Genomic DNA, 144,179 nt, shown 5'->3' on the forward strand with positions numbered 1-144,179 from the left:
CCACCACTGTACTCTCTACTCATATATGCGCGATATGCAGAGTGGCGCAAGGAAGCAGAGATGAGACACATCTACCCGTCCTGGCACACTCATTCCCACTGATCCACCTCTCACATCCAGCCCACGTGCTTGTATGTGACATCACATACAAGAATCTGGAATTGATGTGCAATGATAAGCTCAGGACAGGGGCATTTTTGGGCCCCCACAGCTGAGAAAGAGTGCAGGGGTTAGTAATAAGACAAAGGTTCAGGAATAAGTGATGCAAAGTTCAGGGGTCAGGTGTGACGCAGAGTTCAGAGGTTGGGAGTGGGTGATGCTGATGTTGGTGGTAGTAGATGATGCAGAGATGAGGGGTCAGTAGTGACACATAATTATACAGTGCTATGAAAAAGTATTTGCCTCCTTCATTATTTTTTTTTATTTTTTTTGCATATTTTTCACAGATAAGTGATTTGGATCATCAAACAAATGTTAATATTACACAAAGATACGTTCTAAAGAAATGCAAGAACAGATGAGACACAAAGTAATTGACATTTATCAAATTTATTAACTGGAAATGGTTACAAAGCCATTTCTAAGGCTTTGTGACTTCAGCGAACAATGGTGATTATCCACAAGTGGAGAAAACCTGGAACAGTGGTGAACCTTTTCAGAAGTGGCCAGTTTACAAAAATTAGGTTAACTTATCCAGGAGTTCATAAAAGAACCCAGAACAACATCTAAAGAACTGCAGGCCTCATTTGCCTCAGTTAAGGTCGGTGTTTATGATTTAACAATAAGAACGAGACCGGGCAAAAGTGCCATCCATGGGAGAGTTCCAAGGGCAAAGCCATTGCTGACCAAAAAAAAAAAACACAAAGGTTTGTCTCACATTTGCCAAAAAACATCTTCATTATCCCCAAGACTTTTGGGCAAATATTCTGTGGACTGATGAGACAAAAGTTTACATTTTTGAAAGGTGTGCATCCTGTTACATATGGCGTAAAACAAACCCAGCATTTCGTTAAAAAAAACATCATACCAACACCCAAACATGGTGGCGGTAGTGTGATGGTCTGGTCAAAGCAGCTTCTTTGCTGCTTCAGGACCTGGACGACTTGCCATTAGTGATGGAACCATGAATTCTGCTCTCTATCAGAAAATCCTGAAGGGGACTGTCCTGCCACCAGTTCATGACCTCAAGCTTAGGCACACTTGGGTTATGCAGCAGGACAATGATCTGAAACCTACCAGCGAGTCACCTCTGAATGGCTCAAAAAACAAAACAAAATTAAGTTTTTGGAGTGGCCTAGTCAAACTCTGGATTTAAATCCAATTGAGATGCTGTGCTATGACCTTAAACAGGCCGTTCATGCTTGAAAACCCTCCAATATGGCTGAATTAAAACAATTCTGCAAAGAAGAGCAGGCCAAAATTCTTCCACAGGGATGTGAAAGCCTCACAGACCATTAACGCATGATTGCAGTTGTTCCTGGCAAGGGTGGCACAACCAGAGATTATGTTTAGGGGGCATTTACTTTTTCACATATGGTCAGGCAAGTTTGGACAGCTTTTTCCCTTACTAAATTAAATCATTATTTAAAAACTGCAATTTGTATTTACTTTGTATATTTTTTTATTACACAAAAATAACCCATCCGGAAGGGAGGAAATACTTTTTCACAACACTGTGCTTTAACAAATATTTTAACAAAGTTTACAGAAGCTCAACAGTAATTCCTCAAACTGTCACCTGATTGTGGTTTTCTCAATCACGTATTTTTGAGATTGGTAGTGGCAACCAAGCGAGTCACCTTCCTCCAATTGGTGGGTGGGGCTAGCAGCACTGTAATTGGGTTTAGCAGAGGCCAATTATTCTTCCTCCTCCTCCAGGAAATGGGGACCGTCCCCCCAGCAGAATTGCACCCAATCTCTTCCCCATCACAAAAGCGGATGATCGCAGCTACAGCAAAGTTAGGGAACCAAACAATGTTTCCAATCTTTTACAATATGTGGGAGCACAGTGCAGGTGCGGCGTTGGGGAATTCTGAGACTGGAATGCATTAGTGCGGCAGAAGCTGTGTCTCACTGACACTTCCCTGCACTGCACTGCTGATGGGGAGGCAGTCACGAGCCGGCAAAGGAGGCTTCACGTGATGCTTGTGGCACTCGTGTCGGGGGTTGCCTACCCTTGGGCTAGACAGAGGGGCCAAAAATCTAAGGAGCACCTTTGGGCTTTCAAGGAGCATAAGTTATGCATCTATTTTCCTGACTACATGTCATATTTATTGAGTCCCTTTTGTGCCAGCCCAGCAGAAACACCCGCAAAATGACCCCGTTTTGGAAAGCAAATACCCCAAGATATATTCTGGAAGGTATAGAGTGTTTTGAAAAAAAAAATTGCCACAAGTTTCTGTAAAATGCAGGAAAGAAAAGGAAATGTATTTTTTTACACAAAGTTGTCAATTAGATATTTCCAACACACATTATCGGCATTATTATTATTATTCACGATTTATATAGCGTCAACAGTTTACGCATATTTAGTATCAGTATCGGCATATTTAGACTTACACCCCAAAACACATTCTGCTACTTCTCCGTATGGGGATACCACATACGTGAGACTTTTTTGCAGCCTAGCCACATAGAGATGCCCAAAATCCAAAGAGCACCTTCAGCCATTCTAGGGGCATAAATACTACATCTAAGTTCCTGAATACCTAGCTATCAAAATGAGGGGTCAGCGGCTGCAGGAGCCTGTGCATTTGTACGTTTACATGTTACACCCTGAAAATGGGTGTAACATGTTAGAAATGGAGAACTTATCCTTTAATGTCTCACAATACACCTTTCACCTGGTTACCCCACCCATCGGAGTATTATATACAGTATATCACAAACATATAATTTTAGGGTGTACTCACACTCAGGCTGGATTAATTGAAGTTCAAACCTCCCCACTCCCCCACTGGTTTGTTCTCAGGCACACTTCCCTGCTAATCAGACCAGTGATCCGCATTTTACTACACAGTTCTCTATGGAAAGAATCCAGCAGGATTTGCACTTGCAAACTGTGTCGGATCACAAGTAAATCATGCCTGGGACCACTTGGTCCAAGTGGCCCTGGGTGCAGTTCGATTAAAGTATACGTGAACCCTCAGCTTGCAAAACAGCCCAATATAAATACCTTATTTTTTCACCCTTTTTTTAGAAGTTATCACATACCCTCTGTTCTCAGCTGCATAGCAAGCACAGAGAGCTACTGTAACGGAGGAGAAACAACAGCACACTGGTTTTCCCAGTGAATGTGTGTGTGTGTGTGGGGGGGGGGGGGTGTCAGCACAAGTCTATTTATTAGAGGAGAGCAGGCTGAGTTCCCAGCACAGTTAGAAAACTGACCACACTGTGCTCTCATACATAGGGTGGTTGATTTTTTAGCATGAAAGCAGAGGGACTGACAGAATCACCAGATATTTCATACAAAAGAAACACTACAAAGAGTAAATTATACTTTTTCATATAAGTACACATATATATATATGAAATGTTGGGTTAAAATATTCTTTAACTGTTCCTGGAAGCTGTTCGGAGCACTCACACTACCCAAACAAACCGGCCCAATCGGCTGAACCGTGCCTGGGACTGGTTAAAAGGTGTTACTGGTGTGAGTGCACCTTTAGTCTTCCGTGTTGATTACAATGATGGAGTATGTGTAACTTCAAGTTTTTTGAGACAGTTGAACGGCTTCATCAGAAAAGCTGAACCATTGATGGACATCCACTTTCCCCACAACCTCCAGGGGAAAGAAAAGTGAAAGATAAAAGGGGAGAGGGAGGTCCCGTCTTCTCTCTTGTGGTTGGCTGATAGATGACAGATGAACTCCTCACACTTCTGTGCAGGGGGAGATATTAACATATGAAACTTGGAACGCAGAGATAGGGCTATTTGATGGACAGTTGTAAGGTCTTTCAACTCTACAGACACAATTTAACAATAAGATAAAACAAATACATGAGTAGGAGGGTGTACGGACTGTCTCTGGCCTATAAATATTTATGTCTGTGTACAGGGCAGTAATATTTTAGCCAAGCAAACTTGGACAGGGTTATCAGCTGGAACTAGAATAAGGCAAAACCTCCTAAAAAAATATAGCATTCACCCATAGTCAATATTCTGGGTGCCATACATAAAGATCTATGTACTGATCAAAGAATCAAACAGATTTATTGCCAGGTCCCAATGGCAGTTAAGACCCCTCCAACTGCCATTTATCTTCTATGACTATCACTGACAGTTCAGCTCACCTATTTAACAGTTATTAACCAAGCGGGTCAACTGACATGAGAAACGCATTGACCTTACCTTGATCTGGCCAAAGGGTGATAACACTACTCTGTGCAGAATAAATAACGTTCTTATAAAAAGACATGAAAAAATAACTGATCTACCCAGCAGGATCAACTGGTAAAAAAAAACAAAAAAAAAAACAAGTTAAATGAGGACTCGGAAAAACAAGAACTGCTATTTTAATGCTAAAAACAGACTGCACTAAATATCTTAATATCCAATTAAACATGTTGGCAAGACTTTTATTCCCAGTCTCAGAGGTGCCTTCACATATATTTAAGAATAAGGGGCAAATACAAATATTTCATATGTAATCCTGCACAAATATAATTTTTTTAGACTGAACATTTAGACTCTTACATAAGCCCAATCATTATCTTTTCTTTTTATATTAGATTGGTGAAATACGAGTATAACAATCCAAAAAAGGACATAGACTTGAATTTCATATAAAAAAAAGGTATATTTTATTTTAGAAATAATACATCAACACATTTCAAGGATGTTGCACCCCCTCCATCAGGCTTAAAAATAATATAATAGGACATCTCTATAAGAAACAGAATTGTTAACATGACACTAAACAATATCCTTATTTTCTAAAATAATCTATACCCATCCACTAGCTATCTTTGTTTTTTTTTTTATTAAATATCTTTATATAGCTTTTGACTGTGTTTTTCTGCCTGCTTGTAATGTCCTCTATGAGCTCCGGAACCTCTCCTTTGCTCTTATTTGTAAGGAACAAGCAATGTTTGTTGTGGTCATGTGCACTGTTCTAAAGCGCACTACAAATCCCGTAGCTCATCTTGGGGGTGAGCAAGAGAGGGTGGCTATGTTCCTACATACAGTGGGGCCATGAGGAAGGACTACAGCCACATAGCCTCCCTCTAAGCCCTTGTACACACGGTTGGACATTCTGACAACCAAATCCATTGGATTTTGTCCAACAGATTTTGTCCGAAACTGTTGCATACACACGGTCGGACAAAGTTGTTGGAAAATCCCATTGTACATAACGTGATGACGTTATTTCGTTACGACGGGACTACGTTCAGGCTAGTAGCCAATAGCTTTGGTCTAGGAATTTGATCTGAGCATGCGTGGCACTTTGTCCGTTGGAGTAGGCTACACATGATCGGAGTATGTCCGATCAGAGCATTTTGTCGGAAAATTTTACGGACAAGTTGGAAAACTTGGTCCATCGGATACTCTGACGGAAACAGTCCGATGGAGACCACACACAGTCGGATTATCCGACAAAACGGTCCCATAGGACACATTCTGTCGGAATCTCCGACCGTGTGTACAAGGGCTAACAGGAAGCTGGATTTCAAAAACAAAGGAATTTGGAGATTTGGAAGGAGCTGATAGCAATAGAAGGTACTTTTTTTGAATTTAAGAACACATACTTGAATTTTTTGAACTAGAGTTTCCTATCACTTTACAGCTAAAAAGTTTTGTGAAAAAAAGTTTTCACCTATAGCTGCAGTCACTTACCTATAATTAAGTATGCCAAACATTGTGCAGTCTGTTGCTTTGTACAAATCTTCTCTGCGGGGTGCCTGGTCCTCTTTCTGGCACTGGAATTCCAGCGCGGTAGGGGTTAATAGGTTCGGGTCTTCAGCTGAACTGAAACCAAGGTGATCTGATTGGGACTTGCCCCCTCCTCTGCTCTCCATATAAAAGGCAATGCATTGTTTGCACATAATATAATAAATTCTCTGAATTTTGGAGAATTGGATGAATGACAAGAATCTCTTCCCCATTCAGAGATTATGCTACGTTCAGTGCACAATACATGATCTTTCCCCAATAAATTAAAAGGAGGAAAAAGGGGGTGGGTGCCCAAGGAAACATCCTGAATGCAGTTCAACCCAAATGGGTATTAACCCCTGCCAGAAGTTTAGAGCCAGAAAGAGGACTGGACACCCTGCAGAGAGGATTTTTACTTCAAATAGCAGCCTTACGATGTGGGACGTGCTTCATTACAGGTAAGTGATGGGACTGCAGCTATAGGGGAAAAAATATATTTTTGACTTAACTTCAACTTTAAACAAGTAGTGTAACAAGGGCAAAGTTGTTCCACACATTGTAGAGGCAGTCCAGAAAATCACAGCAGATTGATAAATAGTACTTTTCAATAACGTAACATTAAAAAAAGCTTGTTCACATATATATACACACACACTCACACATATACATACATATACATTATTTTTTTTGCAGCTTTGGATGGGTGGCATGGCTAAAAATCACCTGACCCATGAACCCAATACACATTCTGCTGTTTGATTATGTGTGTACAATTAATGTGATCCACAGTAACGAATAAGGAAACTCATAGTAACATTTAGAAGGATCTGAAGAAGTTAAGAAGTCTTCTACTTGTAGAAGGTTCTGGTTAGCTAAGCTGTTTGACAGCCTGTATATCTTCCAGAACATCTGTGTCAGGTGTGGAAATCCTAGGAAAAGATCATATGCAACATTAGAATACAAAAATCCAATAGTATTGCTCCAGCCGAAAGTTATTTTTTTTCTTTGCTGGACTTCAACAGCTGTATTTACTGTAAAATCCATAAAGGAGCATGTGTTAGTCTGTTGGTGTTTGCAGCAATACAAAATGCATTGCTCACTGCAGATGCTTTTAATTTGCCAGGATTGTCATCCTTTGCTAAATCAAATTACATACCACATACATACAGACTGTACATAAAGAGGAAAATGTCTCCTGCTTTGAAGAATGCAGAGCATACTTTACTTGCTATGCGTTTGCTCTGGATAATTGATCCAGAAGGTGCAGATGGCAAAAAAAAAAAAAAAGCACATCCCATTGGACCATGGCGGATTGCTTTTCATAGAGCAGTGCCTAACTGGATCTGTGAATACCACGCCACAACTGTGAGTCTAGTGTTTGGCTCGTGGTATGGCCCTGTTCACTTGAACACTTCATGTTTGATGGTGGTACTGCCAGCTGTGCATGGCAGGGAGATCATTTTGCAGTGCATGAAGCAAAGCTTTGCAGCATGTCTTTTTTTTTCCTGGAGTTGCACTTTAAGTTAATATTCACACAGTATGACCAGACGTTTGATCTTAGAATAAAGATGTAGATAATGAATCATGCCTTGAAGTCAGTTACTGTTATTATATGATGTTAACATTATCCAAAACACCTGCAACAGTGGCTCTGTTGGTAAACCCTTGTCTCAGCGCTGATTAAATTGCTAGGAAATCAATATAGATGTCTTGTAGTGCTTTCTTAACCACAGTCCGGGCTGCAGCAGGAGACTGCAGCAAAAGATGTAAACCTCAGACACTTCATAATGCTAATTAAATAACTGCACCAAAAAGTATTAAAACAAACTTGCTTAGTGAGCCGTTAGTAAAAAAAAAATAAAAGAAGAAATTAGCGAAATGAGAAGAGCGATAAGAAAAATGTATAAATAAACAAACTGAATAGTCAGTTTTTTTTAATGCATATTAAGCCAACTAAATATGCACTGCATTTCTAATAGGACATAAACCCCCATTAGGAGAGCTTCTAAACATATGGTAATATGTAAACTGAGCTTGGTCCCTGAATGCTGATCCAATGCAAACCTGACTGCAACACCAGCTGTAGTAAGTATGTTGGTTTTCAGCCAGGACTGGATGCACCATTAGGCACAGTAGGCATATGCCTATAGGAGCCAGAGGCTACGTGCAAGAGGATTCACTGAACACCTGTGCATCCTCATGCTTGTACGGGAAAACATGGCCCTCGCACAGGTGTACACTTAAGTTTGCCTGTGTAAACAAGGCCATACAATAACATACAGACATACAGTGCCTTGCGAAAGTATTCGGCCCCCTTGAACTTTTCAACCTTTTTCCAGATTTCAGGCTTCAAACAAAGATATAAAATGTTTATTTTTTGTGAAGAATCACCAACAAGTGGCACACAATTGTGAAGTGGAACGAAATCTATTGGATTTTTGAAACTTTTTTAACTAATAAAAAAATGAAAATTGGGGCGTGCAAAATTATTCGGCCCCCTTGCGTTAATACTTTGTAGAGCCACCTTTTGCTGCGATTACAGCTGCAAGTCGCTTGCGGTATGTCTCTATCAGTTTTGCACATCGAGAGACTGAAATTCTTGCCCATTCTTCCTTGCAAAACAGCTCGAGCTCAGTGAGGTTGGATGGAGAGCGTTTGTGAACAGCAGTTTTCAGCTCTTTCCACAGATTCTCGATTGGATTTAGGTCTGGACTTTGACTTAGCCATTCTAACACCTGGATACGTTTATTTGTGAACCATTCCTTTGTAGATTTTGCTGTATGTTTGGGATCATTGTCTTGTTGGAAAATAAATCTCCATCCCAGTTTCAGGTCTTTTGCAGACTCCAACAGGTTTGCATTCCAGAATGGTCCTGTATTTGGCTGCTTCCATCTTCCCCTCAGTTTTAACCATCTTCCCTGTCCCTGCTGAAGAAAAGCAGGCCCAAACCATGATGCTGCCACCACCATGTTTGACAGTGGGGATGGTGTGTTGAGGGTGATGAGCTGTGTTGCTTTTACGCCAAACATATCGTTTTGCATTGTGGGCAAAAAGTTCGATTTTGGTTTCATCTGACCAGAGCACCTTCTTCCACATGTTTGGTGTGTCTTCCAGGTGGCTTGTGGCAAACTTTAGACGAGACTTTTTATGGATATCTTTGAGAAATGGCTTTCTTCTTGCCACTCTTCCATAAAGGCCAGATTTGTGCAGTGTACGACTGATTGTTGTAGTTCTCTGCAGTTCATCCAAAGTGATCATGGGCCTCTTGGCTGCATCTCTGATCAGTCTTCTCCTTGTCTGAGCTGAAAGTTTAGAGGGACGGCCAGGTCTTGGTAGATTTGCAGTGGTCTGATACTCCTTCCATTTCAAAATGATCGCTTGGACAGTGCTCCTTGGGATGTTTAAAGCTTGGGAAATCTTTTTGTATCCAAATCCGGCTTTAAACTTCTCCACAACAGTATTACGGACCTGCCTGGTGTGTTCCTTGGTCTTCATGATGCTCTCTGCGCTTTCAACAGAACCCTGAGACTATCACAGAGCAGGTGCATTAATACAGAGACTTGATTACACACAGGTGGATTCTATTTATCACCATCAGTCATTTAGGACAACATTGGATCATTCAGAGATCCTCGCTGAACTTCTGGAGTGAGTTTGCTGCACTGAAAGTAAAAGGGGCCGAATAATTTTGCACGCACCACTTTTCAGTTTTTTATTTGCTAAAAAAAGTTTAAATTATCCAATAGATTTCATTCCACTTCACAATTGTGTCCCACTTGTTGGCGATTCTTCACAAAAAATGTATATTTTATATCTTTATGTTTGAAGCCTGAAATGTGGCAAAAGGTTGAAAAGTTCAAGGGGGCCGAATACTTTCGCAAGGCACTGTACATAAATACAGGCAGCTGACAGGCTGGGAGAGGCATTTATGACAGAGGGCAGCATGTATAGGGAGGGGGATAGTGTAAAAAAGTAATGGGAGCAGTGCGTACAGAAGAAAAAGAGGGTCAGTGTAGAGAGAGAGGCAGTGTGTAGAGAGGGCAGGACCGGTGTGTACAGGGGATGAATTTAAAGGGGTTGTGGCAGTGACCATCCCCCCAGCCCCGCCGTTTTACTTACATGAGCCCCGTAATTGCCACGCTGGAGACGTGCTGTCCCTCTCTGCACGTGGTCCCGGCTCTTGATTGGATAGATAGCAGTGCAGCCTAAAACGCGGGTGCCGGGCAGGGCCGAGTCTGGCATTCGTGTCTATGGACGCAAATGCTGGACTCAGGAGCACGCCCGCAAGGTAACCCCCCAGGAGAGCGCTTCTCCTACGAGGTTATCTGAAGTGAGGAGGGCCGCGAGAGCCGCTGGGGAACTGAGAATTTGAGGATCGGGGCTACACTGCGCAAAACGAGCCTTTGCAATCACTTTAATTTGAGATAATTTCAGACTAAAAAGCCTACCCAGGTTGCCATATTTTTGTTCTTCAAAACTTTTTTATATTGTTTGGATATTTGTGTTGCTTAGTCTTTTATTAATGCCATGTTTTCTTATTTTTAAAATAGATTTTATTGAAAGTACAGTATATATTACTGTGCTAAAATGTTAGGAGTGTTAATAGTTTATTTTTATCAATTAACAAAATGGAGAAGAAAAATCCCAACAAAATCAATATTTGGTGTTACCACTCTTCCTTTAAAACAGCATCAATTCTTCTAGGTACACTTGCACACAGTTTTTTTAAAGAAAGAAATCTGCTGCCATTTTTCTGCACCCGGCGACGGCGGCGACAGAAGAACCGAAGAGGGGGACAAGACCCCCGAAGTCGGGAGAAGAGGCCGGCGGCGAGGAAGAAAGCCGGACTCCTCCGCTAGCAAAAGAGCTACAAGAAGATAGCGGAGGAGTCCGGCAAGAAGACCCCCGAAGACGGAAGACCCCCGGAGTTGTGCAATAAAGTATTTTATCTCGTGTGTTGTGTTTTTTTTTGTACTTTTATTTTACAGGTGAATGGGTAGGGGTACATTGTACCCCATACTCATTCACATAGGGTGGGGGGCCGGTATCCGGGGGCCCCCTTATTAAAGGGGGCTCCCGGATTCCGATAAGCCCCCCGCCCGCAGACCCCGACAACCAACGACCAGGGTTGTCGGGAAGAGGCCCTTGTCCTCATCAACATGGGGACAAGGTGCTTTGGGGTGGGGGGGCCGCGCGGCCCCCCCTTCCCCAAGGCACCCCCCATGTTGAGGGCACACGGCCTGGTACGGTTTAGGAGGGGGGCGCTCGCTCGCCCCCCTTTCCTGGCCGGCCGGGTAGCGTGCTCGGACAAGGGTCTGTTGTGGACTTGGGGGGGACCCCCACACCGATTTTTTGCGGCGTTGGGGTTCCCTTTTAAGTCCATACCAGGCGGCGGGGTCTCCTTCGCGGGCCCCGCCTACCTGGAGACGCGCTCGAAATGAGCGGACTTTCCTCCGCGTGTATGGGCGAGTCCGTTCATTTCAAAAGTAGGGTGGATAGTATGGCGGACTTAGTACGCCGTATTAGTCCGCTCAAAAAGTGGTGTGTGTGGTCAAGTCCGTTCATTCGAAAGTATGACGGACTGTCCGTCGGATTGTATGACGGACTAAGTAGGCCATACAGTCCGCCCGTGTGTACGCGGCTTGAGATTCCTGAAAACCCTCCTCTTTAGAGAAGCTTATCCTACCCACACCTAACAACTATATTTTCATTTTCTCCATCTTATCATCCCTCACAGCTATTAACTTTTTGTTCCACTTAACCATCCCTTCTAGATTGTGAGCTCTAACGAGCAGAGCCCTCTGATTCTTATTATTGAAATGTATTGTAACTGTACTGTCTGCCCTCATGTTGTAAAGCGCTGCCCAAACGGTTAGCGCTATATAAATCCTGTATAATATACATATATATATACATATATATATATATATATATATATATATATTTTTTTTTATTACTGTAGCGGATGACATTTTGGATTTTCGCATGTAAATTTAGATTTTGCCTCAGAACACTAGTCTGGCCAGGTTGTGTTTGGAAGTTCTGCCTGGTCATGTGAACGGTGAGGTGCACATGACAGGCCAGAGCCAGGCCTGGTTGGATGTTTAAGTATTAGCCTTCTCTGAACCAATCAGTGGGAGTGCCGGGGCCTGCTGAGGAGTCTGGGAAGGAGTTTTTAAGAGGTGTGGGTCACGTGTTCAGAAGAAAGAAGTTTGTGAGACCCGTGTGGTCTGTTCTGGTTCCAGGACTGGGGTAGCCCGTGAGGGGTCCTGGTCACAGGGTGTTTGACACCCCGCAACATGTTCCTGTTGTAGGCCCTGATAGACCTGCCTGGTCTGGGGTAGGGATCCGTCTGTTCCCGAGTCTCGGACCCGGCTGGTCCGAGGCACAGTTACTGTGGGAGGATTCAAGATGTCCGGATGTGCTCTCGGCTTGGAGAGGCACCACAGCTCGTGGAAGTGACTGGGGGAGGACTCTTCGGAGGAGGGTCGGCAAGAGGCATCCTGGGAAGTGCCTGGTTACTGAGTTGGGAAGGACATTGACAAATTCACGCTTTTCCAGTACCATTGAGGAGACGGGAAACGTTCCAGGTACTGAGGAAAAGGTTCCTGTTCACCTTTAGTTACAACTCGTCCACGTTCACAGGACTGTTTCAAGTTTTGAGTCAATCGCTGACTGCCATGATCTCTGGCTAGAGATCTGTTCAGCCTTGAGATACCCAGCTGCAAGTGGCTACTCTCTGGGTGGAATTGGAGACTTTGCTAGGCCGCAGTTCAAGGTGCCTGAGTTCTTCACCCGTGCCCTCTGTTCCCACAAGAGACTGTGTTATTGGATGCTATTGCTGCAAAATAAAACCTTTGTTAAAGGACTTCATCTGTGTCAGTGTTCAAGTCGTTGGGTATCAACCCTGGGAACCACTAGATGTGGAAGAGCAGGCCGAGAGAAGATAACTGGTAAGCCCAACAAATCAAGGCCGCCTAGCAAGGGTGGTGGCCGCTACATTACTTTACAGCATTTCTTCAAACTTACCTAAAGCTTTTGCACAGTACTGTATATATTTAATTCTATCAACTATTTATACTTGAATTCTTTAGAGAAGGTGCATAAAATTGGGAGGGGCACCAGTGCATTACTTTGCTCAGGGGCCCATGAAAGTCCACAGATCTGGGTTACCATGGACAAGTTGGTTTGGAGCTTAGACCAGACTTCCTTTTCCTTAGTTGCCAAATGCAGAGGTGCTGGGCAGGAAAAGAAAAAGACACGCTGCTTGAGGAGGAAGGGGTTAAATGACCCTCTCCTTTGTGCTGCATGGGCAAAGGAAAGGTTCACTTTAAATTTACCTTAAAACTAAATCTGTAACACCTAAAACACACAAAAAAAAAATCTTAGGGCTCATTCACATTGTCACAGTTTAGTGTTTTTTTTTCTTTTATTATTTTTACAATTTAACCTTTACATTTTTATTTATTACAATTCTTTTTATTTTATTTTATTATTAGCCCTGTTGGGGGGTGGCTTTGATGAGATATCAGGGGTCTAAACAGACCCCTGAGATCTTTCTTTTGAAACAGGTAAGGGACTGAGGACACAAACTCCCCAGCCCCTTTCTCTGCAGCCTCAGCTGCACTGAAGATGAATGAACAGGAAACAGAGGCTCCTCTTCATTCATAAACTGAAGCATCATAAACACAGTGATTACTGACTCTGTGCATTCAGAAAAGGAAGGAACCAGTAAATGAGGAGCCGGAGGAGCACACGGAGGACACCGGGAGCCAGTGGAGGACACGTGAAGCTGGGGGAGGACACAGGGGACAGCTGGGGGTGATCGGTGCAGTGGTGGGGGCAGTTATAAGCACCAAGCTCACTGTATAGTTTTCAATAAAGCAGCTGACATCGGAAACATAGGAGGAGAAGCGGCTGTTGGCTGCTTTATTGAAAATTATACAGGGAGATTGGTGTTTGTAACTGCCCCCACCACCGCACCGATCATCTTTGAGGCTGCCCGGTCCCCTCTGCTATGCTTAGGATGCTAGGCCCGGTACAACAGTGCCAGCTGTACTGGCCTATCAGCGGCCCTGCCGGGAGGTATCAGATTAAGTATTGGAGCATTTGCATGAGTACAAGTACTCATGAAAATGCTCTATATCAGCACCGATACTGATGCTAGTATCGGTATCAGTGCACTCCTAGTATAAATACATAAGGGATCCATATAGTAATCACAGAGGACAAGGGGGCACGCTCTACAGTTACAGGAAAATATATTTACTCTCCAAATAAAAAAGGCTTCTTCATAGCAAGATTAGGAATAGACTCACTCAAGAGCTGGTTCTGGACAGCTCAGTGGATTGTTGTAAAAAGGCCTGGATATTTTCCTAAATGTACATACCATAACTGGATACTAAAAATCATAGGTAAAATTGATCCATGGAATATCCAATTGCCTCTTGGGGAAGGAATCTTTCCCCCCACTGGTGCAAATTGGATCATGTTTTTTTTTTTGCCTTCCTCTGGATCAACTGTGGGTATAGGATTGTGTATATGGAGGTTTTATATTTGTGTGCGTGTGTCTTTTTTCAACCAGTTTAACTATGGAACTATATGTAACTTACCTTGGCTCTTCTTCTGCAATTACTGGTCTATGGCCAAGAGATACAAGTTCTTTCTAAAATATAGAGCAATGTGTGCATTAGAGCAGTTGGTATACTGAAAATTTCACAGCAAAACATTGGATAACAAATCAAAATAAAGGAGAACTGTGTGAAAAACAAACATTTATACTCACCTCCAAGCTGCAACATCAGCCCGATTCTGCACCTGTCTCCCACTGCTTTAAGCTCAAAAACTGATAGATCACATGACTGTTGATTTCTTGGTTTCCCCGGAGCAGAGAGTTGTGACTGTCAGTCACTGATCTCCACTCTGCCCCTCCAGTGCTCACTGGAGTGCCGGGATGGAAAGGGGACAAGAGCAGCTGGTTTAGGCTCTCAGACACACCCTGAGAGCTGAAGCCAGCTGTCAATCAGGGCTCCTTCCGGAGCTTGGAGAGGATCTATGACACATTAGCCTACTGTCTTGGCTGTTTGGGTCACAGGATATAAAAACGTAAGTGCACTCCTGTGACCCAGAAGAGAAGAATGGCCACAAAACTTTGGCCATACTTCTCTTGCGAATTTGCAGCTAAGAGAGTTTTTATAACAATGAAACTGCTCAATGTCAAGAAAATAACTTTTCATGGTCAATTTTTGTATGGTGGCAATAGAAAAGATAGACAGGGTTATATCCCCAATTTGCTTGTTGCACAACATTTAGATCTTTGAAGATAACACAGATATTTGTGGTTTCAGTTAATGCTGTTGATCCTAAATTTGAATGGCGATATGGGAAGCAGGCTCAGGCCACTCAAAACACAGGCGACAGACACCATGCTTGAACTGTAGCTGTCAGTGTCAGATCACATTTTTAAAATGGCAAGCAATCTTCTGACTAAGCGCCACTAATGGTGCAAAACGCATCAGTATCATCTGTACCTGTTCCTCTGTTGGTGTATGGACTAAGTTTTATCAATAAAGGCATTCATTATATCGGAGTGCGGCTGTCCTACTTGATTTCTCTTGTTATCTTTAATGAGCCAGCACCCTCCATCTTCTGAAACACAAGGATGGTGTGAACACAGGTCCATCAGCTGGAGTGGTAATCCTTTTGTACTTGTGCTATGTGATTTGGCCTCCGGTAACACCTGTAATACCTGGCTTATCCTGCCTGGCTATGCCCTCAACCCTGTAAACTGACCACGATAATCAGGGCTGCTGAGCCCTGACACCGTGGTCAGTTTAGGTGCCTCTGTCATCTGCAGCCTGCTATCTACAGCTCTCCTTTCTGCTCCTGTGTCCTTCACCCCCTCCCTTTTCTCCCTGTCAGCTCTGTGTGCCGCCCCTCCTAGATGTCATGTGTATATAGCTATATACACACACACAACATCCAGGCACTTGAAAGAAGACAATACTATTCCCCAAAAAAGGCCCCTGATGTCCAGCTGCACATGTGTCCGAGTCTGACAGTCTTGTGGATAAATCAGGCACAGGCAGGCATCATGCATTGGCATAGGAACTAGGAACCTGGAACATGGAGTCAGGGTGTGGCTGTGCGGAACAGAGGGCGGGCAGCAAGAGAAGAGAATGTCTGGGGTTTGCAGCGCCAGGCCAGCGTTTACCTTCAATGGCGCCGCTCATCTCCGAATCCACCGCACGCACACACCGGAAAGTGACAAAAATAGCACTGCCCACTGTCCTCTCCTCTGGTCTCTGTCGCACCAATTCTAGCCAGTTACAATAGGCACACTGACAAATCACAGTAGAGTGGGGGTGTTTGCGAGCGCATTGCGTGCGCCCCAATCACACCCTAAACATGGGAAAATCAGCTTCCCAGCCTGCAATCAGCTGACCACTGTGTGGCCGGTGCCTGGTCACTTTTAAAGCAACAATTTAAAAAAAAAATTTAACACCTTGGGGGCGATGCCCGTGTGCCCCCTATGGACAGGCCGCTACTGTTCACTGGCGAGCTCCAAGACACCACCAAAATGCTTTTATACAGACATAAAATTATCCAAACTATTAAAGACAACTCCATTATAAGAGCATTTTGATATTTTAAAGCAGACAGGAAAACAAGCAGACTGTACAGTCTGAAATGCATTTATTTGTCTTGAATTTGATATTCTACTGGATCTATTGTACTCAGAGTGCTTACTGTAAGTCTGTGTGTCCAGAAGATGAAACTCCAATCTACTGCCAACAAAGGACCTTCAGGGAGGGGGGAAACCTTACAATTTTTTAACACTTTTTTAACACTTAAAATCAGACGTATGCAGCTAAAACTACTCTTGTACACACAGAAATTAAATATTTTCTAGTTATAAATATTTGCCATGAAAGCCATGGATCTATATTATGCGGTTGATTTGCTAAAGTCAAATAGTCTGTACATTTCGCAAGCGAAGTTGCGCTCATTTTCCTCCAGAGCTTAGTGAATGTGGTAAAGTTCTGATAGCCATCATCCAATCATGTGCAAGCAAAAATGCTGCTTTTAAAATTTCCCTTGAATCTGAATTCTTTACAAAGCTTTGCCACATTCATGATGCATCGCATTCTGCACAGGCTATCTGCCTTTAGTAAATCAACCCTATGATGGACCGCCTGGCACCCCATCTGGACACTTTCTCCAAACAGTGCCTCCTGTCCTCCAGACCCTTTCAGCAGACCGAGAGGTAATACCGGTCCTTTACCCCAAGCATCATACACAGACAAAATGTTGAGGTAAAAGCCAAAGGAATGGCTCTTTATTTAAACCCAGACACTTACTTTATACCCCCAGGAGGACATTCCCCTCTAGGGGGAGTGCCGTGTCTTGGCCTAGACCAAAAAGGCCCAGGCCTAGGGCGGCACTTTGTGAGGGGCAGAAAAAAAGCCCCCCCTCCTCCTGAGTCAGCCCATTCTCTTCCACGGTTGCTAGCTGCAGCACAAGTGTAAGGACCATTCTTCCCACTGACCATCACACTAATGCAGTGCTCGACAAAACCCGGTCGCCAGGTCGCATTGGCGACTAGAATCAGCGACCTTGCGCCTGGGGCAGCATAGCTGGGGGTATCCCGTCTCCGTGGACCCCCCCCCGCGCGATCGCGTCGGGCCGCGTGATCGCATCGGGCCGCGCCGCAGGCGGCCGGTAATTGAGCCCCCGGCTTTGAGGCCTTCTGTGATCCTATGGTTCCTTCTGGAATCTGGCGCCCTCTTGTGGTGGCCATTGGAATTACAACCAACAATGCTAATGGGCCAGTCTTTCTCCATCCCTTTACTTAGAACCCCTAAACAAAACAAAAAAATAAATAAAATAAAATAAATAAATATATATATATATATTATATTAATATAAATATATATATATATATATATATATATATATATATATATATAATATATAATATTTTTTTTTTTTATTATTTATTCTAACACCCTAGAGAGTAAAATGGTGGTCGTTGCAATACTGTCTGTCACACCATATTTGCACAGCGGACTTACAAGCGCACTTCTTTTGGGGAAAATTTTTTTATTTAATAAAAAAAAAAGACAACAGTAAAGTTAGCCCAATTTTTTTTTTTTTTATATTGTGAAAGATAATGTTACGCCGAGTAAATCGATACCCAACATGTCACGCTTCAAAATTGCGCCCGCTCATGGAATGGCGACAAACTTTTACCCTTTAAAATCTCCATAGGCGACGTTTAAAAAATTCTTCAGGTTGCACGTTTTGAGTTACAGAGGAGGTCTGGGGATAGAATTATTGCTCTCACTCTACCGATCGCAGCGATACCTCACATGTGTGGTTTGAACACCGCTTTCATATATGCGTTCGCTTCTGCACGCAAGCTTGGCAAGACAGGGCGCATTTAAAACAATTTTTTTTTCTTATCTTAACTTTTATTTTTATTTTTTTCACTGTTCTTTAAAAAAAAAAAAAAAAAATGTGTGTCACTTTTATTCCTATTACAAGGAATGTAAAAATCCCTTGTAATAGAAAAAAGCATGACAGGTCCTCTTTTATATATGAGATCTGGGGTCAGAGAGACCTCACATCTCATATTTACACTAAAATGCAATTTAAAAATGTCCCTCTAAGAGCTATGGGCAATGACTTGGAGACAGGTGGGGGCTGGGGGCTATCTTCCCCTCACTCGTCTCCATGTCAGGCCAGGGACAGGTCCAGATCGCCGTCACGGACCTGGCTCCTAACTTTTTTAGCTGGCTCCTAGATTCCAAGCAAATTTGTCAACCCCTGCACTAATGTATCATGAGTTGTAGATTTCTATTTTTTAGCAGGGGTTCTCCAAGACTGGAGAACTATTTCAAGGGTTCCTCTGTGTTGAAAAGGTTGAGAAAGGCTGGATTAGAGGTTGAACTGAGCTCTTTTCCATGCTCTGACCGAGAGGAAGAAAAAATAACCTCTATGGGCCATAATCAGTGGGTTGAAGACAAGCCCCAAGTCCCTTCCAAAAGCTCCTGGCCCGTTTGGGTTTGTCACAAACCCCTATGTGTTTTTTACTTGTCCTATTTTATATTCATTGCTTATGCATTTTCCCCAACATGTATGAACTGGAAAAAAAATTTTGGCAGGTTTACGTTAATTCTTAATGGTGCTCCAAACATGGACAGCTGTGCGCTTACTGCAAAAAAAAAAAAAAAAAGTGCAATTGCACAAAAATTTGTGATGTGTTTGCAGGCGTGAATTGGGTCTAAAGGGAAACGAATGACAGAGTAGCTTTTGGGTGGAACCGCAGTGTGCAGTGATGAGATGCAGACTTTCAACACACCCAACCTCTAAAAGAAAGCAAAGATTTTTTTTTTTACTGGTGGTGGTAGTAGGTATTATTTTTAAAGAGGAGGCTTTTTTTATTTTATTTTATTTTTTTTTATTTTTTTAGCACAGTCACTTTAAACAAAAAAAAAAATTAGTTTGTGAAAAAGAGTATTAACGTCTGTGCTGTGTTTACAAACAGCTTGCATCGATCAGCAGCAAACTGCTCCAGCAAGCAAAAGCTCATGCAGTAATTACAGCTGCAGCAGCTCTGCAATGGGATAACCTACAATGTATTATTAATACCCAATTTAAAAAGGGATCAATAAGGATTAGGATGGCAGACTGAGAATGGCAGTGCAATGGGTTCATAAATCACTGGCAGGAGCTGAAACAGCAGTGGCAGTTTGATGTACAACATTTCACGTTGCTATCCTGCAGTACCATTATATGAAGAGCCTCCAGCCATCAGCCTGCTAAACATCCTTCAGGCACTGCCTTATAATTAATGAGAGCTCAGTAAGCAATCAAATTACATTAACTGGACATGTTTCAGCCAGACATTTATATTCATGGTATATTTACTTATATATTTTCAGCAAAAAAAAAAAATAAAAATGTGGACACTTATCAAATTGTCATTAGATACAAATGCGCTTTAAACACTTCAGCCCCGGAGCATTTGGCTAGCCAAAGACCAGAGCGTTTTTTTGCGATTCGGCACTGCGTCGTTGTAACTGACAATTGCGCGGTCGTGCGACGTGGCACCCAAACAAAATTTACGTTCTTTTTTCCACACAAATACAGCTTTCTTTTGGTGGTATTTGATCACCTCTGCGGTTTTTATTTTTTGTGCTATAATCAAAAAAAGAGTGTAAATTTAGAAAAAAAAAAAAAACGCAATATTTCTTACTTTTTGCTATAATAAATATTCCCCCAAAAATATATAAAAACATGTATTTCCTCAGTTTAGGCCAATACGTATTCTTCTACATATTTTTGGTTAAAAAAAAAAACGCAATAAGCGTTTATTGATTGCTTTGCGCAAAAGTTTTAGCGTTTACAAAATAGGGGATAGTTTTATGGCATTTTTATCAATATTATTATTTTTTTAATAGTAATGGCAGGTATCTGCGATTTTTATCATGACTACGACATCATGGCGGACAGATCGGACACTTTTGGCACTATTTTGGAACCATTCACATTTATACAGCAATCAGTGCGATTAAAAATGCACTGATTACTGTGTAAATGTGTCTGGCAGTGAAGGAGTTAACCAGTAGGGACACTGCAGGGGTTAAGTGTGTCCTAGGGATGTGTTCTAACTATGGAGGGGATGGGCTACGCGTGTCATGACACCGATCATCACTCCCGATCACAGGGAGCGGTGATCAGTGTCCTGTCACTAGGAAGAATGGGGAAATGCTTGTTTACATCAGCATTTCCCCGTTCTTCCTCTCTGTGAGCCAATCGCGGGTATCCCAGTGGACAGAGTATATGGGACCCGCATTCGCGATCACGGAGCCCATGGCGAGTGTGCACACCCACAATTCCAGGTCTTAAAGGGGCAACGTACAGGTGCGTTAATATGCCTATAGGTGCCCTTCTGGCAACGTATATCGGCGTGAGCTGGTCGGCATGGGGTTAAAGTTAATCAACAAAGTTAAAGTAGAACTTCACACATTTGAAAAGCTTATTTAAAGCTGAACTCCAACTCTCTTTTTACAGGAACTGAATGGAATGATCATTCATAGACCATACCTCTGTAGCATGTTGCTCTGTTGTCTGCAGATCCCCTGATCTTCTGGGTTTAGTTGTGGGGTTATGTCATGTGACACTCTGTATATCCTGCTGAAAGACTCTGTCTATTCCACTTCCCCTCCCTGTAGCCTCTACAGTCTATAACACTCCCCTTTGTAGTCTTTCAGACTCTGCAAATGATGTAACTTCCTTCACAGCTCTAATGGTGGGTGGGATTGAATGCATCCTAATTAGCATTTAGTCCTGCACAGTCATCCCTACAGAAAGAGTCCAAACTTTCCAAGTCCCACCTCACAGATCACAGCATTATTCAAGAAGGAAAGCCTTCATATACAACCTCATACCTCCCAACTTTTAAACTTCAGAATGAGGGACACTTAAGGCAAGAGTTGACCTGCGGCACGCTGCTGCAAAATGTGGGTGTGGCTAAAGTCTTACCATTGGGAGGGGCTTAAGGGGCGTGGTTAAACAAAACAAAGCTTCCTTGTATCTATAAAATATGCAGAGTGCAGGGTTTAAGAGTACCCTACATACAGAATACAGTTGAGGGGAGTGCTACACACAATGTGCAGGACTGAAAAGTGCACTACAGAGTGCAGGGTTGAGGGGTGCGCTATGTACAGAGTGCAGGGTCCAGGGGTGCGTTACATACTGAGTGCAGGGTTCAGGGGTGGGCTACCTACTGACTGCAGCGTTCAGGGGTGGGTTACATACTGAGTGAAGGGTTCAGGGGTGCGCTATGTACTAAGTGCAGGGTTCAGGGTTGCGCTATGTACTGAGTGCAGGGGTGCGCTACATACTGAGTGCAGGGTGCAGGGGTGCCCTACATACTGAGTGCAGAGTTGCGGGGTGCGCTACGCACTGAATGTAAGGTTGATGGGTGCGCTACGTACTGAGTGTAGGGTTCAAGGGTGAGCTACGTACTGAGTGCTACGTACTGAGTGTAGGGTTGAGGGGTGCGCTATGTACTGAGTGTAGGGTTGAGGGGTGCGCTACGTACTGAGTGTAGGGTTGAGGGGTGTGCTATGTACTAAGCATAGTGTTGAGGGGTGGGCTATGTACTGAGTGTAGGGTTGAGGGATAGGGGTGCACTACGTACTGAGTGTAGGGTTGAGGGGTGTGTTATGTTCTAAGCATAGGATTGAGGGATGGAGTATGTACTGAGTGCATATTACTTGCATATGTTTCCTTAAATTATTTTACATTGAGGCTTCATACTAGATGTGGCGCAAATTCACAGTAAATTCGCACCACATCTAAATCACAAACCTGTTCATCTGAACTGATTGTGGAGTGTATTTTAAGTTAAGGACACCCCACAATCACCCATGCGATCCGATTGTGGAGCGGAACAAAAAAAGGGTCCTGTGTGAGTATGGTCCGAATGCAATGCGAATTCAGCCATACAGTCTGTATGGCTGAAATTCGCATTGAACAGACATTGCATGTGATGTGTACAGCAATGCCGTGTGTTTCACATGCGATGTCTGGCATTGCCCTAGTGTGAACTGACCCTAAATCATCATCTTTTGCATACCATTTAAAATTCCAAAATCGGGCTGACAGAGATTTCTATCCCTGTTTAGCAACCAGTGAAGGCAAAGCCAGAACAAATTTTACTGAGATATTATTATACTGTATGTCACCCGTTGTCTCTCATATTTGCAGTTGAAGTAATGCTAAAGAAGAGAGAAGCTTACGTTTATCTTTATCTTCTGAAAGTAGAACTGACACTCTAATTTGCTATAACTGTAACCTCTGAAAATGGAGTATCACCAGTGGCAGCCGGTTCCTACGGGGGACAGATGGTAATGCAGCGATCCACCCCTCCCCCCTGCGATAATGTGGTGGACAAATCAGACACTAACTGACACTTTTTGGGGACCAGTGACACCAATACAGTGATCAGTGCTAAAAAAAATGCACTGTACTAATGACACGGGCTGGGAACAGGTTAACTGAAAGGGTTAAATGTGTTCCTAGACAAGGCTTGTGTACTGTGCCGGAGGTGCTTTTACTAAGGGAAGATCAGTGTCCTTGTGATCACAGCGGGTGCGGGTTGCCGGCGGCGTGCCCCAGTCACAGAAGTGTCAGATGACGTACTAGGAACGTGATCTGGCACAGAGCGGCTGCCCTGCCTCAGTATATGTGCGATGGGCAGTCCGCAAGTGGTTATTATTCCTTGCATGTGGTGGCTTTCATTGTTTTTTTAAGCTTTATTTCTCTCTATATTCACCCTTCAAGGGTTACAACGCTTGCTCACTTTACTGTATTGAGACAACAAAAACAAGATAGGACCACAGAAACCTCCCCTTCTCCATTTTACATAGCATAGCTGTAACTGATAACAATGCACATCTGATAGAGAGCACAGGAAGTTGTCAGCTGACAAGATTTCTGGCAGGATCAACAGTTACGTACAGTATATTCTTGCACTTATCAAAGAGAAACTGCAAAATGCATTTAAGCCAAAAGGTACCCAATAAGCAAAATTTACTGCTAGGGTTAACACACTCTTAAACAACAGAAATAACATATTTTCCTTATACATAATTTAGGGATGTCTTGTTCAGAACTAGTTCCAGGAATTTAAACTTACACTGCGATACAAAAGAAAAAGGCATGACCATTTTGCAGCACTACCATGCAGAGCTGGACATCCTACTGATTAAGTGGTATGTGGATAAAACCAAAAACACACAGTGGGGGAGATGTCCAATCCCGCACTTGTCTATTGCACACTGGCATGGAGATTCAGGGTAATTAACTTCCTGTTGGAGAGATTTTTTTATCACTTCCTGTAGGAGAGATTTTTTTTTTATCACTTCCTGTTGGAGAGATTTTTTTATCACTTCCTGTTGGAGAGATTTTTTTTATCACTTCCTGTTGGAGAGATTATTTTTATCACTTCCTGTTGGAGAGAGTTTTTTTATCACTTCCTGTTGGAGAGAGGTTTTTTTATCACTTCCTGTTGTAATATAAACAGAGAAAATCTCATAAACTGGCATACTGATGTAAATACATAGAAAAATACAAAGCTGCGCCAACCCTCTAATAGATATAAAATGAAATAATAAAAATAAAAATAATAAAAAGCTGAGATTACTTAACAGGTGAATAATTAATACAGTAAGCAAAACACCTCAAGTGTGTACAAATAGCAAAAAGTGCCCAAAAGATGACACAAAAAAAGAGTCCAATCAAAGAAAAGTTCATAGGTGAATCCAAATAATGGACGTTAGTGTTCATAAATAGCAGCACTAACACTAACGTCCATTATTTGGATTCACCTATGAACTTTTCTTTGATTGGACTCTTTTTTTGTGTCATCTTTTGGGCACTTTTTGCTATTTGTACACACTTGAGGTGTTTTGCTTACTGTATTAATTATTCACCTGTTAAGTAATCTTAGCTTTTTATTATTTTTATTATTTCATTTTATATCTATTAGAGGGTTGGCGCAGCTTTGTATTTTTCTATTTCTGCTGAGTGCCATATCGCATTTATTGCTGCTGCCTATATTGTTAGTCTGTTAGTTTTTCACGATTTTTTCCCAGCGCGGTTTACATTTTTCCCATTTGATGTAAATACATGAAAGAAGCTAGCCCTTCTCTGCTCTATCCAAAACTACATAAAAACATTTGGTTGAAGTTGTGCATTAGGCTACTAGACATTATTTCTGTTACTCTTTCCTTACCTGAATGCGATCTTCTCTTTGTCTTTTCAGCAATGCCATGATTTCTTCCCTTCTTTTTGCCTTTGGGAACATAAAAGCAAATGTTAACATATGTGTTCACATTGATCACTAAGAGGCTACAGCAACCTATTACAAATAGTAAATGAAATGGCTACAAAAAACAGTAGAGTACTGGACACTGAATCATAGTTATAATCATTGGTTATATGCAACTGCACTGAGATGACCCTGAGGCGGAAAAAAAGAAAACCGGAGGGACAGCCTCTTTATAACTCCTCCCACTGCCAGCAAGACTCCATTTTGCAGCAAGCAAAAAGGAGATCATTAAACAAAAGGGGAGGAGCCTGTGTCCTGGACTGTATTCCAAGAAATGGATTTTACTCGTATGTCAAAAATGAATGCTTGTTATGCTCACTGTGGAACCTAAGGGGTTAATTCTCTGCATTGTGTAAAAAGCTATTTGATCATGTCTTCACTGATCTTCCCCTCCTTCCACTGTCCCCAATCCATCTCTTGATAGTACAGAGCCTAGGGGGCACTCTGCACATGCTCAGTTTGACGTGTATTGCTAAAGTGTTTTTCTTGGGAGAGTTCATGTGATTAGCATAGGGCCAATCAGCACCGTCCAGAGGGTCAGGGGTCCTGCAGCTTCATATGACAAACAGGGGAGATTGAAAGCTCCTCCTACAAGCTTTAACCAGACACTGATGTTTACTAAAATTATTGCATTTCTATGTTCTGTGTACTGTGGGAGACCAGATATAGTGAATGCAGTGTCCTGGGTTTAGTAACACTTTAACAAGGGAGGGAGGAACTCTGCCCTTTGAGCCACAGGTTTGCATTCAGCCTGGTCTAATACACCTACCTGTAGCAGTAGTGGGGCAAGAAGTAGGGAGACCCTTGGAATCTGACTGCTAAAAAGAGGCTGTAGCCGAGAGGTAGCCTCTCACAGAGCGTACCACATAGATAGTGGAATGAAATTTCCTTGGGATATTTTGGGGCAGAACATAAGTAAGGGAGCCTGGTTGAGGTGGAGGGAAGAAATTATGTTTTAGGCCTCAGGATAAGTGTATTTAGGTCTCAGGGCAAGCGTGTTTGTGTAAGACCAGGAAAGGCTCTTTACATGAAAAGATGCTGCTCGCCGAGGTAATAGTAATGAAAAAAGTCACCTTGTGAGTGGGGTCAGAAAAGGAAATATCCCTTATAAGTTCAAAGGGCAGCCTTTGAAGTGCCAAATTCACCAAGCTAAGGTGCAATGGAGTCACGGATACAATCAGCATGTGTGTGACACCCTTCCTTCACAAAGGCCTTAACAAAAGGAATGAGAGACCAACAGTCTCTCCGAAACAGGTATTAGATTTGCCCACTGATGATACTCAAGGTCTGGTGCTTGTCCAGACCACACTGGAGAAAGAAAACAGGATGTGTCACACAGAAATTTCGTAAACTTGAACCACACAAAATAAGCCTTCCAGTTGCAATGGAGGACTTTGCAAGAAGTGGACTTCTTAGCCTTCAAGAGTGTAGGGATCACTAAATCAGGTAAGCCCCTGTCCTTCAGGACCTGGGCTTCAACAGCCATGTGACTGAAAAACAGGATGATGGACGGCCCTTGGTGCATAAGGTTAGGATGATCTAGAAGGGCCCACAGAGAGTGCACCAGAAGTTTGGGTATGTCTATGTACCACGTCCTCCTGGGCCAGTTTGGTGCAATAAAAAAAAATAACAAAATGCCCCCATCTTGATCCTGCAGAGCTAATGGGGCTTGGGGGGAGAGGAGAAGCTGTAGAGAAGGAATGGCATAGATTTGTCTGGCCTGGATCAAAACCCTTATACAGGTACAAATTAATGGGCAATCCTGGGACCAACAGGCTTGGCCCGAAACAGTAGTTTGTCACACGGTAGGAAGATCCTGAACAGGGCTGTGTCCAAAATTCAGGCTCCAGAACTCCACCAGTCAGTTGGTTTAAGCAACAACTTCTGAAGGTTGGAGATTCCACTAAATCTCTGCAGAGTCTGCACTGTCAAGTGGACATTAGCGGACAGAGTTAAGGAGAACTGGTCCTGAGGACTGAGGACACTGGGTGATTGTGCTTTATTTGATTGTGGATGATGTGTTTCCTGTTTTAGGTGGGTGAATCCATTTTCTCATGTGCTGTCCTGGAAGATTATTGGAAATGGAGTTACCAGGTAACTAACTCTAGCTTTTTAAAGCTATAACAAAAGAGCTTTAAAATACCAGCTAGTATACTGTACCTACTATTTCCATTGAATCAGTGTCAGTAGAAAGGAACTCTTGAGAAGCCTCTTACTGTGGAGCCACAGTCTGCTATGTACGTCTAGTACCTATATTTTGAATTTTTACAGTATATTGGAACTGGAAAGGTCAGTTTGACCAGGAAATTGTGTGATGTGTGTCTCAGAAATTGGAGTAATTAAAGGCAATTGTGTAACTACCAACACCAATTTTATACGGTAGGCAACTGACTTAACGTGTTTCTCTTTTTCTCACTTGGGGAGGTGGGAGCCTGTTGCTCTGTAGAGAGTCAGTATGGTAGCACCTTTGCAAGGTGGACAGAACTACTGTTTGTTTTGGGGCTTGACATTTCTGCACTAGAAAAGGATTTTGATGTTAAGCAAGAGCTGAGCAGGCTAGGATTTTTTTTAAATATATTCTGTTTTATTGCCAAGGACAAGCTGTCTAATTCACTTACTACTAGAAATGCTGATTGTGATTTTATTTGTACAAAATATTTATAAAGTAGCTGGAGTCTCAGATGGCAGCCGCTGCCCTAAACAGTCAGAACGGGGACACGTCCTCTTTACCCTACGCTGGCAGAGGTGGCAACATTTTAAATTAACACATTCTACTAGAAAGCATAGAGACAGCTGGTTGTATTTTTTTTATGGAGCACAAGTCCATATGCGATTTTTGTTAAATACCATTTACATCCCTGTTGTCAATATACATAATGCATCAAGCCAACATATAGCAGATTGCCCATGACAATGTAAAGGTCAGGTAAAAGTCCACATATAAAAATGAGGGCTATACTTCAAGCAGACCATTTAACCTAATACATATGCAGAGTCAAGAAACTGAATCACATATGAGGCATGATCCACAATGGTACTAAAATAATATAAACCAAACAACACAAGCATAAGTTCCAATGTTGAGTATTTACATACATAGAGACATAACATACAGCTGAAGCATGAGGTCAGATTTAGTGTATTCATCTAATATCCAACAGCAATACACAGGGCTTTTTTCAGCAGGAACTAGGGGGAACTCAGTTCCACCACCTCTGGCCCAGGTCTTCTGCTCCCTGCTCACCACTATCACTTGGTAACACTGAAGTCCAGCTTTTGCGTTTACAAGTGATAGTTTATCTCCCAGTAGCTCCCACAGGTCAGATCTCCTGCGCAGATCTGACTGAGTTCCGGACAGGGACAAGGCAGATACAGAACAGGTGCCCAGGGTTTAGTGCAGTCATGGGCAGGAGAGGGTGCGTGGTAGGCTGCACCCTCTGTGGTCTCCATTTTTCCCTAGTGACCAGTTGTTGATGCTCCTACTACATAATCTCCCTTGCAATTGACTGTAGTATAGTATAGTTTGCTGGGAGGTACTACAGCCAGATAGGCGTTTCAGCTTAATATTGTAACAAAGGTAAGATATATTACAGATGGTGGAGCTTTTAAGGAGGGGAGAGAAAATGAGGCAGTGGAGGGAAGGGGTTGTATGCAGAGGGATGCCATTTGGCAGGTAAGTGAGTGTGGCGGGCATGGTTGAGTTCCTGCACCTATTCGCTGAGAAAAAAAAGCCCTGGCAATACATATGCAATTGATGCCTATGCCACAAAGCCAACAATTCATATAATCACATCATAGATATAGCCTAGTCTCTGGCTACCAATAAATGTATCAGGAGGTGGAACCCTGGGCACTCCAGGTGACAGAAGTCTAGGCCTAAGCACTAGAGTGCATAGCAGATACTGGTAACATATAATGAGTACAGCTTTAGCTCCTAAACATAACCAGACAGAAGAAAATATGAGTCTCATTAATATATTACATATTTAATCAATGTATATACACAGTGATTGCAGGACACCTAAATTGCTTATATGGCCCACAGTAAGGTGGGAGACAAACAAAGCCTCCCAACTCATAAGTTCAAATCTAATGATAAATGAAAGCTGCTGACACCTTTGGAAGAGGTGGCAACCATAGCAGAGTAATCAGAAGGCCAACACCTGCAGGCATTAAAGAGCAATCATTAAACACAGGTTTGTCTAAGCCCAAGAGCATGTCAATTAAATGTTGCAGAATACACCTTTAGGTTAGGTGTGCACTATTGCGAACACAGACATCGCATGTGATTCACACCTGCACTGCAGGGCCGATCGCATGCCATTTCTGTGCAATGCGAGTTCAGCCATACAGATGTGTGGCTGAACTTGCATTGGATTCGCACAAAAAAGGTGCAGGGATTTTCTTCCCCCTGCACTGGAATTGGATTGTATGGGTGTTCTCACCCATGCAATCCGATTCCTGTGCAAATTCACACTGCGATCTGTGAACTGATCTGGGGGTGTCATTAACATTGTATTGACACCCGCAGCTGTTGGCAGAGGGCAGTGTGAACTGCATGTGTGTGGAAGACATGCGATGATTACAGTGCCGGTTCCCGCATCGCATATACAAGAACCTAGGCTTAATGTTTCTAGTTCAGCCTAGGGGTGGGTTAATACCCAAATGCAAGTACAGAAAGCCCTGATTAATTCACAGCAGACCCCACTAGCCCGTCACCTCCCCTTGCTGATTGACTGTGTATATATAGCTCAAATTAGAGTTTTAAAAGTACATATCCAGCTAAAACAAAGTTTTAATATATAAAAAAATATATGTGTACATATATACATAAAATATATGCAGACATAATTTTTAAATTCATGAAACACACACACACACACACAATATGGAACCCTAAAATGGTTAAAGTTACCAGCAAGAGAATCATGCTTCTCAGCGGATCCAATTTGTAAAAAAATATTTAATGTTTCCTAATGGAAGCAAAGCACTACACCTGCAATTAATTGGAAGCAGTTATTTGCTGACTTGCAGAATGCCCCGTGTTGCACAGCTCAGCCTCTTCAAGTGTCTACTATAAAGATTTGTAAGGCTGGCTCAGGTCCCGGGCTAAAGAATATGCTTTTCCTACATTAAACCAAATAAGAATTTTTACTAAAATGACAGCAAATTTAACAGTTTGAGAAGTTATGGTCACAAATGGCTGAAAAGAAGTAGAATATTGCCCACATAAAGAGACAGAATGTGTTCATCTGAACATCAGTGTGACACAGCTACATTCCTAAAAGACAAGTCTGAATAAAAAGCCCCAGGCAATATACAAAAGATAAGCAGTTACTACTGTCTTTTACATTAAAAATAAAAAGAAACAGACAAGTTAATTATCATCTATAAGATATTTTGCTTAAAGAAATGAAAATACCTTTTAAATTTACATTTTGTTAGTGGCCACAGTACCGATTTGCCTTCACGTGAAATGTCTGGAGTGACAGGAGATGGTGAACATGTCACTTTGGGTGATGCCACCAACTATATATACTAAAGGTAAACTCCCTATTAGTTGAACGGGCTTATGCCCCGTACACACGATCCGAATATCGTACGACCGTTTTTGGTTAATAATCGCATGTAGGAATTGAATAGCTAAATAAAGTCACGAAAATTCTCGTACGATAGAAAAAAAAATCATAAGTGATGTCATGTGTTGTAATGTATTTGTATTGTATTTTCGGACGACAACTATACTGACTAAATGAAAATCGTACGATCTGGAATCGTACAAGGAAAATTTCTGTGCATGTCCAATCGAATAATATTGTGATCGGCTGTTGAAAGTAGTGTACACACGATCCGAAGATCGTAAGATCCTTCCTCGGATGACCGTTTTCGTACGATATTCGGATCATGTGTACGGGGCATTAGGGGCATACCCTGCGTCTCCACACATGCTTCAATTCACATAGTATGAGGGTGCGTGCTGAGGGTGACAACTTCACTTCTGTTTCGTAAAGCAGTTGGTGAGCATGGTCACTCTCAATGAGAAGGAAAAAAGTGCTATCAATAAAACTATAAAAATAGAAATGTAATTGTTAATTGTTATTAATAAAACAAACAAAAAATAAATAAAAAATCTAAGGCCAGGTTCACACCGCTGCGATGCGGGAACGCCGCGAATCCGCGGCGTTTTCCCGCATCGCACACCTCCCGCCGGCAGTTCACACTGCCCTATGCGGACGGCTGGGAGTGTCAATGTTATGTTAATGACACCCCCAGATCCGTCCGCATATCGCAGTGCGATCTGCCGACTCGCACAGGAATCGGATCGCATGGTGTGAACCCCCATGCGATCCGATTCTGTTGCGGACCAAAAAAAGGGTCCTGTGCGAGTTTGCTGCGGGAGCGCTGCGAATTCAGCCATACTATCTGTATGGCTGTACTCGCATCGCTACGGAGATCGGATGTGATTTGCGGTGCGAATCACATCCGGATCTCCCCCCGCAGCAGTGTGAACCCAGCCTAAAGCTGACGGGTATACAATATTAAAAAATACTTATGAGTTCACATACATTTTAAGGGTTATATTTATAAAGCAGTGAATGTGACTTTCATTAAACATTTTCACAGATGGTAAACCAATAACTGTCATTTGAATAGATGAAGCAGAACAAATAATTGAAGTGAATGTTGTGTGAATGTCAAATTAACTGCTTTATAAATATATCCCTAGGTCTGCACGAGTCAAGTCCTACTTAGCTGGAATATCCAGCTTTACCTACGTAATATACGAGATTTCATACGTAGATTGCCTCCAGGCTATCTGCTTCTCTTTTGAATGCCAAACAGCTCCTCAACTGAACTCTTTCATCCAAGCAAAAGCTTACATTTCTGCCACCCTGCTATTCTCTTTTGAGACAGTAAACCACATTATGATTATTAATGCATGGACCAAGCAGTATAAGAGGAAATGCCATAAAAGTGCACCATACCCCATCTGTGTTTGGGCTATTTGTTTTTGGTAGGTTTGTAGAGATAATTCATCTCACCAAGGTACTGTCACAAGACCCATATATGATCAGATCAGTTATAAATGTGTGCCTTTGGTTGGTTCATTGCTAAAAGGGACTCTCACATAACATATTTATGATAATTAGTGGTCTTGGTAAGACCCGTGGCATTCATTTACCGATGTATCATGTGGTACTAAGCCTCTGACCTTTTTAAAATTGATGTAACTGGACTGTGGATTATTGTTTTAACATCAATTCTTAGGAGGTAATGAACAGTAAATCTGAACTGCGATTTACTGAACGGATCACATGGACAGGTCAAACTAAGCTACAGTTATGTGAGGCCTCCCGATGGTTTATACCAGGGATATGCAATTAGTGGACCTCCAGCTGTTGCAAAACTACAAGTCCCATCATGCCTCTGCCTCTGGGTGTCATGCTTGTGGCTGTCAGAGTCTTGCTATGCCTCATGGGAATTGTAGTTCTGCAACAGCTGGAGGTCCACTAATTGCATATCCCTAGTTTATACTATCTCTACTAAATCACCTTGTTGGATTATGAGAATATGTTTCATATGACTACAATTATGTACTCAATTGGGCCAATTTTATGGACATCGAATTTCCAGGTATTAATTTACTTCAGTTCTCACCTAATGGAAAAGGGGGGCACAATTAGGGGCCTACCGACTTGAGACAGTGGCCACGTACCTCTCATTAGGATAATTAGGATAGTATATATGGTGTATATAGGATAGGCTATTAGGGTTACTGTCCCTTTAAGATTTTAAGCTGGAGGATCCCGGGATCCAATAGGAATCCTTGGAATGTTCTGGTTAGCTAGGAGAGGTTATTTAAGCACTGTTGCACTGGGGCTTATTCCTTTTCCCCGGACCAGAGCAGCAGCACAAGAGCCCACTCCCTTCCTCCCCAGTTGCTGGCACTCTTTATGTGGGTCACCCTGGATTTCTAGGGGGGACTTTTTGGTAAATGGTACAATGTTAATGCTTTTAAAAAGCTGCCGAGTTCTAATAACTGGGCAGTTAATGTGGTTTGGTTTGAATCAAGTGATATATCAAAATGATTTGAAATAAAAGATTTATATATGGTATTATGTAAACCAATAAAGTTGCCACGGCCAATATTTTGCCAATTTCAGTGTCATGGTGTTAATTTATGGTTGGTATCTGGGGAAAAGGTTGATTGAGGTGAGTGTGGCCTTCAGTCTCATAGGATTACAAGTGTGTGATTTATTTATTTATGTGAGCTGGCAAGCATACTCTTTCTTTCCCAACTTTTTTGAGCAATCCCACCAACATAAACCTTTTCTCTATAATGTTAACCATATTGGGCCCTGCACCTACTATAATTTAGTTTGTTTTCTATAAATATCCAGAAATTGGGTGACTCTTATTTCTTTGATGATTAATCGCAAAAAAGAAATATTTTAACAAAAATGTTTGGTACTAGATTTTGGCCAGATATGTTCCTTCTGTTTTTAAAGCTATAGATGTTTGGTGCTTGTGCTGAAATATTGAGTCAGGGAACACCCTACTTTGACTGCAAAATATATACAGTTAGGTCCATATATATTTGGACACAGGCACAATTTTCACACTTTTGGTTCTGCATGCCACCAGAATAAATAAAAAACAAAACAATCCAAATGAATTTAAAGTGCAGACTTTCAGCTTTAATTCAAGGGGGTGAACATAAATATCTAGTACAAATGTTAGGAACTGCAACCATTTTTATACACAGCCCCCCCCCCCCCCCACCCCCATGTTCAGGGGTTCAAATGTAATTGGACAAATGAATAGAATCGTAAATAAAATGTTAATTTTTAATATTTCGGTATATAATTAGAGTATATCTCTAAACACTGCAAAATTCATCCGGCTGCTTCTATCACATCGTCAATAAACATCAATGACCCAGTGCTACTGGAAGCCATGCATGCCCATGCCATCCACCATGTTTTACATATGACGTTGTGTGCTTTGGATCATGAGCTGTTCCAAGCCTTCTCCACACTTTTTTCTTCCTGTCACTCTGGTACAGATTAATCTTAGTTTCATACCTCCAAAGAATGTTTTTACAGAACTGGTCTGGCTTTTCTAGATGTTTTTGGCCCACCCCTCAAAGGCCCAGGAAGCACATTGAACACCCAGCACATTGCACTATGGCAGCAAAGGTGACAGTGCGTTGCCTGAACCAGTGCTCCTTGCTGTGAAGACCAGTTATAGGTGGGGGCAGTGACCTTTTTTTTTTTTGTCTATATAATGAAACTTGACAGTGGTTGAATTTGCTGATTGATCTCAGATTGTTACCTGTGTTCCTGTGATTCCCTGCTCCTGTGATCCCTAGTTTCTGACCCGGCTTGTTTTCGACCTCCTGCCTGTCTCCAGTCCCTGACCCTTGACTCGTCCAATGGATACCCTTTGCCTGCTTTTCGTGCTTGACCTTGGCTTCCACCTGACTTTGTCAGCTCTGCTTCCCACCTGGTTCCTGACCACGGTTTGTGTTGACTACCCTACTATCTCAGTGATTCTAGATCTGTCACACCTCACTGGTGCCACCTGCCTGCAGACTGAGTTCATCACATCAGCAGTATTTCTTCTTCAAGCAACTCCACAGGCAACCTGTGCTACTTTGTTCCTGACTCCTCCTGTCTCATCTTCAGGGGAGTCTGGAACTTAGCTGCAAAGAAAGCCCTCTCTCCATTGGCCTCCATCACCTGGTACTTGATATCACCAGTGCATTCTTCTTTAACCAGTTGCCGACCGCCGCACGCCGATGTACGTCGGTACAATGGCACGGGCAGGCATAAGGACATACATGTACGTCCCTTGCCTCCCGCGGGTCGGGGGCCCGATCGGGCCCCCGCCCGGTGCCTGCGGCGGTCGGTATTCGTACGGGAGCGATCCCGGACGAGGGGACGGCCATTCATTCATGGCCACCCCCTCGCGATCGCTCCCGACGAATAGAAATCCCCGGTGACATCACTTCCTCTCCTGTAATGTAAACACAGGAGAGGAAGTGATGTATTCTCTCCTCCGTGTCGGTATTTTTCGTTCCGACACGGAGGAGAGCGGATCAGTAAGTTGCACCAACACTCTACACACACAGTAGAACATGCCAGGCACACTCACACCCCCCCTTTACCCCCCGATCACCCCCCCAATTACCCCTGCCCCCCAGTCACAGTGACACCAATGTCATTTTATTTTTTTTTTTTTGCATTGGTGTCATTTGTGACTGTAATAACTGTTAGGGCAGTTAGAGTTAGCCCCCTTTAGTTCTAATGTACCCCCCTAACCCCCCCAATAAAGGTTTAACCCCGTGATCACCCCCCGTCGCCAGTGTCACTAAGGCTGGGTTCACATTGCAGCGGTTTATGAGAACGAATGTGATTCGCACCGCACTGCAGTGCAAATCACATCCGATCTCTGTGCGATTCGAGTTCAGCCATTCGCCGCACCCGCCGCACCCGCCACACCCACCGCACCCGCCGCAAATTCGCACGGGACCCTTTTTTTGGCCCGCAGCAGAATCGGATCGCATGGGTGTTCACACCATGCGATCCGAGTTTGCAGATCGCACTGCGATATGCGAACTGATCTGGGGGTGTCAGTAACATTTCACTGACACTCCCAGCAGTTCGCATAGGGCAGTGTGAACTGCCGCCGGGAGGCATGCGATGCGGGAACCCGCCGCGGATTCGCGGCGTTTCCGCATCGCTCCAGTGTGAACCCAGCCTAATAAGCGATCATTTTTCTGATCGCCGTATTAGTGTCACAGGTGACGCTAGTTAGGCAGGTAGGTATTTAGGTTCGCCGCAGCTTTTTATAGCGCCAGGGACCCCCATATACTACCGCATAAAGCCCCCTGATTGCCCCCTAGTTAACCCTTTCACCAGTGATCACCATATAACTGTTACAGGTGACGCTGGTTGGTTAGTTATTTTTTTATAGTTTCAGGGCACCCGCCATTTATTACCTAATAAAGGTTTAACCCCCTGATCACCCGGCGGGTGTCATTTGTGACTAATAACTGTTAGGGCAGTTAGGGTTAGCCCCCTTTAGTTCTAAGGTACCCCCCTAACCCCCCCAATAAAGGTTTAACCCCGTGATCACCCCCCGTCGCCAGTGTCACTAAGGCTGGGTTCACATTGCAGCGGTTTATGAGAACGGATGTGATTCGCACCGCACTGCAGTGCAAATCACATCCGATCTCTGTGCGATTCGAGTTCAGCCATTCGCCGCACCCGCCGCACCCGCCGCAAATTCGCACGGGACCCTTTTTTTGGCCCGCAGCAGAATCGGATCGCATGGGTGTTCACACCATGCGATCCGAGTTTGCAGATCGCACTGCGATATGCGAACTGATCTGGGGGTGTCAGTAACATTTCACTGACACTCCCAGCAGTTCGCATAGGGCAGTGTGAACTGCCGCCGGGAGGCATGCGATGCGGGAACCCGCCGCGCATTCGTGGCGTTCCCGCATCGCTCCAGTGTGAACCCAGCCTAATAAGCGATCGTTTTTCTGATCGCTGTATTAGTGTCACAGGTGACGCTAGTTAGGCAGGTAGGTATTTAGGTTCGCTGCAGCTTTTTATAGCGCCAGGGACCCCCATATACTACCGCATAAAGCCCCCTAATTGCCCCCTAGTTAACCCTTTCACCAGTGATCACCATATAACTGTTACAGGTGACGCTGGTTGGTTAGTTATTTTTTTATAGTTTCAGGGCACCCGCCATTTATTACCTAGTCTCACTAGTGTACCCCTAAATTTAGGGGTGTCTACTTTCCAAAATGGGGTCATTTGGGGGGGGTTTGTGCCATCTTGGCATTTTATGGCCTTCAAAACTGTAACGCCCTTAGAAAGCCTGAAGGCGGTGCTTGGTTTTCGGGGCCCCGTACGCGGCTAGGCTCCCAAAAAGTCCCACATATGTGGTATCCCCATACTCAGGAGAAGCAGCAGAATTTATTTTGGGGTGTCATTTCACATATGCCCATGGCATGCGTGAGCAATATATCATTTAGTGACAACTTTGTGAAAAAAAAAAAAAAAAAAAAAAAGTTTGTAATTTTCCCGCAACTTGTGGCAAAATATAAAATATTCCATGGACTCAACATGCCTCTCAGCAAATAGCTTGGGGTGTCTACTTTCTAAAATGGGGTCATTTGTGGGGGTTTTGTGCCATCTTGGCATTTTATGGCCTTCAAAACTGTAATAGGTAGTGAGAAGTGAACTCAAAAATTTACGCCCTTAGAAAGCCTGAAGGCGGTGCTTGGTTTTCGGGGCCCCGTACGCGGCTAGGCTCCCAAAAAGTCCCACATATGTGGTATCCTCGTACTCAGGAGAAGCAGCAGAATTTATTTTGGGGTGTCATTTCACATATGCCCATGGCACGCATGAGCAATATATCATTTAGTGACAACTTTGTTTAAAAAAAAAAAAAAAAAAAAAAAGTTTGTAATTTTCCCGCAACTTGTGGCAAAATATAAAATATTCCATGAACTCAACATGCCTCTCAGCAAATAGCTTGGGGTGTCTACTTTCTAAAATGGGGTCATTTGTGGGGGTTTTGTGCCATCTTGGCATTTTATGGCCTTCAAAACTGTAATAGGTAGTGAGAAGTGAACTCAAAAATTTACGCCCTTAGAAAGCCTGAAGGCGGTGCTTGGTTTTCGGGGCCCCGTACGCGGCTAGGCTCCCAAAAAGTCCCACATATGTGGTATCCTCGTACTCAGGAGAAGCAGCAGAATTTATTTTGGGGTGTCATTTCACATATGCCCATGGCACGCATGAGCAATATATCATTTAGTGACAACTTTGTTAAAAAAAAAAAAAAAAAAAAAAAAGTTTGTAATTTTCCCGCAACTTGTGGCAAAATATAAAATATTCCATGAACTCAACATGCCTCTCAGCAAATAGCTTGGGGTGTCTACTTTCTAAAATGGGGTCATTTGTGGGGGTTTTGTGCCATCTTGGCATTTTATGGCCTTCAAACTGTAATAGGTAGTGAGAAGTGAACTCAAAAATTTACGCCCTTAGAAAGCCTGAAGGCGGTGCTTGGTTTTCGGGGCCCCGTACGCGGCTAGGCTCCCAAAAAGTCCCACATATGTGGTATCCCCATACTCAGGAGAAGCAGCAGAATTTATTTTGGGGTGTCATTTCACATACGCCCATAGCATGTGTGAGCAATATATCATTTAGTGACAACTTTGTGTAATCGCTTGAGGCAAAAAAATAAAATATTCAATGGGCTCAACATGCCTCTTATCAATTTCCTTAGGGGGTCTACTTTCCAAAATGGGGTCATTTGGGGGGGTTTTGTACTGCCCTGCCATTTTAGCACCTCAAGAAATGAGATAGGCAGTCGTAAACTAAAAGCTGCGTAAATTACAGAAAACGTACCTTAGTTTGTAGATGTGACAACTTTTGCGCAAACCAATAAATATACAATTATTGACTTTTTTTTTACCAAAGACATGTGGCTGAATACATTTTGGCCTAAATGTATGACTAAAATTGAGTTTATTGGATTTTTCTAATAACAAAAAGTAGAAAATATCATTTTTTTTCAAAATTTGCGGTCTTTTTACGTTTATATCGCAAAAAATAAAAATCGCAGAGGCAATCAAATACCATCAAAAGAAAGCTCTATTTGTGGGAAGAAAAGGACGCAAATTTTGTTTGGGTACAACATTGCATGACCGCGCAATTACCAGTTAAAGCAGCGCAGTGCCAAAGTGTAAAAAGACCTCTGGTCATTTACCAGCAAAATGGTCCGGTCTGAAAGTGGTTAAGCAGAATGTACCAAACTGTTGATTTGGCCACTCCTAATGTTGCTGGTATCTCTCTGATGGATTTGTTTTGTTTCATTTGCATGGACGGCTCCTTTGAACGCATGATATAGGTTCACAGCAATAGATTCCAAATGCAAATACCACACTTAAAATCAACTCCAGACCTTTCACCCGCTTAACTGATGAAGAAATAATGAAGGAGTAGCCCACACCTGACCATGAAACAGCTTTTGATCAATTGTCCAATTACTTTTAGCCCCTTCAAAAAAAGGGGAGGGGGCGTGGCTATTGTTAAGAGCTGTAATTCCTAAACCCTTCCTCCAATTTGGAAGTACTTACCCTCAAATTAAACCTGAGAATGTGCACTTTCAGCCCATATAGATTATAGAACTATAGCTTGATATTTTTTGATAAATATCTAAAAAATAAAACGGTGCCCATGTCCAAATATATATGGACCTAATTGTATATACACAGTGGGTAAAATAAGTATTGAACATGTCACCATTTTTCTAGGTAAATACATTTCTAAAGGTGCTATTCGCATGACATTTTCCCCACATTTTGATAACAACCCATGCAATCCATACATACAAAGAAACCAAAACAAATCTGTTCAAAAATGAAGCTATATGTAATAAAATTGAACGACACAGGGAAAAGTATTGAACACATGCAGAAAGGGAGGTGCAAAAAGGCATGAAAGCCAAGACACCAGCTCAAATATATAAATATTTGCTTGTCAGAGCAAAATAATATCAGCTGGTTCAGTCTCAACAGATGGCCTATTAAAAGGTGTCACATTATTAAGATGTCACACAAGAAACATCATGATGGGTTAAAGCAAAGAGTTCTCTCAAGACCTCTGCAACCTTATTGATGCAAAACATACTGATGGCATTGGTTACAGAAGGATTTCTAAACTTCTAGATGTTCCAGTGAGCACTGTTGGGGCCATACTCCAGAAGTGGAGAGAACATTATTTCACCATAAATAGGCCACGACCTGGTAATCGTTGGAAGAATTCTGACAGAAGAGTGAAAAGAATTATCAGAAGAGTTGTCCAAGAGCCAGGAATTTGCAGGTACAATTTTTTAAAAGAAAATAATAAGTAATGCACTCAACCGCCATGGCCTGTTTGCAAGTTGAAGCTCATTTAAAGTTTGATGCGCAACATTTAGAGAAGCCTGTTAAATACTGGAAGAATATAGTCTGGTCAGATGAGACCAAAATTTAACTCTTTGGATGCCATAATACAAACCATGTTTGGAGGTCAAATGGCACTGCACATCACTCCAAAAACACAGTAATAACAGTAAAGCTTGGAGGTAGGAACATTCATGGTGTGGGGCCTTTTTTTCAGCATAGGTACTGACAAACTTCATATCATAAAAGGAAGGATGAATGGAAAAATGTATCAAGACATTCTTGATAAAAATCTGCTGCCATCTACCAGGATGATTAAGATGAAATAATAGTGGACATTTCAGCAAGAAAATTATCACAAACACAAAGCCAAGGGAAGAAAATAAAGCGCTAGAATGTCCCAGACAATCACCTGACTTAGATTCAATAGAAACTCTATGGAAAGAACTAAAAATCAGAGTTCAAAGAAGAGGCCCACAGAACCTTTAAGATTTGAAGACTGTTTGTGTGGAAGAATGGGCCAAAATCACACCTGAGCGCCTAGTTTCTCCATGCATGAGGCGCCTTGAAGCGGTCATCATTACCAACAAAGTATTTTGTATATATATATATATATATATATATATATATTTTTTTTTTTTTTTTTTATATATACAGTACGATTGCATACTTTGACTTCCATGGTCATTTATTCTGCCCATTTGAGATCTTGTCAAAGGAAATCAGATAATGATTTTTAAGGAAAGTTACTTTAAACGCCATTCATGGTGCAGATATTAGTAGGTATTGATTTGATAATTTTCTCAACTATAAATTGATCATAAACTCAAAAATAATTACAAACTGATTCAATGCTGACAAGCTTGTTATGGGCACCCATAATTGGTCGGGGATAGGATATTTAATTATTGGCCATATACTGTATATTTTTCACGTGAATATTTGGCACACCCATATTTTGCAGACTAACTGCCTATATGATTGTATTTTTTCTCCTATTTCTTTTAGATACTGCTAAACAAAACTTACATATGAAGTCAAAGTTCACCTTAGTGCTGCTACATAATCATGTGTCTTTCTGCTTTGGTGGGTTTTCATGCTTAATGAGTTTTTTTTTCCCCATGACCAGCAATATCTGCTGCGACATCCTTACTGTTAGCAGAAAGACTGGATTTTGAGAAAAAATAAAACATGTACATGTGTTTTTCATGCTCTCCCATGGAAGTCTATCAGGCCAAGAATGCACTATGTAGCACCAAAAGATTCACAGTAGAGGTCGACCGATATGGGTTTTTCTCTGGCCGATGCCGATATTTAGAAATCATGGCGGCCGATAGCCGATATATGATGCCGATTTTTTTGGGCCGATATGTTAGGCCGATTTTATTTTATTTATTTATTTTTAATCCCCCTTGATCTAACACACCTTTCCCACTGGGGCGTTTTTTAAGGCGCTTTTGGGCTAAAAATAGCGCCTGTAAAGTGCCTGCAAAATGGCTCCCCTGCAGTCTGTGTGAAAGACAGAGTGCTTTCACACTGAGGCGATTCGCTGGCAGGATCTTAAAAAAAAAAGTCCTGCAAGCAGCACGTTTGGAGTGGTGTATACCGCTCCTCCACCACTCCTGCCCATTGATATGAATGGGCACCACTGCCGAAGCGCATGCAATGCGATTTGGCAGCGGTGCTTCATGGGCGCATTTAACCTCTTCCTTGGCCACTAGCTGGGTTATATGTGCCCCACTAGCAGCCAAATAGCACCGCTAAAATGATGGTAAAGAGCCGCTAAAACTTGCGTTTTACCATCAACGCCTGCCCGCTCCAGTGTGAAAGCAGCCTTCATAAGTGATACAGAAAATTTCTTACACTTAAACATTTATTAAACAAAACAAACCTCCAATCAGTTTACTTGTATGTATGATTTAGATTAAAAAAAAAAAAAAAACCTATATATTAAATAAAAACAGGTAGTCAAAACTTTTGGACAAAAAAAAATGGGCTAACTTTACTGTTTTTATTTTATTTTTATTTTTTAAATGGTGTATTTTTTTTCCAAAAAAATGCATTTGAAAGACCTCTGTGCAAATGCCGTGTGACATAAAATATTGCAACAACCGCTATTTTATTCCCTAGGATCTCTGCTAAAAAAATATATATCATTTTTGGGGGGGTCTAAGTGATTTTCTGGCAGAAAATACAGGATTTTTACTTGTAAGCAACAAGTGTCAGAAAAGATTTAGTCTTTAAATGGTTAAACTGAGAACTTCTACACACTGAGATGATTTCATTCATTCAAGTGTAAACATTGTATCATTTTGTTCTTTTCTTGGCAGCCTGCCCAGAGAGGAGGAAAGGGTTGCTATGACGACTCAGTCAACTTGCACTGACTTCTATACAGAAGCCATTTCAAAGTCCCGCTGTAGTTCTAAATCGGCTTTTTATCAGCACAATCGGCCGATGCCGATTATTTAAAAAACGGCAAATATCGGCCGATATATCGGTCAACCTCTAATTCACAGGCCCCTAAAAAAAATAAAAAACATAAAAATCACACCATGTTGAATTAATATGAAAGAGCAGCACAGAGAAATTATGATTTTCATTGTTTTTCATTGGAAAAGTAGGGTTTTTAGTTTACCTGTAAAATATTTTTTCTTGGAGTACAACACAGGACACAAGGCATCTTTTTATTTATGACTTTTGGGTTATTCTATTGCTGGGAATGGTCACAAATCAGGCTCCGCCTAGGCATAACACAGCATAGTCTCAGTTTTGTAGCAGGCAATGGGGAACACATGCAAAATATGTGTCCTGTGATGTACGCCAAGAAAAGGATTTAAAGGATGCAAAGTTACATAGTCAGGTTGGAAAAAAAGACCCTAGTTCATCTAGTTCAACCACTTAAAAAAACAAAACTAAAAAAAAACCACACAAACCCAACCTAATAAAGCATGATCCAATCCAATCCAAAAGGTAAACCAAAAATCCTACTTTCTTAATTGTAGATCACAGGACACAGGGCATCTTACTATTCATGATCATTGGGATATCCAAAGCAGTGACCTTTAAGGCTGCATTCACACCTGAGCGTTTCAAGGTTCATTTTTATCGCAATTTTGTTCAGGGCACCAATGTTAAAAGGCAGAAAAACACCTTTAAATCGGCCTCAAAGAAGATCATGTTAGTTTTTGAGCTTAGGGTGTTTTTGAGGCGTTTTGCTTCAGGTAACAAAACGCTCAAATGTGAACCGATGCCACTGAAATTTATGGTATTTTGCTTGTTGGGCGTTTTTCAGGTGATTTTTTTCCGGACTTTTTACGAGCTGAAAACACTCAGGTGTGAATGTAGCCTTAGGGGTGGGCAACATAAAAACAAGGGAAATAAGCCCAAAACAGAACATGGTAAAACCCTGCTATAGAAAAGCCTTAAAAATTTCCAATAATAGTGATTATTCACCTTCCACCGCACCAGGGACACATAGGTTTTCTATCATATTCACATACATGTACCGATCAGATTGACTACAATCAACGATAGGCAAAGATTTTGATGGACATTTTTAAGGCATAGAAGATTTATTTATTCCTTTATTCAACTAATTATTTATTTCTGCACATATTTTTATTTTCAGATAACCCAGTTTTTAAGCACATATACATGGGCACTGATTGTATAAGGTGGCAACTGTGCTAATATCAAAAGGGTGACAGCAGCGCACTAATTGTTCACAATTAATTGTTTACAGATATTTTGTTTTCAAGAAAGCTATCAATATGTCTGTCTTAGAAAGCCATTTTAAATGTATTATGTTGGTGGATATATGCTTATCTTATAATATAGTGCAAAGAACAGTGCCTAATAACCAATGCCAACCAATCGGTAAAAAAGCTCTCAGAAGAAAGAGACTACTGTCATTTGATTTTATAATAGTTATGGGATACTAAACACAACAGCTCTTTACACTGATTGTATGAATATGCCAAATGTATCCAATTAGGCACCTATGAATTATATGCAATCAAAGGACTAAATATAGCATCTGTGTGGTGAGGAAATCTGTAAACAAAAAGCTACCAAAAAAATAAATTATATATATATATATATATATATATATATATACACACACACATACACACACACACACACACACAGTTGATACTCGAAAAATTAGAATATTGTGCAAAAGTTCATTTACCGTATTTATCGGCGTATAACACGCACTTTTTTCCCCTTAAAAGCAGGGGAAAATCGTGGGTGCGTGTTATACGCCGATCCCCCAAAATTCTGAGCCTCTGGGCGGCTTTCAGCCGCCTTCGGCTCTTCAAGGCAACTTTCGGCCGCCTTCGGCTCTTCTTGGCAGCTTTCGGCCGCCTTTGGCCATTCTCGGAAGCTTTCGGCCGCCTTCGGCTCTTCTTGCCAGCTTTCGGCCACCTTCGGCCATTCTCGGAAGCTTCCGGCTGCCTTCGGCTCTTCTCGGCGGCCAAAAGCTTCCAAGAACGACCGAAAGCTGCCCGAGAAGAGCCGAAGGTGGCCGGAGGCCCGCCGAGAGCTACCGCACGCCGCCGAGATACACATCCGGCTCTGTATCTCGGCGGCGGCATTTAAAAAAAATAAAATAGACACGGCTGCAATGGGGGACACGGCTGCAATGGGGGACAAGACTGCAATGGGGGACAAGACTGCATAAGACTACAATGGGGGACAAGACTGCACTGGTGGACAAGGCTGCATAAGGCTGCAATGGGGGACAAGGATGCAATGGTGGACAAGGCTGCATAAGGCTGCAATGGTGGACAAGGCTGCATAAGGCTGCAATGGTGGACAAGGCTGCATAAGACTGCAATGGTGGACAAGGCTGCAGATATAAATGTAAGTTTTTTTTCCCTTAAACTTCCCTCCTAAAAGTTTTTTTCCTTAAAATTCCCTCCTAAACTTGGGGTGTGTGTGTTATACGCCGGCGTGTGTTATACGCCGATAAATACGGTATTTCACTAATGCAACTTAAAAGGTGAAACTAATATACAAGATAGACTTATTACATGCAAAGCAAGATAGTTCAAGCCGTGATTTGTTATAATTGTGATGATTATGGCTTACAGCTCATGAAAACCCCAAATCCACAACCTCAGAAAATTAGAATATTGTGAAAAGGTGCAATATTCTAGGCTCAAAGTGTCCCACTCCAATCAGCTAATTAAACCATAACACCTGCAAAGGGTTCCCAAGCCTTTAAATGGTCTCTCAGTCTGGTTCAGTAGGAATCACCATCATGGGAAAGGCTGCTGACCTGACAGTTGTGCAGCAAACCATCATTGACATCCTCCACAAGGAGGAAAAGCCTCAAAAAGTAATTATTGCAAAATAAGCTGGATGTTCCCAAAGTGCTGTATCAAAGCACATTAATAGAAAGTTATGTGGAAGAAAAAGGTGCACAAGCAGTAGGGATCACCACAGCCTGGAGAGGATTGTCAGGAAAAGGCCATTCAAAAGTGTTGGGGACTTTTGCAAGGAGTGGACTGAGGCTGGAGTCATCAAGAGCCACCACACACAGACGGATCCTGGACATGGGCTTCAATTGTTGTATTCCTCTTGTCAAGCCACTCCTGAACAACAAACGTCAGAAGCATCTTACCTGGGCTAAAGTAAAACAGACCTGGTCTGTTGCTCAGTGGTCCAAAGTCCTCTTTTCTGATGAGAGCAAATTTTGCATCTCATTTGGAAACCAAGGACACAGAGTATGGAGGAAGAATGGAGAGGCACACGCTGCAAGATGCTTGAAGTCCAATGTGAAGTTTCCACAGTCTGTGTTGATTTGGGGAGCCATGTCATCTGCTGGTCCACTGTGCTTCATTTAGTCCAGCGTCAACGCAGTCGTCTACCAGGAGATTTTGGAGCACTTCCTGATTCCTTCTGCAGATGAGCTCTATGGGGATGCTGACTTCATTTTCCAGCAGAACTTGGCACCTGCCCACACTGCCAAAAGCACCAAAACCTGGTTCAATGACCGTGGGATTACTGTGCTTGATTGGCCAGCAAACTCGCCTGACCTGAACCCCATAGAGAATCTATGGGGCATTGCCAAGAGAAAGATGAGAGACATGAGACCGAACAATGCAGAAGAGCTGAAGGCCGCTATTGAAGCATCCTAGTCTTCTATAACACCTCAGCAGTGCCACAGGCTGATAGCTTCCATGCCACACTGCATTGAGGCAGTTGCTGCAAAAGAGGCCCACACCAAGTACTGAGTACATATGCATGCTTATACTTTTCAGAGGTCTGATATTGTTCTATATACAATCCTTGTTTTATTGATTGCATTCAATATTCTAATTTTCTGAGATTGCGGATTTGGGGTTTTCATAAGCTGTAAGCCATAATCATCACAATTATGACATATCACGGCTTGAACTATCTTGCTTTGCATTTAATGAGTCTATCTCGTATATTAGTTTCACCATTTAAGTTGCATTAGTGAAATAAATGAACTTTTGCACGATATTCTAATTTTTCAAGTATCACCTATATATTTTTTTTTAACCTCTCTATCAGATGCTTGGAAACAGAGTAAACTGTAATACTAGGAAAGGTTACAATTTAAATTCCTCCTGAAACTGTACTGTCTGCCCTCAATTGCCCTCAACAATTTATGCATTAGCATTTATAGCTATTTATTATTCTCAACCATTTAATTTAAGTCTAAGATGTTTCATAGACTTACTTTATTAACTGAAATAATAAAAATAAAAAACTTCAAAGGCATATTCCTTTTTTCTGTGTACGTGTAGTCAAAGCTTTGACAGAGTTAATTTAATCGGCCCCAGGTTTAATTCAAAGACCAGCTTCTGATTGCTTTGGAAGAATTCATTATTCCACATTAATAATTGCATGCTAAAAGGATTGCTAAATATAAAATTCATGGGATGCATTCATAATGTAATTGAGATTATGGGAATTGCGGCTGTCTATACTGGTTAGGTTTACAGAGAAGTTAGCAGACATTTGGATACTTAATTATCTCAACTGTTTTAACCCATAACCATTTATGGCATCTCCATTAAAATGGTTGTAAACCCTTTCATACACCCAGTGAAGTGACTAGCCTCAGATGATACACAAAGATGAAACAAATCCTCCTACATAAGCTGTACCTATCTATTTGCAGGCATCTCTTCTCTACATCTGTTCAAAGTGCTGAAGTTTAACGCTTGTCTGAGAATTCAGAAAAAAAAAGGGGACGGAGAGCTAAAGTTATACTCTGCAGAGTTCAGTAAGGATAGCTCTTAGCCCCTGTACACACGGTCGGAGATTTCGACAACCAAATCCGTCAGATTTTGTCCGTCGGATTGTGTCCAAAACTGTTGCATACACACGGTCGGACTAAGTTGTCGAAAAATCTGATTATTCAGAACGTGATGACGTAATTTCGTTACGATGGGACTACATTCAGGCTAGTAGCCAATAGCTTTGATGTAGGTATTTGATCTGAGCATGCGTGACACTTGGTCCGATCAAAATTCTCTACATTCTCTAGTATGTCACGATCTGGAGGGAGGCTGAGATGCTGAGAGGGCTCCCCTTGCGGCCGAGTGCAGCACAACCCTGAAGATGACACAGGGATGCAGTGCCCACAGTAGCACAGGTTGCCAGGTAGCAGCAGCAGATGACAAGAGCTGAGTAAACAAGTCTCCGGGGGCAACCGTGCTAGGAAGTCCAAGAGAGGGATAACAGAAGTCCAATAGCAGAGTCAAGGCCAAGCCGAGGGTCAAACATAGAAGATCAGTCCTAGGATCGGAGCAACGGGTCCTGAGCTGAAGACCGGAGAGCAGGAGTCCAAGCCAAGCCGAGATCGGGTGCAGGGAGCAGACAGGGGACGTCGGGTACAAGCCAGTGGTAAGAGCCAGGAGAACAACAGGAGCAGGTCAAACAAGCCGGGTCGGTACACAGGAGATCAGACAGCAGGAATCACGGACACAGGTACACAGGAGAGCTGACAATAATCCAGCGATGCAGCACTGTCAGGCGAACGTTTAAATAGGCAAGGTGCCTAGGTCACGTTGTGTGCGCGCCATGGCGTTCGTACGCCTACGTCGTGTACGTTATGCGTTCGTATCACCACCGCGTACGCGCGCTCGATCAGACGTAGCGTCGGGCGTTCGTCTTGGAACTACATTGCGCCTCCGTGTGCGCTGACGCGCGTTAACACGAACGTACCTCGCGAGGTTGCGCCTATTTCCCTGACAGAGTATGTCCGATCGAACCAGTTGGTCGGGAAATATTTCCAACATGTTGGAAAATTGGGAACCAGACCCTTCATGTTAGTATAGGTTAAGATATAAGAAATTAGATAAATTTGAAAAAGCTTGTGTCTAATTAGAGTATATGTGTATACATACCTACCCCCAGGTAGGTAGGTATGTATACACATATACTCTAATTAGACACAAGCTTTTTCAAATTTATCTAATTTCTTATATCTTAACCTATACTAACATGAAGGGTCTGGGCTGCACTGATTCTTGAGACCTAATTCACAGTTTTCGTTGTGTTCTATCTACAGTGAATTTTTCATTCCTTGTAACCACTTCACGTCAATTACTGGCTCCCCTGAAGAAGCCTTTGTTTAGGCGAAATATGTTGGGATTCCATCAGAACAGCCAAGTGTAATTCCAATTGAATTAATTGACTATATGTGGATATTTTACTCTTAATCACTATATTGGTTCATTTGTAACCTTGAATATTCGTTCTGTATTTTAATGATTATGTATAATTAACAAATAAAAAGTTTCTTTTTTTACTTTTAATAACTATATATTATCTGTGTCTCTGCACCTCCTATCAGGGGGCCCCCCTTTCAAATTAAGTGTTTAGCACCGTAATAGTCCTGTTCTGTCCTTCCCTACTTTTTCTATCTACAAATACATAAGTGATTCATATAGTGAACTTGGTGTTGAGTTATTGACTTTAAGATCAACACAGTGGACAAGGGGGAACTCTTTTTACATCTAGAGGAACATCTCGAATCTCGAAATACAGAAAGGTTTCTTCACAGTAAGCCCTTGTACACACGATCGGAGATTCCGACAGAATGTGTCCAATCGGAGCGTTTTGTCGGATATTCCAACTGTGTGTGGTATGCATCGGACTGTTTCCGTCGGAATATCTGTCGGACCAAACTTTCCAACTTTCCGTAAATATTTTCCGACAAAATGCTCCGATCGGACATACTCCGATCATGTGTAGAGAATTCCGATCGGACAAAGTGCCACGCATGCTCAGATCAAATTCCTACATCAAAGCTATTGGCTACTAGCCTGAACGTAGTCCCGTCGTAACGAAATAACGTCATCACGTTCTGAACGATCGGATTTTCCGACAACTTGGTCCGACCGTGTGTATACAACAGTTTCGGACAAAATCCGTCGGACAAAATCCGACGGCTTTGGTTGTCGGGAATCTCCAACCGTGTGTACAAGGGCTAAGAGCTATGAAAAGTTGGAACAAAAAATGAAACAAAACAGTCTTTGCGCTAAATGTATGGAGTCCAAAACAGGAACACACTGACCAAGGGATTCCTCAAGGGAAAGAGTTAATACAAAAGTCTGTCTGACACCAAACTCCTTGCAACTCCCTGATTAATGGGAGACTGATAGCTGTGAAAACATAGGAGAAATAAGAGCGCACAGGCTCATGGTGCAAATAACGTTTGTTTATTGTAATATAGAGGATAAAATTGATACACTTACAAAACATAGGGGACATCGTGCGCGTCCCCTAGCGGCCAGGAACCCGAGGACGTTTAATAACTGGGGCTCTGGAGAGTGAGGAACCATTAATCAGTTTCAGAATCTCTATAACTTTCTGATGCTTTGCCACAATCCAAATAAGGCACTTAGTGAGCTATTCTCATGGCCACCATGTGGCGTGGTCCACTGTGATTCCAATACCTGACAGAGAGCATTCTCGGCCTTTTGGCTAAGATCAAATGTAGTATCTGTTCTTATCAGTTGCCAAAGGAGGCGCTGTTCCATCCCTATTTGAGAGGGTTTGGGCGGCGCTCTCTGATGGTGTAATTTGCATCCGGAAGGACGGTTTCGGTAGGGGCCACGTCGTGCCGCCCGACAGTAAACTGGGGGCCGATGCATGGTCGAGTCTGAGCCGTCTGGAAGGATGCTCCTGGTGAGGATGGGTGCTGCCTGGTCTGATCCAGAGGGTCGGGTACCTGGCCTTCTGGTCTGGATTGGGGTACTTCTAGCCCCGGGCAGTTTTTCGGGAGGGAAAACCGGCTGCTCCCTATGCAGGGGGGGGAGGAGCGGTTAGTACTTCCCGAATGTAATTAGGAAGGAGTGACGGGAGCGACGGTGGAGCCTGATGGTAAAGGGCTCTCACCAAGCTTCCTGATCTCCATGCCTTCCTGTCCGAGGTGGGGGCTGCTGTGGTCTGGACCGTGGGTCAGGGTGGTCTTGAAAGCCTATGGAGTATGTGCCCCTGGAGTGGCAGTCCGGGGGTGCCTAAGAATCACTGTGAGTGAGGGTCACTTTGATTTTGGGCACCAAGGTCACTGCACCATAACACGCTTTTTTAGCACCTGCCTCTTGGGCCGGGCCTTTTGGCTGGGACCAGAGGAATTTTTTTATTCCCGGCCAGAGGGCCTGGTCGTTGTTTCACACAACGACCACCTTTTCACTCTCCTCTCCACTATCTCTTCCCCACTTTTTATTTATTTTCAGTGTGTGTTTTTGTCACGTCTTGTTTTGTCACTTTTCACGTTTGCTGTGATTAATAGGGTCACAGGTTCTAGGGCCTGTCCTGAAAGTCTGGTGAGGGGGCGGACATGGCCTTCTGGCTTAGTTCACCCTCTTCCTTAGGGTTGGGGTCTTCCTTCGGGGGAGCCTCACCTAGTATTTGGGTGGGTCTGTTTCGGCAGACCTTCCAAAGAACGGGGTCTGACTGGTTTCGGCCAGGAAGACCAAGTTTTAAGTGTCCTTGTCCCTGTCAGGAGCCTAACGCCCCGGGGGATTCAGGACAAGGTCCTTTGATTTTAGAGGACTTGTGTACCCACTGCACTTTTTTGTGTCACTCTTTATGTGTGTGCACATTTTTTATGCACCAGGTGAAGTTTTTTGGAGTGTGTTTTGCACGCCACTGGCTTTAAGAAAAAACCTGACAGAGAGCATTAGATGAACAGCTTAATATACAAGTGAAGCTATCAGTTTGCTTTGTGCAAAATCATCTAGCCAAACACTGCTCTGCTATGGGCTCTAATTGCTAACTGGGGGGAGCTTTTTGGTATCCATGCCCATCTCCTTAAACCTGCACAGTGGTGTTGTGGCAGCAGGTTGAAGTAGTTATTGCTGTGCCCAGGCTGAGGCATGAAGATCAGCTCTATTGACAGATTATCTGGTCTTAAAAAAGTGAATTCCCTAGAGGAGTTAAAAACCATGAAGTAATTGAGGTAAGTAGTCAAAAGGTATTTCTGGGAGTAACCAAAGCTCACTATTGCAGTCAGAGACCCAGAGACACTGCTAGGATGAGGGCATTAGTAGCACAAGTTATGTCAGGGCAGGAATATGTTGCTATACAGTCATGCTCAAAAGTTGTGAAATTGTGAAATGTTGGCTTTAAAGTTGAAAATATGACTGATCATGCCAAAAAACGGTCTTTTATTTAAGGATAGCAATCACATGAAGATGTTTATTATCACAGTTTTTGGCTACTTTTTAAATCAGCCTGCTTAGGCTGCTTTCACACTGGGGCGGTATTCAGGCGTTACAGCGCTAAAAATAGTGCCTGTTTAACGCCTGAAAAAAACCGGCCCCTTTAACTCCAGTGTGAAAGCCGGAGGGCTTTCACACTGGAGCGATGCGCTGGCAGGACGGTGAAAAAAGTCCTGCTAGCCGCATCTTTGCAGCGGTGAAGGAGCGGTGTATTCACCGCTCCTAAACCGCTCCTACCCATTGAAATCAATGGGACACCGCAGCAATACCGCCGGCAAAGCGCCGCTAGCGGGGGTTAAAACCACCCCGCTAGCGCCCGCACACCGCTGCTAAAACGACGGTAAAGCGCCGCTAAAAATAGCGGCACTTTACCGCCGACGCCGCTCCCGCTGCAGGGTGAAAGCAGCCTTAGTGCATCCATGTGAGAGCTAACAAACTCATTGACTATTTATACACAGACACTAATTGTGATTTAAAAAGCCACAAATGTGGAAAATTAACCTTTAATTGCCATTTTAACCTGTGTGTGCCAACTTCTGTGTGTGTATCAAGGCCAAATATTCCACGGTGTGTAAACTTTTTATCAGGGCCATTTGGGTGATTTCTGTTATCATTATGGATTTAAAAAGGATCAAAAAAAACAATGTGATAATGTGATTGCTATCCTTAAATAAAAGACAGTTTTTTGGCATGATCAGTCATATTTTCAATATTAATGCCAACATTTCACAATTTCTGCCAGGGAATGCAAACTTTTGAACACAACTGTATAGGGAACCCAATGGGTCAGAGGTATAGGTCAGCGGGATGAGGTGATCAAATACAGGAAAGTAAAATGGTCTAGGTAGACTGAGAGCAGACAAAAACCTGGGAGTTGAATCCTGATGGGTTTACTTCCTCTTTGTTTCCCTGCAAAGGCAAAGCATAATGGGCTACTATGCATCGCATAGTAGCCCACGTGTCACTTACCTGACACAGGAGCCAGCGATGTCGCCGAATTCCTCGCCGGCTGGAAGCATCCATCTTCCTTCCGTGGTCACGGACTCCGGCTCTGTGACTGGCCAAAGTCGCATGACATCACTCCCGCATGTCTGTGTGAGAGCCGCCAGTCACGGCATGTCGTTTAATGAAAACGGCACGCCGTGACCCTTCTAAAGTGCGCATGCGCTGAGTACACCAGCGCACGCGCAGAAGAAATCCTCATACGGGGAATTGTAAATATCTCCTAAACCTACATGGTATGGATATTTACAGCGCCTACAGGTAAGCCTTAATCTAGGTTTACCTGTAGGTGAAAGTGTGTTGTAAGGTTTTACAACCACTTTAAAAGAGCTGTGACAGAGCACCAAGAATACAGAAACATGAAACATGAACAGGGTAATCAGGACTGAAGAAAATAGCAACAAAAAAGAAGAGTAAAAACAGGATAGCAAGAATTTAGAATCACACAGATGTACACCCTAGTGAATGCAATCTAAATGATACAAACAACAACCTCCAGAGTTTGGTCTATGGTGTCCGTTTAGTAAACTTTGATAAGCTGAGATCAGGATGATCTCTGCTTATCTCAGAGCATTGCAGGTTTAATATACCGAGATGAGTGCTGGAGAACTATTTTTTCTCTTCTCATCTCAGAACACAGAACGGCTGCATTGACTGCAACAGAAACGGCATGTTTAGTAAACAGAGATGCCACTTTTTCTCTGTGCTTCTCTTTCAAGCTCTCCTTTCTGGCTTCTCCAGCCCAGAGGTGGAGATATCAGGAGATCTCTGCCAGAGAATAGCTTCTTCCTTCTCCTGTGGCCAAAAATGAAAGTAAAAACTTTCTTAACTGCAGTGAAAAATACACCAACAGCAGGTTACAAATACAATAACTATACAATTACACACAGAGATTATATATATATGTATATATATGTATATATATATATATATATATATATATATATATATATATATATATATATATATATATATATATATATATGTGTGTATGTATGTATGTATGTATGTGTATATATATATATATATATATATATATATATATATCTGTGTGTGTATATATTTATATTTGTGTGTGTATATATATTTTCAAAAAACTCACGGAACGGATCGTTCCTGGGATCAGAGTCACGGATTGGATCATTTTTCGGATCAGCAAATAATAATTGGCTGAGCATGACTGGGTATCGCTGAGTATGGCTGGGTATTACCGAGTATGGCTGGGTATTGGCAAGTATTGGCTGGGTATGGCAGGGTATGGCAGAGTATTGCAGAGTATTGGCAGGGTATGGCAGGGTATTGGCACGGTATGGCAGTATTGGCAGGGTATGGCAGAGGATTGGCAGAGTATTGGCACGGTATTGGCGGAGTATTGGCACGGTATTGGTAGAGTATTGACACGGTATTGGCAGAGTATTGACACGGTATTGGCAGAGTATTGACACGGTATTGGCAGAGTATTGACACGGTATTGGCAGAGTATTGGCACGTTATTGGCAGGGTATTGCAGAGTACTGGCAGAGTATTGGCACGGTATGGCAGTATTGGCAGGGTATGGCAGAGTATTGACAGGGTATGGCAGAGTATTGGCACGGTATGGCAGAGTATTGGCAGAGTATTGGCACGTTATTGGCAGGGTATTGGCAGGGTATGGCAGTATTGGCAGGGTATGGCAGAGTATTGACAGGGTATGGCAGACTATTGGCATGGTATGGCAGAGTATTGGCAGAGTATTGGCACGTTATTGGCAGGGTATTGGCAGGGTATGGCAGTATTGGCAGGGTATGGCAGAGTATTGGCACGGTATTGGCGGAGTATTGGCACGGTATTGGCAGAGTATTGGCACGGTATTGGCAGAGTATTGGCACAGTATTGGCAGAGTATTGGCACGGTATTGGCAGAGTATTGGCACGTTATTGGCAGGGCATGGCAGGGCATTGCAGAGTATTGGCAGGGTATTGGCACGGTATAGCACTATTGGCAGGGTATGGCAGAGTATTGACAGGGTATGGCAGACTATTGGCACGGTATTGGCAGGGAATTGCAGAGTATTGGCAGAGTATGGAGGGATGACTGTGACTGCAATTGTTACAGAGCAGCGCTGTGGACACTACAGATCCAGCCCACAGCGCTGCATCTATCCGATCTCTCCCCTCCACTTTACAGAAGGGAGAGAGGAACCAACGTTTGTTTACAAGTGATCGCTCCATCATTTGACAGAGTGATCAAATCGTAAACGGCTGATGGGTGCACCAAAATAGCTGCCGCTCCAGAGCTAGGCCGAAGCCACGACCTTTCCTAAGGCCGAGACCGCGGATCGCTGCGTGTGCCGATCCGAACAGGGTGACCCATTCGAATCACGGATCAGTGACGATCTGTTGCACCCCTAATATATATATATATATATATATATGTATATATAATATATATATATATATATATATACATACACACATACACACACACATACACTCACACAGATATACACATATATATAGGCATATATATAAAGGCAGTGTTGTGGCTACAGAAGTACAACTGATGCTGTAATTTTGACAGCTGCGCAGATGATGCATCGCTGATAACGCAAGGTGGCTGTAAAATTCAGAGCATCAGATGAGTCCAGTACACACTGCGTTTGCATAAGTGTATATGTTAATACGCCGGTATTATTTATTTTTTATATTTATTATTATTATGTATTTATTTATTATTATTTTCATTGTTAATTTAATATTTTTAATATTAATTAATATTAATATAAATTAATTATATAATATTAATTAATTAATATTTTTATTGTTATGCTTTTTTAAAATTACTTTGAACTATTTAATATATATATTTATTGTTTTTATATGAATGGTGCATATCTGCATGACAAATAGGGTACTATCATTTCAGAATACACCATTCGCATAAATATGCACATATGTTATGAATTAATTCAAATGTTTTACAGTTATGGGGTGTCTGTTTATTGGGTAGGGGGATTATATCTTTATTATTAACTTAATATGTGCAGTGTATGTGGAGTGCTTCGTATTTCACTTTGGGATTCTGATACTGAAATCTCCTGAGCTATTGTGAGATTACAGAAACAGAAGCCGTTCAGGGTTCTCAGAGCGTTTGTAGATCACTTCTATTCTCAGTGGGAGAAGTGATCTACATGATATATTAAACTGCCACATGGGGGAGAACAAATATCTCTGAGAAGAGCAGAGAACTCCAGAGATGTAAAATATCAAAATATACTAAACGGACACCTATATCCTTTAAAAAGGGCACCAGGGTCCAATCAACAATATAGACCGGAGGCTTTATACCACTCACAGCTCTACAAAATCTCTGGACTCGAAAACAAAGTATGTAGTTACATTTACTGGGACTTGTAACACTTTCTTTACTTAGAATAAACAAATTCTGACTACCGCATATCTTGATTGCTGTTGCATTTTCTTACACTCCCTCTGGGATTCATAGCAGTAAGAATAATGAATGAAGTTCGCAGACTCAAGTGTCTATTTACTCTGTTACACAAACTAATGTGTTTACAGCCTTGTACTTAAAACATATGCTCTCAAGGGACCTGTTACTTTAAGAACCAAGTGTTCCTGTGGGGCTGCAGTCAATTTATATACAGCACCATTGTCTTCTGAAAAATGACTAATCATAATTACTCCTATAAATAAAACAATGAAAATCCTTAATCTAATTGGAAGATCTAAAAAGGAACGTGAATTGTGAAAATTAAATCTGAAAACTCAAGGAGTTCAGCCATCTTGTAAAATGTGCAGGCATACTATGAGTTAATAAGTCCAATGAGGTGCATGTCACCTCTGATGGGTTTACTTCCTCTTTGATTCCCTGCAAAGGTAAAGCATAATGGAGTACTATGCATCGCATAGTAGTCCATTATGTGTCACTTACCTGACACTGGAGCCAGCGATGTCACCGCTGTCCCCTGTAGCATTCATCTTCTCGTGGGTCTCGCTGCTCCGCCGCCTTCATTCGGCGAAGCCGCGATGACGTCACTCCCAGGTATGCGCACGGGAGCCGCCACTCACGGCATATTGCCGCTGACAGCGGCGCGCTCTGTGCGCCTGCGCGCAGCTGTCTACGGCGCATGCACCGTAGACAGCAGTGCCTGTCTTTTGGCAAATATCTCCTAAACCGTGTAGGTTTAGGAGATATTTCTTAGACCCACGGGTAAGCCTTAATCTAGGCTTACCTGTAGGTCAAAGTGGTTTGTAAGGGTTTACAACCACTTTAATGTACACTACAATATTCTAACAAGATACAGCTGGAATGTTTTCAGAATAGATGGAAATAGCGAAGGAATACATTAAATTCTTTGGATGTTGCATGGTTTTTATTATTTCCTATTCAAAATAAGGTAGTAAAGAGTTAATTTTCTTTAAAACACAATGGGGTTGATTTGCTAAAGGTAAATAGGCTGTTTACTTCGCACAAAGGAATTTTACCATAGCAAAGTACATAGTAAAGCATAGCACATAGCACAGCATAGTAAATGTCATAAAAATTCACTTTGCAAAGAGTCACATGCAGGGAAAATAAAAACGCTTGCACGTGATTCATGAAAGTCAGCAGAGCTTCACCTCATTTATTAATCTATTGGAAAATTCTCTTGCAAAGTGAACTGCCTATTTGCCTTTAGTTAGTCGACCTTATTATTAATACCGTATATACTCGAGTATAAGCCGAGATTTTCAGCCTCTTTTTTGAGGCTGAAAGTGCCCCCCTCGGCTTATACTCGAGTCATCGCTGTCTGCCCGCTCGATCAGCGTGTCGAGCAGACAGACAGCGGCCATTCTGATTCAAAAGCCGCGCCTCCGGCTCCCCCTTCGCCTGTGATAGGCGGAACACTGAATTTCCCAGCAGCCTGTGTTCCGCCTATCACGGACTTCGTATCATCCTCGTACTACGGACGAGGATGATACGACGTCTGTGATAGGCGGAACACAGGCTGCTGGGAAATTCAGTGTTCCGCCTATCACAGGCGAAGGCGGCGGCGCAGCTTTTGAATTTTACAATGGCCGCCGACGAACGAAGAGGGCACGGGACGGAGGCAAGGCACAGGACGGCACGGCACGGGACGGGACCGGAGGCAAGGCACGGCGGCGAGGCACGGCGGCGAGGCACGGCGGCGAGGCACGGAGGCAAGGAGGCTCGGCACGGGACGGAGGCTCGGGACAAAGGCTCAGGACACAGGTAGGCTGGACACACACACACACACACACACACACACACACACACACACACACACACACACACACACACACACACACACACACACACACAGGGATGGATGGATGGATGGAGACACACAGGGATGGACGGACACACAGGGATGGACGGACACACAGGGATGGACGGACACACACACAGGGATGGACAGGCATGTCTTACCCTCGGCTTATACACGAGTCAATAAGTTTGCCAGTTTTTTTGGGGGTAAATTGGGGGCCTCGGCTTATATTCGGGTCGGCCTATACTCGAGTATATACGGTAATAGTGTATCAGAATATGTACTCTTAGCCTCATACACACTGGATGTTAAAATAACGTTATAAAAACTCCAGTAGCTTTGCAGTGAGCTTTTCAACTTCTTTCAACGTTTTTGCAATACAGTTTTTTAGCGATTTTGTTTTAAAGAATGGATCAAAAACATTACGAAATGCTGGTGAGAGTCGTTTGAGTGTGTATCTGCGTTTATCAGCTTTAGAACGTTTTTACAGCTGAAAAACGTCTCTCAGAACCCACTAGTTTTTTTTTTTTTTACTGCTCAAAAACGCCACTGTCCAAAACTGCCAATAACAGCCTATGTGTGTATGGACACATAGGATAACATAATGGAGAGTTTAATGACTAGAAAAAAATGTCAAAGTGTGCATGAGGCCTTAGAGCCGGTTCACACAGCGGGCGATGCGAGGCGACACGACTCGCCTCGCTCTCGCAAGTCGCCCCCGTTCTGTACAATGGAACCGTTCTGAGAGGAGCGACTCGAGTCGCTCCGACTCAGAAAAAAGGTTCCTGTACTACCTTTGGGCGACCTCGGGGGCGACTTGCATTGACTTCTATACAGAAGTCATTTGCAAGTCGCCGCTGAGGCCGCGGCAGGTCGCGGCGAGGCAAGTCGGAGTCGCCTCGCCTCGCCTGCTGTGTGAACCGGCCCTTAATCTTCAGACCACTACTCTCATATAATACCTTCCTAAAAAGGGTGACAACGCTCTGTCTCTGTCTCCAAGGTTGCACTCCTCTGTTATCACCCAACACACTGTAAATCAATGGAGGCAAAACGTGGCTTTTCAATACACATCTCCACCATCAAGAACTCCCTCATGCCCTACAAAATGTCATGCACAATTACTGGAGTGTGTGTGTGTGTGTAGAGAGAACGTGGCTGCAGGGGATCAGCAGTACTGATGTGCAACAAAGGATAAAATGTAAAACCAGTATTTTACTTATTTAAAAAATGTAAGGGCCGGTTCACACTGCAGGCGAGGCGAGGCGACACCGACTTGCCTCGCCGCGACCTGCCGCGACCTCAGCGGCAACTTGCAGATGACTTCTGTATAGAAGTCAATGCAAGTCGCCCTGAGGTCGCCCAGAAGTAGTACAGGAACCTTTTTTCTGAGTCGGAGCGACTCGAGTCGCTCCTCTCAGAACGGTTCCATTGTACAGAACGGGGGCGACTTGTCACACTGCGGCGAGGCGAGTCGTGTCGCCTCGCATCGCCCGCAGTGTGAACCGGCCCTAATTGTTGATGATATACAATGCTTTAGCAAAACAAATACCACTGAAGATTTAAATCTGATCCAAAAAGTTTGCCAATATCATGGCAACTATCATAAGTTGCCTGATAGTTCCTTTAGCTTGTAAAAAAGCAAAATCTTCAGTATGAAGAAAGCAGTTCTTTTTTGTATGTGGTCACAACTACGCTAGTCTAGGTGGGTGCTTCAAACTGTATTAAACCCAAAACCAAAAATGTAATTGTGACAGATTGCTTGGCACCCAACCTAGGTACCCCCCCCCCCCCCCCCACCCCGTCATGATACAGCTTCCCCCACTCTGGAACTAGGAACCAGGTATTATATCTGAATATTGCACCCAAGAACTAGACGACACTGGCTTAGGTGCAAACGGGAACTGACTTGTAAAATCACACAGGATATATACCACACAAAATCAGTTAACAGCTTGATCACATTATCCTAAACAAAACTAAAACAGCAATCTAATCAACAGTACATCTAATGAACAGCTAACATAAACATAAACAGTAATATAATTAGACAGTAAGCTAATGAACCCACTAGTCACCTAGACAAGCCTAGGTGACTCAGATCAGTGCCCACCCTGACAGTTTGGCACCAGTCCCACAGATACACAAAGTACATTATAACATGCTGTCTGACAGGTGTTTGGCTTTCACTGGTGTAATCTGTCCACTCCAAAAGTCATCATAAGATAAAAATTCATACAATAGTCTGAAAAAGTGGAATTCATGTATCTTCACAGATTTCTTAAAGGATATTGTTCATAAATATTTCTGTCCCAAGTGGAGAAGCTTCTTCAACTCAGTCTGCAGGAAGGCCACCAGATTTCCTCTGACCATTTACAACAATAAGTTAGAAGAAATCTGAAGGAAATCCCCGCTCACAGGAACAGGGGTCCCCACAGGAAGTCTTTCCCTCTATTCTCATTCTGGTGACAAATAAACATTTTGGATGTTCCATGCCTTTCTGGTGGATCCGCTGTAACAATCCAACCGGAAGTGGGTACCAGTCAAAACCAGGTAGCCCCCCCCCCCAATAAAGAAACAGTAGTGGGCAGTGGTGGCTGGTGCTCATTATTTTTGGGGGGCGCAAACAAACTGAAACATTTTGAAAAAAAACCCCCATCAACTGCAGCCTCACTGTACCATCAATCGCAGCTACTGTGCCATCAATAACAGCCACTGTGCCCACCAATGGCAGCCACTGTGCCATCAAATGCAGCCACTGTGCCCATCAATTGCCGCCACTGTGCCCATCAAACACAGCTACTGTGTCATATCAAATGCTGCCAGTGTACAACCCGCCGTCTGCACTTACCTGTCTCAGTGGGACAGCTCCCCGATGTCTTTTCCCATCCTATCTTGCGTCCTCAACTATGATTGAACACCTGGTGTCCAATCACAGTGCCTGATGTTTCAGCCAATCAGGTCACAGGTAACAAATCTGAGCACCTGATTGGCGGAGAGGAGGTTTAGTTAGAAAAGCAAATGAAAATTCACTTTCCTAACACAGCTGAGTGACCTTTTTTGTTGCCTATTAGAGCCTATGGCTCTGATCAGGTGCTTCAAAAACACCCCCAGCCACTGTAATTCAGGCACCCTGAGCCCGACAAGGGGCCGGGCGCCTGAATAGGGGGTGGCAGATTCAATGCATGAATCTATCTATTGGTGCTAGAGGGCACGGCACCCGTGCACCCTTATGGATGCACTGCTATTGACAGTGGGGGAGAGGCAGAAAAGCAGCAGAACTTCTTCAGTGTAAAGTCCCACTTTAAGACACGGACAGTAATAAAACTCTGAATGGAGTTCTAACACCTCTCCTTTCTATCTAAAACATTAAGGCTGGGTTTACACTAATGAACAAAGAGACTCACAGCAGGGGGTCCGGTGCATCTCCATTCGTCGGTTCTGGTCTGATTTCAGCCTGAGTTTTTGGCTGAATTCAGACCTGAAAATGGACCAGAAAACGCATAGGACTTCTGTGCAATTCGCTCTGGAGCCGCTCACAATCTCCTGCCATGTATGTGGGGAAAACAGCATTCAATTCGCACTGGTGTGAACCCAGCCTGAAAGAAAAGTTTGGGTTTTAATTACACTTATTAAACATTCTGCTTTCAAGCTCCTTTCCTTCTAAGGCTCCATGCACACTGAAGCTCATAAATGGCTGTTTTTGGGAGTTTGGGCGTTTTTTTTTTTTTAACAGCCCATAAACTCTGCTCTATGTTATCCTATGTGTCCATCCACACATGGACGTTTTGGATGTTTATCAGCAGTGGAGTTTATAGGCGGTTTTCTGAACGCCATGAAGTCATGTTCAGGAGTCGTGTTTCTGACCACAAAAAAAACGCCAAATGCTGATAAACGCTTAAAAACGTGCCTCACCAGCGTTTAACGTTTTTTGATCCATTGAAAAAAATAAAAATAAAAAAAAAATAAAAACGCTAAAATACGCCAATGTGGAAAAACGATATTGGAAAAATGTTATAAAACGTTGAAAGACTGCGTTTTTTATATAACGTTATTTTAACGTCCAGTGTGCATGGAGCCTAAATAACAGAAGATCCCACAGATTTTAGTATGATGTAAGCTTGTCTCTACTCAATAGATACACATAAAACATCTTCCTTTACAATATGAATCGCATTGGAGTCAGGCTGATACGACCACAATGATTAATCAATCTAAATCCCATTAGCTTTTTCCTGACATGCAAAATACCGAATGTAGGTATGTATTGAAAAATATATACAGGGTTTGTACCAAGTCACCATTATAACTGCTCAGTTTAATGTACTTAATACACCACTGACATCTGTCCATTAAAGTACTAAATACATACTAGATTGCACTGACAACAATCAATCCGTAAAGACAAATGGCGGCATTAGGATTTCAATGGCTAATGATTTTCTTTCCAAGAAGATGGACAATGTAAAGGTTTTCCCAATTCATATTACTGTATAAGGGCAACGCTCACATAAATACCGCACTGAAAACATCACTACTAGTCAGGATGGAGGAATGGAGGCCGACCAATCAATAAACATACAAAAAAAAAATCAAAGTCAGCTGTATGTTTGATGATTATAGCAGTGGCGGTCATTTTCATCCAAGTATCATTAATGTTCAACTGAAGTCATTCAAATGGAAACTCCTATATTACCCACATAATTGTAAAACACAACGGTGTTGTGCGCTTACTTCTCTATCCCACTTTTTAATTTGTGAAGTGCGTTTTTATAATGTATATTAAATAGGGACGCCATTAAATTTTTTAGTTTTTATAATGAAAAAGTTTTTGTAATGTAAAAGTGAAAATAAACAGCTCAACAGACTTATGCCACGTACACGCAATCGGAATTTCGGCCAGAAAAAGACAGATGAGAGCTTTTCACAGTATGCTCCATTGGAATTTAGCTGGCCGAATTCCCACCAGCAACAATTTGAGAGCACGTTCTCAATTTTTCCAAAGGAAAAACTTTCTATCGGAAATTCCGATCGTATGCATGCAATTCCGATGCGCAAAAACTCACACATGCTCAGATTCAACTGCGAGATGGAAGCTATTGGCTACTGGGTATTGAACTTCCTTTTTCTAGTCCCGTCGTACGTGTTGTACGTCACTGCGTTCTTGATGGTCGGAATTTGGTGTGACCGTGTGTATGCAAGACAGCTTGAGCGAAATCCTGTCGGAATTCCATCGGGAAAACCATCAGAGCTTTTTCTGACCAAAATTCCGATCGTGTGTACGCGACATAAGTTGTTAAAACTGAAGCTGAATACATTTTATTGGGGAGTACAGCACCAATGTAACAATGTACCTCCAATCACATGCAAAAAATAGTGCTGCTCAAACGACTCCCATTCGTCCTTCCGTCGGGTCTCCTCCCACAGTGGGTGCCAGCCCCTCCAGGAGCATGTCTTGACCGATGAAACAATCACAAAGATACCAGTCCATCCAGTTCAACCTGAGTGAGCGTCTACAATTGTCCCTATCCCTGTACATTGCACACTCACATTGGTCCCTACCCGCAAGGAGCCCACAATCCAAGGTCCCCATTCATATACTAGGGGCCAATTTTGAACAGAAGCCAATTAACCTACCTGCATGTCTTTGGATTTGTGGGAGGAAACCGGAGTACCCGGAGGAAACCCACGCAGGCACAGGGAGAACATCCAAACTCCAGGCAGGTAGTGTCGTGGCTGGGATTTGAACCAACAACCTTCTTACTGCTAGGTGAGAGTGCTAACCACTACACCACTGTGCTGCCCTAGATCAACCAGATCCTCTAATACTGTAGTAATCCTTTCAGTGATGCCAGAGACCCCCCAGAGCTGTGAAGTTCAGTGGTTGTAGGGATTAATAGCTGAGGATGCAACTGTGGTGGACTCACACGGCTCATCCTTCCTCTTCCTGCCCCTTTGGCCATTCACAAAACTACAATTATTCTTCTCCCACAATGCAATGCATTCTGTGAATGGGCAGGGAAGATCCCATCATTAATCTGCCCATCCTCCATTCACAGAACAAGTTGCATTCTGGGAGAAGAATAAATATGACTTTTCTAAATGGCAAAGGAGGCAGGAAGAGGAAGGTCAGTACCGTATATACTCGAGTATAAGCCGAGATTTTCAGCCTCTTTTTTGAGGCTGAAAGTGCCCCCCTCGGCTTATACTCGAGTCATCGCCGTCTGACTGCTCGATCAGCGTATCGAGCAGACAGACGGCGGACATACTACAATTCGAAAGCCGCGCCTCCGCCTCCGCCTGTGATAGGCGGAACACTCAATTTCCCAGCAGTCAGTGTTCCGCCTATCACGGACATCCGCTCATCCTCGTACTACGGACGAGGATGAGACGATGTCCGTGATAGGCGGAACACAGGCTGCTGGGAAATTCAGTGTTCCGCCTATCACAGGCGAAGGCGGAGGCGCGGCTTTTGAATTTTAGAATGGCCGCCGAGGCGCCGACGAAGAGCGGCGATCCTGGCAAGGCACGGGACGGAGGCAAGGCAAGGCACGGCACGGGACGGGACGGAGGCAAGGCACGACACGGGACGGAGGCAAGGAGGCAAGGCACGGCACGGGACGGAGGCAAGGCACGGCACGGGACGGAGGCAAGGCACGGGACGGAGGCTCGGGACACAGGCTCGGGACACAGGTAGGCTGGACACACACACACACACACACACACACACACACACACACACACACGGACACACACACACAGGGATGGATGGATGGAGACACACACACACAGGGATGGATGGATACACACACACACAGGGATGGATGGATGGAGACACACACACACAGGGATGGATGGATGGAGACACACACACACAGGGATGGATGGATGGAGACACACACACACAGGGATGGATGGATGGATGGAGACACACACACACAGGGATGGATGGATGGATGGAGACACACACACACAGGGATGGATGGATGGATGGAGACACACACACACACAGGGATGGATGGATGGATGGACACACACACACACAGGGATGGATGGATGGATGGACACACACACACACAGGGATGGATGGACGGACACACAGGGATGGACGGACACACAGGGATGGACGGACACACACACAGGGATGGACAGGCATGTCTCACCCTCGGCTTATACACGAGTCAATAAGTTTGCCAGTTTTTTTGGGGGTAAATTGGGGGCCTCGGCTTATATTCGGGTCGGCCTATACTCGAGTATATACGGTAGTTGCTATTAACTCCTGCATTGCTGGAAGATGTCAGGGGCTATCCAGTATCACTGAGAGGCGATACAGGAGAGCTTTTTTCACTGCTACTTTTTTTTGTACTAGCATTTTAAGAAGAAATGCATCCATGTAGAGAGGCCTTTCTCAACCAGGGATCTGTAGAAGCCTAGGGCTAATGGGGGTCCTTGAGCAATTTCTGTCTCTCAGTGACGGGAAATGTAAGGAGCATTCTTCCCACTGACCATCACATTAATGTACCATGAGCCGTAGATACAGTGCCTTGAAAAAGTATTCACACCCCTTGACATTTTTCACGTTTTGTCATATTACAACCAAAAACATAAATGTATTTTATTGTGATTTTATGTTATAAACCAACACAAAGTGGCACATAATTGTAAAGTGGAAGGAAAATGATAAATGGATTCCAATTTCAAAAATAAATAAATAAATAAATAATATGAAAAGTGTGGGGTGCATTTGTATTCTGCCCCCCTAAATCATTATTTTGTAGGACCACCTTTCACTGCAATTACAGCTGCAAGTCTTTTTGAGGAGGTCTCCACCAGCTTTACACATCTAGAAATTGATATTTTTGCCCATTCTTCTTTGCAAAAAAAGTCAGGCTCTGTCAGATTGGATGGAGAGCGTCTGTGAACAGCAATTTTCAATTCTTGCCACAGATTCTCAATTGAATTTAGGTCTGGGACTTTGACTGGACCTTTTTAGCACATGAGTTGTCTGCCACACATAGCATTTTGCTTTTAGACCAGAAAGTTCAATTTTGGTCTCATCTGACCAAAGCACCTTCTTCCACATGTTTGCTGTGTCCCTCACATGGCTTCTCTCAAACTGCAAATGGGACTTATTATGGCTTTCTTCTCGCCACTCTTCCATAAAGGCCAGATTTGTGGAGAGCACGACTCCAGCATTACCATGGGCCTCTTGGCTGCTTCTCTGATCAATGAAAACATGTTATATTTACCTGCTCTGTTGCAGTGGATTTGTACAGAGCAGCCCTGATCCTCCTCTTCTCGGGTCCCTCTTCAGCTCTCCTAGCCCTTCCCATCCTGTTGGATGCCCCACAGCAAGCAGCTTGCTATGGGGCACCCGAGCCGTGTCACAGCTCCCTGTGTCCATTCAGATACGGAGCTGGGCCCGGGTATGGTATGTGCAGTGTTGGAGGCGTTTCCTCAGCTAAGCACCCCCTCCTGTCTGCATGCCTGAGCTAAGGGCAAATGGATTCCAGGAAGTCAATGCTACATGAATCATCTGCCCTTACTCAAGATGGCTACAGCCAGAAATGCTAGCCGGGTATTTTTTTTAAGTGATTTCACAGCAAAACAAAAGCATGGAGGCATGGTTGGATGGGTGAGTTTGCTTTGAAATTAATGAAATAGTATTTTGATTTGTGGTGCGCAGATACAATGTAGTTTCATTTTAATAAGGAATATTTTTAGACTGGAGTGGTGTCATTTATCAATTTAACTGACTTGCTTTTAAATTCAGAAAGAAATAGCCTGACATAGACAAATTATACACTGCACAATGACTTTTAATCTATATAATCATGAGAGACAAAAAGGTCCTAACAAAGGTAATATATTAAAAACCCCTATATCCTCTCCCATTTTAATTTAACCACTTAACGACCAGCGCACGCCGATGTATGTCCTATTTTTGAAGAGGGATATCTCGGTAACGGCAACAGCTGCTGCCACAACTGAGATATCCATCTCTTCGGGCACTGGTCGTCTGTACGATAACGGTGGTCTCTGCGGCGGGTTCGCCGTGAGATCACCGCTATCGGCGGCGGGAGAGGTGCCACCCCCCCCCCCCCCGCCGGAGCTGTCAGTAGCGGCGGAGGTGATCGGGTCCTCTTCCTAGCTGGGTATGGAGACGAGTGAGGCTAAGATGGCCCCCACTCGTCTCTATACCATAGGAGGGCGGAAGTGACGTCAAAACATCACTTCCGCCCATACCTCTTAAAGGTATATTTTTTTAATGTAATTTTTTCAAATGACTTTTTTTTATTTTTTATTTTTTTTATTGCATTTAAGTCCAAATATGAGATCTGAGGACTTTTTGTCCCCAGATCTCATATTTAAGAGGACCTGTCATGCTTTTTTCTATTACAAGGGATGTTTACATTCCTTCTAATAGGAATAAAAATTATCAATTTTTTTTTAAAACAGTGTAAAAATAAATAAAATCAATTAAAATAAAAAATTAAAAAAAGGTTTTTAAAAACACCCCATCATGACGAGCTCTCGCGCAGAAGCGAACGCATACGTGAGTAGCGCCCGCATATGAAAACGGCTGTCACACATGTGAGGTATCGCAGCGATCGGTAGAGTGAGAGCAATAATTCTAGCCCTAGGCCTCCTCTGTAACGCAAAAGATGCAACCTGTAGAATTGTTTAAATGTCGCTTATGGCGATTTTTGAGGCTAAAAGTTTGACGCCATTCCACGAGCGGGCGCAATTTTGAAGCGTAACATGTTGGGTATCAATTTACTCGGCGTAACATTATCTTTCACAATGTAAAAACAAATTGGGCTAATTTTACTGCTGTCTTATTTTTTTATTCAAAAAAGTCAATTTTTTCCAAAAAAAGTGCACTTGTAAGACCGCTGCGCAAATACGGTGTGAAAAAAAGTATTGCAATGACCGTCATTTTATTCTCTAGGGTGTTAGAAAATAAAAAATATAAAATGTTTGGGAGGTTCTAAGTAATTTTCTAGCAAGAAAAACTGTTTTAAACACAGAGTCTGAAAAAGAGGCCTGGTCCTTAAGTGGTTAAAGAATATATCTGGCAAAGCTTTAAACCTGGCAGAATCAAGAATGATTGAATCCATAGAAGACCTCACCAGCTCTCTTCTACAACCAATATCCTGGGCTGAGAGATTATTCACTTAACTTATTGCCTTCAGAAATATGTGTATGAATTATACTTCATTATTGCAGTGCCCGCATTTTAGTTTGGCTTTTGTTAATATGTGAACAATTAATGTTGGATGTTCTGTATATGGCTTTGTGAGCACTTTGAGGCTTGCCCCCAGCCCCGTGTAGCACCACCAGCACCTTAACAGCAAAAAGAAAAAAAATCAGTGCATGTGCCTTTTTTTTCTAGGCGTCTTCAATGTGGTGACACCACAGGTCCGCTTGCAGGTTGCCCCTCTGTTGCAGGATCCCCCCGTGAGTCTGGAGAAGGGGAGGAAATCTTGGCAACCTTGGGCTCACAGGAAGTTTTTTGAATGATGCCAGGCTGGATTAGTGACCGGGGGAGTCTCTGCAGAGGTTGGTGAAATTTAGCAGGCGCAGCTGCTTTTCATTATACAGAGCTGGCAGGGATTTATCGCTCAAACAAAAAAAAAATTGGGCTTCAAGGGCACACATTAGATGCAAAGCAGTGGTGACCAACTTCGTGAATATAGGGGGCTTCAAGTGCGACCCAAACATGTCCAGTGAGCTGCACAATAGTTCAGCTTTCATGAGCTTGTGTTGCATTATCAAGCAGAAAAACGTATACCCTACCATGTGTTTCCGCAGTGCAGGGTAATCAGTGTGTGTGTGTTGTAGTGCCATTTGTTTTGTATCACATCTCAACTCCCTGTTACAGAAGCTGGCAATGCACCCTCACTGTAGTGCACCACAATGCAGATGCTGTACATTGTAATGTTCTGTGTTAAAGAGGAAGTAAAGTCACTTAAAAAAAAAAAAAAAATACAACCTCAAAGGCAAAGGCATAATGAGCTAGTATGCATAGCATACTAGCTCATTATGAATAACTTGCCTGAGAAAGAAGCCCCTGAAGCAGTCCTCCTCCTTTATCTTCACCGCTGCCATGTATCCCGGAGTGACTTCCGCGTCTCGCATGCGCACGGGGGCCGACATGAGCGGCATATCGCCGTGATCTGCGGCGTGCTCAGTGCGCATGCGCCACAGACAGCGGTGTCTGTCTTTTTGTAAATATCTCCTAAACCGTGTAGGTTTAGGAGATATTTCTTGGACCTACAGGTAAACCTTAATCTGTAGGTCAAAGTGGTTTGTAAGGGTTTACAACAACTTTAAAGTCATGTCCAATATTTACTATAAAATTAATCAGAATTTTGAATGGCATTGCATTTTTGCATCCAATAAACGCAAATGTCACCCAGAACATCCAACGTATTTGGTGTGACCTTACTATGATTTTTTTTTTTATAATTTATTACATGTATTTTAAACTTTTTTTTACATTTTTTTCATAGGGGTGTGGGGTCTGGTTATTGGAGACCTTACCCAGCCTCCCAAGCAGCAACAGATCACTCCTAAGGCCCCATGCACACTGGTGTTATGAGCATTTCTCCCTGGGTGCATACTGAGCTAAACATTCATACTGCTAGTTGCACCATCCAGCCCCATCCGGCTGCAGTAGCTGTCAGCCACATAAAGTTTGACAGGCTGCCAGAAGCTGCATGCACATTGTTCAGAGCCTCACGCACCTGGTCTAAATGCTTAGTATGCATGGGGCCTAATATGAGTGATCTACTGCTGCCAGAAGAGACTAGATAAGGCTACTTTACCTCTTCCTGAGCCTCTGTTCTAACAGAAGTACAATGATAGAATTCCAATTCTGATGTAAACAAGATGCAGAATTGTTGCTCTGCATTGTGTTTACTTTGGCTGTTGTCAGCACTCAAGGATTTCCTAGGCCTAAGGCTACACCATGGCTGTAACTGGCAGCCAGAAGGTCCAGCACTAAAGCCTGCAGGAGATGCTTTTACTCAGTTTGCAGCCAGCTGTGCTCCAGACCTGATTCGAAGCTTGAAACGCAGTGGGCTGCATGCTGGCAGGCTACATGTTGGGTACCAAGAGCAGGGTTTCTCAACCAGGGTTCCTTCAGTGGCTTCTAGGGGTTCCTTGGGCAATTTGTTCATTTTTGATTATATTAGGTTCGCACTAGGCTTGCAACTGATCAAAAAACTCACGGATCGGAATTGTGCCTCGGATCAGGGTCATGGATCGGATCATTTTTCAGATCAACAAATAATAATTGAATTTGCAAAAACCTGTGAAAATTCCACCACCATATAGTCCCCACTTTAACCACTTCAGATCCGCGCTATTGCCAAATGACGGCATTAGCGCGGACCTACATTTCCGGGACTACGTCTATTGACGTAGTCCCGGTTACGAGCGGCCTGCGCGCCCCCTGAGGGGCGCGCGCGGCGCGCTCTGTGATCGGCGAGTCCGTGAGACTCGCCTGATCACCGATCCGTGTAAGGGGTCGATCCCGACCCCTTATCACGTGATCAGCTGTCAGCCAATGACAGCTGATCATGTGATAGAACGGAGCCGGTAATCGGCTATTATTCCTCCTCGCGCTGACAGCGCGAGGAGAGAAAAAAAAAGCCGATCACCGGCGGCCGTGATCGGGACATCAGTCCCGATCACGGCCATCAATACAAGGGACCACCTGCCACCTGCCTGTGCCCACCTGCCTCCCGCAGTGCCATCCTGAAGTAAAATAAAAGCAAAAGTAAGTGCCCCCCGTCAGTGCCCCCTGTCAGTGCCCATAGTGCCCACAGTGCCACCCACAGTGCCACCCACAGTGCCACCCACAGTGCCACCCAATCTGCCTCAAAGGTGCTGCACCCCAGTGCCGCCCATCAGTGCCCAGCAGTGCCGCCCATCAGTGCCCAGCAGTGCCGCCCATCAGTGCCCAGCAGTGCCACCTATCAGAGCCACCTATCAGTGCCACCTATCAGTGCCCATCAGTCCCATCTATCTGTGGTACCTATCAGTGCCCATCCGTGCCACCCATCCGTGCCACTTATCCGTGCCACCCATCCGTGCCATCTTATCTGTGCCCATCTTTGCCCATCAGTGCCGCCTTATCTGTGCCCATCGGTGCCGCCTTATCTGTGCCTATTAGTGCCGCCTTAACTATGCCTATCAGTGCCCACCAGTGCAGCCTATCAGTGCCCACCAATGCAGCCCATCAGTGCCCACCAATGCAGCCCATCAGTGCCCACCAATGCAGCCTATCAGTGCCGCCTAATCAGCGCACTTCAATGAAGGAGAAAAATGACCCGTTTGCAAAATTTTATAACAAACTATTAAAACATGATAGTTTTTTTTTTTTTTTTTGCATCTTTTTTTGTTTGTTTAGCAAAAAATAAAACTCCGAGCTGTAACTAAATACCACCAAAAGAAAGCTCTATTTGTGGGAAAAAAATGATAAAAATTTCATTTGGGTACAGTGTTGTATGACCGCGTAATTGTCACTCAAAGTGCATCAGCGCTGAAAGCTGAAAATTGGTCTGGGACTGAGGGGGGTTTAAGTGCCCAGTAAGCAAGTGGTTAATATACATCTCCCCCACTGTAATATTGGCTGAGCATGGCTGGGTAAGTCTGGGTATCTCCGAGTATGGCTGGCTATTACCGAGTATTGCAGGGTATGGGCAGAATATTGGCAGCGTATTGGCAGGGTATTGGCAGAGTATTGCAGGGTATGGCAGAGTATTGGAAGAGTATGGAGGGATGGCTGTGACTGCACTTGTCACAGAGCAGCGCTGTGGGCTCCACAGATGCAGCCCACAGCACTGCTGCCATCCGATCTCTCCCCTCCACTGTACAGATCTGTACACAGAGAGGAGAGAGGAACTGGCGTCATCATGATGCCGGTTTGTTTACAAGTGATCGCTCCGTCATTTGATGGAGAGATCACATTGTAAACGCTGACGGGTGCACCAAGATGGCCGCCGCTTCGGAACTAGGCCGAAGCCGCGGCCTTTCCTAAGGACGAGAACGTGGAGTGCTCTGCGGATCGTGGCGTGTGCCGATCTGAACGGGGTGGCCCATTTGGATCACGGATCGGTGACGATCCATTGCACTCCTAGTTCCCACTGATACCATTGATCTTTTTAGCTATCTATAAAGGGGACAATTCTTCCCAGTAACCACAAGTTTAAAGATCATTCTTCCCACTGACCATCACACTAATGTATCATGAGTTGTAGATATAGTAATTTTTAGTAGGGGTTCCCTGAGATCAGAAAGTTATTTCAAGGGTTCCTCTGTGTTGAAAAGGTTGAGAAAGGCTGGGTTAGAGGGACCATTTACTGTATGTTCAGTAATTGAGCACATACACCAATCAGCCATAACAATATGACTACTGGCAGGTACAGTGAATAACATTGATTATCTTGTTACAACTGCATGTGAAAGTGGATGGGATATATTAGTCAGCAAGTAAACATGTTGTCTCTGAAGTTGATGAATAAAAAAAATAAAAAAAATGGGCAAGCATAAGGATTTGAGAAATTTTGACAAGAATAAAATGATGATGACTAGAAAACTGGGTCAGAGCATCTCCAAATGCAGCTCTTGTGGGATGTTCTTGGTCTGCAGTGGTCAGGACCTACCAAAAAAGGTCCAAGGAAGGAAAAACGGTGAACCAGAAACAGGATCTTGGCCGGCTAAGGGTCTTTAACCACTTGCAGACCGGACCATTTTGATGGTCAAAGACCAGACCACTTTTTGCGATTCGGCACTGCGTCGCTTTAACTGACAATTGCGTGGTCGTGCGACGTGGCTCCCAAACAAAATTGACGTCTTTTTTTCCCCACAAATAGAGCTTTCTTTTGGTGGTATTTGATCACCCCTGCGATTTTAATTTTTTGCGCTATAAACAAAAATAGAGCGACAATTTTGAAAAAAACACATTATTTTTTACTTTTTGTTATAATAAATATCCCCCAAAAATATATAAAAAAACATTTTTTTTCCTCAGTTTAGGCCGATACATATTCTTCTACATATTTTTGGTTAAAAAAAATCGCAATAAGCGATTATTGATTGGTTTGCGCAAAAGTTATAGCGTTTACAAAATAGGGATAGTTTTATAGCATTTTTATTAATAATTTTTTATTATTTTTTTTTTACTAGTAATGGCGGCGATCAGCAATTTTTATTGTGACTGCGACATTGTGGGGGACCCATCGGACATTTTTGACACATTTTTGGGACCATTGTCATTTATACAGTAATCACTGCTATATAAATGCAGTGATTCCTGTGCAAATGACACTGGCAGTGAAGGGGTTAACCAGCGGGTGGCAGTGTAGGGGTTAAGTGTTCCTAGGGGTGTGTTACTAACTGTGGGGGGGTTGGGCTTTCATTTAGTGAACACTGATCTCTGCTCCAATCACATGGAGCAGAGATCAGCGTCACTAGTTGCTAGGCAGAATGGAAAAATGCTGTTTACACGGCATTTCCTCCATTCGGCCGCTCCGTGAGACGATCGCGGGGATGCCCTGTGTGAAAAAGTGATTGCCCCCTAAACCTAATAACTGGTTGGGCCACCCTTAGCAGCAACAACTGCAACCAAGCGTTTGCGATAACGTGCAATGAGGCTTTTACAGCATCCTGGAGGAATTTTGGCCCACTCATCTTTGCAGAATTGTCCTAATTCAGTTACATTAGAGGGTTTTCGAGCATGAACGGCCTTTTTAAGGTCATACCACAACATCTCAATAGGATTCAGGTCAGGACTTTGGCTAGGCCACTCCAAAGTCTTCATTTTGTTTTTCTTCAGCCATTCGGTGGTGGACTTGCTGGTGTGTTTAGGATCATTGTCCTGCTGCAGAACCCAAGTTTGTTTCAGCTTGAGTACACGAACAGATGGTCGGACATTCTCCTTCAGGATCTCTTGGTAGACAGCAGAATTCATAGTTCCTTTTATCACGGCAAGTCTTCCAGGTCCTGAAGCAGCAAAACAGCCCCAGACCATCACACTACTACCACCATATTTTACTGTTGGTATAATGTTCTTTTTATGAAATGCAGTGTTCCTTCTACGCCAGATATATTTGGACACACACCTTCCAAAGAGTTCCACTTTTGTCTCATCGGTCCACAGAATGTTGTCCCAAAAGTCTTGGGGATCATCAAGATGTGTTGTGGAGAAATTGAGACGAGCTTTGATGTTCTTTTTGCTCAGCAGTGGTTTTCTCCTTGGAACTCTGCCATACAGGCCATTTTTGCCCAGTCTTTTCCTGATGGTGGAGGCATGAACGCTGACCTTAACTGAGGCAAGTGAGGCCTGCAGTTCCTTGGACGTTGTTGTGGGGTCTTTTGTGACCTCTTGGATGAGTCGTCGCTGCGCTCTTGGGGTAATTTTGGGCGGCCGGCCACTCCTGGGAAGGTTCACCACTGTTCCATGTCTTCGCCATTTGTGGATAATGGCTCTCACTGTGGTTCGCTGGATTCCCAAAGCTTTGGAAATGGCTTTATAACCCTTTCCAGACTGATAGATCTCAATTACTTTCTTTCTCAATTGTTCCTGAATTTCTTTGGGTCTCGGCATGATGTGTAGCTTTTAAGGATCTTCTGGTGGACCTTACTGTGTCAAGCAGCTCCTATTTAAGTGATGCCTTGATTGTGAACAGGTGTGGCAATAATCAGGCCTGGGTGTGGCTAGAGAAATTGAACTCAGGTGTGGACAACCACAGTTATAGTATGTTTTAACAAGGGGGGCAATCACTTTTTCACACAGGGCCATGATGGTTTGGATTTTTTTTCACCTTTAATAATAAACACCTTCATTTACAAATTGCATTTTGTGTTTACTTGTGTTGTCCTTGACTATTGTTTAAATTGGTTTGATGTTCCGAAACACTTAAGTGTGACAAACATGCAAAGGAACAGGAAATGAGGAAGGGGGCAAACACTTTTTCACACCACTGTACATATATACATATACATACACACATACACACACACACACACGCGCATTAAATAAAGTGATATATCCAAGGCAACCAAATTCAATTTGGAACACTTATTTTGATGTATGAGATTAATATTTCTTGGAAATTAAGAGAGAAAATGTAGGAAGTATTGGAGTGTGAAAGCCTTGGATTACTTGCTATATGTTGGACTATCGGGGCCAGTCCTGCTGCATGCACCCTGATGGAAACCATTAGGCAACTCATATATAATATATTACACACACACACACACACACATAATATATATATATATATATATATATATATATATATATATATATATATATATAATATTATATATATACACACACACATACACATATATATACAGACACAGACACAGACACACACACACACACACACACACACACACACACACACACACACATTTATTACAAATAATAATACATAAAATAAGGTTTTAAAAAATGTGGTATTGGTCACCAGAACAAACACAGAGTAGTTAAAACCTGACAGAGGTTCCAACCCTTTCCTACTGTACTCATCATTTAAAAAAGAAAAAAGTTTTGGCCATGAACACACTTTACCATCTGATTACCTTTTCCAATGTGCTCCTTGTTTCCATTGTAAAAGGTGAAGTATAAAGAGCAGAGTAGTGTGGATTGCAGCAGAGGCTGGTATCATTTATCCGTGTGCCGTCCCCATTAATCGCATAACTTTGTACCCGCTTGCCTCTGAAAAGCATCTACTTTTAAATCACTTCCTAAACTATCTACCAAGACGAAGCATCAGGCATGAAAAGCTTGTCAATCCTTGTTTCAGGAACTGTAACAGGAAGTAATGCTGAAGAACATTTATTTATAAAATGTAGAACTTCAGACACAATACTTACTTTCTGGAGATAACGATCCCTTTGTTCTACATCTTGTTCTCTCTGTGCTTCTAATAAGAAATACTCAGTCTCTGAAACACAATAGAGGGTTATAAAAAGAGAACTTTATAAATGACACTTTGTGCAACACGGGGCTCAGCATGACAGGAACAAATTAAAAATATATTTACAATGTGAAAGTGGACTTTCCATTATCATTTATAGTTCATGTGAATCAATAAAACACGTCTGCGTTACCAAATCTCACTATTATTTTGTGAAAAAGAGTGAAATTTCTTGCCAGGAAAAAAACAAACGTCACTCCGCAGAATCCTGACTTGATGGTTTTGTCATTTAATTTTGCTATACATTGGGGGAGATTTACTAAGATTGGTGCACACAGGATCTGGTGCAGCAGTGCATAGTAACCAATCAGCTTCTAATTCCAGCTTGTTCAATTAAACTTTAAAAATAAAACCTAGAAGGTGATTGGTTACTATACACCGCTGCACCAGATGCTGTGTGCACCAGTTTTAGTAAATCTCCCCCAATGTCTGATCTATGATGTTAGGCTCAATGAAAAGGCATTCATTTTTGTGGATTATTTTTGGAGAATAAGGATATCATTTAGTGTCACTGAAGATAAAAGTGACACATATGAAATGTATACCTTTTTTGGCAGCAATGGGAATGTTTAATTGACTTGTGGTACCTGACTCCTATCTTTGCTTAACCACTAGCTGATCTGCCCGTCCGTGACAGCGGTAGAATGGCATTCCTGCGTGAATCGCCATAGCTGTGCGGCAGGTGCTTTAAGGACTATAGGGGGCATGCGCACCGCCGCATGACGTAGGAGCCAATGCAATGTAAGCAGACAGATCTCCGTCCTGTCAGGGGTGAGGAGACTGATCTGTTGTTCCTACTGCTTAGGAACAACGATCGGTCTCCTCCCCCAGGCAGTCCCAACCCCCACAGTCAAAAACACTCCCTAGGACATACATTTTTTTTTTTATTTCTCTTTATTGAAAATTTTTCTTTTGCAGTACAAAACAGGGCCTTTGGGGCATACCCTCCTAGGACACACATTTAACCCCTAGTGTTAACCCCTTCCCTGCCAGTGACATTTACACAGTAATCAGTGGCTATTTTATAAATGTCAATGGTCCCAAAATATAGTGTCAAAAGTGTCCGATCTGTCCACTGCAATGTCGCAGCCCTGATAAAAATTGCAGATTGCCGCCATTACTAGTAAAAAGAAAAAATATATATAATAAAAATGCCATAAATCTATCCCCTTATTTGTAGATGCTATGAGGCCGCGTACACACGCGGGGACTGTTCGCTCAACTTTGTCCGCTGAACAGTGTTTCAGCGGACAGTCCGCTCGTGTGGGGGCTTTCAGCGGACAGTTTCAGCGGACAGTTTGACGAACAAAGTTTTTCGGAAATCCCGAAAAACTGTCCGCTGAAACTTGGTTTGAGCGGAGAGTCCGCCCGTGTGTGGGCCAGTCCGCTGTACTTTCGAAATGAGCGGACTGTTCCCGCCCGGAGAAAAGTCTGCTCATTTCGAGCGCGTGTCAAGGTGGGCGGGGCCCGCGACGGAGACGTCGCGGGCTCCGCCGCCTGGAATGGACTTAAAGGGGAACCCCAACGTCGAAAAAAAAAATCGGCGTGGGGGTCCCCCCAAAGTCCACAACAGACCCTTGTCCGAGCACGCTACCCGGCCGGCCAGGAAAGGGGGGCGAGCGAGCGCCCCCCCCCCTCCTGAGCCGTACCAGGCCGCGTGCCCTCAACATGGGGGGTGCCTTGGGGAAGGGGGGGCCGCGCGCCCCCCCCACCCCAAAGCACCTTGTCCCCATGTTGATGAGGACAAGGGCCTCTTCCCGACAACCCTGGCCGTTGGTTGTCGGGGTCTGCGGGCGGGGGGCTTATCGGAATCCAGGAGCCCCCTTTAATAAGGGGGCCCCCGGATACCGGCCCTCCACCCTATGTGAATGAGTATGGGGTACCCCTACCCATTCACCTGTAAAATAAAAGTACCCAAAAAAAAACACAACACACGAGATAAAATATTTTATTGCACAGCTCCGGGGGTCTTCCGTCTTCGGGGGTCTTCTCGCCGGACTCCTCCGCTATCTTCTTGTAGCTCTTTTGATAGCGGAGGAGTCCAGCTTTCTTCCTCCCCGCCGCCGGCCTCTTCTCCCGACTTCGGGGGTCTTGTCCCCCTCTTCGGTTCTTCTGCCGGGCCACCGCGCCTTCTTATAGCTCTTTTACAGGCGGTGGCCCGGTCTTCTGTCGCCGCTGTCATCGCCGCCGCCTTCCGTTCTTCTTCTTCATCTTCTTCTTCTTCTTCTTCTCCAGGAGATGTTGACACGTCGCTCTCTCCGGCCGGAATGGCAGAGCCGCGCTGCGCGGCCACTTATATAGTGACAATGGGGCGGTGTCACATGGTATATGTCACATGGGTTGGTCACATGGTGACCCCGCCCCCTTACGATGTCATAGTCCCCATGTGACATCAACCCATGTGACCAACCCATGTGACATATACCATGTGACACCGCCCCATTGTCACTATATAAGTGGCCGCTCAGTGCGGCGCTGCCATTCCGGCCGGAGAGAGCGACGTGTCAACATCTCCTGGAGAAGAAGAAGAAGAAGAAGAAGAACGGAAGGCGGCGGCGACGACAGTGGCGACAGAAGACCGGGCCACCGCCTGTAAAAGAGCTATAAGAAGGCGCGGTGGCCCGGCAGAAGAACCGAAGAGGGGGACAAGACCCCCGAAGTCGGGAGAAGAGGCCGGCGGCGGGGAGGAAGAAAGCCGGACTCCTCCGCTAGCAAAAGAGCTACAAGAAGATAGCGGAGGAGTCCGGCGAGAAGACCCCTGAAGACGGAAGACCCCCGGAGCTGTGCAATAAAATATTTTATCTCGTGTGTTGTGTTTTTTTTTGGGTACTTTTATTTTACAGGTGAATGGGTAGGGGTACATTGTACCCCATACTCATTCACATAGGGTGGGGGGCCCGGTATCCGGGGGCCCCCTTATTAAAGGGGGCTCCTGGATTCCGATAAGCCCCCCGCCCGCAGACCCCGACAACCAACGGCCAGGGTTGTCGGGAAGAGGCCCTTGTCCTCATCAACATGGGGACAAGGTGCTTTGGGGTGGGGGGGCCGCGCGGCCCCCCCTTCCCCAAGGCACCCCCCATGTTGAGGGCACGCGGCCTGGTACGGCTCAGGAGGGGGGGGGGGCGCTCGCTCGCCCCCCTTTCCTGGCCGGCCGGGTAGCGTGCTCGGACAAGGGTCTGTTGTGGACTTTGGGGGGACCCCCACGCCGATTTTTTTCGGCGTTGGGGTTCCCCTTTAAGTCCCCTTTAAGTCCATTCCAGGCGGCGGAGACTCGAAATGAGCGGACTGTTGCCTCGTGTGTGGGCGAGTCCGTTCATTTCAAAAGTTGCGCGGACTTAGTACGACGAACTTAGTTTGCCGTATTTGTCCGCTCAAAAAGTGCCGTGTGTGGGCGTGTTCGTTCATTCAAAAGTTTGAGCGGACTGTTTGACGAACTTAGTTTCGGCAGACAGTCCCCGCGTGTGTACGCGGCCTAACTTGTGCGCAAATCAATTAATATAAGCTTATTAGGATTTTTTTTTACCAAAAATATGTAGAAGAATACATATTGGCCTAAACTGAGGAAGAAATTTGTTTTTTTTTTTTATATATATTTTTTGGGGGATAGTTAAAATAGCAAAAAGTTAAAAATATTGCATTTTTTTCAAAATTTTGCGTAAAATATAAAAAACGCAGAAGTGATCAAATACCACCAAAAGAAAGCTCTATTTCTGGGGAAAAAAAGGACAATTTTGTTTGAGTACAGCATCTCAATTGTCAGTTAAACTGACGCAGCGCCGTATCGCAAAAAATGGCCTGGTCAGGAAGTGGGTAAATTTTCCAGGGCTGAAGTGGTTAAAGAATCTTTAGCAGATGACAGACTTCTGACCAGGTTGATGCCTGCATCCAGCATGGTGCTCAATGGTTCTGCTGGCCCCCCGGCCTTCTCTGACTTTCTCAAAGAGAACAAAGGTTTGGACCATGGCCCCCCGCAGGGGTAAGTAATACGTATCTTGTTTTGCAGGTAACTTTTACAATTTCTGGATGGAGGCAATGTCCATGTAAAGTGATAAAGTCAATGAAATGTTCACATTCTCTGCCTTGGCCCAGATCAACTGAGAGCTCATTGGATTTTGTGTGAAAAGACGTTAAAAAACAAATGTAGGTGCTAACAGTCCTGGAATGTTGTCATGTGAAAACTTTAGATGCGCCATCAGAAATAAAATATCAAATTTTGCTTATAGTTGCTGTTGGATTCAGTATAAACTCATTGATTACCAGTCCCAAAGGTGCAGTATCCTGAAGAACAGGACGCCCTCCCCCGGTCGGAATTTAACCAGTTAAACCTCTATTGTGACTTCATATTAGAGGCTCCCATCTATCTATGAGAGCTACTCTGCATGACAATGCTGACTCCGATCTGTCTGTGAGGATCAAAGACGAGCCTAACGGGCAGGCGAGGCACCGGAGATCGAAACCCAAGATGTGACACCAGTCGGAGTAGTCGCAATTCATGGACAGACACTGCCCCCCAGAGGCCAATTATGGCAGGACCGTCAGAGATGTTTAGCCTGGGGGAGGAGACACTGATTCGTCCACAAGCAAAGGGGGGTGGGCAATGGGATGCAGTATGGGTGAGGTGTGTTAAAAGGGAATGTTTGAAAGAGAGCTCCTTTTTCTCCATCATGAGGACAGCCAGAGGACGTGCTAAGTATACTGCTTGTATTGTATGCTATGTCATTTCTAATAATACCTTATATAAGCTTTCTTAAATCCTTGGGAAATAAATGAGATTTGATTGATCTTATACCGTGTGTTTGGTTTCATAGCTAACTTCGTAGTATTGTGATATTAACAGTAGCATGTGCTCAGAGTGTTAATAGACTAACTAATCTATAGGGACTAGACAAATGAATACATAGATGATATAATAATATTAGTTATTATTTATCGGTTACTTCAGTTGCATTAAAATAAGGTAAGGATACTTAGCCACTGTACTGGTTTGCTACTTACTGAGGTCCTCCAGTTGTTGCTGTGTATAATTCTTTCCTAGCAATAAGAATGAAAAATAGCAGAAAATTAATTAATGATCCTTTTCAATACAAAAACAGAACATAATCCAGGAAAACACCATCGACTTTGCACCAAAAAAGTACGCCAAGGCTGAACTTCTTATAGCTGAATTTAAGCCACAAAAACTTTTATTTAACTATATCCCTCAATAGCGACACAATATATAAATTCACTTTGTTTGCACCAATTGCCTTGTAAAAGTAGTAATGACAAAACTGGTCTGCACATAGACCACCCACCACAGACTGCCTTTAGAAAACGTCTGTAGGGGGCGGAGACAAGACCAGTCACTCTACACAAGAAGAGAGAGCAGCAGTGACAGGTCTTTATTACAGGAAGCTCCAACGTACAGGACAATTTTCACACAGATCAAGAAAAAATACACAAAGCTCACCAAGATTCAAGTAAGAATACACATACATCTTATATTTAGACAATATTATCTTATCCAGGAGTTCAGCTTTCAAGTGATCCTATGAGGATGAAAACTGTAATTGCCGATTTGTATTCTAAAGTTTAAAACTTTGCAGCCGTCATCCCAATCCTGGGTTTACTACCTAATAAATCACTGGAATAAGCATGCGGCCAGTGAAGTAGCAGGTCAGAACTCCTGTTATACTTGTTCCAATTCAGTAACTCTCTTGGTCGGGGCTGCACAGCTGCGGCAGTATTTTTAACCCAGGAAGGTATGATAACTAATTATGGAAATATGGGATTGGATGTCAGAATAATAAAAAATAATATAATAGTAATAATAATAATAATAATAATAATAATAAAAGTATCCAGATCTTTCTGCAAAACCAAGCCCTGTCTACACTGCATCACAAGCTAAATACTGATACAAATGGCTTCTGGTGTAACTTGCTGACTCTGAGATTTTACTGAGCCTGATTAATGAGCACCTTCAGGTTTAAACCTCATCCTGGATTTGTGATCACTTTGCTGTGTAGTGCTGTGTTTTTTTTTTGTTTTTTGTTTTTTTGTTTTTTTACAAAAATAAATCTGAGTCAGAATCTTCTGCATCATTGAACCCAAAATAAATAAAGAAATCAACTTGAAGTGTCAGATGATGTACAAGTAAGCCCTGTTCACATTTAGCGATTTAGGATCGTGAGCCGAATCGCCACGATTTTGCTTGCAATTCCAAAACAAACTGCAATGCTGGCAAAATGCAGCACGCATGTTTGTGTGCTATTCATTCTTAATGGCACTAAAATGCAGTGTGGCATTGCCACAATTTAATTCTTTTGGCTTTACTTCTTCTGCAGAATCAGCTGATCGATGGCCAAAGCCAGCTGTCAGCTGACATCACAGAGCCAGTCCATGCTCTGCATTGATCCCAACAATAATGTCAGGATCTGCCAAGATGGCTGACCGGCAGCTGGCTCAGCCTCTTGGCGAGTTGCTGAGAGGCTGAGCCAGCCGCTGCCACAAACTCCACAGTCTGGCACTCCAGTAAGCACTGCAGGGGCAGAGCACAAAGCGGCGATTGACAGTCACTGCTCTGTGCTCGGATCTGACCCAAGAACTGAGAGATCAGTAGTGTTTGAGCGCTCAGTTCTCAGTGTAGAGTTGGCAGGGGACAGCGGCAGCATCAGATTCATGTTGGATCTCCATAGGGGAGTATAAAAGTTGTCTCTTTCAAATTCTGCACTTTTCTTTTAACATCCAGCTGCTGCATATCCACATTGCTGTCTTTTCTGGGGCACACTTCAACAGCACCCTTAGAATTGTGACTGGGTTGTCACGAACAGCTTGGGGTCAACTACCGATAACTGGAAGTCAGTAGGATGAGCTCCTGATGTCAGCAATGTGCAGCCAATTACAATACCAAATACTCCGATCATCCATAACTTTATGGCCAACCACGTAGTATAGAGTAGGTCCCCATTTTTTCTGACAAAACAGCCCTGAACCATTGAAGCATGAGGCCTATTGAAGGAGCAGCAGCTCCAAGCGCGTTGCCTATCCACCTATCCAGTACTAGCTTTTCTCCTTGGTGGAAGCCCTCCCCGGAAGTGTATCCGGAAGTAACCAGATGACCTGTGACATCATGTGCGCTCCCCGTGCGTTTCACGCCGGCCCCAGCGTCTTCCTGATGGCCACAGGAGGTACTCTCTGCCGATAATATTCCACCTGCAGCCCAACATCTCTGCAGCATCACCCGGATCGGGAATTGAGGAACTCTCCAAGGACCGCTGAATAACAGATGAGCCTGTTTATCTTTGTTGTCTTGTAAGTGTAACCATTTGTTGTGCCATTAAATATACATTTTAATACTGGACTCAGGTGGCGCTTCCCTTTTTACCCTTCTGAAGCATGGACCCTACTAGACCTCTGAAGGTATACTGTGGATCAAGCTGTCAGTAGCAGATTCTTTAAGTCCTGTAAGTTGTGAGGTGATGTCTCCATGGATAGGACTTCTTTTCCAGCACATCCCACATATGCTTAATGAATTGAGATCTAGAAAATTTGGAGGCCAAGCCAGCACCTACAAATCTTTTTTTGTGTTCCTCAAGCCATTCTTGAGCCATTTTGCAGTGTGGCAGGGCACATTAGCCACTGCCATTAGAGAATACTATTTACATGTAGGAGTGTACAAGGTTTCCTAGCAGAACATTGGCCAAAACATCACACTACCTCTGCCAGCTTGCCTTCTTCCCATATTATCCTATAAAGTTGTGCTTATCATGTTGTAATTCATTGTGAAAAAGAAAGAGGAAAAGTCCATAAGTGACAATGTCCATCCAAAAATCTGTGCACCATTCGTCACCAGAAATACGTAATCTTGAGTGTAAGCCTCCACCTTTATAATGCTCCCTTACAAAAATTTGTTGACCTCCTGTTACGGAAGGTCAATCATGCCTGCAGCTTATAACCCAGCCAGGGCCTTTGTATCTGTCCAGTAAACGAATGGGCTTAGTACGAAGATCCACCACTTTAGAGATATTCAATTGTATAGATTGTATGAATTCTCCAAGAAAACATAAAACTTGCCATAGCATAAAATACTTTAAAAATGTATTGCATAAAAAAACGACTGCACTTACATCAAGTACTGGAAATCACACATGTAAGAAAAAGTCGGCAGGCTCCAAACTGCAGTCCTCCTGGGAATGGTGTACTCGGTGACAAAACGCGTCGGTGGAGCAATGTGCTGACGTTACTACGTACTTCATTCCCAGAAGGACGGGCTGCAGTTTTCTATTTTTCTTGTTTCTTTTTCACAATGAATTACATCATGATGGGCGCAACTTTATAGAATAGTAATTTTTGCTGTGTGTGTCTAACAGAAAAGTTTTAGCTGTATTGTTTTCTTTATTCATTTTCAATGAACAGCGCAGTTTTTTTTTTATTCATGCTTCTTCCCATACTGCATCCTGGTGTCATCTTTTTGTCAGGTTAGTGATGTACACGCACCCGGCCATCCACATGATATAAAAAGAAAAAAAGTGATTCTTCCGACCAGGCTACCTTGTTCTGCTCCGTGGTCTAGTTCTGATGCTTACGTGCCCACTGTAGGCACTTTTGGCTGTGGACATGGGTCAGCATGGGCACCCTGACCAGTCTGCGGCTGTACAACCCCATACATAACAAACTGACATCTTTTTGTAGGGCACCAACAATAACTTTCTCAGCATTTTGAGCTACAGTAGCTCTTCTATTGGACTGGACTACATGAGCCAGCCTTTGTTCCCCAAATGCATCAATGAGCATTGGCTGCCCATGACCCTGTCGCCCATTTTCCCTGGACCACTTTTGGTAAATGATATCAGGTCTGGGATTAAAAGTACCATTTCAGTCTTTGCAGATGACACCAAGCTAGGCAGTGGAATAACATCCTTACAGGATGTCTCCAATTTACAAGCCGCCCTCAATGCCCCATTTAATTGGGCGATTATGTGGCGAATGAGGTTTAATGTTGATGAATGTAAAGTTATGTACTTGGGGGCTAAGAGTATGCATGCAGCATACATACTAGGGGGAGTACAACTGGGGGATCCATAGTGGAGAAGGATCTGGGGGTTTTGGTAGATCATAAGCTCAATAATAGCATGCAATACCAAGCTGTGGTTTCCAAAGCGAGCAAAGTCCTTTCTTGTATTACAAGAGGTATGGACTCCAGAGAGAGAGAGAGAGAGAGACATAATTTTGCCCCTGTTCAAATCATTAGTAAGACCTCATCTGGAATATGCAGTTCAGTTTTGGGCACCAGTTCTCAAAAAAGAAATTGGGGAACTGGAGAAAGTGCAGAGAAGGGCAACCAAACTCATAAGAGGCATGGAGGAGCTCAGCTATGAGGAGAGATTAGAGCCGGGGTCGGCAACCCGTCAATCGCGATCTACTCGTCGATAGCAGCCAATGTATCCCACCCGCCGTCAGATGCCATTCTAATGAGATAATCAATGTTATTCCCTTAACGCCTGTCAGTGGTTATAAAGTTATAGCTGATCAGTGGATTTAGGAGCCCTGCCTACCAGCTTGGGGCGTCACAACCCATTTAAAGCACCAGCTCCCACAGGAGTAAAGGGTTAAAATAAATAACTGTCTAAATTGACCCTAGTATATGAATGTGAGTTAGGGACCTTAGATTGTAAACTCCCTGAGGGTAGGGACTGATGTGAATGTACAATGTATACGTAAAATCCCTGCTCCAGGTAGTGAAGTCGGTATCTACATGACAGTCCTAAGGACTGCACCTTTAATCTCCCTGGTGGTTTTCCTGAGTGCAGCTCGGGGTTAAATTTCAGCACCATTAGTGGTAACTCTGAGTCACACTCGGGATTGCATTGCAGGATCCTGGTGCTGTATACTTACCTTGTCCCCAGGATCCTGCGATGTCCCCCTGCGGTGTCCGTGGGCTCTGTCCTCCGCCTGATGCCTCTCTGTGCCGGGCTTCGTTCCCTGCGAGCGTCATCATGCACGGGGGGGGGGGGGGGTGGGGTGGGGTTGAGCCCAGCGGTAAATTCAAAAAATTGAAAAATCATAATGCATACAGTACAGTGTAATCTTACAGATTACATTACTGTGTGAAATCATTTCACCTCCCTTTTGTCCCTAGTGCTTTGTCCAGTGACCTGCATGCAGTTTTATATTATATATACTGTTCTTTCTGCCTGGAAACTGGAGATTGTCCAATGCAACCAAACAGTGTCCCTTCACATCAAAAGTAGTTTTAGACCAGCTAGAAAACAGCGATAGGAAATTAGAACTCTTGCAGAATTGAGCGATAGTAAATCGTGGGGAAATTAATTATTATTATGTTTGTATTATTTTTTATAATCATTTATACTGTATTTATTGGTGTATAACACTCACTTTTTCACCATGAAAATCGGACGCAAATAGCGTGTGTCTGTTATACGCCAAAACTTAAATTTTAGCTGCCTCGGAGAGGACAGGGAGGGGGGTGGGGCGAGCACTGTCAGATTGCATACAATTCTAATCTCCTGTATACTCGGGGACCTCTGTAATAGGAAGTCTCGTCTCCTGGGCTGCCATTGGACCACTGTTCTGTCTATCATAGGAGATTTTCACTGTATATAATCTGTCGGTGCTCATCCGGCCTCCCTTCCTGTCCTCTCTAGGCTGCAGAAAGGCATCGATCAGTCTGCACTGATGGCAATAGTGAGGCTGCTGCGTTGAAGGCAATGGCGAGGCTGCTGCGTTGAAGGCAATGGCGAGGCTGCTGCGTTGAAGGCAATGGCGAGGCAGCTGCGTTGAAGGCAATGGCGAGGCTGCTACGTTGAAGGCAATGGCGAGGCTGCTGCGTTGAAGGCAATGGCGAGGCTGCTGCGTTGAAGGCAATGGCGAGGCTGCTGCGTTGAAGGCAATGGCGAGGCTGCTGCGTTGAAGGCAATGGCGAGGCTGCTGCGTTGAAGGCAATGGCGAGGCTGCTGCGTTGAAGGCAATGGCGAGGCTGCTGCGTTGAAGGCAATGGCGAGGCAGCTGCGTTGAAGGCAATGGCGAGGCAGCTGCGTTGAAGGCAATGGCGAGGCAGCTGCGTTGAAGGCAATGGCGAGGCTGCTGCGTTGAAGGCAATGGCGAGGCTGCTGCGTTGAAGGCAATGGCGAGGCTGCTGCGTTGAAGGCAATGGCGAGGCTGCTGCGTTGAAGGCAATGGCGAGGCTGCTGCGTTGAAGGCAATGGCGAGGCTGCTGCGTTGAAGGCAATGGAGAGGCAGCTGCGTTGAAGGCAATGGCGAGGCAGCTGCGTTGAAGGCAATGGCGAGGCAGCTGCGTTGAAGGCAATGGCGAGGCTGCTGCGTTGAAGGCAATGGCGAGGCTACATTGATGTGGACTGATGAGGCTGCATTGGTGGCATTTGTGGGGCTGCAGATGGGCAATGATCAGGCTGCATTGAAGGCAATGGTGAGGCTGCAAATGGGCACTAACCCTTATGAATGTGCGTGTTATACGCCGATAAATACAGTACTTATTTATTATATTATAATTTATGATTTTGTGTTTCAAACTTCATCATACCCGGGATATCTACTAGACTCTGGTTTGGACAGATTTAAGTGCGTTATTGCTAATAATTACAGGCCTACACTATAAAACGCCAAATTTTTATGCAAAATAATTGTACCGCTTTGAGATGCAAAAATCTGACATAATCATACCGCCAGGGAGGATAAGAAATAAGTCGCCTATGGCAGTTCCTATATTTCTCTCCTGAAAGGTCTTCTTTAACCTCCCTGCAACACTCTCATTAATAACGTTGCTGCAGGTAGCCCATTATCTACACACAAGACGGTTCATCACAGCAATTTCACTTTTCATTTGAAATAATTCAATGTGTGCAATCAACAAGTAAAGGCAAATGTGTATTGATTTCTTTAATTATGCATTCCTGACAAGGCTGTTTCAGCTTAAGTGTCATTTTAGTGAACCCAGGGCCTTTTTAATGTAGCGATTATAGAATTAATGGTCACGTAAGGTCTGCAGAAGCTCGGGATGCTTTGCTTACCATAGGAAACGGCAAATGGGCAGCTTTCTACATGTACTGCAGATCACTGTGAAGGTCCCAAACTGTAACAGCAATCAATACAATTTCATTTAAAAGTCCATTGTGCCTGTATTTTCATTTGCATGCTTCTGGATTCCCTTTAGAGAAAATCAATGTCTTTAGGTGTGTTAACTATGGAAATCTGTGCCCTGCTAAGCCCACATACCAGAAGATTTCGTTAGTTAAATAAAAATCTAATAAAATGTAGTCCTGGTGTAATAGAACTCAAAAAGGAAAAAATATCTTGTTTCATTAGAACATTCAATTGGGTCTCTTTTTGATCAGAGATCAGGGGAGGTAAAAACGGGCAGCTGAGCAGCAGTTTTATCACCTACCAGCTGCCTACCTGAATCGTAAAATAGCACCCGGATGGGGCTGTAGACATGGCTGTGACAATTTTAACAGGCATCACCACCTGTCAAACTCGTCCATCAAGGACAATGGGTCTGTGCTGCAACTGCCTGTAATGCATGCAGTTGTGACGCAGTAGTGCAACATTATAGGATTAAATAAGGTGGTGCCTGCCAAATGTTCTCGGAAAAGCGATCTGAATGCAGATCACTCACCTTTTGTTATAGGAAGCGTCTAGAAAATGTTAATTGTGCCTAGGCCTAGAAAATTTACCTTTTGTCTGGAATTCCTGCAGGAAAGGAGCATTGCACTTTCTGGTATGTGAGGAGGATGCCCACGCCTTCCTGTTCCATAGCCTGTCGGTCCAGTATGGGATGTAAGGCACTGCAGTCTGTGACTGCTAGTCTAAGGCCGCGTACACACGAGAGGATTGTCTGGCCAACTAAGTCCGTCAGACAATCCGACAGACAGTCCGTCCTACTTTTGAATGAACGGACTTGACCACACTCGATGAACAGACAGTCCGCTGAAAGCTTGCGCGATGACGTGTACGGCACGTACGACGGGACTAGAAATACGACGTCCAATACACTGCAATGCAACCTTCGGCCGTGTAAATCCTTTCTGAGCATGCGCCATACTTAGTCCGTCCAACTTGCCTACTCACGAGCGGACTGTCCGCTGAAACCAAAGTTGGACGGACTGTATTACGGAAATTCCGAAAGACTTAGTCCGCCAGACTGTCCGCTGAAAAAGTCCGCTGAAGCCCACACACGAGCGGACTGTCCGCTGAAAAAGTCCGCTGAAGCCCACACACGAGCGGACTGTCCGCTGAAACACGTTTCAGCGGACTAAGTTGGACAGACAGTCCGCCCGTGTGTACGCGGCCTAAGGAGATTTGGACTTCTGTGCTGCTCATTATTCTCCTGCCTCAAGGCTCTGAAATGAGGAAGCAAAGCCCTGCCTCTACCAAGATGTCCACCTCCACACAGGGAAATAGTGTAGAACAAAGACTTAGTGGGGTTGATTTACTAAAACTGGAGCGTGCAAAATTTGGTGCAGCTGTGCATGGTAGCCAACCAGCTTCTAACTTCACCTTGTTAGGTGTGAGTACCTGTTCTGTGCAATGGTATTGCACAGAGTGGCCCAGATCCTCCACTTCTGGGGTTCACCTCTTCTCATTGTGCCACCATGGGAAGTCGCTTCCTATTGCAGCACACCTGTGAGGAAGGGCGGCCCATCCTTTAAGGGCACACGGGCACCGCCCTCGCTATCCGCACCACTCCCTTATATGAATAATGGATAGATTTATGCACAACATGAATCTATCCACGGCCACCACGGCTGCCCCTTTCAGGACGCCGGACGCATGAAGTAAAGGGGTGGGGGTGTATTTATGAAGCACCTGATTAAGCCAATAGGCTTCAAAATAGGATGGACTCGTGGTGCTGAGCATTGCACTCCACCAATCGGGAATGACGGGTCTGATACCCATCACCTGATTTGCTGAAAAAACAGGCGACCCCATTGGACGCCTAGCAGGAGGAAAGAAGAGACGCACGGCGGAAGCATGGAGGACACAGAAGCCGCTGTCTGACCTGCCACCTGTCCCACAGCTCGCTGCGGCCTGACCCAGCGCATGTCCCACTGATCGCCGCTGCCTGACCCGCCACCAAGATGGGGAAGGTTCCGGGCAGATAACGAGCGAGCGGGGGGTGCTACCTGAATGCTGCGGGGGGTGCTACCTGAATGCTGCGGGGGGTGGGGGGTGTCTAGGGTTGTGCTGGCTAGGTGCAGCCTGGGGGTTGCAGTAGCTGCAATTTATGGAACCAATGAGGTTGCAATTGATGTGCACAGTGGTTGCAATTGATAGGCATAGTGGCTGCAATTGATGGGCACAGTGAAGCTGCATATGATGGGCACAGTGAGGCTGCATATGATGGGCACAGTGAGGTTTCAATTAATTGATGGGCACAGGGGCTGCAATTGATGGGCACAGTGAGGCTGAAATTGATGTTTTTTTTCAGTATTTTTCAGTTTGTTTGCATCCCCCCAAAAAATTTGGAGCACCAGCCACTACTGTCTGGGAGTTCCACTCCAACCCACGCAGCCTGCATCCAAAAACACAGGCAGCGCAGATTGTCCCCATCCTCCGCTCCCTCATCACAGGATTTGACCAACAGCAGTGGGAGCCAATGGCTCTTGCTGTCTCAGCAACACCTGTGAAAACAGGGAGAGCCGCCACTACAGACAGGCACAGCAATGGATCAAGTGAGGAATTAGGTAAGTATAAGGGGGTAGGGCTGGAGCCGATACAGGTACTGGAACATTTTTTTTTACCTCAATGCAGGAAATGCAGATTTTTTTAGCTTGTCAAAGCTACTTCTTCAGTTCTGGTGCATATCAGGAAAATATCCACACTAGTAGCATAGGCACCTTAATCCAATCATCATGGAAAGGCAGATTGTCCAAGAACAGGTTGGGAGGAATGAAACTTGTGTTCACGTTTTATAATCCCATCCATGGTGTCTCAGGAAGTCTGCATAGATATTAAACCTTCAATTTATATGGCTAAAGGTATGAATTGTTGTGAAATTGCCAAGGAAAGCTTGAACTGCGGAAGATTTTACCCCCTTCATGACCAGGCCATTTTTTTGCTATTCAGCACTGCGCTAATTTAACTGATATTTGTGTGGTAATGCAACACTATATCCAAATTACATTTATATTATTTTTTTCACACAAACAGAGCTTTCTTTTGGTGGTATTTGATCACCTCTGCGTTTTTTCTTTTTTGCGTTATAAACGATAAAATACTGCAAATTTAGAAAAAAATTTAAATAGAAAAAAAACAATATTTTTTTACTTTCTGCTATAAAACATATCCAATAAAAATCTAATTTCTTCATAAATTTTGGGCAACAAGTATTCTGCTACAAGTTTTGATAAAAAAAAAAATTCCAATAAGTGTATATTAATTGGTTTGCATGAAAGTTATAACGCCTACAAACTACGATATACTGGAATTTTTATTGATTTATTTTTTATACTAGTGATGGCGGTGATCAGCAATTTATGATGGGACTGTGCAGTGGGCAATCTGACACTAACTGATGCTGGGGGGTGAACTGACTAACTGCCACTGACATCACCAGTGACGTGAATACAGTGATCAGTGATAATAAAACCTATCACTTTACTAATGACATTGGCATGGAAGGGGGTAACATCAGGGTGATCAAGGGGTTAAATGTGTGCCTAACTATGTGTAACATGTGTTGCTTTTACTAATGGATCTCTACGCTTTGCAGGGATGAGAAACAGAAAGATTGTTCCCTCTGTACAGAGCACTGTGTTGATTGTCAACAGAGAGCTCTGGGCTGTGACTGAATCATTGGCCGGGACTTGCCGACAGGCTCCCACCATGTACAACAATCACAGTGTGTGCCAGGCGGGGGGGGGGGGGGGGGGGGGGGGGCAATCGGGGTGCACATGCCCTAAACCCATAGTAGGGCAGGTACATATAAGTACGTCGCTTTGCCTACACCAGCTGCTCGCCTGCAGAACATTGCGGACAGGTGGTTGGGAAGTGGTTAAAATGATATTATATGTGGGAGACAGATGGTGTTGAAGGCCCAGATGCCTATTCAAGGATGGTTCAATCAGTTTGACATAGACAGCATCTAACCACCATTCTATTCTAGGTGTCACCTGTGAAAAAAATGACCTCAGGTTGCTCTGGCCATGCTGTCTGATACTTAGTCTGCATTGACAAGGAGAGAATACAAGTGAATAACAACACAAACACCTACCGTTTATAAATGCCAGTCATCAGTGAGATGAAAGGCCCTTATCAGACAGAGATGTCCTTGAAGCAAAAGTGCAGATTTGCACAATCAAACATTATTGTAGATGGATTTACATATGAACAACTACACAAAAGAGAAGTACCATGCTATTCTGCAAAGACATTGCATCAATTCTGGTTTAAAGAGAACCTGTCACTATAGAAATAATGCTACTGTCATCGCCAATGTGGTTGTTGAAGGCTTACAGTATGTTCAGTGATTTCCAGAAGAGTCTCAAGATCACACGCTGGGGGTTATTTACTAAAAATGGAGAGTGTAAAATCTGGTGCAACTCTGCATAGAAACCAATCAGCTTCCAGGTTTTATTGCCAAAGCTTAACTGAACAAGCTTACATTTGAAGCGGATTGGCTACCATGTACGGTGGCACCAAGCGCTGCGCTACAGCACTGGCTGCACAAAATCCCGGCCAGACACATTATGGGCCATGTAAGTATATCCAGGATTAACCTTCAGTTATCACTAAAGTCTACATCAAAGTACTAATTCTTCAATATGAACTCCAGGATAAGAAAATCATGTCTAAGCCAAGAGCCATGTATATTACCTGAATCTTGGTGTGCTTTGTGTATTTCTTCCAGATCTGTGCAGTAATCCAGTGTGAAACAGTGTGAAACATTACCTCTGTGCAGGAGCTTCCTGTAATAAAGACCGCTCACTGCCGCTCTCTCTCTAGTTGTAGGGTGACAGGTCTTGTCTCCGCCCCCTCCTGTAGTTTTCTGCAGACAGCCTGTAGTAGATGGAGCCTGCTGGGCCCCTCCCACAGCTCTTCCCTCTGCACAGACTATGTACAGCACAGTGATGATGTCACTGCTACGTTTATATGATAATATCTGGGTATGCAAAGGCATTAGGGGCACTCAGAGTAGAATTAGGCTTATCCTTAAAGTATATTAAAATGAAAGTGTTTGTGTCTGCAGATCAGCTTAAAAATGGATATAAGGCGGGAACTGGTTTCAGGCTCACCGGTCCCCCCCCCCCCCCCCTTAAAAAGGGTCACCCAAAGACTTACCGCTTCTTCCACTTTACTTCCATTTCAGTAAGTTATCCACAGACTAAAAAGAGACTCTGCCTCACACAGATCCATTGCTGCAGTTAGTGGACAGCAATGATTGGACACGGGGAGTATGAAGGAGATCGCTCCAGGAATGACAAGCGACAGCTACAGGGGGTACCGACACATATAAAGCCCATTTGAGCCCTAATAAAGCCCCCCGTCACCCCGAGACCTCCCCTCCTGTATAGCACACACCCTCCTTTCCTTTCAACAATCCCACCAACATATTGATCTGTCACTGAGACTAATCAGATATTGAAAATCAGTGTTTGGATATGACTAGACAGCGCCATGTGACATCACTGGATGGAGGAGATCATCGTGTGCTCCAACAGAAGAAGAAACAAAACAATCAATTCCGATTGGTGGTACTTTTTTCTTAAATGAGGACAAATCTCTCCATTATTCCCCTTTTATTCAATGGAAATTAATACTCCCTCTTGTCACCCGGGATGTCAGTGTACTCTGGGTGTGTATTGATCCTTATCACCCCGGGATGTCAGTGTGCTCTGGGTGTGTATTGATCCTTATCACCCCGGGATGTCAGTGTACTCTGGGTGTGTATTGATCCTTATCACCCCGGGATGTCAGTGTACTCTGGGTGTGTATTGATCCTTATCACTCCGGGATGTCAGTGTACTCTGGGTGTGTATTGATCCTTATCACCCCGGGATGTCAGTGTGCTCTGGGTGTATATTGATCCTTGTCACCCCGGGATGTCAGTGTGCTCTGGGTGTATATTGATCCTTGTCACCCCGGGATGTCAGTGTACTCTGGGTGTGTATTGATCCTTATCACCCCAGGATGTCAGTGTACTCTGGGTGTGTATTGATCCTTGCCCTTCCCCCTCCTGCCCATCACTCACCCAGTCTTGGCTCCCCGGCCGGCCGCAGTCTCTGCTTCATGTTCCCGGACACCAGCCTGGACTCCAGCGGGGGTTGCAGAGTCAGGGAGCTCCAGAAGATCTTACTGCACAGGACATCCCGCTCCGTGGACCCGGCGAACACCATGACATCCGCACTGAACTCCTCCGGGCTCTCCATGCTGCGATGTTTATGGTGGAAGTCTCTGTTACTGTGGAAACAGACGCTGCGCAGACTCAGTGTGATCAGTGGCTACAATCACATGGCTCCGGCGGCAGCATGGCGCCCCCTGCTGCCCCGTACTGATACCTGCTAGACTTCAATCGCAGGACTCTGTGTGCACGGCGCCCCCTGCTGGCTTGCTGAGAGTTTGCCTTCTGATGGCATGCCATACATCATGATTAGAGCTTGTCACTCCTGACATATCACATGAATGGAGACCTTCCACTCACCCTGACAAGAGCACTCAATGTATATCCTCAATGTATGCACACTGTTTGGGGGGGGGGTTCATCCCTCAAGCATGTACACCCCTCCTCACTCATGTACACCCTCCTCACCCATGTACACCCTCCTCACCCATGTACACCCCTCCTCACCCATGTACACCCTCCTCACCCATGTACACCCCTCCTCACCCATGTACACCCTCCTCACCCATGTACACCCCTCCTCACCCATGTACACCCTCCTCACCCATGTACACCCCTCCTCACCCATGTACACCCTCCTCACCCATGTACACCCCTCCTCACCCATGTACACCCTCCTCACCCATGTACACCCCTCCTCACTCATGTACACCCTCCTCACCCATGTACACCCTCCTCACCCATGTACACCCCTCCTCACCCATGTACACCCTCCTCACCCATGTACACCCCTCCTCACCCATGTACAGGGCCCTTCCCTCCGAGTCCGGCGGTGGAACTCCAGGGCGTGGTCACAGGTATGACCTTTGTGAGCCCTGTAGTTCCACCACTGGCATCAGTAGTTTTTTTTAATTTTTTTATTTTTAGGTGCCCCATTGGGGGACTGTCCCTAAGCAGGATGGGGTCCCCGTCCCCAGAAGAGATGAGGTCCTTTTCTCCAGGGCAGATGAAGTTACTGCCCCAGGTGAGAAGGGGTCCCTGTCCCCAGGGGAGGTGGGGGTCCCTGTCCCCACGTGAGAAGGGGTCCCTCTCAACAGGGGGAGATGGAGGGGGTATGTAATGGTGTGTGGGGGATGGGGTCCTCTCACTCACCATGACCAAGCTGCAGGCCGCGCACTCACCCATGTTGGCCTGGGCTCCATCCAGTGTGCTGGACAGGCGATCAGCATATCTCCCAGAAAGACCTTTCATCATCTGTGTATGACGGGGGAGGAGGGGGGCTGGCAGACAAGCCTGCAGTGTCCTCCGGGAGCCGGCTCTCATAGGGCTGCACTGCATCTGTGTGCTTAAAGTTTGTTTACCCGGGAGAAGTATACAGTGCAGAGTGGGCCGGACTCACGGGGGGGGGGGGGGCAGGACTCTGGCTGGGGAGAACAGACATCGGACTGAGCGGCAATGCATGGAGCAGGAGAGGGGTACTCTGAGGAGCCGGCCGAGGACACAGGTCATGCGGGGAATGCTAAAGAGCAGCCAGTGCGATAGTCGAGCATGGAGCTCTGCTAGTCACCCTCCACCTCCTGCCACCCGTGTGCATGGTGCACTGGTACCCCTAGCTGCCTATGCTGCTGCCGGCCATATGTAGAGGGGGCTGCATGGGCCCCCTGCATCACAGGGCCCGGTTGCGGTCGTGACTGCTGCACCCCCTATAGTTACGCCCCTGTCACCCATGTACAGCCCTCCTCACCCATGTACACCCTCCTCACCCATGTACATCCCTCAAGCATGTACACCCCTCCTCACCCATGTACACCCCTCCTCACCCATGTACACCCTCCTCACCCATGTACAGCCCTCCTCACCCATGTACACCCTCAAGCATGTACACCCCTCCTCAGACATGTACATCCTCCTCACCCATGTACAGCCCTCCTCACCCATGTACAGCCCTCAAGCATGTACACCCCTACTCACCCATGTACACCCCCTCCTCACCCATGTACACCCTCCTCACCGATGTACACCCTCCTCACCCATGTACACCCCCATCACCCATGTACACCCCCCTCACCCCTCCTCAGACATGTACATCCTCCTCACCCATGTACAGCCCTCCTCACCCATGTACAGCCCTCAAGCATGTACACCCCTACTCACCCATGTACACCCCTCCTCACCCATGTACACCCTCCTCACCGATGTACACCCTCCTCACCCATGTACACCCCCATCACCCATGTACACCCCCCTCACCCCTCCTCAGACATGTACATCCTCCTCACCCATGTACAGCCCTCCTCACCCATGTACAGCCCTCAAGCATGTACACCCCTACTCACCCATGTACACCCCTCCTCACCCATGTACACCCTCCTCACCCATGTACACCCTCCTCACCCATGTACACCCCCATCACCCATGTACACCCCCCTCACCCATGTACACCCCTCCTCACCCATGTACACCCCTCCTCACCCATGTACACCCTCCTCACCCATGTACAGCCCTCCTCACCCATGTACACCCTCCTCACCCATGTACATCCCTCAAGCATGTACACCCCTCCTCACCCATGTACACCCTCCTCACCCATGTACAGCCCTCCTCACCCATGTACAGCCCTTAAGCATGTACACCCCTCCTCACCCATGTACACCCTCCTCACCCATGTACACCCTTCATCACCCATGTACACCCCTCATCACCCATGTACACCCTCCTCACCCATGTACACCCTCCTCACCCATGTACACCCCTCCTCACCCATGTACACCCTCCTCACCCATGTACACCCCTCATCACCCATGTACACCCCTCAAGCATGTACACCCCTCCTCACCCATGTACACCCCTCCTCACCCATGCACACCCTCCTCACCCATGTACAGCCCTCCTCACCCATGTACATCCCTCAAGCATGTACACCCCTCCTCACCCATGTACAGCCCTCCTCACCCGGTTGCGGTCGTGACTAATGCACCCCCTATAGTTACGCCCCTGTCACCCATGTACAGCCCTCAAGCATGTCCACCCCTCCTCACCCATGTACACCCTCCTCACCCAAGTACATCCCTCAAGCATGTACACCCCTCCTCACCCATGTACACCCCTCCTCACCCATGTACACCCTCCTCACCCATGTACAGCCCTCCTCACCCATGTACACCCTCCTCACCCATGTACATCCCTCAAGCATGTACACCCCTCCTCACCCATGTACATCCTCCTCACCCATGTACAGCCCTCCTCACCCATGTACAGCCCTCAAGCACGTACACCCCTCCTCACCCATGTACACCCCTCCTCACCCATGTACACCCTCCTCACCCATGTACACCCCCCATCACCCATGTACACCCTCCTCACCCATGTACACCCCTCCTCACCCATGTACACCCTCCTCACCCATGTACAGCCCTCCTCACCCATGTACACCCTCCTCACCCATGTACATGCCTCAAGCATGTACACCCCTCCTCACCCAAGTACACCCTCCTCACCCATGTACAGCCCTCCTCACCCATGTACAGCCCTCAAGCATGTACACCCCTCCTCACCCATGTACACCCTCCTCACCCATGTACACCCCTGATCACCCATGTACACCCTCCTCACCCATGTACACCCCTCCTCACCCATGTACACCCTCCTCACCCATGTACACCCCTCATCACCCATGTACACTCTCCTCACCCATGTACAGCCCTCAAGTATGTCCACCCCTCCTCACCCATGTACGCCCCTCCTCACCCATGCACACCCCTCCTCACCCATGTACAGCCCTCCTCACCCATGTACACCCTCCTCCCCCATGTACAGCCCTCCTCACCCATGTACACCCTCCTCACCCATGTACAGCCCTCAAGCATGTACACCCCTCCTGACCCATGTACACCACTCATCACCCATGTACAGCCCTCCTCACCCATGTACACCCCTCCTGACCCATGTACACCCCTCCATATATTCAGTCAGAGAATACGGAGTCTATTTATCAATGGTTTCACCCAAGATTCACTAATTTTTAAGGAAACTATTTGGTAAAAGAGTCAGAATCGTGGGAAAAAGTTGTGTGAATCTTGAGTGAAAACATTAATAAATAGAACCCCATGCGCATCTGAAAGGAAATACATTCTGCTGTGGTATCCCTTCCACAAACGCATAGTACTCTGCAGAGCCATATCATGGATTAAATGTTTATTAGTCTGGTGTAAACCATAAGTTTCCTTTTAAAGACCCTTTCTGACCAAAATAATGAATTCTTTCCCCTGTATATACAGCCATAAAATTATGACCACCCACTAAATATTGCGAATTCCCCCCTTTTTGCCACCAAAACAACCCTGACCCTTTCAGACATGGACTGCACTAGACCACTGAAGGTATGCTGTGATATGTGGCACCAAGTCGTAAGTAGCAGATATTTTAAGTCCTGTAAATTGTGAGGTGGGGCCTCCATGGATTGCACTTGTTTTTCCATCACATCCCTCGGATGCTCAATTGGATTGAGATCTGGAGAATTTGGGGGCCAAGCCAATCCCTCAAACTCACTGTGGTGCTCCTCAAGCTATTCTTGAACCATTTTTGCAGTGTGGCTGTGGAATACCACTTGTATGAAGGGGCAACAGTTTAGGTAAGTGGTACATGTAAAAGCAACATCTGCATGAATGGCAGGACCCCAGGGATTGAGTCCAGCCTGTCTAATGTGGTGGTTCAGTTAAAAATGTCAGGGGGCAGAGGATGGGAGGTCAGCAGGGCAGAGGATATGATCCGCAATTTGTAGGGCAGTGTACAGAAGCCATTAACTTGTGGGGCAGTGTACAGGAGTGTGCGGGGCAAAGAAGAGGTATCAGCAAATCTGACAATAAGGTTAGCAGATCTAGGATGGGATTAGCAGATGTTAGGATAGGGGTTAGCAGATATGAGGACAGGGGTCAGCAGAGCTGAGGACAGGGGTCAGCAGAGCAGAGGACCGGGGTCAGCAGAGCAGAGGACCGGGGTCACTTATGGCAGTGGAGAGGACAGGAGTCACTGCTGGCAGGGTAGAGGACAGGGATCACTGTTGGCAGAGCACTTGGCAGAGGACAGGGGCACTTCTGGCAGGGCTGAGGACAGGGCTCACTGCTGGCAGGGCAGAGGACAGGGGTCACTGCTGGCAGGGAACTCAGCAGAGCTCCTGCTCCCATCCCCACACTGCATACAGCTTGGGCACAGGTAGCAAATCTTCTACTTCCCTACACACTTCACATGCCTGGGATTGGATTTGCTTACACACAGCCACAATCTGCACAGTGTGTAGCTGGCTACTGCAGCCGTGCTGCCATTCTGACCAGGGAATTTCACAGGTCAGAACTGCAACAACACAGTGCAGATTGTGGCTGTGTGTAAGGAAATCTGATCTCAGTTATGTGCTGTGTGGGGAGCAAGATCTTTGCTGTCTGTGCCCAGGCTGTGTGCAGTCCAGGAATGGGAGAAGGAGTTCATCGTAGTTGCCAACATTTTAAAAACATTTTTGCTGTCGGTGCAGAAAGCCATATTAGATGGAGAATATTCTTTATTTATGGATGGGATATTCATTTAAAACAGGCGTGGTTTTAAGGGCAGCATTTTATTACCTCAAATGCCATACAGTAGCTCACAACAGTGAGTACACCCCTCACATTTTTGTAAATATTGTATTACATCTTTTCATGTGACAACACTGAAGAAATTACACTTTGCTACAATGTAATGTAGTGACTGTAAAGCTTGTATAACAGTGTAAATTTGCTGTTGTCTCAAAATAACTCAACACACAATCATTAACGTCTAAACCACTGGCAACAAAAGTGAGTGCACTCTAAGTCAGGGGTCTCAAACTGGCGGCCCTCCAGCTGTTGCGAAACTACAAGTCCCATCATGCCTCTGCCTGTGGGAGTCATGCTTGTAACTGTCAGCCTTGCAATGCCTCATGGGACTTGTAGTTTTGCAACAGCTTGAGGGCCGCCAGTTTGAGACCCCTGCCCTAAGTGAAAATGTCAAAATTGGGCCCAATTAGCCATTTTCCTTCCCCGCTGCCATGTGACTCATTAGTGTTACAAGGTCTCAGGTGTGAATGGGGAGCAGGTGTGTTAAATTTGGTGTTATCGCTCTTACTCTCTCATACTGGTCACTGGAAGTTCAACATGGCACCTCATGGAAAATAACTCTGAGAATCTGAAAAAAATAACTATTGCTCTACATAAAGATGGCCCAGGCCAGGGATGTCCAAACTTTTTTCAAAGAGGGCCAGATTTGATCAACTGAACATGGACGAGGGCCGACCATTTTGCCTGACATTCTTTGAACCATTAAAATTCGGTCTAAGTGTGTTCATACAAGCACTAATACACTGCCCAACAAGAATTCTCTTGCCTTTGTGGCTGTGTGGTGAAGAGATGAACTCAAGTGTATTATTTGGATACACCGTATTTATTGGCGTATAACCTTCACTTTAAGAGGGAAGCTTCAGGAAAAAAAAAATTAAAATACGGGTCAGTGCCCATCTGCAGACCCACAATTGCCAGGAACGCAGCGCCCACCATTGCCAAGAATGCAGCAGCCACCATTGCTAGGAATGCAGCGCCCACCGTTGCCAGGAATGCACTCACCATTGCCAGGAATGCAGCCCCACCATTGCCAGGAATGCAGCCCCACCATTGCCAGGAATGCACCCACCATTGCTAGGAATTCACTCACCATTGCCAGGAATGCAGCCACCATTGCCAGGAATGCAGCCCCACCATTGCCAGGAATGCAGCCCCACCATTGCCAGGAATGCAGCCCCACCATTGCCAGGAATGTAGCCCTACCATTGCCAGGAATGCAGCCCCACCATTTCCAGGAATGCAGCCCCACCATTTCCAGGAATGCACCCACCATTGCCAGGAATGCGCTCACCATTGCCAGGAATGCGCTCACCATTGTCAGGAATGCAGCACCACCATTGCCAGGAATACACCCACCATTGCCAGGAATGCAGCCCCACCATTTCCAGGAATGCAGCCCCACCATTTCCAGGAATGCACCCACCATTGCCAGGAATGCGCTCACCATTGCCAGGAATGCGCTCACCATTGCCAGAAATGCAGCACCACCATTGCCAGGAATGCACCTACCATTGCCAGGAATGCACCTACCTTTGCCGGGAATGCACCCACCATTGCTAGGAATGCACCCACCATTGCCAGGAATGCACCCACCATTGCCGGGAATGCACCCAGCATTGCCAGGAATGCAGCCCCACCATTGCCAGGTAAGCAGCCCCACCATTGCCAGGAATGCACCCACCATTGCTAGGAATTCACTCACCATTGCCAGGAATGCAGCCACCATTGCCAGGAATGCAGTCCCACCATTGCCAGGAATGCAGCCCCACCATTTCCATGAATGCACCCACCATTGCCAGGAATGCGCTCACCATTGCCAGGAATGCGCTCACCATTGCCAGGAATGCAGCACCACCATTGCCAGGAATGCACCTACCATTGCCAGGAATGCCCCTACCTTTGCCGGGAATGCACCCACCATTGCCAGGAATGCACCCACCATTGCCAGGAATGCACCCACCATTGCCGGGAATGCACCCACCATTGCCAGGAATGCAGCCCCACCATTGCCAGGAATGCAGCCCCACCATTGCCAGGAATGCACCCACCATTGCTAGGAATTTACTCACCATTGCCAGGAATGCAGCCACCATTGCCAGGAATGCAGCCCCACCATTGCCAGGAATGCAGCCCCACCATTGCCAGGAATGCACTCACCATTGCCAGGAATGCACCCACCATTGCCAGGAATGCAGCCCCACCATTGCCAGCAATGCACCCACCATTGCTGGGAATGCACCCACCATTGCCGGGAATGCACTCACCATTGCCAGGAATGCAGCCACCATTGCCAGGAATGCAGCCCCACCATTGCCAGGAATGCAGCCACCATTGCCAGGAATGCAGCCACCATTGCCAGGAATGCACCCACCATTGCTAGGAATTCACTCACCATTGCCAGGAATGCACCCACCATTGCCAGGAATGCAGCCACCATTGCTAGGAATTCACTCACCATTGCAAGGAATGCAGCCCCACAATTGCAACTGCCAGGTATGCAGCCACCATTACCATCAGTGCAGCCATGGAGGGCAGGGCGAGTGCCAAAGACATCCTACAGGAGAATTTCCTGTTTACACAAGGGCCTCTTTAAGAGAAAGTCCACCTCCTCTGATGGACAGAACAGTCGTCCAATGGCAGAGATGGGACTTCCTATTACAGCTGCCATGTAAACAGGAAATTCTCCTCCTGTGTGCACGGCACTCGTCCCGCCTCCTCCCTCCGAGGCAGCCGGACTATATATCTTTTGTGACCCTGGCGCTGGGAGATCGCGGGGGGCCACAAAAGATGTATATGTTTAAATAACCAGGCGGGCCGTTCAAAACCGGACTGCAATTGGCCCGCGGGCCGGACTTTGGACATGCCTGGTCTAGGCTAAAAGAAGATTGCTAGGACCCTGAAAGTGGGCTGCAGCACGGTGACCAAGACCATACATACAGGCCTCGCCATAGTCAACTAAAGAAGTTGAGTGCATGTGCTCAGCATCATATCCATAGGTTATCTTTCGGAAATAGATGTATGAGTGCTGCCAGCATTGCTGCAGTGGTTGAATGGGGTGGGGGGGGGGGGGGGGGGTCAGCCTGTCACTGCTCAGACTATACGCCACACACTCCATCAAATTGGTCTGCATGGCTGTCCTCCCAGAAGGAATTCTTAGAAGGACAGACAGGCCAATCTGTAACAAAGACCTGAAGCGCCGAACAGTATGTTTTCTACCGGGCCCTCGGGTTCGGGACATCACGGATCTGGTGAACAGATTACTGGGAGGGGCTGGGGAAGATCGAGCTGTCATGGTGCACATTGGCACCAACGACAAAGTCAGAGGCAGATGGAGTGTCCTAAAGAACGATTTTAGGGACTTAGGAGCTAAATTGAAGAAAAGGACCTCCAAGGTAGTATTCTCAGGAATATTTCCGGTACATCAAGCCACCCCAGAAAGGCAGATCTGGTGTAGTAAGGAAGGGTTTGGGTTCCTGGAGGACTGGGCCGACTTCTCAGTCGATAACCAGTACTATAGAAGGGACGGATTGCACCTAAATGAGGAGGGTGCAGATCAGCTGGGAATGAAGATGGCCAAAAAGTTAGAGGGGTTTTTAAATTAGGCGATGGGGGGAGGGCCAGAGGTAGAGATAGTCAGTGCAGAACATATTCCAGAGGATAGTATTGGGGGCAGTAGTGGTAGGTTGACCAAAGCGGATAAACCCAAGGTAAGTATAGTAACAAGTCCTAGTTGCAATCTTGGAACACCCAATAAGAGGATAATATGTGACTGGTCTCAACTACGTGGCATGTTCACCAATGCCAGGAGCCTGGTGCACAAGATGGGTGAACTAGAGATACTATTGTACGAGGAGGATTTGGATTTTGTGGTAATTACAGAGACCTGGTTCAACAGCTCTCATGATTGGCTGGCAAACATTCAAGGGTATACCTTTTATTGCAAGGATAGAGAGGGTAAAAAAGGGGGAGGGGTATGCATATATATCAAGAATAATGTACAAGTGAATGTGAGAGATTACATCACTAAGGGAGCTTGGGAGGAGGTGGAATTCTTATGGGTAGAGCTCCAAAGGGATGAAGCTAAGGGGAAAATAATACTGGGAGTATGCTATAGGCCCCCTAACCTTAGGGAGGAGGGAGAGATGGATCTCCTATCACAAGTTGGATTCCCAGCAAGGATGGGAAGTGTTATCATAATGGGGGATTTTAACTATCCAGATATAGACTGAGCAGAGGGAACCACGCATTCATCTAAGGCTCGCCAGTTCCTAAATGTCTTGCAGAACAATTTTATGGGTCAAATGGTAGACGTACCAACTAGAAATAAAGCAATACTGGATCTACTGATTACCAACAATACAGACCTGATCATGGATGTGGAAATACAGGGCAATTTAGGTAACAGCGATCACAGGTCAATTAGCTTCAGTATTAATCACACAAATAAGAAACATAAGGGGAATACAAAGACACTGAATTTCAAAAGAGCCAACTTCCCTAAACTACGAACCTTGCTAGAAGGCATAAATTGGGATAAAATCTTAGGAACAAAGAACATGTAGGAGAGATGGGTTTGCTTTAAGAGCATATTAAATAAGGGCATTAGCCAATGCATCCCAAGCAGTGGAGCAGTGGGAGCCAATGAGAAGTGAGAGGTCTGCTGCTCTCATGCACATTGCTGGATTGAGATGGCTACAAGGGCGAGTTCAAGGCCTTCAAAAAATACAAGGTGTAGGGATAATCATCAGCATTCAGACTTTAAAAAGAATGCAACAAGAAATGTAAGGGTGTAATAAGGACGGCTAAGATAGAACATGAAAGACACATAGCGGAGGAGAGAAAAAAAAAACCCAAAAAATTATTTAAGTATGTAAACAGTAAAAAAGGGAGGACAAGCCATATTGGCCCAATAAAGAATGAGGAAGGACATCTGGTTACAAAGGATGGGGAGATGGCGAAGGTATTGAATTTATTCTCCTCAGTCTTTACGAGGGAATCGGGGGGCTTCAGTAACCAAAACTGCAGTGTTTATTCTCATGACGCATCACAGGAAGCACCTCAATGGTTAACATAGGACAGAATTAAAATTAGACTTGGGAAACTTAACATTAATAAATCACCGGGACCAGATGGCTTGCACCTGAGGGTACTTAGGGAACTCAGTCAAGTAATTGCCAGACCATTGTTCCTAATTTTTACTGACAGTCTACTGACTGGAATGGTACGAGCTGATTGGAGAAAAGCCAGTGTAGCACCAATATTTAAAAAGGGCCCAAAATACATCCCTAGGAATTACAGACCAGTTAGCCTAACATCAATAGTATGTAAATTCTTGGAGGGGATGATAAGGGACTATATACAAGATTTTAGTAATGAGAACAGTATTATTAGCAGTAATTAGCATGGATTCATGAAGAATTTAATTGCCAAACCAATCTATTAACCTTCTATGAGGAGGTGAGTTGCCAGCCAGATAAAGGAAGCCCGTAGATGTGGTGTATCTGGATTTTGCAAAAGCATTTGATGCAGTTCCCCATAAACGTTTACTGTACAAAATAAAGTCTGTTGACATGGACTATAGAGTGAGTACATGGATTGAAAACTGGCTACAAAGGTGAGTTCAGAGGGTGGTGATAAATGAGGAGTACTCGGAATGGTCAGGGGTAGGTAGTGGGGTCCCCCAGGGTTCTGTGCTGGGACAAATTCTATTTCATTTGCTCTTAAACGACCTGGAGGATGGGGTAAACAGTTCAATCTCTGTATTTGCAGACGATACTAGCTAAGCAGGGCAATAACTTCTCCGCAGGATGTGGAAACCTTGCAAAAAGATCTGAACAAATTAATGGGGTGGGCAACTACATGGCAAATGAGGTTCGATGTAGAAAAATGTAAAATAATGCATTTGGGTGGCAAAAATATTAATGCAATCTATACACTGGGGGGAGAACCTCTGGGGGAATCTAGGATGGAAAAGGACCTGGGGGTCCTAGTAGATGATAGGCTCAGAAATGGGATGCAATGCCAAGCTGTTGCTAACAAAGCAAACAGAATATTGGCATGCATTTTAAAAGGGATCAACTCCAGAGATAAAACGATAATTCTACAGCTCTACAAGACTGTGGTCCAGGCGCACCTAGAGTATGCTGTCCAGTTCTGGGCACCAGCCCTCAGGAAGGATGTACTGGAAATGGAGCGAGTACAAAGAAGGACAACAAAGCTAATAAAGGGTCTGGAGAATATTAGATATGAGGAAAGGTTGCGAGCACTGAACTTATTCTCTCTGGAGAAGACACGCTTGAGAGGGGATATGATTTCAATATACAAATACCATACTGGTGACCCCACAATAGGGATAAAACTTTTTCGCAAAGGGAGTTTAACAAGACTCGTGGCCACGAGGTCTGGTATGGCTTTTAAGTGGAACCCCACTTCAAAATTTTAAAAAAGTATCCCTAAAATCCATACCAGGCTCTTATTCGAGCATGCAGCCTGGCAGGGCAGGAAAGGGGGAGGACAAGCGATTGCCTCTCCTGAACCATACCAGGCCACATGCCCTCAACATAAGGGGGGGGGGGGGGGTTGCTTTGGGGAAGGGAAGCTCCATTTTGTCATAGTCCATTTATATACAAATGGACACCTAACTAATCAGCCCTGCAGCCAAGTCCCAATTGAGAGGAATTGATCAGTAGATCAACTCCTGTCAAATGGGAACAGCCAAAGATGGATCAAAGTTCGGCAGGTCCTTCTAGAACCAGCCACATCTAAGCCAGCTTAAGAATACACATGCCTTTTGTGTTTAATAATGTTTGTGTCAGCCTTGTCAGCAGGTGTGCACCTCAGAGCTCAAACACATATGTGTGTGTGCGCATGTGTATATATACTGACGGTGTCAGTAGAGCAGCGAATGGTGTCAGTAGGGCAGTTGATGGTGTCAGTAGTTTTTATTTTTTTTGCAATTATTTATTTATTTATTTGTTTTTTACAATTTTTTTAGGAGCCCCATTAGGGGGTTTTGGTGAAATAACAGGAGTTTAAACAGGGGGAATCTGCGCCATACAGGGTGATTAGGGTGTGCCCAGGCATACGCCTATGGCCTTGAGTTAGATGTGCTACAAAGATTGCCCATCTACAATAATGTATTTTCAATTATTGTTGATCCATATTATTATATATTTTTTCTCAGGCTACACAGAGTTGTGTTTGATCTTATTTTTGAGTAAAAATATGGTCTAGCGGTAATAAATGTATGTGCTACAATAAGCTGGTCATACACTGTTGGTTATTTTTTTTTTTTTTTTTTTTTTTTTTTTTTTAACTAGTAGCTGACCGCCGGCCGTCAAATGACGGCCAGGCGGCGCAGCTATTGTGGCGGGAGGCCGTCATATGACGGCCTCCCGTTTAAACAGGGAATGCGCGCGATCGTGCGCGCGCATCCCTGTTTCTTCGGTGGCGGCGTGTCACGGAGACACCGCTCGCCACCGAAGGGGGTGAACAGCCATTCGTTATGGCTGTTTACCACGTGATCGGCCGTGATGAAGTCACGGCCGATCACAGATGGTAACACCCCGAACGTGCACGGCGCATGCGCGCGATCGCGCTGCGCGTGCACGTCGGTGGCGGCGTGTTCCCCCGGGAACACTGCTCGTCACCGACGCTGGTAAACAGCCATTGGCCGGCTGTTTACCCACGTGATCGGCTGTGATCCTTTCACAGCCGATCACTCAAATGTAAACAAACCGCGGTAACGGGATGTTACCGGGTTCTCCTCCTCACACACCGATCGTGTGTGAGGAGGAGATTGCGGTAACATCTCGTTACCGCATACAGTGTACACCAAACATACTGATTGCCCCCCCCCCCCCAATAAAGAGGACCTGTCACCACCCCTCATAGTACCTGTCAATCACAGTCCATCAGAGTACCTGTCACAGCCCATCAGAGTATTTGAGTACCTGTCACAGCCCATCAGAGTATTTGAGTACCTGTCACGGCCCATCAGAGTACCCGAGTACCTGTCCCGGCCCATCAGAGTACCCGAGTACCTGTCCCGGCCCATCAGAGTACCCGAGTACCTGTCCCGGCCCATCAGAGTACCCGAGTACCCGTCCCGGCCCATCAGAGTACCCGAGTACCCGTCCCGGCCCATCAGAGTACCCGAGTACCCGTCCCGGCACATCAGAGTACCCGAGTACCCGTCCCGACACATCAGAGTACCCGAGTACCCGTCCCGGCACATCAGAGTACCCGAGTACCCGTCCCGGCACATCAGAGTACCCGAGTACCTGTCCCGGTACATCAGAGTACCCGAGTACCTGTCACTGCACATCAGAGTACCCGAGTACCTGTTACGGCACATCAGGGTACCCGAGTACCTGTCACGGCACATCAGGGTACCCGAGTACCTGTCCCGGCTCATCAGAGTACCCGAGTACCTGTCCCGGCCCATCAGGGTACCCGAGTACCTGTCCCGGCCCATCAGAGTACCCGAGTACCTGTCCCGGCCCATCAGAGTACCCGAGTACCTGTCATGGCACATCAGAGTATCCGAGTACCTGTCACTGCACATCAGAGTACCCGAGTACCTGTCACGGCACATCAGGGTACCCGAGTACCTGTCACGGCACATCAGGGTACCCGAGTACCTGTCACGGCACATCAGGGTACCCGAGTACCTGTCACGGCACATCAGGGTACCCGAGTACCTGTCACGGCCCATCAGGGTACCCGAGTACCTGTCACAGTCCATTAGAGTACCCGAGTACCTGTCACAGTCCATTAGAGTACCAAGTACCTGTCACAGTCCATCAGGGTACCCGAGTACCTGTCACAGCCCATCTGAGTACCCGAGTACCTGTCACAGTCCATCAGGGTACCCGAGTACCTGTCACAGTCCATTAGAGTACCGAGTACCTGTCACAGTCCATTAGAGTACCGAGTACCGGTCACAGTCCATTAGAGTACCGAGTACCTGTCACAGTCCATTAGAGTACCGAGTACCTGTCACAGTCCATCAGGGTACCCGAGTACCTGTCACAGTCCATCAGGGTACCCGAGTACCTGTTCCAGTCCATCAGGGTACCCGAGTACCTGTCACAGTCCATCTGAGTACCCGAGTACCTGTTCCAGTCCATCTGTGTACCAGAGTACCTGTCACAGTCCATCTGAGTACCCGAGTACCTGTCACAGTCCATATGAGTACCCGAGTACCTGTCACAGTCCATATGAGTACCTGTCACCGCCCTTCAGAGTACCCAAATACCAGTCACCAAACCATCAGAGTACTTGTCACCAGGCCATCAGAGTACCTGAGTACTTGTCACCAGGCCATCAGAGTACCTGAGTACTTGTCACCAGGCCATCAGAGTACCTGAGTACTTGTCACCAGGCCATCAGAGTACCCGAGTACCTGTCACCAGGCCATCAGAGTACGCGAGTACCTGTCACCAGGCCATCGGAGTACACGAGTACCTATCACCAGGCCATCGGAGTACCCGAGTACCTATCACCAGGCCATCAGAGTACCCGAGTACCTGTCACCAGGCCATCAGAGTACCCGAGTACCTGTCACCAGGCCATCAGAGTACCCGAGTACCTGTCACCAGGCCATCAGAGTACCCGAGTACCTGTCACCAGGCCATCAGAGTACCCGAGTACCTATCTCCAGCCCATCAGAGTACCCGAGTACCTATTTGCAGCCCATGTCTCATAGAATATACGTTGGGGTGTTTGCTTTCCAAAATGGGGTCATTTTGTGGGTAATTGCACTGTCCTGGTGGTCCAGGACCTTCAAAAGTGTGATGGGTAGGAATGAAATAAGATGTGTCATTTATGCTCCTAGAACGCCTGAACGTACTACTTCAATGTTCGGCCTCTCTATGTGGCCAGGCTGTGTAAAAGTCACACACATGTGGTATTGCCGTACTCGGGAGGAGTAGCAGAATGTATTTTGGGGTGTAATTTTTGCTATATACATGCTATGTGTTAGAAATATCTTATAAATTGACAATTTTGTGTAAAAAAAAATGCGTTTTAATTTTTTTCCACATATTCCAAAAACTTCTGGAAAATAAATAACCATTCAAAAGACTCATTATGCCTCACAGATTATATGTTGGGGTGTTTGCTTTCTAAAATGGGGTCATTTTATGGGAAATTCCATTGTCCTGGTACTCCAGGGCCTTCAAAAGTGTAATAGGTGGTTGAGAAACGAGATGCGTAATTTTTGCTCGTAGAACGTCTGAAGGTACTACATCAATGTTAGTGCTCTGTATGTGGCCAGGCTGTGTAAAAGTATCACACATGTGGTATTGCCGTACTCGGGAAGAGTAGCAGAATGTATTTTGGGATGTAATTTTTGCTATATACATGCTATGTGTTAGAAATATCTTATAAATTGACAAACTTGTGTAAAAAAAAAATGCGTTTTAATTTTTTTCCACATATTCCAAAAACTTCTGGAAAAAAATTAACCATTCAAAAGACTCATTATGCCTCACAGATTATACGTTGGGGTGTCTGCTTTCCAAAATGGGGTCATTTTATGGGAAATTCCATTGTCCTGGTACTCCAGGGACTTCAAAAGTGTAATAGGTGGTTGAGAAATGAGATGCGTAATTTTTGCTCGTAGAACGTCTGAAGGTACTACATCAATGTTGGGCCTCTGTATGTGGCCAGGCTGTGTAAAAGTCTCACACATGTGGTATCGCCGTACTCGGGAAGAGTAGCGGAATGTATTTTGGGGTGTAATTTGTTGTATGCATATGCTGTGTGTGAGAAATAACCTGATAATATGACAATTTAGTAAAAAAAAATAAAAAAAAATAAAAAATCTTCATGCTACTTACTTAATACCTTGGGATGTCTACTTTGTAAAAAGGGGTCATTTGGGGGGTATTTGTACTTTCCTGACTTGTTAGTGTCTCAAGAAATGAGATACACCTGATGTACTGAAGGCCTCATCAGAAGTGATCAATTTTCAGTGATTGGCACCATAGTTTGTAGACTCTATAACTTTCACAAAGACCAAATAATATATACTAATGTGGGTTATTTGTACCAAAGATATGTAGCAGTATAAATTTTGGCCAAAATTTATGAAGAAAAATTACTAATTAGCAATAATTTATGACAGAAACTAAGAAAAAGGAATTTTTTTCACAAAATTTACGTTTTATTTTATTTATAGCACAAAAAATAAAAACCCCACTAGTGATTAAATACCACTAAAAGAAAGCTCTATTTGTGTGGAAAAAAGGACGCAAGTTTCATATGGGTACAGTGTTACATGACTGAGTAATTGTCATTCAAACTGTGAGAGCGCTGAAAGCTGAAAATTGGTCTGGTCAGGAAGGGGGTGTAACTGCACTGTACTGAGGTGGTTAAGCATAAAAAAATTACAGATTTCTCCATCCACACAACCGAGGTGGATCGAAAAATCACCCCAACCCCCCCCCCCCCCATCCCTCTTTGGAACATTGTATTCTGAATGCTGCTTCTGCTGCTGTCAGAATACATCGATTAGGGGCTGCAGCCATTGACTGGGAAAAGTTTTATAACATATCCCTTTGACAGAAGCTGATGAAACAATCAAATGCTGTTGAGTGGGTACAGACAAACACAGATCAAATTTATAATCAATATATAGTAAATAAAATTCAGCTTTACTGTAACTTGCAATTTGCTACACTGCACTGGATTTACCTGTTTAGAGTGTTTACCTTTTTAGAGAGGCTGAATGTATGGATGTATTTAAAGCAGACACATGTTCACTTTTATCTAGTTATCACAACTCTACAATATTTGCATTAAGATGAATGTATAATTGTATTTACACCCATAGATTTGATTGATTGATTGATGCATGGTTGTTTTGTACAATGCTAGCAAAGCAAACATGCCAAATCCCTCTGGCTGAAAGTGTATGTTTGTTCCCTATGCAAACGCTAGTGGTGGACATACAGTCACACTGCAGCCTCTGAGGTCATGAGACTGATTTAACTTTAATTAGAATTGATTGTGCTATTATTTAAAATGTTTGGGAGCCATACAATCTGTCCCTTCAACCTTTCCCATGTAGGCCACCTGATAACTACACCACTCCGCTCTCCTATTACCACTTAGGCCTCATGCACATGAGACGCAGATGAAACCTCTGTTAAAAAAAAGCTGAAACGCGCGTTTAGAAACGCGCGTTCTGCCGCGTTTGCATGCCGCGTTTAGACGCGTTTAGACGCGTTTGCGTTTAAACGCGTTTATAAAGATAACATCATGTAGACCCTCCCCAAGCTCTCAAAGCATTTTTTTTAACTATTTCTGCTATTTTGATCAGAGTGAGCAGCAGCAGCATAGAGAGCAGTTGTACACTTGCATTTGCCGTGTCACTTGCCACGGCACCTGCCACAAGTTGTGGATTGTCCACTTGCCACGTCACTTGCCACAAGTTGGGGATTGTCCACTTGCCACATCACCTGCCACGTCACCTGCCACAAATTGTGGATTGTCCACTTGCCACGTCACTTGCCACATCACCTGCTACGTCACTTGCCACGAGATGTGGATTGTCCACTTTCCACGTCATCTGCCATGCCACCTGCCACAAGCTGTGGATTGTCCACTTGTCACGTCACCAGCCACATCACCTGCCACAAGTTGTGGATTGTCCACTTGCCACGTGACTTGCCACATCACCTGCCACGTCACTTGCCACATCACCTGCCACAAGTTGTGGATTGTCTACTTGCCGCGTCACTTGCCACATCACCTGCCACGTCACTTGCCACGTCACCTGCCACAAGTTGTGGATTGTTCACTTGCCACGTCACCTGCCACGTCACCTGCCACAAGTTGTGGATTGTCCACTTGCCACGTCACTTGCCACAAGCTGTGGATTGTCCACTTGCCACATCACTTGCCACGTCACCTGCCACGTCACTTGCCACGTCACCTGCCACAAGTTTTGGATTGTCCACTTGCCACGTCACTTGCCACGTCAGCTGCCACGTCACTTGCCACGAGATGTGGATTGTCCACTTTCCACGTCATCTGCCATGCCACCTGCCACAAGCTGTGGATTGTCCACTTGCCACGTCACCAGCCACATCACCTGCCACAAGTTGTGGATTGTCCACTTGCCACGTGACTTGCCACATCACCTGCCACGTCACTTGCCACATCACCTGCCACAAGTTGTGGATTGTCCACTTGCCACACCACTTTCCACGTCACCTGCCACATCACTTGCCACATCACCTGCCACGTCACCTGCCACAAGTTGTGGATTGTCCACTTGCCACGTCACTTGCCACGAGATGTGGATTGTCCACTTGCCATGTCACTTGCCACGTCACCTGCCACGTCACTTGCCACGTCAGCTGCCACGTCACTTGCCACAAGATGTGGATTGTCCACTTGTCACATCACCTGCCACATCACTTGCCACATCACCTGCCACGTCACCTGCCACAAGTTGTGGATTGTCCACTTGCCACGTCACTTGCCACATCACCTGCCACGTCACTTGCCACAAGATGTGGATTGTCCACTTTCCACGTCACCTGCCATGCCATCTGCCACAAGTTGTGGATTGTCCACTTACCACGTCACCAGCCACATCACCTGCCACAAGTTGTGGATTGTCCACTTGCCACACCACTTTCCACGTCACCTGCCACGTCACCTGCCACAAGATGTGGATTGTCCACTTGCCACGTCACCAGCCACATCACCTGCCACAAGTTGTGGATTGTCCACTTGCCACGTCCCTTGCCACGCTCCCTGCCACGTCACCTGCCACAAGTGGATTGTCCACTTGCCACATCACTTGCCACATCACCTGCCACAAGTTGTGGATTGTCCACTTGCCACGTCACCTGACACAAGTTGTGGATTGTCCACTCGCCACGTCACTTGCCACATCCCCTGCCACAAGTGGATTGTCCACTTGCCACATCACTTGCCCCATCACCTGCCACAAGTTGTGGATTGTCCACTTGCCACGTCACCTGACACAAGTTGTGGATTGTCCACTCGCCACGTCACTTGCCACATCACCTGCCACAAGTGGATTGTCCACTTGCCACGTCACTTGCCACGTCCCCTGCCACAAGTGGATTGTCCACTTGCCACGTCACTTGCCACGTCACCTGCCACAAGTTATGGATTGTCCACTTGCCACGTCACATGCCAGTCACCTGCCACAAGTTGTTGATTTTCCACTTGCCACGTCACCTGCCAAGTCACTTGCCACGTCACCTGCCAGGTCACTTGCCACGTCACCTGCCACAAGTTGTGGATTGTCCACTTTCCACGTCACTTGCCACTTCACCTGCCACGTCACTTGCCACAAGTTGTGGATTGTCCACTTGCCACATCACTTGCCACCTGCCATGTCACTTGCCACAAGTTGTGGATTGTCCACTTGCCACGTCACTTGCCACAAGTTGTGGATTGTCCACTTGCAATTGCAATTGTTTAAAATATTTTTCTAATGGTTTTTCATCATTTGCAATCATTTTTGAGATTTTTAATGTAAAAAAAAAGGTCACCTTTAAAAACGCATATAAACGCAAACGCGGCTAAACGCGGGTGCCGCGTTTAGCCGCGTTTTGCGTCTGAAACGCAGAAATTTTTGTTTCTGAACGCATTTTTTTGCTTCTGGAAAAACGAGATTAAACGCAACTGCATATAAACGGAAAAAAACGAGACTGTGTGCATGGACACATAGGATAACATTGAATGAGTTCAGGTGCAGTTGAAAAAACTGTCCAACTGCATCTGAACGCGCGTTTAACTGCGTCTCGTGTGCATGAGGCCTTAGTCGATTCCTGTAATAGTGAAGAAGTGACACTTTTCTAACTGTACTGTATTGTCAGGACTGGCACGTGTTGCCTACATATTGCCACCAGACTCACGGGGTTTTGAAATTCACAAGTATGTTAATGTGTAACAGCCATGCTGGTAAAATGCAAAGAGAAACCTGTACCAATATTTAACAATTACCTACTTGGTCCTCTTTGAGCTGTGATTCTATTTTTCATTTCCCTCTAATCTAAGGGTTTGGGACCCCCAAACAATATTTTTCCCCATCCTTTAATGGTGAAACCAGGCACTAATGGTTCACTGCCTCTAGTAACAGACCTTTTGCAATGAGTCACATCTTCAGAAGCAGTGAGCAGGTAGAGCTTTCAGCTCCCTTTTACATGTTTCAAGCAATCAACTACTGCTGTAAAACCCTGCTTACAGGCTCAATATCTCAAACTGAAGTTAGGCACACAGATGACTGAGAGAAAGGTTAATCCACTGTAGACTACATTTTCCTGGATTTTTAATGAGGGCCAATGTGCCTGTAAGGGAAATAATTGTGCTCTGCTCTCCACAGACCTATAGTTCTAGGCACCCATCACTTACATAAGAAGGGGAATAGCTGGAGAAGCAAATTAGGGACTTGTTGTCAGAGGGAAATCTATTACAGTCTATTGACACTGCAGGAATCAGCATATATTTCCCAAGACAGTAGATTTAAATTGGTTATAAAGGCAGGGCATTTTTTACCTTCATACGATCTATGCATGAAGGTTAAAAACCTTCTGAGTGCAGCCCCCCCATACTCACCTGAGCCCATCTCAATCCAGCAATGTGCATGAGAGCAGCAGACCTCTCACTTCTCATTGGCTCCCACTGCTGTCAATCACAGCCAGTGAAGAGGGAACAGGGGGTAGGACCCAGCCACACTCTGTGTCTTTTGGACACACAGAGGCTTGCTCGGGAGTGACCCCAGACAGGGCCGTCTTTAAGGCAGGGCAAAAGGGGCAGCTGCCCTGGGCCCTGTCATTGTTGTGGGGCCCAAAGCAGCTGCCTCATAATTGCTAACTATCTCAGTTTAAATTCCCTTGTACCGTGAAGTTTTAATCCTGTGCTGAGTCCCGATATCGCAGTGTGGAGTGCTGATGCTAATGCTGCCAAGCTCTGCCCTATTGTTGTGTACAGATGACTCACCTACAGACCCTGTGTTTATATGTAAATAACCGGCATTCATAAGTAAACAGCTGTGGCCATCTGCATTGATATGTTAATAAAGGCGGCATTCATATGTATATCATGCCCCCCCTGCAGTGAGGAGATGATGTGCTGTAACCTCTAGCAACCAGAGATTGAAATTGCATGGGGGGGCCCCAAGAAAATTTCTGCCCAGGGTCCAATCAATATTAAAGACAGCCCTGACCCCAGAGAAAGCAGTTTACTATGGTGGGCACTGGGGGGCAAGGAGTCCCAGCGGGAGACCTGAGAAGTGGAGAAGAGAAGGATCAGGACTCTTCTGTGCAAAACCATTGCACAGAGTAGACAAGTATGACACTTTTGTTTTTCTTAATCATAATGATTTCTCAGCATTGTTTGGAAATCTACCAGCAATCGCTGATCCCCTTTGTGCAGATCGTATGCATATATGCAGCCTTGGCTTTTGGGGGTTATACCGGGATGATGCCTGCAGCTGCGGGCATCATGCCGGTACCATTTTTTAGAGCGGGTGATCTGCTTTCCAGGTATAACAACCGATGAGACTAAAAGCCGCTCGATTGTTATCCCTGAGGAGTGGGAGGGAACATCCCCTCCTCCTGCTGCTCTTACCGGGCCTCCCATCCCACCGGGAGACCCGATCTGTGATGCACCACTTCCGGCGCCTAGAGACAGAGCAGAGGTTGAAGGGGTGGGGGGTCAGTCTGTCAGTGCTCAAACCATACACGGTACACTGCATTAAATTGGTCTGCATGACTGTCATCCCAGAAGGAAGCCTCTTCTAAAGATGATGCACAAGAAAGCCCGCAAACAGTTTGCTGAAGACAAGCAGACTAATGCCGCGTACACACGGTCAAACTGTTTGACGTACTTAGTCCGTTGAAACACATTTCAGCGGACAATCCGCTCGTGTGTGGGCTGCAGCTGACTTTTTCAGCGTGCAGTCCGGAGTACTAAGAATTTTGGATTTTCCAAAATACGGTCGTCAGTATGCTAGTTCGACGGACTAAGAATGGCGCATGCCCAGAAAGGATTTACACGGCGGAAGGGTGCTTTGCTGTGTCTTGGACTTCCTATTTCTAGTCCCGTCGTACGTGCTGTACACGTCATCGCGCAAGCTTTCGACTGACTGTTTGTGTATCCGTGTGTGGTCAAGTCCGTTCAGTGGAAACTACGACGGATTGTCCGTCGGATTGTATGACGGACTAAGTACGCCATACAATCCGCTCGTGTGTACGCGGCATAAGGTTATGGATCACTGGAACCATATTCTGTGGTCTGATGAGACCAAGATAAACGTATTTGGTTCAGATGGTGTCAAGTGTGTGTGGTGGCAACCAGGTGAGGAGTACAAAGACAAGTGTGTCTTGCCTACAGTCAAGCATTTTGATGGGAGTGTCATGGTCTGGGACTGCACGAGTGCTGCCAGCACTGGGGAGCTACAGTTCATTGAGGGGACATGGATACTGTGACATACTGAAGCAGAGCATGAAACTCTCCCTTCGGAGACTGGGCTGCAGGGGCAGTATTCCAACATGATAATGACCCCAAACACGCCTCCAAGGCGACGACACTTCCTTGCTAAAGAAGCTGAGGGTAAAGGTGATGGACTGGTCAAGCATGTCTCCAGACCTAAATCCTATTAAGCATCTGTGGGGCATCCTAAAATAGAAGGTAGAGGAGAGCAAGGTCTCTAACATCCACCAGTGGCAACCTGTGAAGCTCTGGTGACCTCCATGCCCAAGAAGGTTAAGGCAGTGCTGGAAAATAATGGTGGCCACACAAAATATTGACACTTTGGGCCCAATTTGGACTTTTTCACTTAGGGGTGTATTCATTTTTGTTGCCAGCAGTTTAGACATTAATGGCTGTATGTTGAGTTATTTTGAGGGGACAGCAAATTTACACTGTTATACAAGCTGTACACTTGCTACTTTACATGTAGCAAAGTGTAATTTCTTCAGTGTTGTCACATGAAAAGATATATTTACAAAAATGCGAGGGGTGTACTCACTTTTGTGAGATACTGTGTATATATATATATATATATATATATATATATATATATATATACACACATCTCCCTTTAGAATGTAAGCTCTACGAGTAGGGCCCTCCCGTACCTTTTGTGTTGAACTGTATTGTAATTGTGTTGTCCCCCCTATACATTGTAAACTTGGCACTATATAAATCATGTATAATAATAATATAATAAATAATATATATAATTTTTGGGGGTTCCAAGTAATTTTCTAGCAAAAGATACAGATTTTAACTTGTAAACACCAAATGTTAGAAATAGGCTTAGTTATGAAAGGGTTAAACAATACAATGCTGAGAAGTAATGACACAGCTTAGCTAATTTGTCTTATGTGAATTGAGCCCCAAATGGTATAAAATAAAAGAGGACCCGACTTACTGTAGTGAATTGTATAATACAAAACCTGCTAGATTACATCTACATTTAATGACCAAGGTACAAAATTCCAAGACAGATATACAGAACATAAAAGTGTAAATTCTAAAAAGAAAAAGTAAATACAATTGTTTTCTGTATAGATCTTTATTATTTATTTGTATTCATTATCACTGTAAACATGGGAGACATTGAGAAAAACATTATTACTATTATTATTACTATTGATACAATGTTTATTTTTTTGTTGTTAATGTCTTATGTTTATGTCAAAGTGCTATTCTGAGCTGGTAGTGTGGGGGGGGGGTTCCTGCCTTCTTCTGAGCTGGTAGTGGGGGGGTCCCTGCTGCATTCTTCTGAGCTGGTAGTGGGGGGGTCCCTGCTGCATTCTTCTGAGCTGGTAGAGGGGGGGTTACTGCTGCATTCTTCTGAGCTGGTAGTGGGGGGGGGGGGGTCCCTGCTGCATTCTTCTGAGCTGGTAGTGGGGGGTCCCTGCTGCATTCTTCTGAGCTGGTAGTGGGGGGTCCCTACTGCATTCTTCTGAGCTGGTAGTGTGGGGGGGGGGGGGGGGTCCCTGCTGCATTCTTTTGAGCTGGTAGTGGGGGGTCCCTGCTGCATTATTCTGAGCTGGTAGTGGGGGGTCCCTGCTGCGTTATTCTGAGCTGGTAGTGGGGGGTCCCTGCTGCGTTATTCTGAGCTGGTAGTGGGGGGTCCCTGCTGCGTTATTCTGAGCTAGTGGTGGGGGGTCCCTGCTGCATTCTTCTGAGCTGGTAGTGGGGGGTCCCTGCTGCGTTATTCTGAGCTGGTAGTGGGGGGGTCCCTGCTGCGTTATTCTGAGCTGGTAGTGGGGGGGTCCCTGCTGCATTCTTCTGAGCTGGTAGTGGGGGGTCCCTGCTGCGTTATTCTGAGCTGGTAGTGGGGGGTCCCTGCTGCGTTATTCTGAGCTGGTAGTGGGGGGGGTCCCTGCTGCATTCTTCTGAGCTGGTAGTGGGGGGGTCCCTGCTGCATTCTTCTGAGCTGGTAGTGGGGGGGTCCCTGCTGCATTCTGTAGCACTGACCAGCATTTTCCTCCTTTCCATTGCCCTGGCCAAACGGGAGGCTTCCCACTGTATATTTAAAATCCTTCAAAAACGCACATATATTAATATATCATACATTAATATACGCATGTATCAGGTGTAGACTTACCTTTAGGATTTTAATACCAAAACAGGTAAAGAAAAACTCCTAAATCATTTGGATTCATAAAAAAATAAAGATGTTTTCCTGTCCCTTTTACCTGGCTGTATAGTTAGTGATTGGTATGATTTCAAATCATCTAACTACACTGCCTGGTAACTGGGCTGTTAAAGACCACAGCAAATGTAGACATATTATTATATACTATATACATAGTAATAAAGGGAAGTATAATGTACAACAAATAGTTATACTTTAATATAAACATGTAGAACTCATTAGGCAATTGCCATGTGGCTGGTAGTATAACGGACATATGAAATATTAAATACATGGCTGCAATGCATTTCACCCAAACTACAAAAAACCCTGTGTGTGTCATGAGGAAAACATTCATGAATTTTTCTCCAATTAAAAGAAATATAACAAAAGGAATGACTTCCACTAGGTGTCCACACAGAGGAGAACATCATGTTTAGTTTTGATGGTAGTCTAGTTAGTGATTGCAAGTTTTATAGTGAAGCAATCAGCTAACTACACTGCCTGAAAACCAAACACAGACTGGAAGGCAGTAAACGCAGCAACCTGGAAAATAGAAAAAAACAATAAAACTGATTGCGTGTGATAAATACATACACAATGATATATAGAATAATACTACAATTACATATATGATTTTATGTACAGCACATTTTAAAGTCCTCCATGAGATACATTTCTACTAATTCAATAAATCCATTAATTCCATGTAGTATTGGAATCTGTAGAATGCCTCTATGAAGGATCAGACTTACTGTATGATCTCTCAGCTTATTCCTGCATACATACCTTTCCTCAAATTGTTGCTTTATGCTGTTTTTTTTTTTTCAGCTAAAAGATTTGGTAAACTGCTTCTCAGCAGTGATAAGTCGTACAAGCTCTTCTGCATAAATCGAACGTCTTTAACTAGCAGCACCTACCTTCAGTCTGTTAAAGTTTTCTGTATACAGATTGTATCCATGGACATGTCTATGTGATGTCAAAGAAGGCAGGTATTCTCAGTTTGTATAGGTGACGCCAAGCCACATGACACTTATGCTTTATTACCTAGGACTCTGTTACACAAAGGGTTACCATGGACAGCGAGGCTCCAAAACTACAATCACAACTAATCATTCAGAGCTCTGGTGAGTGGACAATATTTCAACTGGAAGACACACTGCACACTTTTAATAAAGTCAGCTAATCATAAGCTAAAAAAACGTTGGTAAGTTACAGAGGCGGCTCTCCAATTAGGCAAATTAGGCGATTGCCTTAGGCCTCGCGATCACAGGGGCCCCGCAAACCCCGAATTTGCCTGATATGTGTAAGCGGGTGCTGCGGATCTCCATTCTGCTTGCTCTACCCGCCGGCCGCCGCCAGCAAATGACAGGAGCGCGTCCGAGAAGGAGACCTGCTTCATCCCCCCTGCTCAAGCCACCGCTAAAAGATTGGATGTCTCTCTCTCTCGATGCTCCCTGCCCATTCCCCTCCTTCCTCCTGTCAGAGAGAGCAGAGCAGTAGAAGATCGGAGTGACCTTGTCTGTGTGGAGAAAGAGAGAAGCTGCTGCGGGCTCTTCTCCCCCCCCCCTCTCCTCCTCTCATCACTGTACTCGTTTTTTCTTCCTCCCTCCTTCTTATTGGACAGGGAAAAAATACTAAAATTAAGCAGAGAGGAGGATTGTGGGAAATGTAGTCCCGAGGGCTGGACATGCAATACTAAGGGGATAAACTGCAGCCCCCAGCATGCCCTGCTGAAAAGGAGGGAGAGAGATCCAGGAGCCCAGGAGAGCTTTTGGGGAAGCGCACCCAGGACTCCATCAGAGAGAGAGAATCCCACTGCACTGCACCACCAGAGAGAAAGCCACACAGCCAGCACCATCCCTCCTGAAGAAATCTGTGAAGTTATTTCCAGAATACAGATCTGGGCACTATCCAGCGGAGTCGCCACAGGCAACACAGAATGAGCACATTTCTGATCGGAGGAACCATTGTTGCTGTATCCCCGGGTCTGGTAAGAGGGCCGGTCGGCCATAATCTACTGCCCACCCTGTTATTTTTTGGCCCTAATACTGCCCTATTCACAGCTGCAATGTGAACCAGCAATTAGAGATGAAGATTTAGGACTTAGTGCTGGTTCACAGTGCAGCAATTTTCAACATCAGATGTGATTTGTACCACACTGCAGTTAAACTCACATGCAATCTCTGTGTGATGCGATTTCAGCCATACAGATAGTATGGCTGAATTCGCATTGCATTCGGACCAAACTCGCACAGGACCATTTTTTTGGTCTGCAGCAGAATAGGAACGCGTGGGTGTTCACACCCATGCGATTCCGATTCCTGTCCAAATTTTCAGTTTGCACTGTGATACGCAAACTGATCTGGGGGTGTCATTAACTTTTAACTGACACTCCCAGCAGTTCGCATAGGGCAGTGTGAACTGCCACCGGGAGACATGCGATGCGGGAACCCGGAGTGGATTCGCTGGGTTCCCACATCGTTGCAGTGCGAACCAGCACTTAGGCTTGGTTCACATTAGTGCGATGCGAGAACCCTGCAAATCCACTGCGGGTTGCCACATCACACCTGACTCGCAGGCGGTTCACACTGCCTTATACGAAAAGCTTGGAGTGTCAATACAAAGTTAATGACACCCCCAGGTCGGTTCACATATTGCTGTGCAAACTGTCAATTCAGACATGAATCGGATCGCATGGGTGTTTACACCCATGCAATCCGATTCTGGTGCAGACCAAAAAAGGGTCCTGCATGACCTGGGTCCAAATGCGATGCAAATTCAGCCATACTATCTGTATGGCAGAAATCGCATAGCATAGACTTCACATGTGATTTGCACTGCAGTGTGGTGCGAATCACATGTGAGGTTGCACAGCACGCTGGTGTGAACCGAGCCTAAAGACTGCCCTATAACTATAATGGCCCAAGGGCTATGGCCGACACTACCATATGGCAGCTTAAGCAGCCACCTCAGGGCGCCAGGATAGGGGGGCAGTAAAATCCTAATCCCCAGCCACTTGCTGGGGATTCTGATTTTTACAGTGCTGAATGTGTTTTTTTTTTTTTTTTTTACAGACTCCCAGCCCCTATAGCAGCTGGGAGTGTGTGTACTTTAGTAAAGCTGACTGTCACCTTTCATGTGGAAGTGTTACAAGTGGCTGTGAAGCCGCCTATCACTTCCACCATTGCCACGATGTGCAACCCTCTTCACCATGTTTACCAGGCACCACTGTCCCACCTGTGGGCTCGGTGCTGTTGTGGTGGGTGGCACTGAGAAGGGCGGCGGTAGCTCAGCAGACCTTCGTCCACTCAGCCACCCTAGGCCACTCTAACCTATGTTAAAAACAGCTGGCAGCCGCTGCTTTTTTTTTCTTCTGTAGGAAGTTGGGCCGGAGGCCCAGCCGGCCGCTGTTTTATTCCAGGAGTTGTAGTCCGCGCTCAAGCTCCTGAGCAGGGCAGAGGAAACTACCACTCTGGTGAGCCTGCATTTATGAACACTGGTGAGGCTGTGGGCACTGATGAGGCTGCATTGAAAAACCAGGTGAGCATGGATGAGCAGATTCAGTGGTTCAATGGGCCACTTGATTGGACAGGCTGCCAGCCCTCCCCTGTATGATATCACTTCTTGGACCAGGGATAAACAAAAATCCTTGCACCGGCCCTGCGCAGTTTGTTGTTGCCATTTAAAGGGGGACCCCACCTTCTCTCATTTTTTTGAGTGCACTCGAAAACCACTAGGAAACTGCTATTCCTTTAGACACGTTTAGGTTACAGTTGTGTTGCTAAATATTGATTTACCTATTCTCGTATTGATTTTTCTGCTATTGATATGGAGCTGCTTTTATAGATATATTTGTTTACCTTTATTACCTGAGGGCAGTTCTACTCTGCTTTGTGAACTGCGCTTTTTGCCATTTATGCAAGTTCCTAATTCTAGACAAATAATGTCTACCACTAAGCACGTATGTAATTGTTTAGTGCCTATATCCTACAGTAAGGTGAAAGGTACTATATGCTATGTGTGTTTGTAGTGATTAAATCAACCAGGTGTGTCAGAGGGACTGAGGGTGTTCTTGGAGTTGAGGCGCAGAACAGGGAACCCAAAATTGCCAAGCTGCTCCTTCAGGGGTAGTGCGACACACATTACCCTAGTTTTGATTGACAGGGGACCTTAAAGCGGGAGTAAACCCAGTTTCAAAAAACACTTGCCGGAAATGCTAACTTTCACATTGGTTGTGCTCTCAACCAAACTTTCAAACCATCCAATGGCTGGTTTCATAACTGATCACAGGTGCAGTTTTATGGCAGTTAAAGCGGAGGTCCACCCTAAAGTGGACCTTCCGCTCATTGGAATCCTCCCCCCCTCCGGCGCTACAATTGGCACCTTTCAGGGGGGAGGTGGGTGCAGGTACCTGTACAGTACAGGTATCTGCACCCACTTCCGGGATAGCTCTCTGCGGAAAGGGGCGTAGATTACGCCCCTTTCCAAAAGTCCCCCGCTGCCTGCTGGGAAACCCACAGATCCCAGAGGCAGCGGGTCCATCCTTATTGCGCAGCGCGACTCGCGCATGCGCAGTAGGGAACCGGGAAATGAAGCCGAAAGGCTCCACTTCCTGATTCCCATACCCAAGATGGCGGCGGCAGCACCCGAGAGACGATCGAGAGATCGGCTTCGGGTGCCGACATCGCGGGCGCGCTGGACAGGTAAGTGTCACTATTTTAAAAGTCAGCAGCTGCAGTGTTTGTAGCTGCTGGCTTTTTAAAAAAAAAAAAAAAAAACGCGGACTCCCGGCGGACTCCCGCTTTAAAGAATCATTAGAGGCCAAGATGGCAGCTTCCTTGACTGAAAATTATAAAAGGGTTTACTTCCACTTTAACACTGCTGTGCTCAGAGCCCTGTCTCACTTAAGTGCGCCGAACATCTGACCTGTAGCACTTTATTTTAGAGGCGACAGGACATGTTAATACCACTGTGTGAAGGCAACGTTAAGAGCCCTGTTACACTCACCTCTCTTGTAACCTAAGACTCCTGATGTTCTGCCTACCAGCCAATGAGGACTGATGTTGCATCCGCGCACGTCACTTTTCCTATCCACCACACAAGCATCTCAATCTGGGAAGGCCTGCAGCATAGTTCAAGGGCATCAGTGGGGCCTCATGTCTAAGTTTTGCCTAAGGCCTCACAAAGCCTAGAGCCGCCTCTGGTAAGTTACACATCTCTTTATACGCTGTATAGAAATATCAGAACATGATTTACACATTTGTATGCTTCTAGGTATCACAAATAAAATTATTTCTGATATGATTCTGAACACAGCATTTCCTATATATATATATATATAACTAAGCTCTGGGGGGCAGAGTGAAGCGCGTTGGCTGCGTGGCCTGGTGGAAGTCCAGGCTGAGGTTGTCTCTCTCAGAGGACTCCATGGATGTGCAGCACCAGAGATCTTTCCTCTCTTCCTGGGACGAGCTCCATTCTACTGCAGTGGTTGTAGCATCACCCACACTATTCCCCATGGTATATGAGCCTGAGTGGCACACTAAACAAACTGTGGGTCACAGTAGATTATTATTGAAGCCAGCTACAGATGTGGTAGTCGCTACAAATCTCTGTTACTAGTGTAATGTGGCCCTTAATCTTACAATACACACACACATACACACACATACTCTACAGTATAAGACATATTTATTAGTGATGCACCGAAATTTCGGCCGCCGAAACATATCGGCCGAAAATGCCCTTTTCGGCAATTTGCCGAAAGAGAAAAACGGCCGATAATGGAGCCGAAAATGGGGCGTGGCCTGGGTGGGGGTGGGGCCCCGGGTGGGGGTGGGGCCCCGCCCCGCCCCCCGCCGGGGTGGGGCCCCGCCCCCCGCCCCCCGCCCCCGGTGACGCCCATCATAGCGCAGGAGAGCCACCTCCGTCGACTTTTTGATAACAGCGCCGGTGTTCTGCCTAATACAGTCCGCCCATCAAATGCTGTCCGCTCCGTACTGCGCATGCGCAGTACGGAGCAGCCGAAGCTTCGGAAAAACTCCGAAGTTGAACGGCGCCTGCGCCGTGAGTGGAGGTGGTAGCCCCACTATCCAAGCGGACATAGGGTTAAGAATTTTAGAGGGCCCCTCGCGGGCGAGCTTCGCTCGCCACGCTTCGGGCTCGGCCTCGCTGCGCTCGGCTCTTTTTTATTCTAACTCTATGTCCACTTGGATAGTGGGGATAGAACCTGGACTCACGGCGCAGGCGCCGTTCGTCCTCGGCAATTTTCGGAATCTGTGTTCCTGTGTACTGCGCATGCGCAGTACGCAGGGGACAGCATCTGATGGGGGACACTATTTTACAAGACACCGGGAACATCACAGCTTTCATTTCAATTGCTGTGTGTTCCCGGCCGTGCGCCGTCACACGCAGCCCCTCCCCCTTGTCCGGGCACTTAGATAGACAGATCATCCGCAGGATTGGACGGATGATCTGTCTATCAAAGTGCCAGGACAAGGGGGAGGGGCTGCGTGTGACGGCGCACGGCCGGGAACACACAGCAATTGAAATGAAAGCTGTGATGTTCCCGGCGCTGTTATCAAACAGGCGGCGGAGGCGGCTCTCTTCCCTGCACACAGTGCACAGGCTGGCTGCAAAATGGCACACAGGCTGCAATGGGACACACTGACTGCAATGGGGCACACTGGCTGCAATGGGGCACACTAGCTGCAATTGGCTGCAATGGGGCACACTAGCTGCAATTGGCTGCAATGGGGCACACTAGCTGCAATTGGCTGCAATGGGGCACACTAGCTGCAATTGGCTGCAATGGGGCACACTAGCTGCAATTGGCTGCAATGGGGCACACTAGCTGCAATTGGCTGCAATTGGGCACACTGGCTGCAATTGGCTGCAATGGGGCACACTGGCTGCAATGGGGCACACTGGCTGCAATTGGCTGCAATGGGGCACACTGGCTGCAATGGGGCACACTGGCTGCAATGGGGGATGCCTCCTGTACCACGTCCTCTGTCTCTGACCATCTCCTGTACCATGTCCCCAGTCTGACCATCTTCTGTACCACGTCCCCAGTCTCTGACCATCTCCTGTACCACGTCCCCAGTCTCTGACCATCTCCTGTACCACGTCCCCAGTCTCTGACCATCTCCTGTACCACGTCCCCAGTCTCTGACCATCTCCTGTACCGTGTCCCCAGTCTCTGACCATCTCCTGTACCGTGTCCCCAGTCTCTGACCATCTCCTGTACCGTGTCCCCAGTCTCTGACCATCTCCTGTACCGTGTCCCCAGTCTCTGACCATCTCCTGTACCGTGTCCCCAGTCTCTGACCATCTCCTGTACCGTGTCCCCAGTCTCTGACCATCTCCTGTACCGTGTCCCCAGTCTCTGACCATCTCCTGTACCGTGTCCCCAGTCTCTGACCATCTCCTGTACCGTGTCCCCAGTCTCTGACCATCTCCTGTACCATGTCCCCAGTCTCTGACCATCTCCTGTACCGTGTCCCCAGTCTCTGACCATCTCCTGTACCGTGTCCCCAGTCTCTGACCATCTCCTGTACCGTGTCCCCAGTCTCTGACCATCTCCTGTACCGTGTCCCCAGTCTCTGACCATCTCCTGTACCGTGTCCCCAGTCTCTGACCACCTCCTGTACCATGCATGCAGTCTCTGACCACCTCCTGTACCATGTCCCCAGTCTCTGACCATCTCCTGTACCATGTCCCCAGTCTCTGACCATCTCCTGTACCATGTCCCCAGTCTCTGACCATCTCCTGTACCGTGTCCCCAGTCTCTGACCATCTCCTGTACCGTGTCCCCAGTCTGACCATCTCCTGTACCGTGTCCCCAGTCTGACCATCTCCTGTACCATGTCCCCAGTCTCTGACCATCTCCTGTACCGTGTCCCCAGTCTCTGACCATCTCCTGTACCATGTCCCCAGTCTCTGACCATCTCCTGTACCGTGTCCCCAGTCTCTGACCATCTCCTGTACCGTGTCCCCAGTCTCTGACCATCTCCTGTACCGTGTCCCCAGTCTCTGACCATCTTCTGTACCGTGTCCCCAGTCTCTGACCACCTCCTGTACCATGCATGCAGTCTCTGACCACCTCCTGTACCATGTCCCCAGGCTCTGACCATCTCCTGTACCATGTCCCCAGTCTCTGACCATCTCCTGTACCATGTCCCCAGTCTCTGACCATCTCCTGTACCATGTCCCCAGTCTCTGACCATCTCCTGTACCATGTCCCCAGTCTCTGACCATCTCCTGTACCGTGTCCCCAGTCTGACCATCTCCTGTACCATGTCCCCAGTCTCTGACCATCTCCTGTACCATGTCCCCAGTCTCTGACCATCTCCTGTACCATGTCCCCAGTCTCTGACCACCTCCTGTACCATGTCCCCAGTCTCTGACCACCTCCTGTACCATGTCCCCAGTCTCTGACCACCTCCTGTACCATGTCCCCAGTCTCTGACCACCTCCTGTACCATGTCCCCAGTCTCTGACCACCTCCTGTACCATGTCCCCAGTCTCTGACCACCTCCTGTACCATGTCCCCAGCCTCTGACCATCTCCTGTAATATGTCCTCAGTCTCTAACCACCTCCTGTATAAAAATATTTTTTAAAAACAGTCATTTTCGGTATCGGTGCTGTTTCGGTATCGGTTTTCGGCCTAGTGTATTTTTCATTTTCGGTATCGGTTTTGGCACCAAAAAACCCATTCGGTGCATCCCTAATATTTATTATTTAGTGCAGCTACTGTATACTTAAGATTTCAATGGGAGTAATTAATTCTCCTTTTTGATTTGAATTAAGTAATGAAGAATTAAAATCTCTGCAGTTACTGTATACTTAAGATTGCAATGGGAGGAATGAATCCTTCTTTTTGATTTGAATTAAGTAATGAAGAATTACAATCTCTGCCTGTAAACACAACAGGAAGAGAGAGGAAGTCTCTCTAAAACCAATTGCTCTGTTCCTGTGAAAGCTCTAAAATATTGGATTTCCATCACTGTCCCGGTGACAATGGTTATCCAATACAAGGAAAGAGGATGATCTGAAAGGAAGGGCCCATTTACACTAATGCAGTGTGTTAGTGCATGTGCATTATTGTGTATTATGCAGCACATTGTTGCGATGCGTTGCGTGAAGACCATTTGTTTGAATGGGCTGCTAACACACCAGATCTCACCAAAACAGGTGCATGTATTTCTGGCGTCACATCGCATGTTACTGCATTGCTACACATTGCTCTGTGCTGCAAATCTCGTCCGTCTGCAAGGTGCCTTCAGGTGTCATTCATAAAAAATGGCATCACATCACACCAATTCATGTAATGTGCATTGCTGCGTATGGAGGCAATACACAGGTTAGGCTACACTCATACAGCTGTTTAGCTACATTGTGAATCCCAGAGGCAGGGACATACCGATTCCTACTGCTGGGCTGACAGCTGCATGCAGATAGCAGTTTTTATATACAGACACACCTGACGCATACATTTGCATTAGTATGTTCGAAGCTTTAAACGAAAATGTAAATTTAGGCTAGGTTCACACTAATGCAGTGCAGGAAACGCCACAATCTGTGTGCATTCGCATTCAGATCGCACTCCCGTTGTGATCCGCAGCAGGTGTCAGTGCAATCTTAATGATGCCTTTAATGCAGGTCGCAATGGATTGCATGATACAAATAACCATGCAATCTGGTTGCAGTGCAGTTTAAAAATGACTGCATGCATGTCTTTGGTGTGGTGCAGTGAAATTTGAGGCCATTCAAAATGAATGGGCTCAAATCGCACCAAACTGAATCACATGTGGATTGAACAGGAATGCAGTGCAGTTCCTGTGGGATTCACATGCATTTCATGAATCAAGCCTTTTTTTTTTTTATTAATTTGATATTATGCTATTAAACTAATCTTGTTAAACTTTTTTTTTTTCATTGATGTAATTGTGTTGCCATCATAAGGGGGCTTATAATGTTCTCATTAGGGGCCGGTTCACACCAGTTTTGCACAGGAATGCGGTCCACCCATTTGAATGGGCTGAAATTGGACTGGATCAAACCTAAATTAATGCATGCACTACTTTTAAAAAGTGCATTACAAATGCCACTACAGTACTATGTGATCCGGTGCAGGCGAATGCACTGCATTTGCAATCTGCATTTGGGGTGTCATTGGGAATACATGACACCCGCAGAACATCGCACACCTGGTGCATTTTGAATGCATGCAAAGTGGGCTTCCTGCACCGTGTTCTGCTGTGAACAGGCCGTAAGGAGACATCATGGGTCTATTAGATCCCTAGTGTCACCTCTGCAATCTTCTGAAGCAAATGGAGTACGGCTCAAACACAGGCCAGGAGATGAGAGCGCTGAACCCAGAAATGATCAGATCTGATTGCTTTCACCGTCATTCTTCACAGGGGTGGATCACTGATCAGCGGTGTGCTACAATACATAAGGAAGTGATCAAGAGGCTTTACAGTTTCCCAAAACTCTTTCCAATGAAAGCCAATAGTTTACTATGAAAATGTCAACAAGCTCTAGCAGCTAGGAGTCTGTTTACATATCGATGTCACTGCCACGGTAAGATTAATGAAACCAGCTTTTTCTGCAATATTCAGATTCAATCAGTAGATTTCCTCCACGTTGCTTTTCTTCTGCCACTAGGTGTCCTCAGTCAGATCACTAGCATAATTCAAACCATGTCCTCTGAACCCAGGTCATCCCCAACAGTGAGGAGGAGCTGCACAGTGATGAGCCCATTTCTCTATCACTGGGCTTTCACCTCCTATCAGCATGCTTCCTGTCAGCACATGACCTGATTGGCTCCTTGTACTGTTTCTTCCTTCCATGCTCCAGCCCTGCTATATAGAGACCACAAGTGGCTGATACCAGGTCAGAGTCAAGTACTTACATTTAGAAAATACCTTTTGATGTTGTATTACTGATTACAGAGCTGCACTGGTTTGTGATTATTATATCTGCAAAAGTGTAGCTCTAAAGTAATTATAGTTGATACCTTAAGATTTGCTACCTGTAGTTTTCCCTCAATTTGACCAGCTCCATAGAGATCTATGTGAAGTATCTGGGCCAACATAATGACAGTCTGTCAGGCAGGACTAGGCTCATACGCTCATACATGGAGTATTTACAGAGTGATTGTGACATTGAGGCCTCATTCACACGGACATACTGAAATACTTGACATATTTTAGTGGAACTAAAGTTGTGTATTTGTTTACTATGAGCAGGTAAGTTTTTCATTGCAGAAGAGATATGCAGTGTCTCTTCTGCAGTAAAATACACTTACCTGCCTCTTTGCAGCGTCAATGAAGATGGAACACAAAAGAATATGCTGGTAAGGGATGGGGACTGTTGGAGGAAAGGTGAGTATAAACTTCCTTTAAGTACTGTATATGTCCGTGTGAGGGCCCTCCCATTCATTTCTATTGGGACACAGTTGCGGCTCCCGATTTGACAGCTGTGAGGGCTCTGATGAACTCTAGGGGCTCATTCACACGGCCGTTCATGGCTGTACAGTGCCCAGATCAGCCTACCTATGCAGTGGGTATTGCCAGATGTTTACATTCATCTGTGTCTGCACTTCTTGTATAATTCAACGACAGGCTGACGCTGTCCACATGGAGTCACAGGAAAGGACAGATGTGCACCCCCAGATGGAAAACAGTCTGTGTGCAGCTCTGCTCATCTGTCCCTAGACGTATGTAATCGATCCGTCATTAGCTGCAGCCTGTCATTGATTTGTACACCCTTCTTTTGCATGGCTGATCACAAACACCCGACTGTACCCACCACTCACATCCACTGATCTGCATGGGCTACAGCTGTGGGAATGAGACCTAAAGCTGGCCACAAAAATGTTGTAGCCATTGAAGACTTTTTATTTAGCTTTCACAAAAATATCAGGCACACCTACTGCTGAATGTAGACATCATACTACCCCAGAAATATGGCTCCCCATTGTACAAGATCCACTTCCTGTGTAGTGATTAAGGATGAGCTCAGGCGTGTTCGCATACTCCAACGTGCTGAGCCCGCCAGGAAGTCGGCGCAGCGCTGCGCTAATCACAGGCAGTGAGACATTGCCCCGATGCGCGGCTGCAGAGATCGGGCAATGTCTCACTGTCTGTGATTAGCGCAGCGCTGCGCCCGACTTCCTGGCGGGCTCTGCTCATGGCATATGCGAACGCGCCGGAGCTCATCCCTAGTCTTGATCAAGCAAACACTACACAACCAACTAGCACAGTCCCCGGCAGTGTTTCTGTGCAGGAGGAAGATCTCCGCACTGCCTTCTGGGATGTGTGATGTGAGATCGCAGGATCTCATGTATGTGCAGAACCCCCACAGGGGCTCCCGGGGAGACTCACACCGTGTTTACACATGTGCAGGGTCCAAATATGTCATCCCTGCCTAGGACAGGATTAAAGATATGAATTGAAAAAAAAGAACTTTCTTAAAAAATAAATAAATAAATAAATAAATAAATAATATATATATATATATATATATATATATATATATATATATATATATATATATATATATATACACATATACACAGTTATATATACAGTATCTCACAACAGTGAGTACACCCCTCATATTTTTCTAAATATTTTATTATATCTTTTCATGTGACAACACTGAAGAAATGACACTTTGCTACAATGTAATGTAGTGAGTGTACAGCTTGTATAACAGTGTAAATTTGGTGTCTCCTCAAAATAACTCAACAACTCAATAACTCAGCCAATAATATCCAAACCGCTGGCAACAAAAGTGAGTACACCCCTAAGTGAAAGTGTCCAAATTGAGAAAGGTCTCGGGTGTGAATGGGGAACCAGTGTGTTAAATTTGGTGTTATCGCTCTCACTCTCTCATACTGGTCACTGAAAGTTCAACATGGCACCTCATGGCAAAGAACTCTCTGAGAATCTGAAAAGAACAATTGTTGCTCTACATAAAGATGGCCTAGGCTATAAGAAGATTGCCAAGACCCCGAAACTGAGCTGCAGCATGGTGGCCAAGACCATACAGAGGTTTAACAGAACAGGCCTCGCCATGGTCGCCCAAAGAAGTTGAGTGCACGTGCTCAGCGTCATATCCAGAGGTTGTCTTTGGGAAATAGATGTATGAGTGCTGCCAGCATTGCTGTAGAGGTTGAAGGGGTGGTTGGTCAGCCTGTCAGTGCTCAGACCATACGCCGCACTCTGTGCGTAAACAGTTTGCTGAAGACAAGCAGACTAAGGACATGGAATACAGGAACCATCTTGTGGTCTGATGAGACCAAGATAAACGTATTTAGTTTAGATGGTGTCAAGCGTGTGTGGTGGCAACCAGGTGAGGAGTACAAAGACAAGTGTGTCTTGCCTACAGTCAAGCATGGTGGTGGGAGTGTCATGGTCTGGGGCTGCATGAGTGCTGCCAGCACTGGGGAGCTACCGTTCATTGAGGGAACCATGAATGCCAACATGTACTGTGACATACTGGAGCAGAGCATGATTCCCTCCCTTCAGAGACTGGGCCGCAGGGCAGTATTCTAACATGATAACGACCCCAAACACACCTCCAAGATGACCACTGCCTTGCAAAAGAAGTTGAGGATAAAGGTGATGGACTGGCCAAGCATGTCTTCAAACCTAAACCCTATTGAGCATCTGTGGGGCATCCTCAAACTGGTGGAGAAGCACAAGGTCTCTAACATCCACCAGCTCCTTGATGTCGTCATGGATGAGTGGAAAATGACTCCAGTGGCAACCTGTGAATCTCTGGTGAACTCCAGGCCCAAGAAGGTTAGGGCAGTGCTGGAAAATAATGGTGACCACACAAAATATTGACACTTTGGGCCCAATTTGGATATTTTCACTTAGTGGTGTACTCTTTTGTTGCCATCGGTTTAGAAATGAATTTCCCTTCCCTTCTCGTCCCATAGCCAAACAGGAAGTGAGAGTAAATCCCTCCAAAACGTGGGAATCCCAGGTTGTCACCAGAACTAGTGATGCTGTTGGAAGATTTCCCCTCTACCCAGGGGCGGACTGACAACTCATGGGGCCACTGGGCAATAGGAGATTATGGGGCCCCCGGGCAATAGGAGATTATGGGGCCACACAGTATACACATAGACACAGTATACACACACAATACACATACACACACTAAAAAGGTACTGGAGAGGGGGGGCAGCTATACATTTTTAAAAAACACTGATTTTTACATACTGTCCCTGGTTTTATTGAGGCTGGCAACCCTGATGGGGCCCCCCAGTGGCATGGGGCCCTCGGGCAGTGCCCGAGAGCCCAAATGGTCAGTCCGCCCCTGCCTCTACCCAAAATGTGGGGATTTCTCTCATTCTCAGCAATAATGGGAAACAGGACAAATAGATAAGGTGAATAAGAAACCTTTCTTATTGTTGTCTGTGTCCCCATTAGGGATGAGCTTCGTGTTCGAGTCGAACGTACGTTCGACTCGAACATTGGCTGTTCGTGCGTTCGGCGAATTCCGAACGTTTTGGCCGTTCGCGTCAAAATTCGAGTGACGCGCGCGCGGACCATAATGCACTGCGTTGGCGCAGTGCATTGCTGCCCGATGATTGGCCAAGCATGCACTGTGACCCCGCATGCTTGGCCAATCGCAGCGCCGGCAGCGAGGAGAGCCATGATTGGCCACAGACATCCTGCCTGTGGCCAATCATAGCTCAGGCTGTGTAGTGCACACCCCACACTATATAAGGCCGCCTTTGAGGCGGCCTCGTGTAGTGTGTTACTTAGCATCTGAAGCAGTGGGTGTTCTGTGTACCTTCAACACAGTACACACCAATCGTTTTTGGCTGATTTCCTATCTTGCTGCTGTGTAGTGGTTGTTGTCTGTGCCCTGACTGCAGTATACACCACTATATTCACCTCACCTATATAGCTAGTGATCTAGCTTTAACCACTTAACAACTGCCCATTGCCGATTAACGGCTTCAGGGCGGTTGTTTAACTCTGAGAGGCCGTTAATTAACGGCCTCCCAGAATTCTGCTCTCGCGTGCCCACTCGAGGTGTGCGCACTCGAGAGCATCCGTGACGGTAAACGGCCGCTCATAGCGGCCGTTTACCACGTGATTGCTCCGTCAAATGACGGAGTGATCACTTGGAAACAAACCGGCGTCATGTTATGACGCCGGTTCCTCCCTCCCCTCTCTGTACCAATCGGTACAGCGGAGGGGAAAGAGATCGGTGTCAGCAGCGATGTGGGCTGCATCTGCAGTGCCCACATCGCTGCTCACCGAATTTAACCCCTCAATTCCCTGCCAATACTCTGCAATACCAGTGCATACTCTGCAGTACCCTGCCATTACTCTGCAGTACCCCGCCATTACTCTGCAGTACCCCGCCATTACTCTGCAGTGCAGTACCCTGCCATTACTCTGCAGTACCCTGCCATTACTCTGCAGTACCCCCCATTACTCTGCAGTAACCCCCATTACTCTGCAGTAACCCCCATTACTCTGCAGTACCCCCCAATACTCTGCAGTACCCTGCCATTACTCTGCAGTACCCCCCATTACTCTGCAGTAACCCCCATTACTCTGCAGTACCCCCCATTACTCTGCAGTACCCTGCCATTACTCTGTCGTACCCCCCAATACTCTGCAGTACCCTGCTATTACTCTGTAGTACCCCGCCAATACTCTGTAATACCCTGCCATAAATTGCCATACCCAGCCATACTCAGAGATACCCAGCCATACTCGGTGATACCCTGAAATACCCAGCCATAGACGCCCCCCACCCCTCACCACCCTCCGGTGCTTCTACCAACTCGCCAGTACGATCAAAGCCAGAATCTTTTTTTTATTTTTTATTTCAGGCTTCCCAGCCTAGAGGTGAGATGTGGGGTCATATTGACCCCCCAGATTTCACTGTAAAGAGGACCTGTCACCCCATATTCCTATTACAAGGGATGTTTACATTTCTTGTAATAGGAATAAAAGTGATCAAAAATATATTTTTGGGGAAAAAAATGTCAAACTAAAATAAATAAAGTAAAATGAACAATAAAAAAATAAAATAAAAATTAAAGCGCCCATGTCCCCATGTGCTCGCATGTGCCACACATGTGAGGTATCGCCGAGAATGTTAGAGCGAGAGCAATAATTCTAGTCCTAGACCTCCTCTGCAACTCAAAACATGTAACCAGTAAAAAAAAAATTAAAGCGTCGCCTATGGGGATTTTTTAAGTAGCGACGTTTGGCGCCATTCCACGGGCATGTGCAATTTTGAAGAGTGACATGTTTGATATCTATTTACTCAGCATAACTTCATGTTTCACTTTATGCAAACATTGGGCTAACAAGTGGTTAATAATAGAGCTTGCAGTCAGTAGTGTTAGGAGATAGTGCGTGCTGTCTGCGTGTTCTGTACCCAGTACATACCGCTATAATATAGGGCAGGCCCCTACTTTCAAACATCCAACTTACAAACATCTCCTACTTGCAAACGCAAGGAGACAGCAGCAAGTGAGATGAAAAAAGATGGACGACAAAACAAATTATACAGGGCTGATAACCCTTCCCTATGTTTTCCAAAAAGCTTAAAAATAGTTTTTTTGACTGGAGCTACACTTTAAAAATGTACCGGTTGAAAATGACAAACAGATTCAACTTAACACAACAAACCTACACAGTCCCTGTCTTGTTTGCACCGCCTGTATACTGCTGTTCTGAGTATATAGGGCCTGGGGGCCACACGCATTTCCTTTTTTTTAATATGGGTACAGGGTTCCCCTTAATGTGCGTACAAGACCCAAATAGGCTGGTAATGGGCAGGGAGGGCTACCCATGCCATTTTTCTGAATGATTTTCAACCATATTGCAGGAACCAGATATAACATTAAAACCGCAAGCAGTTTTAAATGGTGTTATTTCCGTTTAATGTCATTTTGTGCAGGGACTGTTCTAAACACGGGAAACACGTGGCACTTCACAGGCATACTACAGACACCCCCCAGGCACCATATTTAAAGGAATATTTCACTTTTTTTTTTTCACTTTAATCGTCATTAAAATCAGTGCTCCGGCCAAAACGGCAGTTTTTAAAACTTTTTTTTGCAGTGACCCGTGTCCCCTGAGGCAGGAGTCAGGTCCCCAAACCCTTTTCAGGACACTATCTTGCATATTAGCCGTTAAAATTAGCACTTTCCAATTCGAACGTTCGAGTCCCATAGACTTCAATGGGGTTCTAACGTTCGTACCGAACGCGGGGGTCGTTCGCAAGTTCTGGTGCGAACCGAATCGGGGGGTGTTCGGCTCATCCCTAGTCCCCATTAGGGAGATCCACCCTCTCTATTTGTCCCGTTTACCATTATTGCTGAGAATGAGAGAAACCCCCACATTTTGGGTAGAGGGGAAATCTTCCAACAGTGTCACTAATTCTGGTGACAACCTGGGATTTCCTCCCTTTGGAGGGATTTCCTCTCACTTCCTGTTTAGCTATGGGGCAGGAACTGAAGGGAAATCTTCACAATGGGACACAGATGCCAAAAAACTCATAAAAAACTGACAGGGGTTACCCTCCCTAAGGCCAGCCATACAAGGTGCAAATTTCTTTCCTGCAACCACAGGTTGCAGGAAAGGAATTTGCATAATTCCCATCAACACAGAAAGTGTTGGCAGCAATTGTCTTCTCAATTGTCTCCCTGCAAGGAGAAGACGGTGAGTATCACTAGAGGCGATAGCAGCCGCGTGCGATAATCGGAAGCGAATCTGCCGGGCTAGTTGTATCCAAGATCGATCGATCAGCCTGCCTATTAACGTTTGGAATCTCGGTTGATTCCTGCTGAACCGGCCGAGATTGGCACTGTGTATGGCCGGTCTCTAACCAAAATGAATAAAATGTTTTGCCTAGAGTTTTACTTTAAACTCAGAAGCTTGTGTACATTTGTTGACCCTACTGACATATTTTTGGCTAAAGAGATAAAAATAAAAAATTAAAAAAATAGACAACCCCTAGAAGTGTTAAAAAATAAAACTGAAACAATAAATACTAATTAAATAAATACATAAATAATAATAATAAAAAAAAATATATATATATATATATCTTCAAGTGACTTTTTGCATCCATTGGAGTGATAATAAGGTATTAGCGGGGAAGCTCACCTGTCCCGGCCGGTGTCCCCCCTCTGGTGATATGTAGCTCAGGTGACCCCGCCTTATATAGGGGCAGGTGAGGAGCCTGCCGCTCAGTGCGCGCGCCCGGCGGGAGGAGAAGCGCTTCATAGCGGGAAGCAGCCCGGGGTGAGGGCGCGCGCACCTCCAGTCAGAAGAGAGGCGCGTCCCCGGAGCGGGATGAGGGGAGCCCTGAGGCGAAATGAATTGTCCATAATAAAGTGCACGATACATATTATTATAGGTGTGATGACGATGATTGCCGATTTATCAAAGCTGTGAAACCAAAAACTGTTTTTCAGCGTTTACCTCACAAGTTTTCTGCTGATTCTACATTTTATGTACAAAGTACAGGGAACTCTGATATTAGGAATAACATAAATAGAACATTAATTGTTGAACGATGCACGCTGTTACATCATCATCGCTCGCCAACGTGTGTTTTAGCTTAGTACATATATGTACATGTGTGTGTGATTGTGCATACATGTCACGGAGCAAAGTAGACTATTCATTTCAATAGGCTGTACTACCAGCAAGAAACGTGAGGAGAGACGTCCCGGAGATTTTTTAAACACCGAAGCGACACTATGCGATTTGGTGGGCAGGAAAACACGCGGCAGGTGCTAACGCATGAGGGTCCCATTCAGGATTAATGTCACCCCACACAACTGATAGAGTGCAGCCCACCTCTCCGAGGAGTTGAGAACACGTGCGATTTTGTGTGCGTTCCCCAGTTGCAAAGATGCAAACCTTTTTGGGCAGTTAACATGTGACCAGTCTGAGGTTGCTCCAAATGTCCCCCCCTTTTTTTTTTTTTGATGCCCGGCTTCCATGGGCACTGTGCTTATCCATGGCATTGTCACAGATGTATGCGCCGCCCTGGTTGCCCCTGTTTAGCTGGCTATGCACCAGTAGACTTTTGTTGGAGAATCTTCATTTTCGGAACCTTCATCAATTTTCTAACGATTATTTGGGGTGAATCAGCAGTGCCAGTACAAGGTCACCCAGTACCCATGGCAAAGATGCTAAAATTTGCCCCCACCCCCTGTTCACAATGTGCAGGCTTAGGGGATCCTTTTCCCAGCAGTCACTCGCTTGTCAAATTCACTGCCGCTGTCACTACTCCAGTCAGCCTTGTAACAGAAGGAAGGAGCCCCCATCCCTATAGTCAGGGCTGGTGCAAGGATTTTTGACACCCTAGGCGAAACCTAATTTTGTCACCCCCCCCCCCCCTGGCTCCACCCCTGACAAAACCCCCTTTGCCCTGCCTATGTATAGCCTTCCTTTTTAATAAAGCACCCATCAAATGCAGCCTCACCAGAGCCCATCAAATGCAACCTACCAGCGCCCATCAAATGCAGCCTCGCCAGCACCCATCAATGCAGCCTACCAGCACCCTTCAAATGCAGCCTCACCAGCACCCATCAAATTCAGCCTCACCAGCACCCATCAAATGCAGCCTCACCAGCGCCCATCAAATGCAGCCTACCAGCGCCCATCAATGCAGCCTACTAGCACCCATCAAATGCAGCCTACCAGCGCCCATCAAATGCAGCCTCACCAGCGCCCATCAAATGCAGCCTCACCAGCGCCCATCAATGCAGCCTACCAGCACCCTTCAAATGCAGCCTCACCAGCACCCATCAAATGCAGCCTAACCAGCACCCATCGAATGCAGCCTCACCAGCACCCATCGAAAGCAGCCTCACCAGCGCCCATCAAATGCAGCCTACCAGCACCATCAAATGCAGCCTACCAGCGCCCATCAATGCAGCCTACCAGCACCCATCAAATGCAGCCTACCAGTGCCCATCAATGCAGCCTACCAGCACCCATCAAATGCAGCCTACCAGCTCCCATCAATGAATGTTTACTTGCTTTCATTTATTCAGAAAACGGAACACAGACACAGTCCTCTTCCGTTGCTGCGCCTCTATAAGCGAACGCAGTGACAGTTGCCTGCTGATTCTGAAAGTTAGAGAAAAGGAAGTAGGAGCACCAGTGGCCAGGCGCCCTAGGCAGCAGTGCTCCATAGGCGACTGCCTAGTTTGCCTAGTGGTAGCACTGCCCCTGCCTATAGTAAACCATTGTACCCATGGCAGTCGTCCCTTCCACCCACCCCTTGTCCCAGCCCCCGCAAATCAGCAATCGTTTTCAACTGTGAGGACAAGAAAACTGGAAGGAGCAGGATGGAAAACTGCTTTCCAACATACAAAATTCTAACCATGAATGTTTTTTCGTTGGGGAAGAATCTTGCGAATTATAATCTGCATGCACTAGGAGCAAAAGAAACCTGATTTTTGGATGGATTTTAGGAGCTAATTTGTTTTATTTTAGCAGCCAGTTACATTTCAGCAACTTGATATTTCAGTACTTTTGTGCACATTATGTTTACATTTTATATATGTGATTGTTTACTACGTAAATCATTTGTATCTTTTACCATTTGTAATTCAATGGAGCCAAGTGAAGTTTATGTGACCATTTTGTTGTTATTCTGGGATGTTGTCGATTTCGCTTTTATATACTCATGTGGATGTTTACATGTCGTTTTCATCACTGAGTGTTTTCTGCTTATTCTTGTAGTCCTGGTAAAGGAGGAGTGATGTTGCTCTTGAAATGCGTTGCCTGTTCTTTCTATGACTTTTTTTCATCAACAATTAAACTGGTTTTGGCTTCTTCTATCAGATATTGGTCGGGCGCTCCTTTATATATTTCCTTTATATATTTCTATGGTTTGAGTTACCATTGGGTGCCCATGGAGAGAAGCTTTGCTGTGTTGGAGCTGCCTTGCCAAAGTTATTGTTTAAAGTTTATCTTCATCTGACTACACGTCTTAATTGCTGGGCACTGCCCAGGGGCCCCAGGTGCATGGAAGCCCCATGTTAATCTTGCATTACACCATACTTGCCAACTGTCCCGGATTTGCCAGGATAGTCACTCTTTTTACTTAGCTGTCCCGGGTTGGTCATGTTCTGGGCAGCATCCCAGAACCTGGACTGCGAGGACAACAGCAGCCTGTCACTTGGCTAAATCTACACTCAGAATGACATCTTACCCTGATACTTGTTTAACCACTTGCTTACTGGGCACTTAAACCCCCCTCCTGCCCAGACCAATTTTCAGCTTTCAGCGCTGATGCACTTTGAATGACAATTGCGCGGGCATACAACACTGTATCCAAATGACATTTTTATCATTTTTTTTCCCACAAATAGAGCTTTATTTTGGTGGTATTTAATTACAGATGGGAGTTTTATTTTTTGCTAAACAAACAAAAAAAGATGCAAAATAAAAAAATAAAAAAAAATAATGTTTAATAGTTTGTTATAAAATTGCAAACAGGTCATTTTTCTCCTTCATTGAAGTGCGCTGATGAGGCGCACTGATAGGCTGTACTGGTGGGCACTGATAGGCTGCACTGGTGGGCACTGATAGGCATAGTTAAGGCGGCACTAATAGGCACAGATAAGGTGGCACTGATAGGCACAGATAAGGCAGTACTGATGGGCACAGATAAGGCGGCACTGATGGGCAAAGATGGGTACAGATAAGATGGCACGAATGGGTGGCACGGATGGGTGGCACTAAGGGGCACTGATAGGTACCACTGATAGATGGGACTGATGGGCACTGATAGGTGGCTCTGATAGGTGGCACTGCTGGGCACTGATGGGTGGCACTGATTGGCACTGATAAGCACTGGTAGATGACACTGATGGGCACGGATATGTGGCACTGGGGTACAGCACCGTTGTTGAGGCAGATTGTGGGTGGCACTGTGGGCACTGATGGGTGGCACTGTGGGCACTGATGTGTGGCACTGTGGGCACTGATATGTGGCACTGTGGGCACTGCTGGGTGGCACTATGGGCACTGCTGGGTGGCACTTACAGGGGGCACTTATTTATTCCTGAGGGGGGCAGGTGGGCACTGGTAAGCTGACCGTGATCGGGACTGATGTCCCGATCTCGGCCGCCGGTGATCGGCTCTTTTTTTGTTTCCTCGCGCTGTCAGCGCGAGGAGGAATAATAGCCGATTACCGGCTCCCTTGTATCACATGATCAGGTGTCATTGGCTGACAGCTGATCACGTGGTAAGGGGTCGGGATCGACCCCTTGCTCGGATCCGTGATCAGGCGAGTCTCATAGACTCGCCGATCACAGAGCGCGCAGCGCGCGCCCCTCAGGGGGCGCGCAGGCCGCTTGTGCACGGGACGACGTCAATAGACGTAGTCCCGACAAAGGAGGTCCGCGCTGTAGCCGTCATTTGGCTATAGCGCGGATCTCTAGTGGTTAAAATTGATTTGATTGAAAATACTAATAAATATGTTTAATTCTATCAACTAGTTATACTTTCATTCCTGAGAGTAGGTGGGTAAATTGGGGCAGGCTGGTAGGGGCCCCGGTGCATTATTTTGCCCAGGGGCCCATTATGCTATTAAGACAGCCCTGCTTCCAAGTCCAAAAGTTCCCAACACTTTGAGTATGTTGTTCTGGGGATCTCATCACTTAGGACTCATTCACACTTCTGGTGCTCTTTGAAAAACAATCTGCATTTGAATTGCTCTTTAGTGCCAGTTCACAGCAAAATGGCACAGGAACTTCACTCTCCGCGTTCCTGTGCAATTTAGTGCAATTTTCAGCCTATTAATTTGAATGCACTGAAATCTCCCTGGATCATACCAAAACTAGTGCATACACTACTTTTGAAAAACGCACTGCAACCAGATTGCATGGTACTGCAGTACCATGAGAGCCAATGTAGGCAACATACTGCGTTTGCGATGCCTAAAGCTGTAGCAAACCGCTGAAAAAAAAAGAAAAACCTGCAAGACAATGGCATATTGTGCTAGTATGCATCGCATACTAGCTTATTATGAAATACTCACATTAGAACAAAGCTCGCCGATGAGATTGCCGACATCCTCTCATGTATTTTCTTCTGGCATTGCAGGCTCTGGCGCTGTGAGTGGCCAGAGCAGCGATGATGTCACTCCTGCGCATGCCCTTGGTTCCGGCAAGAAGCTCTGAAGGTCCAGCACGGTATGCCAGACCTTCAGAGCGCATGCGCTGCTGACGTCAGCAGCTGCATGCAGAGTGAATATCGCCTAAACAGTGTACGTTTAGCAGATATTCATTTTACCTGCAGGTAAGCCTGATTATAGACTTACCTGTAGGTAAAAATAACAAAATGGGATTTACAACAGCTTTAAAGTGAAACAATAAAAATGAAAATATCCTTTAAATTTAGTGCCTGGGGGGTCCCCTTAGTCTGCCTGTAAAGTGGGGCATCTGTACCGTGTATGTAACCTGCTGCAACAAAACTGACATTTTTATTAAGAAAAAACATGACATTTAAATTGCCGGCAAGATAATGCCATTTCTGGCAATGGGAAAATGTTAAAAACAGCGTGGGCAGCGTGGGGTCCCCCCAATCCATACCAAGTCCTTTGGGTCTGGTATGGATTTTAACGGAAACCCCACGCTATAATAAAAAAAAAACGGCATGGGGTCCCTCCTAAAATCCAAACTAGACCATTTTCAGAGCATGCAGCCAGGAAAGGGAGGGCGAGCAAGCACCCTTCACCACAAAGCACCTTGTCCCCATGTTGATGGGGACAAGGGCCTCTTCCTGACAACCTTGGGCTGTGGTTGTGGGGGTCTGCGGGAACGGGGCTTATGAGAATCTGGACGCCCCCTTCAACAAGGGGGCCCCAGTATCCCTACCCATTTCCCCAAAAAGTGTCAAAAAGACACACAGTTTTCGACAATTCTTTTATTTTAAAAAAACCAAAGTCCCCCAATGTAGATCCATCTTCATTTATGACTACCGTCACCACCACTGGACCCAAAAAAAAGCCCCGCCTGCGACGGAGGTTAACCATTGACTGCAGGCTCTGCCATTTGACAGTTCTTTTAATGGTAAAGGGTGGGGCCACCAGACAACGGCACCTGGCGCCACCGCCCCCATGTAATGCATTTCAGTGCTTTGCAGTGCATTGTGGTGCACTCGATGGGCAAATTCAGGTGAAGAGGTGATGTTCGGACCAAACTTTTGGCCGGCCCAACTCTATTGTATTGCGCTGTATCATATTCTTTTGTTTCCAAGCACGTGTAGTCTTGGTCACTCAGACTTTTTCGGACTAATACTGTACTGATTAAACGACAATCATTCCTTCTGGTATCGTACGAGAAAATTTTTCTTATTGATCCCTTTGGAAAATTTTTCATGAACTGTTGTGATCAGCCCTTGAAAGCTGTATACTAACGATCAGATTACCGTACGATAGATTTAAAAGCGGTATTTTACGTCTGATTTTTTCATCGTGTGTACTAGGCATTAGGCTAGGTTCACCTCACTGCCATTTGGGAATGCGTGCAAAATAGCGCATAACCGGAATGCAGAGAAATGCACTGCTCTTTAGTTTAATTCTTAATTACCTTCCTACGCATGGGCAAATGTGTGCGATAAAGTGTGATGCACTTTGTTGTATTTTTTATGGAAGCATAATTAATGGACTTCAGTTATTCAGTTAATTCAGTATATAGCACTTATTACTTTTTTTCTGGTGTTATGGCGCCCCTCAAAATGACCTACGCCACATGCAGAAATCCCTTTTACCTGTTATGGTAGGTTTACCGAACATGTAGCAGATTCAGGTCGTTTATAATAACTCCCCTTTTAAAAAGTGGGTCTATGGCT

The 144,179-nt window shown here is 45.2% G+C and overlaps 1 protein-coding gene and 1 pseudogene across 1 annotated transcript; one reads left to right on the plus strand and one right to left on the minus strand.

Annotated features, from left to right (window-relative positions):
* Positions 1-4,778: 4,778 nt before the first annotated feature.
* On the minus strand, positions 4,779-94,154 carry HOATZ (HOATZ cilia and flagella associated protein). The gene is made up of 6 exons (XM_077456939.1): positions 93,933-94,154; positions 80,720-80,755; positions 75,621-75,691; positions 24,680-24,739; positions 14,484-14,536; positions 4,779-6,800 (listed from the first exon to the last, which is right to left on the minus strand). Exons 1-6 carry the CDS (start codon positions 94,108-94,110, stop codon positions 6,740-6,742), a joined length of 459 nt encoding a protein of 152 aa, XP_077313065.1. The 5' UTR covers positions 94,111-94,154; the 3' UTR covers positions 4,779-6,739.
* Positions 49,695-49,835, plus strand: LOC143934673 (U2 spliceosomal RNA; annotated as a pseudogene).
* Positions 94,155-144,179: the final 50,025 nt, after the last annotated feature.

The sequence above is a fragment of the Lithobates pipiens genome, unplaced genomic scaffold (genome assembly GCF_037356315.1).
Source record: "Lithobates pipiens isolate NorthernLeopardFrog02 unplaced genomic scaffold, aLitPip1_a1.2 Scaffold_27, whole genome shotgun sequence".
In the NCBI taxonomy this organism is placed as follows: Eukaryota; Metazoa; Chordata; class Amphibia; order Anura; family Ranidae; genus Lithobates; species Lithobates pipiens.

Bases quoted from the DNA above. Each gene is read 5' to 3' on its own strand.
- HOATZ (XM_077456939.1), bottom strand. From the start codon at position 94,110: ATGGAGAGCCCGGAGGAGTTCAGTGCGGATGTCATGGTGTTCGCCGGG. The intron at 24,740-75,620 runs GTAAGTATTGTG...ATGTTCCCAAAG, and splicing joins GGGATCGTTATCTCCAGAAA to GCAAAAAGAAGGGAAGAAAT. The intron at 6,801-14,483 runs GTAAGTTACATA...ATCTTTTCCTAG, and splicing joins ATTGCAGAAGAAGAGCCAAG to GATTTCCACACCTGACACAG.